This window comes from Amblyomma mixtum, chromosome 3 (assembly GCF_055824585.1).
Source record: "Amblyomma mixtum isolate Tamu chromosome 3, ASM5582458v1, whole genome shotgun sequence".
NCBI classification, from domain to species: domain Eukaryota; kingdom Metazoa; phylum Arthropoda; class Arachnida; order Ixodida; family Ixodidae; genus Amblyomma; species Amblyomma mixtum.
Window position 1 is genome coordinate 307,575,985 of NC_143014.1, and position 113,587 is coordinate 307,689,571.

The following is a 113,587-nucleotide window of genomic DNA, read 5'->3' on the forward strand; positions in this document are numbered from 1 at the left end:
ATGGCAGTAGTTAAGTGTCGACAAAAATAGTGCGTTATAAATTAAGCGTTTAACTGCTGTTGGCAAAAAGTTGCAGTGTCTATTTAGTATACCGCAAACCTTATTAAGTTTGTTGCAAAGCACATCAACCTGCTTGTTCCAAGTTAGAGTTTCCGATAATGTTATGCCAAGTCTTAATTTCATAACAATGCTTACCTCTTCGCAGTCTAAAAGAATTTTGCCCTTAATGTTTACTTTTGTGTTCTTAGTACGGAAAAGAATAGCTTGAGTTTTTTTGGTATTCAACCGCAGGTAATTTCTTTGCGACCAGTCTCTAACTAATGATAAAGCATGATTTGCCGAGCAGACTAGATCATCAGTATTTGCCCCTCTGAAAAACATAGCAGTATCATCCGCGTACCCAACCCATGTAGCTATGTTTAGAAAAGAAAAAATGTCGTTAATATAAACAACAAATAGCAGAGGTCCAAGAATACTCCCTTGCGGTACGCCGGAAGTGATGGTTCTTATGTCGGAATTGTGATTGTTATGGCTGACATACTGGCACCTGTTTTGAAGGTACGAGGAAAGGAGACGATTTGCACCACCGCGTATTCCGTAATGCTGCAGCTTAGACAACAAGGTTACATAATGTATGCAGTCAAATGCTTTCGTGAAATCAATATACAGTCCTAGTACAAGTTCTTTGTGTTCAAAAGCGTCAATAATGAATTCTTTTTCTGTTAATAGTGCCAATTCTGTGGATTTGCCTTTCAGGAAGCCATACAAGTGCGGCAAGATAAGTGAGAATTTGTTTAAGAAGTTGTAAAGGTGCGTGTGCATTATTTTCTCCAAGCCTTTTGAAAATATGGGTAGTACGGAGATGGAACGATAGTTATTTATGGCATTTTTATCACCTCCTTTATGTAGGGCTACCATTTTTGCAATCTGCATGTTCTTGGGAAAACTGCTGCACTCCAGAGCTAAGTTGTATATCTTATTCAGGACAGGTGCAATCAGGTGTAGGATATATTTCACTGGGGCAATCTGCACGTCATTCACATCCTGCGATTTAGGATTTTTCATTGTCTGGAATGCAGCAATGATTTCAGTCTCAGTTGTGGGGAAAAACACCATACTGTTACTAACTGCACTTGGTCCAGGAAGTGTGACAAAGCTTATTGCTGGTTTACTACTTGAGGTGCCAACACTAATAAAATGGTCATTAAGCATATCAGATAGCTGTTTGTCAGTCACAATGGTATTACCCACACTCAAATTGGTGAGTACAGCTGGGCTTTTACTTCGAAGACTGTTTAACCGCTTCCATAACAAATCAGTGATTTTAATTGCATCATTGAACTGCACCATTAAGTACTGATCTTTAGCCTTCTTAAGCTTAGTATTTAGACGATTCCTGAACGACTTAAATGTTTTAAAATCTGATGCATCTTTTGATTTTATGATTTTCCAGTATAGTGCATTTTTAAATTTAATTTGAGCTAGTAGGTAGCTTGTAATCCATGGCTTTCGAGAGTTTTTGGCACTCGAGCGTGTCGTGTAAGGAAAATGCTTTTTGTATATGTCTAATATCTGACAAGAAAGTGTCATACATGAAATCAACATCAGTGTTCTCAAGAACATGAGCCCAGTTGTGGGCTTGAATATCAGCACGAAAACTGTTTAAAGAAGCATTAGTGATCTTTTGAAAAAACCATGTAGATAAGTTTTTATCTGTGCTGCTGTTTTATCTTGAATAAATGAGAAAATAGGCAAGTGATCACTAATGTCCCACACAAGGGTGCCAGAAGTTGAAGGCTTGTCGATATTGGTAACCAATATATCAATTAGAGTTTGCGAAGATGATGCTATACGTGTAGGCTCATTGATGAGGTTGACGAAGCCATATGCATCGAAAACTGATAGCAGACCAGTTCGATAGCTTGAAGAGACAGTCAGGTCAATGTTAACGTCCCCACTAAGAAATAAGAAATACTTGTTTAAAGATATCAAGTCAAAAAGCTGCTCAAGAAAACGCAGAAAAACGGTGATGTTTGCATCCAGTGGGCGATAAATCACTGTGAAAAATCTACAGGGATCTCGAATAGTCAGTGCCTCATAGTTCTCATTTGACGCAGAAAATTCAACAATATGCGCGTTAAAACAGTGTTTTAAAAGGAGCAGCAAACCACCATCCCTTTTCTGCGGACGGCAAAGAGCAAAGCTTTTATAATCAGAATGATCAAAGGTACAGGAGGCTTCAGTGTACCAAGTTTCAGATATCATAACAGCATCAAAAAAAATTTGGATGACAAAGACAAGGAACTTTTTTACGGAGAACCTGCCCATTGTGTTGTTTCACCAAATTACTTAAACACTCTCCAGGGGAGGAAGTTTGTGGTCTTTCTGCTATCACTAGACAAAAGACTTGCCGATGTCGTATACTACAATAATGTGAATGGTGCATTAGTAGACATGAGTAGTGAGCAAGTACAAATGCTGGCTCAAGCTTACATCCTTGCATGGAAAGCAGTGGAAGACCAGCCACAGGCCTTGGTTCTTCAATTGCATCTCCAGAGTGTAATGTTCTATACTGTGAATGGAGATTATGCTGAGAGCCACCGTGCTAACTTACACAAATTTTTATAACAGCTGCATCTGGCACGAAAGAAGAGAAGCATCAGTGATATGCTCTGTCGGTGCTACATTCCCCTTCTGTGGTGTGGTTTCAAGGCACTGTACTACAAGACCCGTCATTCTGCTGCTAAGATCTTTTTCAACTCATTCCCACTTGTGCAGAACGGCCTGCAGCAAGAGTTGGAGACACACTTTGAAGTGATGTGTAACCTCTTGTACAACGCATGTCCCGATGTTCGAGAAGGTGTCTTAAGAGTGCTGACTGACTTCTTTGAAATTATTGCTATTCACGAACGCAGGACTCCAGTAAGAGATTTGATCAACAACAATACCAAGAACATGAGCTCTGCGGAATTAAGAATAAAAGTCAATAAGAGACTTTCCTATATGGCTGGGAACCCAAAGGCTCACACATTGCTTAAAACACCCATTGCCAAGAACAAGGAGAGCCTAGAGGACATTTACCTCATTCAGATGTCCTATGTCTCCCTTCTACTTGCAGCACGTAGGATATCTGGATTGAAGTTTTGGGATATGGTTAAATCAAAAGAGCTGCTGCCATTGATGGCTTACGACAAGACATAGCTCCAATTGAAGCTGTCTGAACTCCTGCACAATAGCTATTTCAACGCGATGGCAGACCAGCGACAAAATTTGGAGTGCAGCTTGCTGCTGTACTCTCTCAACCATGTGGCCTTTCGTGTTTTCTACACCTTACTGGCAGACATCGCACCCCTGCAGTCCATTGTTGAGTTCTTGGCTACCATCTGTCAGGTGCTTCGAGTGAACTCTCTCCTGCTCCAAAAGACGAGTGACAAGGAGAATGTTGTGCCGGATGACTCGGTCCACCTCAAGCAGAGTGGCACACAAGTCAGTGAGAGTGGAACCCCATGGCACAATTTTCAGCACGTGCTTATTGAAACAATGGCTATCACCTACAGCAGTTTGTCTACATGGAAAGAGCTTGCCTTCAGTGAGCTTAAGGAAAACTGGAAGAATTTAGTGGTTCTAGGTTCTACCAAAGTTCTATATTCTAGACCGCAAAGCACTCGCCTTGAGGTACTGAACCTGCCTTGCATTCGGGAGGTGCTGGGTTTGATCTCCAGTGCCGCCGGGTACCCACTGGTGATGCAGTGGGTACAAGCTTTCCCCTGGTCTGGTGCTCAGCTTTTCTGGTGCGAAATGCTTGGGAAACGGGTCTTAGACCAAACCGTTGCTTTGAAGGGCCAGTGATTTGTTCCGCCATCAAACAAACCCAAAATCTGCGTGGTGCAGCAAAAGTCCACTTGTGGCCCTTTTCAGGCTCACAGTTGTGGTATTTGAAGGTGCGGGCTCCTTTCCCAAGCCATGCAACCCTCAGAAGCTGAGCACCAGAATGGGGAATGGCATGTACCCATTCCAGAAAACCAGTGGGCAACCGGCAGCAGTGGGAGTCAAACCCACCACCTGAAGGAAAAGCTGAAGGATTGCAGGCTTTTCCTGAACAGGGGAAGCCTTGCGCGCTGCCATTTGGTGGCCGGCGGGCCCTTTTTCAGTGGTGCCATGGCTTGCTCTGGCTGCATATGCCAGAGGCGTGGCTGGCCCTGCTTCAGCCTCACTGTGTTAGCTGGGCAGGTATGCCCACACAGCATATCGGAAGCGTTTGTAAGGGATGTGACAGATAATGTTTTCTGTGTCATTGCCTAATGCTTTCTTGCTTTTTTTAAATATTTATTTTGTGTTTATGTTAATTATTTCCTTTTCTTCTAGACAAGACACAACCTTGAATAAGCAGCGTGGCCACCTTTTTCAGTTTGCGCAGCGTGACGCAGCATTGCAGTCATCGGATTGGTGATCGCTGCAGGCACATATAGTACAGGTATTGCGGCCGCGGTCAAAACACTGGCGTTTGAAACAGCGTCTAGGGTTATGTATATATGGTCAAACAGATTTGTACGCACCCTAACACGATTGACTCCGAGAGGGTGAAGGTGGCAAAGGTGGGGACCAGCAGTATCGTCGGAATTTTTTTTCCCTTGTGGACTTTATTTTTATGTACGTTAGTCACATTCCGAGCACAGCCCTTCAAGCATTTCTTCCTCTGTTAAGTGTAGAAAGGCATTGTCTGAGATGGCACCGTATATTGTGTTTAACGATCTGTGTGGTGTCACGGAGACAGGAATATCACCAAAGGTTTCAATGTTTACAAGCAATGATACTTGAGTTGTATCAAGCAGTTCAAGCAAGATGTCATCACTAGCCAATTTGGTCACCTTGCACTTACGGCCCAATGAATTTGTGAGTTTTTAACACTAAAAACAAGAATACTCATCAAGCCGGCTTTTAGTTTTGTTCATGAACGCCGCCGGGCTCGCCATTCTGCGGCATAGGCGCGTTGCTTAGCCAACCGCTCTTGCCTTTCTTTATCTGTCTCCTCGGCACGGCGCCGGCGTTTGCGCGCAGCACGTCACTCCAGCTACGCCTTGTACAACTCCTGAGACATGACTAAGCGGAGCGCGTCTGCAGCGCCCCATTTATCCTCTCCTAGTGAGAACCCTCAAGTGGCGGGGCCGAGGAGGCTGTCACGTGGTAGCCGCCGCGCCGAGCGAAGGAATAACTACGACTGAAGAGACGAGTTGGGGCCCCTGCTCTCCTCTGGTCGTGACGTCACGCTGTCACGTGGTCGTGCGCCGCAGCTGCGCCGGAGCGAAGGAACGACCTCCACCGACGGCAGAAAAGTGCTAGCAGTATTGCTTTCGCAATAAAAAGGAACGACCAAGAAGGGAGGAGAGGAGAGGAAAGTTGTGAGAAAGGGATAGGAAAGTAAAAGATGAAGGAAAGGACAGGAAGAGGTGACTGCTGGTTTCCCCCGTCAGGTCAGACCGGAGGTGTCGTCTATGGAAGCTGAGGCCAAAGTGGTGTGTCGCTTCCACCAAGAGGCCTTAAAGGTACCAACACTCGGCATCAGCCCAACCACAAGGATTCCCTTTTCTCCAGACACAGCACTGCCATGCAAGGCTAAGCATGAGTGATCTGTTCTGTGGTGGTCCACTACTCACCAACATCCCTCTGTGGGGATGTCTCTACATCGCCTCAAGTGATGGATATCCTCCCAATACAGAGACACTTCCTGCTGCAGCTGAAATCCTGCCACCCCTTCTTCGAACGTATTAGCAGGTTACGAAACAACAAGTAACTATCGCAGAGCAAAGTCTAAACAGTAGGGTGGGTAGTTAAGCTCTATCCCTGTTAGCACCATCCGTCTTGTGAGAAAAATATCAGGGATTTTATCCCCATCTCGAGTGTTGTAGTAGGTTTCTTCCAAAACAGTGAAATGTGGTTCTTGTGCTCGATTCTGTGAGTACACCAGGAGGACACCTTGCGTCGTATCTTTAAATTATGTCTGTGGTAAAATTTTTTCAGCACATGACCCAGAGTATATAGGCCTTGGAAAGCAGCTCAGAATGAAGTAAGAAAATCTTGCCCTCTCTTAGTGCAAGTAAGCTCTGGGATACAGTTGAAATGAAGCTTATTGACATTGAAGAATTCTTTTCTTGAGAGATGAACTGTCTGCAATCCAAGTCATAGAGCTAACAGTGTCCTTTGTATACCTTTAAGTGAATCGCCATCACCACTCTAATGTGAATGCTGCGTCCAAAACTTATCTTCGATGCCGTTGCGGTGCCTATGTGCATGGAGAGCAACTGCGCCTTTCGCAGTTCGTCCTGAATGAAACTGGATCCATAAGCAGCCTTGCATGACCTATTCGACAAGGCTGCGACCGAAGTGCCGCGTGCGCAATACAGGGAGTCGCTGTCCTTAAGAGAGGATATTCAACACCCTCCCTCCTCTTCCGTGGGAGTGCGATAAGTGCTAATGGTAAGTCGTACTGGAGTCGCAGCCAGTAATGGACCAGAATGCGCACTGGACCAGTGATTGCCATGTTTGGTAACATGGCAATCACTGTACTGAGAACAAGTCGACGGTGAGGTTGCAGCAGAAGATAAAAACGCAGAACAAGCCGTTGTTGTGGCTTCAAATGGGCTTTAGAGATGCGACCAAGCAGCATGTTCCCCTCTTGAACCGTCGGTGAGGCAACTAGACCTTCTAGTGAGAAGGTCACCCCAAGGTATTGCCATTCATCTTCAGAGTGTACTGCCGGAATCTCCTTCCCCTGGATCGAAAACAGGGTGTTGGATCAGTCTTGGAAAGATTTCTTGCGCGTATATCCAAGCATGCTTAAGGTGGTGCTTTTGTCAGGGTTGCTTTGAAGACCTCTTGGCACAAGGAAGGTGCCACAACTAGGAGGTTTCATTTCGAGCTCGCGTCTCGTTGCTGCCAAGATAATGACGTCCGCAAACTCCATCGCTTCTACACAAAAGTTGCCACTCTTGAAGGACAGCTTCAATGGGCATTATGACAGCCATTCATTGAGCACTAAGTTAAACAAAAGGGGTGACAGAGGTCACCCTGTCAAACTCCGCAAGCCAGGCAAAACATTCTTGTAGAGCGTTGACAGGTCAACACTGTATTGGCTTTCTGGTTGAACCTCTGGATACATTTTACTAACTCATCCACAAACTGTTTACTCTGGAGGCAAGTGAAGATTTCCTCCAATTTATCTCTCTCCAACGTTCTGGTGATATTAAGACAGGACATAAATAAAAGTCTATAGTGTTGGCGGGCCTCATGGATCGTTGTGGCCAGAAGTAGTTCTCAGTGCATCCATCTATAGACAGGAAAGTGCATTGCCGCAAGGGTGAGATACACCAGACGTTGAAGGCTGTTAGCCAGGATTTTATGAATTAGTCTTACGAAAACCATTGCAATGATGATAGGGCGGGACTCTTCAGGTTTCATCGCTGAAGGTTTCTTTGGAATAAACATTGTCTGTGCTCCTTGCAAGCAAGATGGAAGATATTTCGTCATCATCAAGATGGTTAACAAAACAATAAGCACCGGAAAGGACACCTAAGCCAAGTCTTTAGGACTGAATTCATCTGGTCCCACAGAACTTAGGCTGGCCGAGCCTTTTTAATTTCCTTGCATGTCGTTGGTAACACAGAGTACTTTTCATCACTAGAAGTGTGGTCCACCGAAATTAAATCACCAGAGGGAGCCGGCCAGTGTCAAGACCACACTCCATGCATTAAGTAATGATGCAGGACCCTTCAAGGCCACCTCGCATTTGCCATCCAGAATTTCTCCTGCACACTTGCCTTGATTATTGAGAAAGGCAATTTGCATTCTCGTGCAGTTGATGCGTCTTCGCTTCAGAAATCCTAGAGCCATCTTTTCCATTCCTGGGCCTCTTCCTACAAAGTGCGCGATCCTGAACAGCATCATCACAGTAGGAGTGAGCTCTGATGTAGTTGTCAAAGTCATAATCAATATCCTCACTGATCCGTAAACGTTTCCCTATTTCCCAAAGCATCACTGCTCTGTAAAACTTTGTCAAGCCTTGACGACTAACTTTTCTACCTTGTTACGGCATTGTTCGCAAGCACTTGATTCATTAGGAACCGATTCTGCCTCCAACAGTAGGGGTGAAATATTCACCGACAAAGTGGCGATCACTACATCAGAATGTGTTACAAGCATCCCGACTAGCATCCTATAGTTTTGTCGCGACAACAAGATTTAACAGAGTCAAGGATCCTGTCATTAAATACAGCTTGTAGCCACACATTCACATTTCTTGTTTCGGCCTGAATCATTAGGACCACCGCTTTAACTGCAAGATGATCTGCCCCTACCTACCACCTTGGTTCTATTCTGGATATTACCATATCTGCATAGTAGTTTGTGAAGTGTTAGCGTCATCAGTGCTGAAACTAACACTCCAGCCGAGAACTTCCCAGTGTTTATTCATGTTCGCTCATGTAATGTCATCATTATTGAGGCATAGGTGTCTCCAGTAATTGTATTGTTCGGCGTGAATTCTAGCAATAAAAGGCCTCCTGTGTCAAAAATCTTTTGTCATGATCCACCGCTGCAAAGAAAATTACTTCGCATTGAGTGATGTCTCGAGCTTCCAATGCACGCACTCTTGCTTTGTCCTCAGATCGTAGTGGTACACCCATGTTTCATCACACGTAACAATTCAAGAATGGAAGTCTTCTGTATTTTTTCACATAAAAGTTCTCTTGGCTATATTGCTTTGGACATGCTTTAAGCATGAAGTGCTTTTAAGCACTGTTCTCAGGATATTAAGGTGAACATCATCCGGAAACTGCGCCGAATTTGAAGCCTAACTTTCAGAAATTTTCCGTTCCATTGTCATGCACTTGGGTGATAAGATAAGATAAGATAAGAATTTATTGAGTACAAATCGGTTACATAAATTCAGTATACAGGCGAGGGTCCCAAAGTCAAGCGCCTGTCACGGGACCCCCGGTAGATTAATACTAACTTGATTAAAAACAAGCAGCATCACAGACAGGTACAATTAGCAGTAATAACAATGGTATTTTAAGTAAGTAACATTTATATAATGAGAATGAAATAGATTAGCAGGGCAAAAACAAACAGACAAGCAAAACCAGAATAACAACCCACTATAAATAATATTGTACAAAATACAGCGTTGTGAAAAGACATATAAAGAAACAATTGAGAATACAAGGATACAGTTGTCAAGAAACAAAAAAACAAAGTAGAAATTTCTAGTAAATAATTAAGGACAAGAATTTTCTAAAGGGAATAGAAGCAGTTCACTCCACATTTTGCTGCAAAAGAAAACTTTTTAAATTCAATTTAAACATAGACAAAGACATAGGCGATTTTAAACTCGGGGGTAAATTATTCCACAGGGAAATGCATGCAAAATGAGAATGACGTTTTCCATAATTAGTAAAAACTTGGGGAAGCAAAAAATTTTTTTGAGCCACAAATCTCGTAGGGTTACAGTTTTTCAAAAAACATTTGTCGATAAATTCAAAAGAAAGTGCATTGTTCATTAATCTAAAAAACATGATGGCTAGGTTGTAATCAAATAAATTTCTAACGGATAAGATATTATATTGACGAAGCAAAGGGATAGCAGTAACAAGGTATGAACTGCGGGTAATGATACGAATAGCCTGATTTTGAATGTGCTGGATAGAGTGCAAATGACAGTTGTAAGTGTTCCCCCATACTACAATGCCGTAATTAATGTGAGCGTGAATAAAAGCAAAGTAAAGTGATAAGAGTGCTGATGATGGGAAAAAAGGACGAGCCTTTATTAATGCACGAATTCCAAATGCAGTTTTTTTCTTCACATGGTCCAAATGATGATGAAATTTCAGTTGAGAATCGAGTTGAATACCAAGGAAAGTCACATTGTCGCAAGGGGAAATAGAAGTATGACCAAGCGATAATGAAGGCAAGTGTGCTGCGATTTTTTGTTTTGTTCTAAAAAGCATAAACTTAGTTTTAACGGGGTTTATAATTAGGTGATTATCATGGCACCAGGACATAATGCTAACCAAAGAGGCATTTAATTTGGCAGATAGCGAGATTATACATTTATCACAAGAAGAAATTGTAGTGTCATCCGCGTATAATACACAATGAGTGTTAGTAAGAGCGTCAGGCAGATCATTAATGTAGATTAAAAAGAGCAAAGGGCCAAGAATCGATCCCTGAGGGACACCTATGTTAGTAACCTTAAAATCAGAAAATGCATTAGCCACGAACACCACGTTATGTCTATCTAATAAATAAGTTTTTAAAAAGGCTAGGGCGGGACCAGTTATGCCATAAGCTTCAAGTTTGGTAAATAAAATATTGTGATTAATCGTATCGAAAGCTTTAGTGAAGTCTAAAAATACTGAGCCAACAAGTTTACCACTGTCCAGTGATTGTTTAATATAGTCAGTCAGGCAAAGCAATGCAAGATTGGTAGAACTTCCCGACCGAAAACCGAATTGGCAATTTTTTAGTAAGTTAAACTTACTTAAGTAATTATTTATTCTTAGCTTTTCAATAACTTTACTAAGCGATGAGAGTATGGAGATGGGTCAATAATTATTTACAAGCTCTTTGTCACCTTTTTTAAACACTGGAATGATTTTAGCTTTTTTGAGAATATCAGGAAAAATTCCAGTCTTGAAGACCAGGTTGATTATATAGCTGATTACATTAGATAGAAGAGGAGCTGCTAATTTCAAATGGCGCACACAAATGCCGTCCAAGCCAGGGCTCGTATTTTTTAGTTCAGAAATAGTGCGCTGTACTTCTTCAGGGGTAACTGGAAAGAGATAGAATGAATGCGGTGTACGGGCATGCTTATCTCTGAAGTTGGGTGTGGGTGATTGTAGGATGATAAAAAGTGATTGCAGAAAGCATTCGCAATATCTTTAGGTTGGTTGTATGATATGCCATTGGAAGTAATTTTAGATATAGGGGCATTCAGAGAACGCCTGTTTAAAAATTCGTTGAATAGTTGGAATCATTTTTGTTTAAGTTGAACGCTCGCTCACAATAACGTTTTTTTGCAAGGCTTAATAGAGAGTTCAAAACGTTGCGGTATTTTCTATAGCGGGCTGCAAGCGCAAGGTTAAAAGGCTGTTTTTTAGTTTTTTTATACAGATTATCTTTTTTGTGAATGCTTTCCAGAAGTGCACTAGTCATCCAAGGGTTAAATGTGAATTTGTATTTCTTTTTACATTTGACAGTAGAAGTGCTAGAGGAAACGGCCTGAAGGAAAGACGTGCAAAAGTACTCAAGTGCCAGCACAGGGTCGCGAAGGTTGTTAACAACTGACCAATCGGTAGCAGATAGCGATTCAATAAAAGTTGTGTCATTAAATACCAACGTAAAGTACGAACGGTTGCGGCAGGATGCTGTGGAGTTAATGGATACGAAAATAGGAAAATGGTCAGTAATTTCGACGTTTACTACTCCCGAAATGAGGGGAAGCGATAAATTTGAAAGTGCATGGTCGATGAGCGAATGAGTGCCATGAGAGGCAATTCTTGTAGGGGACTCAATTAGGCATTCAAAACCGTAACCAGAAAAACAATCCGTATAAGCTTTATATGTTGAGGAGCTGGTGTCGAGAAGATTGATATTTATGTCTCCCATAATTAATACTTGTTTATTTTCGCTGGATAGCTTACGAAGGATTGCATCAAGTGAATCAATAAAATCGGACTCAGAAGATGAAGGAGATCGATAAATGCAGCCTATGACTAGTTTATTGTTACGATTACCAGGAAATGATGAATCAGTTTCAATCCACACAGCTTCGCAGTAGGCAGCATTAATTAGTAAGTCATGCCTACGAGTATATGTGACACGAGGTGAAATGAAAATGGCAGAGCCACCATGATTGTTATTAGGGCGATGACAATATTCAGCTTGATAAGAATGAAAACCGTATAAATTGGAGTCATCAACTGCGAGCCAAGTTTCAGATATGCAAACGAAAGAAAACGAGTGATGCAGCGAAGCAATAAAGTTACTAATGCCATCGTTATTTTTGTGGAGGCTCCGTGCATTGAAATGAATCAGCGAAAGTTGATTTTTATCTAGTAAACTTTTCAGCTCAGGAGGAGAGAGCATTGTGACCGGGAAAAATGGGTAGATAGAAGAAGGGCGTCAAGAAAAAGAAGAAACTTAGGTGAAGATGCTTAGGTCAGACTCCGAAGATATGCGATAAACCATGCTGTCGACAGTTTGCCTTGCCCTGATTGTGCAATGGTCAGTCCACAAAAACTGCCAGCCATGTTCTTTCTTTAGGGTGCGTGCTTTAGAAAACAGCTTCTTCTTTTCAAGGGTTAAATGGTCATTCACATAAACAGGTGATGCTTTGTCTGGGGGAAAACCAATCTGGGTAGTCTGTAGGCGCGCCTTGCGTGCTTTCTTGATGAAGTCAGTTTTCTTATCGCGACATATGAAGCGAGCGATGATGGCTTTGTCATCGGATTTAGAGGACACGCGGTGGATGGTATCGAGGTCAGAACTAGAAACAGGACAGCCGATGGCATCACCCATTTGCTCCAAAATGGCGTAGCAGTCCTCACCCTTCGTTGAAGGGACGCTTTTTATTTCAGTATTGTTTAGCCTGGAGTACTGTTCCAAATCTCCAACTCTTTTCCCCAACAGTGCATTTTGGGCTTTCAGATCTTCGTTGGATGCCGTGAGCTCTTTGTTGGACGCCATGAGCTGTTCCTGTTTCACAATCATTTCATCAAATTTGTCACTCAAAAACTGCACGCTCTCTTTCAAGGAGAAGCATTCATCGAGACCGAGTTTTTGAAATTTAATCTGAATTTTCGACTGGATGTCATCAATCAACGATGCTAGCTTTTTCTCGAACGATTCCTCAAGGGATTCTAGCTTCTTGGCTAGTTCCGCGTTTGTAGGCATTACAGAATGCAAGGCTATCGCCACAGAAACTGAAATGAAGACAAGACCACAGACGAGGGATGCTATTCAGCAGCGGGTACACCAGCAGTTGCGACTCGAAATTTGACGAAATTGTGAAGGAAGAAAACAGACCAACCTGCACGGACAAGCGATGTGTTAAGAGCAGCTCAAGATGCCGCAACTGCCCCACTGCTGCTGCTAAGTGAAGCCGGGTGCCGATCAGTCGTCCTTTTTTGTACTTCCTCCTGGTGGCGAACAGTGGCCGACGCAGCCGCAGTAGGTGGAAAACCACGCAGCCGCAGCAGGTCCTCAGGCAGATGAAACGCAGATCACACTTGTTGGGGCGTCGGGAGGAAATGGGCTGTAGACAGATGATAAGATCGGGATCGGTCAGGGTAGAATGATACACCTGCACGGACAAAAGCGCAAAAGGCACCGGAACACCGCGAGCGGTAGCACATCATGCGGCCCTCCAAAGGCTCTGCAATCACAGCGAATATCCGGTTGGCGGTGGCTCATGTTTGTGGGCTCCCCATCTTGAGACTAGTCATTAGAATTTCCTTCGTATTACAAAGTGAAGAGCCCCCCACCTCCCAGATGCATTACTAAAAAACTGGGCTTGCTGTGGCCAAGTGGGCGAAACAGAAGCTTCACCATGCATGGCCGATGGGGCCCCTTGACGGCACCGCAAGTCCCCGCTAAGGTGTGTCCACGATATCCGAAAGAAAAAAGGTGTATATGTTTATGTACATGCTCAGAGCGGTAAGTGCGGGGGGGGGGGGGGCAAACATGGTAACAATAAAAGCAGTAAAAGCGATAAAATAGAGAACACAGAATAGAGCTCAAAACACAGATCAATTGAGAAACTTAACACTGCCTCCCAGTGCCAGAGCCAAACAGCCCCCACTCTCGGGCCACCACCTGATGGTGAAAGCTATGCAGGACTATGATGTTATCAAGTAGATATCTGGCAGATAGCCATCCTATTCACACTGTGCCAGTCCGAGCACCTGGCTAGCATTCATGGTATAGCTGAGGAGCATGGAGTGAGCCCCAAACGCATTCCCCACAACCGAACGGTCTAGCCCGGGAGCAGAACTTTAAGCGGCTCATATTTGGCATGCTTATGGGCACCCATTTTGATCAAACTAGCCAGGCTCGTGTCCCAGGTGACCACGAAATTAGCGATATGCATTTCACTTCCATCCTCCACCACAATGTCCCGCCCCAGCCGCGTGCCAGAAAACGAAACGAGTAGCTTCTCACGAGTGACTGCGGGGAAATTGTGCCGTTCCTGAGGGGCAAGTGCAGAGATCTGCACTCCTGAAGGATATTGTATAAGGGTTCAGGAGCATGCTGACATCTACGGCACAATCGATCAGCTGGTACTTAAATGCCTAGGAGGGGTATATGTTTGTTCACATTCGAAAGTCCTTAATGCGATCTCCATTTCTCATTAACTTGGAATCATGGAAGAGTTATGCTTTTTGTCATGAACTGAGCCTTGTGTGCAAACAGGTCCTTGTTGTTGTAGAATCCCTGTAGCCTCTTTTACCAACGCAGGAAGCCACGTTTCATTGCCGCAGCAACCTCCTGTTTTCCCTGTGACATCATCAGGAACCTCAAAGCATTGTGCGTTGCATTTTTCGCATTTGTCTAACACAAGGCTGAACAACTAAACAACTTCGTCCCCCAGCCAAACACCTTCAGCTGCATGGCTTGTGCAACTCTATGCAGCTGGATGAAGTCAAGGCCGCCACACCATACAGGCATCCATAGATGGGTGTTCGGTAAGCTTAAAGGGAGGTGCGACGCCTTCTTCACAGTCAGCCCCCATCATGCATTCTACAGTCTGCTTGCCTCCACTTGGATGTTCAGGCAATTTCATGCTGTATACAGAAAGGCTAGCATTACAAGCTGCCTCCACCAGTGGAGTTTCTTGAAGGGTTTCAGAGACGCTTTTCTAATGAGGTCAAGAAACTGCATGCCCCTATTCCCCACCACCTGGGACCCTTGTCAAGAAAAATATTAAATCCCAAGTAGCTTATGGGAGTGCCTCTTGAGATAGAAAGGATGCTTTCTATATGTATTGTATTAGAAGGAAGGTCATACTTTAAGGATTTCATACAATGGACCACTCTCCAACCAAAGTACTGAGCCTTCGTAGTATTCAATTCTAGTTTCATGTTCAGCAGGTAGGCTTCTTTCTTGTTTGGAAGTTCCCTTAGCCCTTCAAAAGTGTCTGATACTAGGAGGAGGGCATCAGCAAAATCAACGCATGAAAGGGATCCACCTCCTAAGGACATTCCCAATTTCAAGCCATTGAGCTCAGTCAAGAGCGGCTCGATAACCGAGTTGAAAAGAAAAGGTGATAGTGGATCACTGTGCTTTATCATCCTTCTGGCCGGCACCCAAACACCATCCGCTCAGCGAGCAGACCAGTAGGAGGTCCTTGAGTGCACGTACATCTCCCTTATTATTGTGATATACTGGTGAGGTATACGTCTACTCTCAAGGGTCGAGAACAGGGCTAAGTTCGAAAATGAGTCGAAGGCCTTGGATGTCTAAACTCATGGCAAAAAAGGGTGATGCTTCTTCAGTGCCCTCACTAAGGCATGGAGTAGGAGGTTAGAGGAAGTGCTGTTGTCGTCCCCGAATCCAGTGAGGAAACAATGAAATCAGTTTTCTCGCAACATCTGTGACAACACCTTGCCGAACAGAGATACGGTGTCGGAGATATGGTGATAGCCAAAAGTCACCAGGTCTAGTGATCCGCAAATTTTGGAATAAAAACAGTTTGTGCTGTCCGCATTTTCAGTGGTTAGTGGCGAAGGAGACCCAGTTGTTAAAAATGCTGGTTAATATGGCAGCTGGATATTTCGAAGGTCTGATACAATAAGGTCATCAGTTCCAGCAGCTGATTTTGCTTGCAGTGACTTCAGCGAGGCATGAACTTCTTCCATGCTGAAGAGCTCTTCAGGTATGTTGAGATTAACAGTTGATTTTGCTTGCAGTGACTTCAGCGAGACATGACCTTCTTCCATGCTGAAGAGCTCTTCAGATATGTTAAGATTACCAGTTGATTTTGCTTGCAGTGACTTCAGGGAGGCCTGAACTTCTTCCATGCAGAAGAGCTCTTCAGATATGTCGAGATTAACAGTTAAGACCACGGGTTCCCGGACAGGTCTTGATTCTTCGAAAAAGATTCTGTCAGACTCCAAGAAGATCTGCGAGTGGGCAGCCAGAAGGTTAGACTCCCATCAGCAAGGCGCCTCCAAGTACAGCAGGTCCCAACTTGTAGAGCCATTGTCGTTCAAGATAAACCAGTTTCAAGGTAAAGCCATCCTCAACCACCTCCACCTGCCTTCACCCTCCAGGAAAATTTTGTCGCGTAAGTAAAGCCTCAGATTTATAGTAAACACATTCATTAGAGTAAAAGCATTAAACTAATTATCGAGGGTAAATTAACTGCTTTCGCAAAACTGTCCCATAATTTTTTCTCTGGTATATGCGCCATTTTGGTAGAAAAGGTTGGAATGTTTAGTGTTTTTTTTTTTGAGCCATTAATAGTAAGGGTAAGGGGTGTGCAGAAGAATTAAAGACAGGAGTCGGTTTCAGGTCTCCACAAATATCACCGCATGGCTCCGTTCTGCTATGAAAGTCTTCGTACTGCCAGACTTTGCTTAGGACCTCTTTGCACAGCTTCACCTGGTCACTACAGCGGATGTCTCCACGTGGCTCCATTCTATTCTGCACCTCTTCGCGCAGCTTTGCCCAGCCTCCGTGCCGGATGTCTTGAAAACTTCCACAACTGGGGTTTTTAAGGTAATAAAGTAATCTGATAGGTCCGACATCCTGTTTCCGTGTCTCCCTGCCTGACACGGAAAGGTGTCAGGCAGGGAGACACGATCTCGCCAATGCTCTTCACTGCCTGCTTACAGGAGGTATTCCGGGGACTGGAATGGGAAGAGTTGGGGATAAGAGTTAATGGAGAATACCTGAGTAATTTGCGATTCGCTGATGGCATTGCCTTGCTAAGCCACTCAGGACAAGAACTGCAAAGCATGATCAATCAGCTAGACAGGCAGAGTAGAACGGTGGGGCTAAGAATTAACATGCAGAAAACCAAAGTAATGTTCAATAGCCTTGCAAAGGAACAGCAGTTCGCAATTGGTAGCGAGGTGCTAGAAGTAGTAAGAGAATATGTCTACTTAGGGCAGGTAGTGACCGCAGATCCGGATCATGAGAGGGAAATAACTAGAAGAATAAGAATGGGGTGGAGCGCGTATGGCAGGTTCTCTCAGGTCATGAGTGGTAGCTTACCAATATCCATGAAGAGAAAAGTATATAACAGCTGTATCCTACCGGTACTCACCTATGGGGCAGAAACGTGGAGGCTAACAAAGAGGGTTCAGCTTAAGTTAAGAACAATGCAGCGAGCTATGGAAAGGAAAATGATAGGTGTAACGTTAAGAGATCAGAAGAGGGCGGAGTGGGTGAGGGAACAAACGCGGGTTAATGACATCCTAGTTGAAATCAAGAGGAAGAAGTGGGCTTGGGCAGGGCATGTAATGCGAAGGCAAGATAACCGCTGGTCCTTAAGGGTAACGGAGTGGATTCCAAGAGAAAGCAAACGTAGCAGGGGACGGCAGAAAGTTAGGTGGGCGGACGAGATTAAGAAGTTTGCGGGGATACAGTGGCGGCAACTAGCAAAGGACAGGGTTAATTGGAGAGACATGGGAGAGGCCTTTGCCCTGCAGTGGGTGTAGTCAGGCTGATGATGATGATGATGATAGGTCCGACATCCTGTTCTCAATGTTTGGAGAATTTTCTTTTCAGTTTGGAGAATATGAAAGCTAGAATCACGTCATGTATAAAAAAAATGTAGCATAGCTTTGCCACTATAGTATACGCACTCAAAAGTAAAAGCAGTTTCAATAAAAATGCCGCAAACTTTGAGGCATTGTAGAAGCAAAATTATTTTTTTGAAAAGGAAGTACATACAAATGGCTGTTTCAGCCTTTTATTTCAGCGCAGTTCCTTTTGTTCTGGGCAGGCTTAGCTCAAAAGGCTAAAGCTCCCCAAAAAACATTTGGGTTCCATTAGGCGCGAAGAAAAGTTCGGACACATCCGATTGTGCCTCTTGAGTGCAATGTCCTTCCTCTGACCGCACAGCTAGCATAGCAACTCGCTAAACTCCCTATGCTTGCACAGTCTCGGCTTAAGACAGTCTTGAACGTTCCTTGGTGCACTACACATCGATTGCTCTTCAGCATTAGTGCTGAAATGGGGAGTGCTCTTTTCTTCGCATTGCCTTCAATACTGCACCCTTCCAAGTAGGAGTCGATAAGAATGATGTATGCAGAACACTTATCGTTTTTGGCATCAAATTGCAGAACTTAGTAAGACAGTGCAGTTGCGTTCGACGCTTTCAATAAGTTGGTTCGATGCTTGTTGCCACTGCTATTCTGGGCAGAGGTGGCCAGGCTAAAGGCAGAGGGGCAAGAGCTCCTGAAACACTCAATGAAGTTTATTCTCAGCCAACATACTACAAGAGTGCGTGTACAGCTAGAACGCATATACAAAAGCGTGATACAAGAGACCTCATGCAGTGATACGATACCGACGCACGGGGCATTTCACATGATCGTCTGTGCCAGACAGGGAGCTTCCAAACACACACAACACATTGTGGCGTGCATTCACAACAAATCACGTCGGATCGGGGCGCACAACACCACGTGCACTTTCTGTGTCGTAGCCAGTGAACTCGGCTTACTGCAGTATGGTTAATTTAAACCATGTACATTTCATTAACGACACCAAAATCTCAATACACAACAGTTTGTGTCTCACTTCCATTTAATTGTGACGAGTTGTGTGAAAAGTGGGCTTACAGGTATTCACATTCCGCTCACAAAAGCGAATTACATAAGTGAAAAAGAATATATGACGAAATTGACCCACACACCTTTGAAGTTTTCTGTTCTCTCAGTTACTCGATCATTTATGGCTAACTAAAAACGTAGACATGACGTTTTTCCAAATGCGAAGTATGCTGGTGTGTCGACACTTTGCAATCAATCCAAGCTATTTTCTTTTTGTTAGCATTTTTTTTACGTGGCAAAACAAATTACTGATTTTCTTTTGAAAGAGAACAAAATTTTCACTTACCTACAGAGCTTCAGTTTGTTTCTGATGCAGTCACTAAAGCACATTCAAAAACAGATGTGCAAACGGCCTGCCCCTGCACTTTTCATTGTCAGGAAGAGACATCATGGCACCATGTAACAGCTTACACAATGTGTGTTACCTGACACTCAAAACGACGATGGAGCACAGAAGATTGTTCACACCGCTCAGCACGAATCACCGACCGCGAGCAGCTGCCGAAAAGCACCTGTGTTGCTCGGCTCACGAAATGCGCTGCATTGAATGATGAAAATGACATCACGAATCTCAATGCTTGACTGCGACAACCGCAAGGCCTATGGTAGTGTGCCATTTGTGGCTACCACACGTGGACACGGCCGCATGCAAATACACATATTGCAGCGCACTGCAAAATTGCTAGTTATACAAAGTGAGAGCGTCGTCGTTTTGCGAGCCATTCAGTCCACTCTTTGGTCTCGGACGCTAGCTTGACGTGATCAGCATTCCGCTTCTTCTCCAAGTCGGCGGCTCGCCGGGCGATACCTATGGGGTGGTCTGATGTCGCTAGCCGACGATGTTGCAAAGTCCTCTGCATAACATTGAGAGATGGTCCAGCATTGCTTTGATCCATGGCGAAGCGCGCACTGCCTACACGAATAACTTTCTATGAAAACGCACGCCATCTGACAGTGGTGGCGAGCACATAGCCAGCTGTTTTGGTGAGGCACGTGGCGGCGGCAGAACTACCACGGCAAAGTCTTGTGGTTAGTCATGAGGTGAAAGGCTCGGCGCAGCTGCGAAGCGGCCCAAGGTCGTTGGTGGTGCGGTCGGCGAAACTCACACAGACATGCCGTAGTACAGCTCTCCCTTCAAAAGTTGTTACGTGCCATGATAGCCATGATGACATGACGCGAATGGGAGAGGCACTTGGAGAGAATTCTTCCAGAAGGAACCTCTTTGCGCATCGTCTCCTAGCGACATAAGCGTGCCACTTTCTTTTTATGTTGCTTTTGAAGCGAAAAGCTTCACTAGGCTAGTCAACACCGCGCTTCGCGTGAGCCGGAAGCCAGATTTGCCACTTCTGCGCATACGCCAAACTGAGCGACGTCACGCATGGCGCAAGTGGCTGCCGCCGCTGCCGCTCACAACGTCGCCTGACCTTTTGCCGCCGCCACACGCTATTGCGCATGTGCGCCGCCGCTTCTCCTCCTCGCCCCCGTTTGACCTTTCGCCGCAGCTGTGCACAGTGCGCATTTGAAAGGAAGGATATATAAGGTGTGCTTGCCCATAGAACAGGCGCAGACACTCGCCATGGAAGGAGAAGAAGAAGCAACAGTCGGACGGCGTAGAAACACCGATCCAGAAGTGGTAGCTTGGGAGTTGGCTGAAAAGCAGCGAGAGCTTTTCGCTTCGAGATATCCAGGCTTAACCTTAGCTAAGCCACAGCCAATTTTTTTCATGTGCACCAATAGTGTTTCTTAATATTACCTAGAGGGAAAGCCGGCGGCGCTGCACTTCAGCTACCATGGATGCTCAAAACATCATGGGGGGCGGGACAGTAGGGTTTTTTCGGGAACACAGAGTGGGTTACTGAGATGTCCCATTCCAAAACCTTGTTCTCCATGTGTGTGTGTATACATGCTGCTTCAAAGAAGAGCTGTCGAATGGCGTGCCCCACCTGCAGACGACTTTGGCGCGAACGTAGTGCACAAAAGCCATGGTAGTGAAAACGCAACAGCACAAGACGTCAATAAAAGGTTTCTCTTTTCCAAAATACAATTAAAAAACTTCTTAAAGTGTCCAAGCAACAGCATTTTTGTTTAAACATTTCTCTCTAAAAGTACGCCTGTTAAGCACGAAATATTAGTTTCTGTAGTGTGGAATACTTGGCCAATAGAAGAGCAAGCCATCTCTTATTTTGGGCAAACTTTGCATTTACATGCTTTTCTGCTCATTTGTTGCAATTCATAGACAAAATATTCAACGTTAGGGCATTCTTGATTAATGAACATTTATTTTTTGCATTCGTTTTTGGCCAAAGTTGTGGTTTAGCAGTCAGTATCGCACCGGCCCATGATGTTTAGAGTGCCCATGGTGGCTAAAGTGGCCTTGAGGAAGCTCAATGGAAACTCCCATAGAGAGGGTACCAGCCTTCCCTCTAGGTAACAGTAATAAACTCTTTGTACACATCCCCAAGCTTCAGTGGCTATGCTGGTTCCACCATTGACCAAGTGCATGAATTGGCTAGCTGGCGATGTCACTTCGGCAGACGCAGTTTTTTGACGCACGTCTCTTTCAATCATTCCTCTCGCATTTTCTTCAATGCTGCTCTGTATGCACGAGGCAGTGATTGTGGCTCAGCTCGACAGTAGGCAGGCCCGTGCAATTTCCTTTCTATTCTTCCGTCAGTCATAACAATGCTTTTTTTTTTGCTGGTGGTGTAAGCAAAAAGATAAGCCGATGTGGACTACGACACACTGTCTGATGTCGGTTGCGAAGGACTGCTACAGTATATATTTGTGTGGAACTCAGTGGCTACTTTAACTATCTTATCGATATTGCTAATGACCCTCTTGATCTATTACTGCATACATCTGGTTTTTACCACTGATTAGGCTTCCCTTCAACACTTTTAGGCTACCTCTGTTCTTTAAAGTGTGCTCAATTCTCTCCATAGTCAACTTTCTTATGTCGGCTCCCTTGCGCTTATTTATTACTTCGATAGCTCTGCTAGTTCCATTCTGTCTGTAGGGCCGGAGAGTTCTACACAAATCTATACAGTAGTCGATGCAATCAGGACGTTAATGAGAGAGGCAGTAGCGCACAGCAATTGGTCATCTCATCAGTAACGATATAGGAAGTAAAGAAAGCCTTAGGAGCCTAAGGAGCAATGCAAAAGGAGAAAGCAGCTGGTGAGGATCAGGTAACAGCAGATCTGTTGAAGGACGCACGAGAGATTATGCTAAAAAAACTAGCCACCCTGTATTTGCAATCCCTTATGACTTCGAGCATATCAGAAGCTTGGAAGAACGCTAACATTATCTTAATTCATAAGAAAGGAAAGGTCAGAGACTTCAAAAATTACAGTACGATCAGCTTACTGTCCGTTCTGTGCAAGGTATTTACTAAGGTAATTGCTAATAAGTCAGGACAACCTAAGACTTCAACTATCCAAATCATCAGGCAGGCTTCACAAAGGATACTCGACAATATACCATATTCCCACTATCAATGAGGTGATAGAGAAATGCGCAGACTATAACCAACCCCTGTAGAAAGCCTTCATTTATTATGAGAAAGCATCTGACTCGGTGGAAACCTTAGCAGTCATGCAGGCATTGCGGAATCAGCACGTAAGAGCCCTATGTGAAAATACTGGAAGATGTCTACGACTGCACAGCTGTCAAAGTCCTCTATAAAGTCAGCAATAAAATTCCAATAAGCAAGGGTGTAAAGCAGGCAGACATGATCTCGCCTCTTTACAGGAGACATTCCGAGGCCTGGATTGGGAACAGTTGCGGATAAGAGATAATGAAGTATACCTAAGTAACCTGCGATTCACTGCTGACATTGCCTTGCTGAGTCACTTAGGAGATGAACTTTAAAGCATGATCAAAGTTAGACAGGCAGAGCAGTATGGTGGGTCAAAAACTAACATGCAGAAAACCAAAGTAATGTTCAGCAGTCTCACAAGGAAACAGCAGTTCCCAATTGGTAGTCAGGTGCTGGAAGTGGTAAGGGAATAAGTCTACTTAGGGCACGTAGTGACCGCTGATCCAGATCATGAGAGGGAAATAACTAGAATAAGAATGGGGTGGAACGCATATGGCAGGTTCTCTCAGAGCATGAATGGCAGTTTACCAATAACCCTTATGAAGAAAGTATACAACAGCTGTATTTTACTGGCACTCACCTATGGGGCAGAAACATGGAAGCTAACGAAAAGGGTTCAGCTTAAGTTAAGGACAACAGTGAGCTATGGAAAGAAAAATGATAGCTGGAACGTTAAGAGACCAGAAGGGCAGAGTGGATGAGGGAACAAACGTGGGTTAATGACATCCTAGTCGAAATCAAGATAAAGAAATGGGCTTGAGCAGGACAAAGCATAAATGCTAGGCATATATGCTATACACTATGCATATATGCCAGAGTCTGTCCATAATAGCATGGTCACCAGCCAGTGAAAAATTTTTGTGTTCTTCTTCAGTTCTTTATGGTTTCCTGGGCACCAAGGTAGACAGAAAAATTAACTCTTGAGACCAGAGATACCTGCACCAAAGTATACACACTGTGTCTAGATTGTACACAACTCCCTCCCCAATGAGAAGAAGTGATGACAGCTGCTGTACCATCTATGTATGTTTAACATGACCATATGTGTACTAGCAGTATATGGTTGCATTCTACGTGAATGAAATATTATTCTCTCAATCACCTTAATGTGCTAAAATGTGTACTAGCAGTATATGGTTGCATCCTACGTGAATGAAATATTATTCTCTCGATCACCTTAATGTGCTAAAAATGGTCGTTCCTGAGCACCTTCCCTCGCCTATCCCTTCACTGCGCAATGCATTACTATCCATTTCAGTTCACTTTTGCATACTCACCTTCACCTTCAATTCCTTTCATGATCCCTCCAAAGTACAATCAGTCATGTTTTGCACAACTTAGATAAAACCATGTGCCTTGACATAACATCAGACAGCTTTCCATCCAATGTTCTGCTCCTGGTTATCACCATGCAAGGAAGGGAGCCAGCACAATGTAGTGGGGTTGCCTTCAGAGCCCAATTTTGAAGGCACAGCCTTCAAATAGCGGCCCGCACATACTCCTTTTGAAATGACTGTATTGTTCAAACATTGTGAGAAGTTGGCACGAGTAATCATTGAAATTTACTCTGGTTATAAAGCAGGTGAAAAGCGTAAGCAGCCCATTTGTGTTAAAGAGAACAAAGAAACTATTTTTTGGATAAGACGCGGCCCGAGTGTTTCACTTTTTTGTTGAGCGCGTTGTATATTTTAGTGCCAATCTGACTAAAACTTCGGTTGCAAAGAAGCAATTGTGTCGTCTCAGCCCCCCATTATCTTACGTCTATCAGGCACTTTCTGACCATGAATACATACCAACTCTCCAAACTATCCACTTTAATTCAAGTACCATTATTTTGCTTCATGAAGGCTTCTGAAACCTGTGTGAAGAGCACGACATAACTCCAACCATTTCCTTATCTGATGTGCACACAAACCCATGACTGCAATGCTAGTATGGCTGCCACTGAGCAGCAAAGCAGGGAGCTTACATGGTTTTGCTAGCAAGCCCAGACACAGATTCTTTGGACAACTTGATCCTTGCTGATCATGTCCTTGACCTTTCCTGTATCATCGAGCTGCAATCTTCCTGGAAGGCATCTCCTTGCCACTGAAATAACATAAAAACAGCATTTTTTCTCATCATTCCTTGAGACCAGTGAATGTGTGACTGACAGAAGCCCTCGACCAGTTTCCCGTGCTCATCCAGACCACCTCAGCACTTATCTTCTCGCGTAGCATCTGGGCAAGTCTTGTGTCTCCCCACCGAACAATGCCCGTACAACCTCCTCCAAAGCAGCACCCATGCCAGTTGCCTGGTACAGACTGTGTACATACCCACATTTCAGCTCTTACTGCCAACTGGACACAGCCTTGATTGAGTGACTATAGCCAATCAGCCCACAAGTGCTTTCCTTTGAAATTCAGTGAACTTTTCAAGACAAAACAACACTGAAAGCTATGAAGTGATCCAGAGTGGGAGGCTAATGTGGGGTTCCTTAATGTGCACTGAAATACCAGCTTACAAGTGATCAGGCATTTCCTGAACAGCAGCTATCACATGGCAAAAGAAACTAAATTACCGTTGTTGTTTTTTTATTTACATGTACAGGAAGGCTCCATTTAGCAAGCTGTATGACTTACTCCTGCTGAATAGCTAACAAAACTATGTCAAACTGTGTAGGAAGGTGGAAAACTTTTTTTAAAAGAAGAAAAACAGCCCATGCTACAAAATCTATGTTATATTAACAAACAAATGGTCAAAGGTTCAGAAACTGCCTCAAGCAATATTTGCACAAAGTTTAAATGGAACCCCATTTTCCATGTCGCCTCCTCAAACCAGACAAAATGACCCCAGTGAAAACTTTCCAGTTTTGCCACACTGGAAAAGCACCTTAGCTAGCCAGCACAGGCAATGCAAAATGCTTCCTGACAAGGTCCATACGTACGTACTATCTATAAAAATGGCAAATGCTTGATGCTGGTGCAGTAGTGAACAATTTGGAAGACAGGGCTGTTAAAAATCTCATAGGGTCTTAAGTTTAGGACCCAACACTTCAACCTAAGCACTGACAGCATGAACTGCAGGCAGTGCTCAACTTACAAGCGAGTCAGCATCGTAAAGTGAGGTAGAATCCACTGTCTATGGTACCTTGCGGCAAGCGGAAAACAAATCACATTTGGATTAAAACATCAGCGAGGGATGGTTGGTTCATTGCAAAACTTAAAGGGACACTGAGGAGAAACTGAAGTTGGCTTGTATCAATAGAATACCAGTTCCTAAACACAAAAACACCATTCTTTCTAAAAAAAGCTATTGTAAGGTGAAAAGAGCAAGAACTAAAATACAGGTATTGCCGCCACAGGCCAATCTTGCAAGTACAAGCATGATGATGAAATAGGAAAAAAGAGGCCACAGATCTCTGAGGCTGATAAAGATGCATGAAGGTTATGTGTTTGATCAATATTGAAGTATAGAAGTTTTGTTTTGTAACCACTAGAGCACTTTTATTGCACGAGGAAGATGAAAAAAAGACAACCTGAATGCCGGAAGTCAAAGAAGGCCTGCAATTGGCGGTGCAACAGGCGGCCAGCTGAGTTTCGGTATGTTTTAAGATGCTTCACAGCCATGCGTTCTGCATGCCTGCATGGTTTCGTTGCGCGCCTCGATTTACAAGGGCGGAGCAGCAGGAGACCTCCAAGTGCCTCTCTAAGTGCTCCTCGGACGAAGTTCATGCAAAGGCACGCAATGTACCAAGATGCTGGGCTGCATAACCAGCCCTCTGAGGACTATTATTCCAGAATTTAAATATGCCCACACATACCAGTCACTACACATCAGTCATGATGGTGACTCGGAGGTGACTGTGATGCTGCTGACTCCTCCGCACTAGGACATTTTTGCCAGACCTGCCACCTCAGCCCTTAAAAGCATCGCACGCTGTGTAGGGATGAGGTCACTGAATGCAGGTCGCAGTTTGTTGAGCAAATTTCATTGTCAGAATAGGGAGCAATCCATCGTGACATTGGTGCAAACGTAAACGAAGCGACGACGCCTGATGAGACCTTCAATGTCTGGCCGGCAGTAGTTTTCATTTCAGCAGGAGCCCAGCACTCACTGCCAGCAATCACAGAGTCCTCGTTTCCATTTCCCCCACTTCACGTCACTCTTGTCCTATTTTGTCATCAGAGAGTCTCAAGTTTGGATAGTAGTGGCGGGAAAAAGTTTACCAACTTCGAATCAAATCTTTTAGCAATAAATGCACTTTTTGTTGCCGGACGAGGGGCAACAAAGCCACAAATTGCCAAACTATTGGATTTTACTAACAAAAAAATTCGATAATGCTGTCCTCAGTGTCCCTTTAAAAACCATAGAAAAAATTTCGACGACACTTAAGGCGGCGGTACCACGTTAGCGGCGGTCAGCAGCCGTTTTTCATCACGTTTGTGTGAGTGGTGTGGCTCATTCGTTTGAGCTAGAAAAATGATATTGAGCGCATTGTAAAGATAATTGTATCATCTTTGCGGTGGTATGTGTCGCTAAAAGCTATTCATGTTAGTACGATAGCAGTGAGCAAAAGAGCGAGGGGCACAAAACGATATTTTTGCTCGACTTGCCTGCGTTGGACCGGATTTTTACGAAAACTACTGCTCCGAAAACAAAACTGCTTCTGCAGCTTTTAGATGAAGTGTGACTCGAGAACCTTGCGTCAAGTTATTGAGTTATATTGGGTAGTTATTTAGAACTGGTGCCATAAATAAGTGTGAAATTTAAAAGAATGACGCATTAATAACTCCTAGTCCAATTCATAAATCACAAACATATTTAGCAGGATTGTAGATAGTACCCATGTTGTTAATTCTTGAAAATTTCATTGAGCTACATGTCATAATTTTTTAGTTTTCATTGTTCAAAGTTGGTCGTAACCTAGAAACTGCGCTTTTTTGATCTGAGTTTTAGAAGCAAGTAAATGTCGTATAAGGAACAAATTCGGCACACGAAATATTTAGGAAATATTCGAAATCCTCTCGAGGCGGCATTTCGCTATGACAAACAGAACGGTAGTAGTGTGCCATTCAATTGCGCCATTTTTTGTGCGCCGTAACCTCCGCAAAATACATCCAGCGCGAAAGATCGCTGCTATATTCCAGGCTTTTTTGACAGGAACTGAAGTCGCTGGTCTTAATACTACCAGTGATGTAAATTTTGGTATGATAAACGACTCATGTTAGCTCGCACTCGCCCCCTTTATTGGTCGACGGGGCTGCTGCATTTGAATCTCGCGGGCGTTTTGACTCAACAATGGAGTTCCGCCGGTCAACGACAGTGGCTCTGTCAAACATTTTGAAGCAAGACTTACGAGACAGACGACTGACTTCGCTGAAACCTCTCCTGCCTTTCGGTCGTTTCTTCGGCTGCTCAGCAGGCTGTCATCGGCGTATCGTGCTGTTTTGCTTGTTGTTTTTTTACTGTGCTTTTGTATTTATGTGCAGCGCCGTTTTTTATCACGTTATCTTGCCAGTTTTTTTGTGTGTAAAAGTGTCAAATGGGGAATCGGCGGCGATACCTTCAGCGCAAAAGGTCGACGATGACAAAGCTTCGTACGCGCATGGCTGATGTCAGGGCCAAACGCTGGTGAGCCATTTGGACCGCAATTTTGTTATTAGTATGTGCATTGAAGTCCCAACTGTACCTGTGTCGCTTGCATGAGCTGCCTCGTAGTGTGTGTTATCGAGTGCGGTTTTTCATGAACGCGTGTGCAAGATTACCAGTGTCACGGCACTGTGACATTTCGTAAGGCGAGAGCAGAAATCTGCTGCATAATTCTTTGTTCCTTAGCTGGGGTCCTGTAGAAGTGGCTCTAAATTGGAGAGTTGAGGGTTAAAAGTCACAGAGGGCATTGAGGGATATTTTATGTATATGACGACTCTCGTCCTGAGCATGCGCACGTCGCGGGTTGGATCCCAGATGTGGCAGATGGAATTGTTTTCTTCACTCCGCTCTGAAGTAAGTCTATAAACTGTTGGCATTTCTAAAAAATATACTACAGCTTATACAAGGCGATAAAATAACCTGCTGATTCTGCATTGCGCAAAACATTTCACGTTTGCGTTTTGCATTCCTCCTGAGCTCGTTAGGAGCTCGCAGTGCGTGGAAGCGGCAGTTTACGTTTTGGGGGGATGGACACCTTTCTATGCGAGTGGCATTTGGCAGCTTATGTGTAGATTATGATGAGGGAGGGGCAAAGCCTGATAAAAAATCGTACAAGCGCACTGCGAGCCGTAGCTACTGCAGATACCTTAGTACCGGTGATAAACTAGTTCTTAGCACTTGAAATTTTTTGCTGAGGAGGTTCAATTTTCTTCATTCATGCACCTAGCACGCGCCTATGATGCTGATTATCTTCTAGTTTCGTGCTAGGAGGCCGGTGCTTTCAAAGAAATATAATTGTGCTCGTGAAATTCACTGCATAACTGTGGCTAGAGAAATGCGCTAGTCAGTGCATGCTTCTGTTTCGTATTCACTGCAAGTAAATTTTTCTTCTCCTACTTCGCTGCAAGAATAAATTGTGAAGTACAATTTAGGGATGTCGAAGAAGCCCCACTTCTCATTTTTTTATTGTCTGTAGTGTTGAAAAACGGGCCAGAGGGCAAAACTTGTGATGAAAGTGATGGATGTTCAAGTGCCCCAGATGAAAACTGTGCTCTGTGCATTATCCAGTGTACTTCCTTTACCACAGTGAGAACCATGCCAACCATGTTATCAAGACGTCGGTCTGCCTTGACTATGTTGTGTGTGGTTCTAGAAAACAGGAAGTGTTAGCAGTGTAATGAGTGACAGGGACTCGTCAGGCAAAAGTGAATTGCCTTTTGTCCTGTCCCTCACACCAAACTTGTCTGAATAAAGACTTCAATCATTCAAATCAAACCAATAAAATTAGGAACCTGTATCACCTGTATCAATATGTTTCTAATTGATTTTCAAATATAACCGTTGAGATCCCTGCTATATGAAACAGTGTGTTTTCATTTTTTTCCGCTTTATATTTTCAAAAATGTGGGGCTTTTATATGTGCGTTGCAACGGCACTGTTGAGTTATTTCTTTTTCCCAAGTATAGCTTAGTTGGACATGTTGTACTTCTTATGCCTGCCCATTACTTTCCTTTCTTCTGTTCTATAGCTGCGTCTTTCCTTTTGCTACTAGCCCGCTTGTGGCGTTCACTTTCCTTGGAAGCACCGTATCAATATACACTTTCAAATGATATTCAACCTCACAGCTCACATTTTTCTGCTTGTTTGTAATGGATACAGCCTTCTGCTGGTAAGCTTTTTCTTAGTGAACTGGTGGTGACATCAAAACAAGCAGTGTATCATTGTTCCAGCAGCTTTGTATCACCCTGTATGGCGTAAGCAGAATATGTTTCTATCGTGCTCAGCAGGCTTTTATTTTAACATATCTGCTCTCATTGTTACAGTGGCAGCAAATTACTTAGATGTATGTAAGGACTTTTCAGTCCACTTGCTATGTTTATGCACATATTTTCTTTCCTTTTTTCGTTACTGCCCTCACATTTTTGTATGACGGGAGGTAAGCATATGTCTTTGTGTGTTACTGAAACACAAAGTCAATGGAAAGTAACTGCAATGGTTGAGCAGTAAAGAACAACCTAATACCCACTTTTGAGCACTGACATTTCCTGTCACTTCCTGAAAATAGACTCACATATGACATTGGTATGGACTTGTTTGCTTGCAGGCAGCCACCATGATGTGTGGGGGAGTTGTGCAAGGCATCTGAACGTGCTTAGCAGATGTTGCAATAAAATGGTCCTGTTTTTATAAGGAACACGCGTTTGTCTTTTGAAAATGCACATCAATGGAAGTGAATGAAGCCTTCTGCTTCTGCCTCTACCAGTGGCGAAGTGCATGTGTGGACAGTGCGATTTCACTAGCATTGTAGTGAATGCAAAGCATGCCCCCAAAATTATATGTCAATCACACACTGCAAGAAAAAAAGAATGCACGGATAACATTCTTGAAAGGTATATGGGAGCGTAGCTGGTGATATGTATGCGCACAATGCAGCAAAAACAATGCCAGCATCTCTTGCCATTGTTTGCACTGCATGAAATACCAGTACTTTCCCTCAGCGGTGTGCAAACCACGGATACCGAAATCGTTAGAAATGCAATCAGTTCTCAGTCTCGGCTACAGGGTATTATGTTTCAAAACTAGCTCTTGTAAATGGCGCGGTTTCCGGAAGAGCTGCTCCGCAATAGTACAGCGACATTTGCTGCGCATGGCGCTGCACGAATGCGCGTGTAGCGTCTAGATAGGAGTAGGTGAGTTGCATAAATATGGAAGTCTGCTATGGTGGGCTTGCTGCTCGCACCGCTGGCACTTCCTCTATGTGCACGTGCCAATCTGCTCGCGGGTGCTCAAAAGGGGTGGTGTCCCTCATTGTTAGTCATGGCTGGAATTCCGCTCCGGTCAAGAATGGAGAAAATTGTGCTGCGGGCGTGCGGGGCAGCTTGGTGCATGCGAGTGAGAGGGTAGCTTGCGGAACGGGCGAGCGTAGTGTATGTGTGTGTGTGAGAGAGAGAGCGCGGTCGCCCTCTCCCGAAGTGCGCGCCTCACGTGTCAGGTCGCCGGCAACGCGAGGCTGCTGATACTTTTTGCGGTCCTTCCCACTGGCTGTATCGCCTCGCGTAATGGAAATACAAGCAGGTGGGAAGGTATTCCCTCTTTCCCTCTCTCTCTACCCTTTGTTTTCTCCTTCACTCATCTCGCTTTCCATTTCCATCCCCCAGCCCCAGCTCAGGTGCTTCTAGACATGATAGCAGATGCCGGGGCTGGCAAGAATCCTTTTACCTTCTTTTTCATTTACAAAAAAAGCCACTTACTACTACTACTCAGGATAGTTCCGTGAACACAAGGGGCCGAGAGCTTCCGGTGAAATTTCTTGGAAACCGGTATGAAGTCCTTTGGCTGCGTGGTCTGTGGATGACATTGGTGAAAACATTTCGTCTAAGAGCTATTTTTCAGCAGATTTCGAAGCCCACTCACCAACACCATCAAGGACTTCAGGATAATTCAGCAAGGTTATGTGGGAAGCAGGTTTTACATCGCAAATTGTTTTTTGACCTGGTTTACAAAGCGGGGAACATAAAATGACGTTAGTGTCGATCTGTATTCACAAATTAGAAGAAAGACGATAAATATTTTCAAAATGGTGCTCGTCTACCTGATAAACATTTACGACCAGATTTTCATTACCGTGGTTATGAAAAAAACCTAATTGGAAGGGGCCAGAACTCTACATTTTACCAGATCTGACGAACGCTTCAGCCTCTTGCTCAGGACGGTTCCTCATGCTTGTTTACAAAAAAGCATACAGCAGCAGCATGCTTGCATTGTCTTCGCATTCCGGCCTTGAAATAGCATTTGCCACAGCGGTTGCTTTTGTGTGCATGGTCATGAAACGTGAAAAAAATCTGCCATAATTTACACACACATCTATTTTCCTCAATATTTCATGAAATTCTAAGATATTACGGGAGTAGGCATTGCTCTGGCTGAATGTAACTTCTAAGTCAAAATGTTTGCTTGCAAATAAAGTGTTCCCGCATGCACGGCAATCTCTTCAGCTTCGCATATCTGTTTAGAGGCACTTTATTTTATGCTCGCATATTGTGTTTATTATTATTAGCGCAAAACGTAACAAAACCCCATTGTATTGGCCTCTAATTTCAAGTTGATTCACTTAGGACACACACTTCCCCATTGAGGTAACAGCGTTTTCATTGACAATCTGCTCCACTGAGTGCACGTGAACAATTAGCAATTTTCGCTCCTTCAACTTGGCAGAAAAAAAATGTTTTCACTATTTTCTGGGATACCATCTTAGGCTCTACATTTTTCTCACCTGAAAAAGAAAAAAAACGCGACTGCGCATACAGAGTTGCAGGCAGGCCAACACGTGCAAAGAAAACTGGCTTCCTTCAAGACACACGTCATCAACGCACGTGTTTCTGGTCCGATGGGCAAAACATGCGCCGTACCGAGAAGGCTCACACTGGGAGAAGAAAGGCTGCCAGGCGTTTCGAATTAGGGAACAAAGCTGGTGGGGGAGTGCTCGGCACCTGAAAAACCGGTTCAGAACCGAAAGTCGACGATTTTGCCCATCGGGGCACACCTTTTTGACATCACACTGTTTACATCAGGGAGAGGTCTATTATGAGGCACCGGCCGGATTCACTGGCGCCTGGAGCGCGCTCCTGCCACCCGGCCTAAGTCATTCAGCGCAAGCGTTTCCCCTCTTCTATCCTGTGAGGGCCGGCGAGGCGTCTCGAATCGGGGTAGAAAGGCGGCGAAGGAGCCCTCGGGACCAACAACACCTGCTCAGAACCAAAAGTTGTCAGTTCTGCCAACCGGGCCACAACTTTTTGACGTCACAGTTCTGCGAAGGCGATTGACATGCGGCCGTTCTAATCCAAGGTTCTTCTGCAGCCAAGGCCAGGCTAGAAAGAGGAGACAGACCTGTGTGCCTCTGCTGCGGGGAGTGGGTACAAGTTGTCAGGGCGCACCCGCCCTGGGCGCAGTGGGGTTTGTAATAAAAAATCTTTAGCGCGGCACCCAACCCTTGCTCTAGCCGTCGTGGTGAAGCGGTGCGTTGCGCGTTTCTTTCCAGGAACGACGCTTGCTCCGTCAACAACTGCGAGGGGTTGACGCGGAGCACGGTACAGCAGAGCACGGCTGCTGAGACTACACACTCGCCTTGCCGGACCAAGTGTAGTGTGTTCGCCAAACTCACTGCTGGGCAAATGCGTTTTGTTACGAGGCTTTTGTCGCAAGCTTTCTGGCACGGGGTTTTTGACACACGAGGTTTATGTAGTACGGGACATACACTGCAAGGGCGTTTGTCACGCAGGGCTAACAAGGCAGAGCTTTGGAAACGGGTGTTCTGCACTCGAATCAATCATGCTGTATCAGCAGGAGGTATGTTACAATTTCCGATTAGCGGCTTGGAAGACGTCCTTTTAGTGCGAGTGTAAAGCGTGTCACAAGCAAGATGGAGATGCGCGATTGTTGTCAGTGCACCACCTGGAGCTTCTGGCGGAAGTAATCGCCTAACGCGAACCGCACAGAATGGCCTTCTCCCAAAGGACGGTAGGCAGCAAGTAGTGAGCTACTTCGAAGACGACGACCTATGGCTTCTTCATGGTGGTAAAAAAGACGGATTTGTGGTGATGACCACCCAAACCTACAACAAAGGGCGGCCTTTTTGTTTTAGGTTGGGGCTGTCGTCTCCACGAATCGTCGTTTATCAGCATAAAAAAGTCATAGGTCATCGTCTTCCAAGTAGCTTACAACTACTCCCTGCCTACCGTCCTTTTGGGAGAAAGCCAGTCTATGACAGCCCCAAACTATACAACAAAAAGGAGCTAGTGCGCTCCATATCCTTACACAGGCCTATCGTTATGGTGTTCACTCTGCAGGCTTGTCTGCTCACCTGAACGAAGTTTTTCTATAGCGCGGATTCGTTGTGATGACAGCCCCAACCTCCAACAAAAAGGGGTCCCTATAGGATGTATTGTTACCGAAAGCAATTCATGTCAACCGCAAACTAGCCGTGTTCTTCCCTTCGCCACCAAGGATGTGACAGATGTGACACCTTTTTTGAGAAAGCAGACGGACGTTGGGTTTTTATTTTTTATTGATGTTGAAGGTTTATTATAGTCTGTGCCACGCGCAGAACTGCCTGAGGCAGTATACGCGAGTGTACTGATTTCAATGGGGCTACATCGTTTCAAATTTTAGCAGGTATTAGTGTGCAAAGATTCTTGTGCTTAGCTCCACTGTTGTTTCGTTTGGAACAAACATGTTTGTTCCTGGTGTTGCACCAGTGCTATGCAATATATTTTTATCTTCCATTGACCGTGCCTTAGCACCTTCTGCTGACGACGGCTCTGTCCTGCGAATATGTAGATGTGTTGACGAGGTAACCGCACCTTGACGCATGCTAGCACTTTATAAGGAATCTTATCCCTGCTTAGACAACTAGAGAAAAGCCTTGCTTTTACACAGCCTGAAAAATATTGCGGCCAGGTATGGCGTGCCTGTTGTTTTCTCAGCCACGAGACAGCTCAGCGGTTTGTGCACACGTAATGGGCGAGGAAAAAAGCACCAGTGCGAAAAGAGGCATGGTGAATGCTTTGCGGATTGTGCAGTTGGTGTGGTATATGAAATTCGCTGCATGAGAGCACTCAAAATCGCCAGAAAAGGGAACTGGATCTAATTTACCTCTTCACTGCGCAGAGTGGAAATCGGAGCCGGCGCTTGACAGTGTCAAGGTTCTTGGCAGGAGTCGCGAATAAGACAGCACGCGAGGTTCTTTGGGGCTTTTCTCATTGCAAAGAAAGGAGCCACATGTTGTAGTGATTGTTCTGCTGCATTATATGTTTTTCCTAATCACCAGGCCTTGATAGTAAATGACTTCTAATAAAGAAGTCCTTTCTGCGTGTTGTGGATTTATTGCTATGCGCTGAAAGCGTTCTGTCGCTTTTGTTGTTCTTTTTGCCGATTTATTGTATATCACTGTATTTTGCAATGATTTTCTGACGCTGCTTCTGCAAAGATACTTTTGTACAATAAGCAGGAAACCGGAACTTGGAGATCGACGGTCAGATTGAAGATGCTGAAGTCGTTGCAAACTGTGATTCCACGAAGGAGGGTTGATGTGATAGCAGTTGTGCGCGGATCGTGTGGCTGAGTGCCCTGTATATATTTGAGCCCCAGGCTTGCGAATAAACAATTGGTAGTCCAGCCACTTTATTGTCAGTTTCTCTTTTCCGGTTTTTATATTTTTGGATGGTTATTTATTTCTCATAATAAAGAGTTTTAGTTGCTGCAGTTTTTGTGTTACGCAGGAGTGCTGAAGCGGGCACAGCTCTCATCATGAGAAATTAGTTGCTAAGTTGAGCTTTGCGTTTCGAGTAGACATGTAGTATGCAGTCTTCCTCGACTAGTCTGGCTTCCAGGACTATTGAGGATTTGAGGGCTCTAGAAGGCTCGTTTGTGGCGACCCTGTATCCCGGTAGCCGATCATCGTGCACATCGTACAAAAAAATGAGGGTGCCAACAGGGGTGCCCTAACAGTGCTCATTTCTTCAGAAGGCATCAACTGGAGGGTACTGACAAACTATGCCCCTCGTGTGCCTCTGGAGTGGATGCCATTAACAAATTTTCTGGGCAAGTGGCTTATCACGCTTTTGTCACGTGAATAACCTTTATAACAACTATAGTCAGGTGTGGCTGAAGAAGCAGGTTCGACATCCGTGCGCGTGGTTGGTAGATGATATTTTTTCAAAATGTTGATATGATCTCTTTAGACTTATGCCTTCGCTCCACTGTTGTTTCTTTTGGAACAGACATGTTTCTTCAGAAAAATAGTTGCCGCTACGGATATCGAGTATGCTGCTGTGCCGGCCCGATGGCTCGCACTTGACATTAGAGACTCCGGCGTACCGCGTGTCGCTGCCAAGGCGCAGGGGTTAGCGCATCAGGTGACTGCAACACTTCGCGAAAAAGTAAAAAAAGAAAACCGTACTGCCAGTTGGCGTATTTATTTCTCGCTTCCTGGGTATTTTTTCGCGCAGTTTTTTGAACACGATCGACGAAATAAGTGTTACTGCAAAATTTGCAGTTGGGCCCTTGAGGCCTCTTACTCAAGCGCTTTTTTGAACGTACTATCACGATCAAAAGAAATGCGGTCAGAGTGCAGGTCGAGCTGAGTATTCGAAAGAGCAACTTTTGAGAAGGAAAACCGAGACTCCTCTACTCTCTTCCTCGATTTTTTTTTTCACATTCCCTCAAAATGCGGACTGAACTCATGTATCCACGGGACGAATGCCGTGTTGGCTGACGCTCTGATAACCGGTGCCGTTGCGCAGTTTCCACAGCTATTCTAAAAGATTTTTTTTTTCAGCGAGAGAGCTACCGGGCGCTCCGTGTTAGGAGCACAGGGAACGCTGTGAGTAGCGAGACAGGAGGCGGCCAGAGATGATTATCCTAGGGCGAAGACACGATCTTGCACCCCTGCCTCGCGCTATGGCTCATCGGTTGAGAAGCGCTGTCTTGAAACACCGCCATATATTTCGCATCGGCTCCTGGACAATGCAGACCACTGGGAGGCCAGATCTGCGAATTTCCGCTACCTATCGCCGAAATTCACTAATTGTGCAAGGATCGATTCGCCCCAGACCTCAGCGTGAGGACAAAATGTTTTCTTATGCTAGAGCAAACACGAAACAGAGCAAACGAAACAGAGCAGCAGAAGCGATTTCAGTTGAAAAGTGACGTGAAAGCAAAAGTCCACTGATTTTTGCGGACATCAGCTAGAGGACTACCACGGTGCGTATAGCTCTGACTTCTCGCATTCCCTGGACTGGAGAAAAAATGAGCCTTTTACAATACAAATTTACTACACAAACAGTGCCAGTACAAAAAGATGGGAGGGGGGGGGGGTAGTGCAATATCCACATTCGATCGCTTATTTTCTAGACAGATGCTGCCGCATGCTCACATCCGTGTTCACAAGACAGCAGGGAACTAGAACTGTTGGAATTATCACAATTTCGTGCTGATCACTAACGATATCACAAAAGCAGGAACGTTGCCTCGTGTGGCAACAAAATGCAGTTCCAATAAATGGATGGAAATGCTATGCTAAGGCTACAGTAGGTAGAAACTCGACGCGATTGTAATGAGTACTTATTAGCTCTTGCCAGCTATGTCCCGCAGTCTCCAGTCGAAGTTTCACAGCCAGTGTTTCCTTTTCGTTTTTCTAACCTTGGTGGTGGTAGTAGTTTATTTGAAAATAAAATGTGAACGAAAAGAATGTTGCTGGCTGCGGCCGTAAGCACTTTCGGGATTTTTGTGATCATGCATGGATGCGCGGGCGGAAAAAAAGAAAATCAGCATTACTTGCAACGTATCTCAACGTCACAGACTATCTCTCCCAAGCTATTATCGGGAACGGGTGGGAGATGAAGGGGGCTAACACACTGTGATATTGCTTTCTTTTCCTCTCCGCAGCTACGGACCCAACGAGTTGAACGCAATATGTTTGTACCATTCTGATATGCCTTATTCTGCCCATTTTCTCTTATTTACTGTTACCATATCAGCTGTCTCTTAGAATTCTACATAGCACTGGCAGCGTGTGAGTAAACAATAAAAACACTCGCCATGCTTCGAAATCTTGGGTTGATGTTTCGCTGCAGGTGTTTTTCCTGGAATTGCGAAATAAACGTTTGCATGGTGAACGGGAATCAATAGCACACAAGCTACGCGCCACGCGCCTTTGACCGCAGAAAGGGCTGTGACAACACACATGGCAACCGCCCTTTGAAACCAAGAGGTCATCTACTATTCCGCTGCATCCATTTCGACATCATCCATAGTTTTACGAAGGCCATAGCCCATAGATGTCTTGTGGCCCTTTGTTATGGATGCCAGTGGAACCTACGAAGCTTTATTTTGTAATATTGCTTGCCGTGGCTGCCGCTGCTAGTCATCAAAATATTGGTCAGGGTCGCGAGAAAAGAATAACTATAAAACGCGTACAACTCTGGAAAAAAATGGAAACAAAATATAATTTCTGTAAATGTCAAAGACTTCGTGTTCAGGAAAGTAAAAAAAGCGCTAAATTCTACACAAAACACACAGAAAGACGGACAGGACGGGCGCTGCGTCCAACTGAACACAATGTCACATCAACTAGCCCCGCAAAAGCTCGCATTCGAAATAGTGCCTCCTAAAAAAAAATCGCCAGGCACCATGGCAGGGCCGCCAAGGGGTGCGTAGGGGCGAAAGAAGCAGTATGGGTGTGCCAATGGCCAAACACGTTCGAGCGCGGTCGTCATTGTCGTGGCGTTTATCCCCCCTCCGTGACTAACCGCCTCCTTCTGCCACAACGCGAGGGAGAGGAGGTCAAGGTAACGCAGAGAGGAGGACCAGACCGTCTCGGAGGAGCGCTTTTTCGCTTCCACGGACAAGTGGAGCCGCCCTGGTGGTTGAACTAACGTCTTGTCCAAGATGGCCGCCGTGGTACCCCCGCCTTAAGCTGTCGCATAAGAGTACACGTGACAGTGCCTTTTCCTCCTTTTTTCCTCTTTGTATTCCTTTATCACTTCTCACGATTTATTAATCTACAATCACATTACTGATCATGGTCATTCATCAATTACTATCACAATTACCTACCACATTACTGATTACCAATCAGAAATCACAATTACCTATCACCAATCATTATCTAGGTTACACTGTATGACGTAATATGCCACCTCATACTCATAAATACACATCTACACAACACATTTGTTTCATTACAATGAAGCACCATAACACCGCCTTTTCATTCCGTGCAATTTCTGATGCCTAATTAGCATGCTTATATTTCGTTCTATTTTTTTAATTAATATAACGTCAGTACACACCCCAAACACACATTACTAAATCATACACACCAAAACACGTTAACTAGTTCCCCTTCATGGCCTATGTGTTGCGTGCCCACCTGGTACGCAGAGGGCCTGGGTTCAAACCCCCAGTGACTGCTACTTTCTTCTGATGATTTACTTCTATATTTTGATTTTTCTATATTCTCAAATTTTTTCTGACTTACACAGGACAACGGCCGCCTTACATAGTCATGTAAAAGCACCACAAACAAACATGGTAAAAAAAAGGTGCACACACATCACACATGCAACAGAATGTGTGCTGTGTGAACCTTCATTCTGGCCTTGCTTGTATGCACTGTACCTTCTTAAACTTTACAATAATCACAATGTTAAATTACACAACACAGCACATGGAAGAGATAGTGTCTTACACTACTTCACAGAACTTTATAGCCATATGCACAGCGAACAAACTCAAGGGTATTCTGACTACTCCCAGAAGGCAGGGCAGAACAGGCTTCAAAGCAGGCAGGTCAGCAGCTGCACAGATGGCAGATGACACAAAGAACAGGCACGACGTTGCATGCGAAAGGCAGTACTGGCACACCGAGCTGAACAAAAGATGGGAGAAGGTGCAGGTCAGAGGCAAGGCACTGCTCAGCCAGGAATAAAACGCAGCTGGCACAATAAAGAAAAACTTTCCAGTGTGGTCGCATCTCTTCCTTATGGCAGAGTAGGCAGAGAAAAACTTGGGCAAAAAAGATGCTATGACAAAAACAAGCTGAATGGCAAATGAAGTACAGAATTAGACGCGCATTATTCGATGCAAAATTGTGGTCATATTTTTGCATTCCAGTGGTTTTTAAAGGTTACTCAAAGCAGCTAAAATACTGTTTACTTATTTCCGATGGTTTCATTTATGATGGCGCTACGATACAGGGGGTTAAAATGCATTCAGACGACTTGCATGATGGACTTGGTTCAATGAGCATGCTAACATGGCCAAGGTGCTCTTGGTGACTCTACAAAGGGAATTATACAGTGCACCATACATTATGCTACTATTGGTGCTAAGCTACAGGTGACTACAACTTGTGTCTCAGAGCTGTAAGAGTCACAGTTCCAAATAGTACGCTTTTTAGGCTAAAAGTTGTGGGGATACACATGAATCCCCTGCCCCATTGTAACGGCCGCACGTAATTATCACGCGATGCTATGCGCGCGCCGTTCGGGAGGTTTTGCGAGGGAGGGCACTCACGCCACCCCCCGCTTCCTTTCGCTCCCCGCCGCGACGACTTTCCCTCTTTCCCCTTTCACAACGGAGAGACCTCCTCTCCACAGCCCGGGAGAAGCCGTGTTGCTTCCGAGGCTCGATTGTCTTCTGGCGGGAGCCGTGCACACGCACGGATCAGAGATCTGCCACGGAGACCGCTGCCCTTATCGCCCGGCCATTGCGTGTGACTTGACCGCCGCGGGTCGTGAGCGAGGAACCACGCGAGGTAAGCGGAACCTTCTTCCCCACATTTTTGCGTGCGTTCTTTCCTTTGTGTTTTTCACCCCCGTACGCGAGCGGAACCCTCTCCCTCGTTACGGCGGTTGTATTGTTGCTGCTGCATTGTATTGCTCGGGAGCAATAAACGCTCCTCCGAGTAGCATACTCGTGTTTGTCCCCTCTGGCCCAAACCCGCCGTGGTTGCGACTCACCGCACCGCGGGTTGGGGGTCACAGCTCTGACTGCTAGGGCTGGCACGCTGGTGCTAGAGAGCGACAACTGCTTCTAGCCCTTTGAGCGTTACTACAAGAATAACCCCCATATTCTTGGCGCCCAACGTGGGGCCAGAGGTGTGACAAACCGAGTGTCTGTGTGACCGACTGCCGACATACAGACTAGCCATGACGGCGAGCGGGATTGACATCCAGTCCCTGCTGTGGTTGTCCAATACGGCTTCTCAGCAGCAACATCCTGGTCACGGCACTCATTTGGCTGAGACGCCTAGGCGAGCCGTCCGGACGCCTAGCGCAATGGGCGCTATTCCTTCAGCATTACGACTTTACCGTGCGCTACAGGAGGGGCAAGAACAACGTGGTGGCGGACGCACATTCGCGCGCACCCGTTGACGGCTTGGGAAGTAACAACACTGCCCACTCCGCCGTGCCCGACAGCCAGAGCAGCGCGACTGCCACGAAGCTCACACAACGCCCCGAGGGAAGGGACACCCCGCCTTCCCAGGGCGAAAGCGTGAACCACTTGGAAGGCATCAGTTCCGTGGTGAGCATTTTCAGCAGAAGGGAGCTATTGGAGGCACAGCGGGAGGATCCATTTTGCCAAAAAGTGTTCGACGGGCTCAGGGAGCCGGGCGGCGCGGCCGCAGCGCACATGGAGGCAACTGGTATTGTTGTCCGTGCGGGGCGCTCGAACACAGCTGGTAATGCTGTGAGCGCGATGGATTCCTATCTGCTCGACTCCGATGGCATCCTGCTGAGACATATCCCCTCCGAGACGGATACACACGAGTCCTTCAGGGTGGTGATTCCACGCACGTTGAGAGGAGCACTTCTACGCTACTTTCATGACACGTGCATCGCTGGGCATGCGAGTGGCCCTAAGACTTACCTCAAGTTGTGCCGCCTCGCTACCTGGCCTGGCATGAAGCGGGATGCGATACGCTACGCCCGCTCGTGCGATGTGTGCCAAATGGTCAAGCCACGTGGTGGATGCCCACCTGGGCTCATGCAGCCGATCAATAGCCAGGTTCCTTGGCAAATTGTGGCTTGTGACGTCATGCGACCTTACCCCAGGACCCTCCCCCGCCAGCAGGCAGCCGCACCGAGACGCAAGGCTCGACAACAGAGCCCGGCGCCTCGTTACAACTTGCGCCCACGGCAGAACCAACTCTGACCAACGCGCAGGGAGTAATTTCTCCTGCTTAATATGGACGGAACACCCCTTCCATATTTCGCACCATGGCTTCTGGAGCAAGCACACGCTTTCTCGTCGGAAAAGACCGAGAGGGGTTAGACTAGCTCAAAAAAAAAAGTGTAAATCTGGAAAGTAACTAGAAAGAAAAGACGGCCTTGCAGCCGCAGGCCAGCCTTCACAGCGTGCCCGGAGGAGAGCCAGCGGACGCCGCAACGACCGTTGCTGCTTCGAACATCGAGAGCCAGGCCGTTTGGAGGGCGGCCGCATTCCAAAACCAAGAGCCCGCTGTCACCACCGAGCAACCATGCCGAAAAACAGCTTCCGGTCGGCCGCGGGACGAGCGGGCGAGAATTCGGAGCGACCGGGGCCTATGTCTACCATGACGAAAACTGCAGCAGAGAAGCTGCCTTGGAGTTTCCCGTGTCCCCGCGGCAGCGGCTTCGCCCACGAGAGAAGCTTGGTGTCCCGCTGGGCCCGCCTCGCAAGTCCTCCGCGGCAGAGGGAAAATGGGTCGGCGCGCGTTTGCCACCCCCATCGAGAGGAAAAGAGGGCGAGCCAAGAGCGAGCGGTTCGACCAGCTGAGTGGAGGCCTGCTGAACGCTATACAATGGGATGACACGGTGCGTAATTGCCCTGAGCCTGCCTGCCGCCCGCGCGTCCCGGCAAAGCTGCCCTGGCCGACTCACGGCACCTGCGGTCATCGACCCCCTTCAATCCTGGGCTCCACGGTCGTCCATAGCGGTCGTCTACACTGCCTTCCTGCCCTGGCGTCCACGGCCTTCAACGACGGCACTGCTGGCTGTGAGCTGAATCTTTTCTTTATTGGTTTTTAAAGTTAAACGGTGTTTCGCCGGCCCCACTCGGTACACCCTTCGGTGAACGCGGTCTCTTTTCGGCCGTAGGGCAGTTTTAAGGAGGGGGGGATGTGGGGATACACATGAATCCTCTGCCCCATTGTAACGGCCGCGCGTAATTATCACACGATGCTATGCGCGCGCCGTTCGGGAGGTTTTGCGAGGGAGGGCACTCACGCCACCCCCGCTTCCTTTCGCTCCCCGCCGCGCCGCCGCCGCGGAGACTTTCCCTCTTTCCCCTTTCAAAACGGAGAGACCTCCTCTCCACAGCCCGGGAGAAGCCGCGTTGCTTCCGAGGCTCGCTTGTCTTCTGGTGGGAGCCGTGCACACGCACGGATCAGAGATCTGCCACGGAGACCGCTGCCCTTATCGCCCGGCCATCGCGTGTGACTTGACCGCCGCGGGCCGTGAGCGAGGAACCACGCGAGGTGAGCGGAACCTTCTTCCCCCACATTTTTGCGTGCGTTCTTTCCTTTGTGTTTTTCACCCCCGTACGCGAGCGGAACACTCTCCCTCGTTACGGCGGTTGTATTGTTGCTGCTGCATTGTATTGCTCGGGAGCAATAAACACTCCTCCGAGTAGCATACTCGTGTTTGTCCCCTCTGGCCCGAACCCGCCGTGGTTGCGACTCACTGCACCGCGGGTTGGGGGTCACAGCTCTGACTGCTAGGGCTGGCACGCTGGTGCTAGAGAGTGACAACTGCTTCTAGCCCTTTGAGCGTTACTACAAGAATAACCCCCCTAAAGTCAACTGCAGATGTTCACTAGTGGCTGAGACTGCAACAGATGAAATTAACTTGAGGCCAACACATTGGATTCATGCAAATCAGCACACACACACGCCACTCAGCTGCAAACTGCATTGCAGTGTAGCATTGAGCCCTCTACTGCAAAATCCCAAAGATTTAGCTGTTTCAAAAAACAACCTACACAAAAGCACGCCTGCTAGAGTATAAAACAGTTAAAAAAATCAATTATCTGAAACTAAAACCAAAGCTTTAGCTTTTGGCAACTTTGTTACCAATTAGTATTAGTCACTTGCATCTGTACTAAGCAGAAGTCATTACCTGGGTCTGTTACAAGTTAGCTCAATTTATTGTCTTTCTGCAACCTTTGACCTGTTCAACAACTTCGCCGAATCTTTTGGCTTACGCTACAAGAGCTATACCAGTAGCAGCACCATATGTGACCTCACATCTGCTGCAGCTGAATGACGTGCACAGTGAAAAGAGAAAATAAAACACTGCACTCAACTCTTAAAATCGAACTCCGAGGAAAACTGGCATTTCACCCTCAGCCTGGCAATGCATCTACTGAACCACAGACAGAAACAAGATCTGCAGTTTCCTCAGGCTGCTTATCTAAACAGTGGCCAGCTTACCAGAAAAATCATAATGCAAAGGCCTTGACTATAGCTTGCCCAGCTCATAGTGACAGCATTTGCCAGGTGGCATTAAGAACAGAAAGCCTACAGCTGATCCAAGTCATGAGCGAGCAAGAGCACTATACGAGGCAGAGGGGCACAGTAATGCGTCCAAATACCTTGCCATGGGCCACTGTTTCAGGAAGCTACTCAATTTTCAAAAAGATTCCTGCTCGCACGAGAGATGCATTTTGAAACGGAAAGTTTTCATTACTGAAGCTGACGGACAGTTCACGCAGTCAGCATCTCGTCACAGAGCAAATGCACCAACCAACTTTACCAGCCACAAGTGCCACTCTATACAGCTCTGAGCTTCCTGTTAGCCTAGTGCAGCTGCCAGTGGAAAGGGAGGCGGGAGATGTCCGCCGTCAGTGGCACTTACTCGCAGGTCTTTCGGATAGAAGAGGACGGAGACGAGGCACCTGAAGTGTTCACCGCACCCGCGGAACAGAAAAGTGAGACAGCAAAAGAGAGGGCGCAAAGGAAGAGCACAGTGAAGACAACAGCCTTAGAGAAAGAGCCAGTGAAAACACAGTCCAGAGCTTGCAACGGCTGCTCAGTTTGACTGATGCCTCCAAAGAACAATGAAGATTGCTCTGGTGACCCGGCTCCCTAAACCTGTCCAATCAGCCCTTGATCACGTTGTTTGCATTTTCTGACAATTTAGAGCTAATGGATGCACAACACGTGTGTTGCTGTGTTGTGTTGGGTTTAATGGCTTATAGGCAGCTAGGGCGATCATGCACCAACACAAGTTATAGGAAAGGTTTTCAGAATTTTATAAAAATGTGAAAACCGACCGATGGTGTAGAGGGCCTAAAACTTTAGTTCATACTTGTTAGTAATGAGAAAGGAAAGGAACTTTAAAAATGACTCTCAGTGGAAACTTTAAAGAGGGTCAGGTAACCTCAGCGACCATCTTTGCCAGGGCGAGGATGTCGAGGCTCCCAACACATCAAATAAAACATCTCAGCCTTCCTCTCAGGAACGAGAACATGGCTGAGGCGTATTGCCATATACAGCAAGGCGTAGGGTCAGGATTAGAGTTTTTCATGGAGACGTGCTTCCCTTAAAAAGCTAAACAGTTGGGATATCAATAAGTGCATCTTGACCTAAAATCAATGCTGGGTGAAGAGCAATGTGTTCTTTGTGGCATGGAGTAAAATGCTTTTTCCTCAATGATTCAAGTTCTGTGCATGAGAATAAGATGTGGTTTACTGTAACTTCATCTCCACATTTCTCACAAATGGGTTTGTCTTCTTTTTGTTAGCCGGAAGTTGTGTGTAAGGTGTTTATGTCCAATACGAAGACGGCATAAAATTACTTCTATAAAATGTTCCTGGTGAGTCCAAGTTTTCCATTCACCCAGTAAAGGCCTTGCCAAATGGAGTTTGTTATTTACTTCACTGTCCCAGGCTTCCTGCCATTTAGCCTTGAGATTACTGTGTATTAATTTCATGCAGTCTCTATGGGGTATGTTGACTTTCTTGATTTCATGCCTGCGACCTTGTGCAGCACATTTGTCGGCTCTTTCATTACTGTATATTCCAATATGGCTTGCAATCCAGCAGAATTTTATTTTATGTCCGTGTTGTGACTTTTTCTACATTGTGTAACATTTTTCTAACTAACTGTTCGACTGCATTTCTGCAGTGTAATGCCGTGAGCACCCTAACTGAATCACTGGTAGATTATGCTGTCTTAAATGCTGTTATTATTCTGCCTAGAGCTGTAGAGACTGCATAACATTTGGCAGCAAAAATGGATGCACAGTTAGGAAGCCTTACTATTTTTTGCCAGTTTCATTTTACAGCCATGCTACAGACATATTCAGCTGTTTTTGAGCCATCAGTGTAAAATTCTATGTAGTTCACATATTTTTCTTGTAGTCCCAGTATTCCTGTAATATATGCTGCAGTGTTGTTTTTTTTCGGAAGTTTGTTAACGTGAAGTCACACACAGTGGGAAGGCTGTACCATGGGGGCCGTGGGTCGTGTCTTTCGGAGACATCAGGAAGGCTGTCCAGGATTTCCAAGATTTGGCAACTATCTTCAAACAAAGAAGCAGAGGTCTGATCGATTGCAGTTTACTCTTGACTAGTGTTCGGCAAGTGCACTTCGTAACAATTGAAAAGCAAACACATTTTGGTAGAGATCTTTGTTTTCAGCACATTCGCCCTCGTGAGCATTGTTCTTCCATCTGCTGGGGATGGTTTATTTGTTTCTACATAAAGGCTACTTATGGGAGATGTCCTCTACGCTCCGGTTGAAAGACGAAGACCTAAGTTGTGAACGGGTCCAGTCATTTCAAGTATGACAGCCTGGCTGAACCATACACTACGGTTCCATAATCTATCTAAACAGGAGCACACCAGACAGCGACAAATGTGTAAAAAGCAAGTTCTATCAGAACCCCAGCATTTTTGTGAAAGTACCTTGAGTATGTTGAGGCTTTGAGGTGCTTTCTTCTTCAGTTTTTTTATGTGAGGTAGGCATGTGAGCTTTCTGTCAAATGTTGTGCCCAAGAACTTGTTTTCCTGTTTTACTGGTGGCAAAACTTTATTCAGGTACAGGTTAGGGTCCGTGCATAAGCCTCATTTGAGCAAGAACAGCACAGTTACCGGTTTTTGTGGGGAAAACAAATCCATTTCTATCTGCCCAATTAGCTAATTCATTTATGGTCATTTGTATCTGTCTCTCACTTGTTGATATGGTGGAGGACATACAGTAGTTTTCAAAAATACACAGCCCATGGCTTCAGCCGGCGGAGCAGCCGCGGGGCCGCACTGCGGCGCTGCTGTCTCCAACCGGCGCTTGCTGCGAGAGTGCTCCGCGTGACGACAGCCTTCGCCCTCACTCTCGAGCTGTTACGTAATGCGCCTGATAACGACTATGTGCGGTGTTCGCCTGTTTCGCCGCTGGGGCTCGGTTCGAAAGAGGGCGCCTGGATATTCGCGGGTGTCTGCGCGCGCCGTGTGGGTGGGAAAATCGAGTGCCATGGCAAGGTGCTCCCGCTTTGCCACGCTTACTTGCCGCTGCTTTTCAACAAGTATAAGGCTTGCGCAACGCTGAGATACTGCGGTTTGCGGCGGCGAAGCTTTGCTCCTCTCTTCTAATTGCACTTCACACGTATAGTTGTGCCAAAAGCACGGTTTAAAATTTTACACTACATAATATATCACAATCCAACCTAATCTCACATGACCCACTCCTAATTACCCAATTCAATGTAATCCAACCTAATCTCATATAATAGAGCCTTAATCCATTGCGATCCGCCAGAATTCACCGCAGTACGCCCGTAATACAACTGAATCCTAATTCACTGCAATCCAGTAGAATCCACCCCTGTTCCAGAGCAATATGTCATAACCCACCTTGATGCAGCTTTACTTTCCTGATGATGTAGGCAATGCCGATGAGGGCACCCTTCTTTTTGCACCATCTCCCTACACAGACGCGACTGACTTTTCTAATAATGGGCCATTAAAGCGCCTTAAAACTAAATGAAAAAAATTTAAACCGCACTTTTGGCACAACTATACGTGCGAAGTGCAATTAGAACAGAGAAGCAAAGCCTCGCCGCCACAAACCGCAGTCTCTCTGCGCTGCCCGAGCCTATACTTGTTAAAAAGCAGCAGCAAGTGAGCGCGGCAAAGCGAGAGCACCTTGCCATGACACTCGATTTTCGTGCCCACACGCCGCGCGCAGACACCCGCAAATATCCAGGTGCCCTCTTTCGAAGTGAGCCCCAGCGGCAAAACAGGTGAACACCGCAGTCTTTATCAGGCGCGTTACGTAACAGCTCGAGAGTGAGGGCGAAGGCTGTCGTCACACGGGGCACTCTCGCAGCAAGCGCTGGTCGGAGACAGCAGCGCCGTGGTGTGGCCCCTCCATCGGCTGAAGCCGTAGGCTATGTATTTTTGAAAACGACTGCACATACTATTTGCAGGTAATCTAAATAGACTGAATACATGATCGACTTTGGGGTTATTTTTGCTACGGAGTTCATTTTTACTACAAAAAGTGTACTTAGAATACATCCCTGAGGCACACCATTCTCCTGGATGAAAGTAACTGCATCATAGGGTAGTAGCTAGATGTACTTGGAATGAACGGCCTGCTAGAAAGTCGCTCAAAAAGTTCAGTATCTATCCTGCCATGGATGCTTACATCTGCTAGATAGTGGAATATGGCAGACCTCCAAGTGGTGTCGTATGCTTTCTCTATGTCAAAGAAGACTGCAAGACAATGTTGCTTGTGTACGAAAGACTCCCAAACTGTGTTTTCGAGATGGACAGGATGATCTGTGGTGGAGCACATCTTTTTGAAACCACACTGTTGTATGTTGAGAAGCTGATGAGATGGAACGGCAAAGATGAGGCGGATGTTCAAAACACTTCCAAATGATTTTGCTAGGTAGCTGGTTAGTACTATAGGTCTATAGCTACTGGGACTTGATGATTTTCCAGGTTCCAAGAAAGGTACTATGACTGCTTTTTTCCATGCTTTATGTATCTTCCCTGAAAGCCAGATTTCGTAAAAGAATCTGCCTTTTTCACGACGCGACTGCGCATGCACCCATCCCCTGGCGGCGGTGTCGCGAAACATATTGGAAGTGTAAACAAACCGGCTTCCTACGTGGCGGGGTGCTTTGCTGCAGCCTTTCTTATGCCTCCTTATGGCTCCTTCCTTATGGCTCCTTCCTTATGGCTCCTTTCTTATGGCTCCAGGAAGCATGATACACACTCAAAGATTCATATATTCACAGTGAATAATTTATTATCGCATTTTTAGGAGAACGATTTTCGGTTTCGGAACGCCGAGTTGTACAGTGACGTCACAAAGGGGGAAGATCAACTGCTTTGCTTGGTCAGGTTGGTTGGTTTATGGGGTTTAACGTCCCAAAGCGACTAAGGCTATGAGAGACGCCGTAGTGGAGGGCTCCGGCCCACAAAAGTTATGACGCACCTAATGCTGCATCGTCTGGTTTCTCACACACGTGTTGACCAGCGCATGAAAACAAACAACGGCATGGCTAGTCCCAGCAACTCGGATTTTGACGGATCTGATTCCAGTGAGTGAGGACATAGACTTTTTTTTATTGCATGCTAATATCGCCTTCACGGGTTCGCGTGAGGATGCAAAGCACTTTGCAAAATGCCAGTAAGCATCACTGCACCGCTCTACCCAAGCTGCACCCACAACCGATGTCACACTTCGCCGCCGTTCAGCAGTACCTAAGCGCTGCTTGGTATGGTGTAGAAATATCACAAGAAAAAACAAGATCGCCTTGTTATCAGAACTGCCAGCTATACTCGAGCAGCGACAAAGCATGCCTGCTTATCTTGGGAGCTTTCGGCAACGGCACCGCTCGCGGGCGCTCTTGGCGACGAGCTCTGCTGCTGCCTGGCTGCCGTGGTCGTCGCTAGGCCTATAGCCTGTTTCGCAAGCAGCCGGCGCTTAGGAAGTCGCCTGCGCTGCTATAATAAAAGGCCTACTTTTCACATATAGCTTTAGTGTCAACAGCATCATCTCACAATAAAATAATAGTATGGTCAATCTCCTCGACGCCTTCGGCAGCGGAGCTAGCGGGCGCCAGGTGAGCCGGACCCCAACGTCGGGCCAGCGGCAGCTGCGAGGCGGTTGTGACAAGAAATTTGCTCATATCACAGTTGTTACCTCTACCAGCAGCTCAGTATTGGTCAGAGATCCTCAAAAATGACAGCTTTTTCACATTTCTTGTCCCAGGGTTTGTTATTTACGTCAAGAACACTCTTTAGCTCGTTTTTATGACGTCAGCAGACGGGATCCAGGCTGGCCGACTGGCCGGAAAAGCTCGACGTGCTTCACATCCACACAAGAAAATTCAAAACAGCCATGCTACCAGAAAGGATGCTTCCTAGATTCGAGCTACGACAGCATGACTGTGCGAAAAGTGGATCTTTTGGCAACGACACTGCCCGCGGCAACGCCGGGCGACGACATGCGCGCTGGTCCCAGACTGCCCTAGTCGTCACTGGGCCTAGCTGGTTTCGCATCGACTCTGCAGCTGAGGGCACTTCGGGACTAGCCAGTGCTCCGAAATGTGCTCCTCTCGGCACCCCTTTACTGTGAACTTGTCCCATAATGAAAGATACGTTCGATTTCCACGACATCTTCAGCAGCGGAGCTAGCAGACGGCAGGTGAACTGCACCAGGTAGCAGCAGCACAAAAGCGGCTATGGGATGAAATTTGCTTGCATCGCAGTCATCACTCCTACCAAGAACTTTGTATTTGCCAACGATCATCAGAAACGATGCATTTTTGATATTCATATATCCCAGGGCTTGCTATGAACGCAAACAAACAATACTATCGCATTCTTTAGATGCCGGCGGTCGGCACGAAGACTGGCGCAGGCCGCCCGGCTCCAAGGAGTGCGCCCTATGTCATCATGACGCTGCCGCTCTCCGCGCTCGCATTGGCTGCCGCTTTCCGTCGTTGCGTTTGCTGCGAGCGGCCCGCCGTTCACATCTAGCAGGCCGGACGCAGGCGACGAGCTGCGATTGGACGTTGCAACGCTGTTCGCAACGGCGCGCCGCAGATCGCACTCACTTTTCGCACGTGTCCCCGCCTTTAAGCAAGCATAGTTCGGCAATACTTTAACAAAAACTAACCAAGCGAGTGGTGGTTAGCAGCAAATGCGGCTCGCTGGTGCGTCGACTGCGCTCACGCGGCTGTGGCTGTGCCCCGCTCATCATACGTCACTGTATTTTGGTATGACGTCACTAAAACTTTAATTTTTCTACCTACCTTGCGACGTCAACGTTGATGGTGCTAACGATGGGTCTAGATAGTGAGAGTGAGCATTTAGGTAATCTTTGGAACCGAATTAAAATATTTTTTAAACGTTTGTTGTGCCCAACACCTGGCCGTGAGTGCCCTTGCATACATAGGAATCCCATAGCCCGCTTTTTATAGATTCAAAATTTGGTGTCTCCACCCCTTAAGTTATCTCCAAAAGTTTTGCAGCACGCACATCCGTACAGATCCCAGGCGGATGGTGGAACGGAAGAAAAAATAGAGGACACTCGAGGCAAAAATGTGGCCATTTAATCTGTTCCTACATTAAAACACTGCAAACTGGAATCGCACACCAGCAAGCACATAAGAGTTTGCACATTCAATATCGTGACTGTATGCATATCGGCCTCCATGCAACTAAGCTGTGGCATGTTTTGATAAAGCTAAACAGCACTAACACCAATAAATGGGAAATGATTGGGGATATTTCATTGAACATTACGTTCCGAATGTAGCCTTCATCTTTGAAGCGGCGGCCCTTGCTTAGCTGGCGATCATATCGCATGCCGGATGATCGGAGATACTGAAAAATTTGCTATTCGGTGGGCACAGCCGCCTGCCTCGGACTTCGCACCCCGCCATCAGTCAGCCATAGAAATTCTCCAGATACTAGGTGCTGCCCAGGACACGCCATCGTCGACAGATTCCAACAAAACGTGCTCCACAGCGGCACTCAGTCCGGCCGGGTTGGACGCGCAGTATCCTTCCAGTGAGCTTCCAGCATTTTACGCGAGGTGGCAGCACAGGAAAATGAAAAAGGCCGATTCTTGGAGAGCCCCTACAGCAGCCTCAGAAAGATGTACTAGCATAGTGTAGTGTATATTATCTGGGCCTGCAGCTGTCTGTTTACCTGCAGAAAGTGCTCTATTTAGTTCTTGTTTTGTAATTTGTCTGCTACAGTCTTCATTCACGTCTTCTTCTGTAGGAAGCTTTTGCTTTTCTGCTACGGGCTTGTATTTTTGGAATGTATCTGTGTAGTTGAAGGAACTAGAAACAGCAGCGAAATGATTGCCTAATATATTGCCCTGTTCTTCTAAGGTTGTTTGAGTACCTAGGGTTGAAAACAGTGGGAAAGTGAACGGCGAGTAGTAGCAATTAAATTTGCGAACCTGCTCCCACAATTTCTTTAACAGACTGAAGAAACATACTTTCTCCATGAACTTTTCTCCGTGTTTCGATAGATTTAGTGCGCTTTGGCTCCAGCTTTCTCAAAATTGAGTAGGTTCTCTGCCGTAGGGTACCTATGAAAAACATCCCATGCTTTGTTTTGTTTCTTTTTTGCAGCTCTACATTCCCAAGTCCACCATACCTTGTTTTTTCTGTACCAGCCCTGAAGTTTGGGGAATACCTATTGTTGCAGCAGAGATTATGTAAGTAGTGTATTTCCAGCGGCTTGGTCTGGTTGGCATGATATGTGCTGAGGATGATAACTTTAAGACCACAGGCAAATGATCACTTCCCCAGGGGTCATCTAAATTATTTTATATAAAACCATTAAAAACTGAAAGTAATGTGAATGCTTAAAGTGGTTGTGAAAAGAAAATGAAGCTGCCCGGTTTTAATTTTTACTGCTTCCATAAACATTAGACATGCTGATTCCGAAATATTTCGACTCAATATTGAGTCTGTATTTAATAAAGCCCGTTCGAAATCGGTGCCTTTTTGTGCTCATGAAATGACCATGCGCCGCCGTCGGCTGGCACACGCACTACTCGACTACATCATTTTAAGATCTTCAGAAACGTACGGATATCTTCAACTTTCGTTTGCCCTAAAATAATACCTTTATGAGAGATTCAGAAAGTGAAACAAGGTTTTCCAATTATTTGCACGCATAATTGCACTTTGTTAAACTGCAGCGCGTGGTCATACATCAATCACTGACCTGGGACCAGTTTCGGTTCTGCTTCTCCATCCTCCTTGGCTTCAGTATCAGCGGCTCGACATAGCCTTGCTTACGTGAACCTATCTAGGTGGTGTTCCTTGACAGCGGTTGTCTGAGTCAGAGAATCGAGCTGAGCAAGGTCAGCCCATATCGAAGACTCTGTTTACATGAACTCGATACGAACGAGTCAGCTATCGCGGCGCGCATCGGCTCCGCGCTTCTCTTCTTTGCTGCAGAAAAATATATTCAAGAAGCGTGAAGAGGGTTAGGCATAATTTGCAGATGGGGCTGCGAGTCAACCCACCCCTTGCGATAGAGATGAAGACTCGAGTCCACGACCGGGTTCGGAGGTTCACGGTCGGGGCTCCCGCAGGCAGAGGTGTCGCGGGCTGTCGGCATGACTGCTACTTGCCGGGCGCGCGATGTGCCGTTGCGAGCGGCGTAACGATGGCTGACAGCAGCTCGCCGCCTGCGCCCAACCGATGTCAATGACAGGCCACACGCGGCGCGTCGCACTGACAAGGGGCAGAATGCGAGCGCGCAGAGCGCCAGCATCATAATGACGCGGGGGCGCATTTCTCGGGGCCGGCCTGTCAGCCTGGATGCCGGCCGCCGGCGTCAGAAAAACACGCTAGTATTATTTGTTCACGCTCATAACAAGCCCTGGAATAGATGAATGCCAAAAATGATTCATTTTTGAGGATCGTTGGCTGATACCGAGTTGCTGGCAGTATTTAATTCGGCAATACAAGCAAATTTCATCTCATGACCGCTTTATTTACTGCCTGGTCGCCACTCGCATAGCTGGCATTTGCTAGCTCCGCTGGCGTCGCGGAAATCGAGCATACCTTTATTTTATTATAGGACAGGTTCACAGTTAAAGAGGTGACGAGAGTAGTACCTTTTACAGCGCTGACCAGTTCTGAAGCTCCCTCAGCTGCGGTATCGATAGTATCGATGCAAAACCAGGTAGGCTTAGCGACGACCAGGGCCGCCGGCAAGCCTCGCAGTTCATCGCCCGGCGCGTCCGCAGGCGGCGTCGTTGCTGAAAGCTCGGCATGCTGCCACTGCTCGAACATAACAGGCAGCCTTTCTGATAGTGTGGCTGTTTTGTCATTTCTGGTGCGAATGTGAAATACAGCGAGTCTGCAGGCCGGCCGGCAAACCTGGATCCCGTCCGCTGGTGTCATAAAAATGAGCTAAAGATTTTTCTTCACGTAAATAATAAACTGCGGAAGCAAGAAGTGTGGAAAATAGATCATTTTTGAGGATCGTTGAACAATGCCGAGTTGCTGGTAGAAGCAGCAACTGTAATACGAGCAAATTTCTTGCCACAACCGCCGCTCAGCTGCCGCTGCCCGGCTGTTGCGGTCCGGCTTGCGCGCCTGGCGTCCGCTATATAGCTCCGCTGCCGAGCGCACCGCAACAATGACCATATTTTTGTTGTGAGACGATGGTGTTAACAATAAAGCGATGCCAAAAGCAGGCATTTTATTATAACCCAGGCTACTTCCGAAGCGCTGTCCATCGCGGTTTCTATGCGAAACAGGCCTAGCGACGACCAGGGCAGCCAGGGAGCAGTGCAGTTCGTCGGCCGGCGCGCCCGTGTCCAGCGCCGTTGCCGAAAGCGCGCTACGTGGGCAGGCATGCTTTGTCGCCGCCCGAGTACAGCCGGCAGTCTTTCTTATAACACCGCTATTTTGTCTTTTCTGGTGCGAACTTCAGTAGCCAAGCAGCGCGCTGGCGCTGGTGTGCGGTGGCAAAGTGTTCCACCGGTTGTGGGCCGGGCATGAGTCTAGCGGCGCAAAGATGCTTGCCGCTCAGTGTCCCTGCTTGCAGTAGGCGGCCGTTCGCAAGCGTCGACTGGTGCGGCGCGCCGGCCAAGTTTTCGCACATATGTCAGCTTGACAGCTAGCAGACTCCATTCGGAGCAGACGACAGTGCCACATTCGAGTCAATATGCGTGCTGTAACCTCGGTCAACTATGGCTAAACAGGCCTCGCTAAGCCGCCATGTTGTGTTGACGACAGAAGCCTCTGATTGGCTTCTTAAAATGACGTTTGCTGTGAGTTGAGGGGGACGCGCGCTGGGAAACCGAAATTTAGTTTTTTTCGCTATTCAATCAACCCAGACGATGAAACGAACCAAGGTATACTATAGAATGAAGGGTCAGAATTCCAAATACACACGTCGTTCAAAATTTTCGGAAAACGTTTCACGACCCCTTTAATCAAGACAGCTCTTTTTTCCCGAGCTTGGGTTATAGTGGCTTGTTCAATAAGTATATATTATTGGAAAGTGTAAAATCCCAAATTTCTTGTCCTCTGCTGTCAGTTCACTCGCTTCCCAAAAAGAAGAGTGGGCATTAAAATCCCCGACTACCAGGTATGGTTCTGGTAGTCGTTCAAAGAGGTCTTCTAGATCTTGAATTTGTATTGTGATGTTTTGTGGAATGTACACAGAGCATATTGTTACTGTTTTCTGACTGATTACTCTGACCGCAACGGGCTCGAATATTGCTTTTAGTTGTATTTCTTGTGCTGGGACATTGCTTTGGGTAATCATTGCGATGCCGCCTGAAAGCTTATCAGCTTGCTCTCGGTCACGGTGTTAGTACTTTAGGTGATACAACGGCGCGCCTCCGCTGGGCAACCGCCGCGGAGAACATTCGGACGAACTTTAGAGAATGCCGAGAGAGGGCGCCACTGTGTCGGACCGGTCGGGCCTACCGTCCCCCATCGCCGCACTATTCTAGCACTATCTCCGCGCGTGGTGCTCACTTCACTTGCTAGCTAGCTCTTGTGCTGTGCTTGACATTCGCCGTCATTCTCGCCCTCTTCACGAGAATCGTTACTTGGAGAAGCGATTATTCTCACCAACCATTGCGCCCAGTCGCACAGTGATGAAAAAGTGACGACATGGAGAGAAAGTGCTTCGTTCCTCGATGTAACTCCGGTTACAAGACGTGCTATGAGAAGGTGTCCCTGTTTGCAGCTCCAAAGGATGAGGACCGCCTAAAAACTTGGCGACACGCCATACCGCGCAAGGACTGCTTGCTGCAGCCGACTGACCACGTGTGCGAGAAGCACTCTGAACCGAGCTTCATCACTAAAACATGGGAGGCTCATTTCAACGGTGAAGTGTTAGCAAGTGCACCACGAATAGCTACTTTGCCTGGTGACGCCTGTCCGACGATTTTTCCCGGATGCCCGGATTACTTGTCGAAGAAGACAAAACAAAGAAAAGAGCCTATGGATCATCACAGCCCCGCCGCTCCCAAGCAGCATCGTGCTGCAGACAACGGCCCACTGGGCACACAGGCACCCAACGACGGCAAAACTTCAAGCGAATCCTTGCAATCATCCAGTGTGGACAGTGGAAGTGCGCCTGAAAGTTGCTCAAGTTCGACCAGTCCGGATGCTGAACTCAGGAAAGGGCCTTTCGATGAGGTTTTTCACAATCCTGGGTGCATAACTTTGCCGACTGATGCGTGGGCATGCCATAAGACTGACATCGATGGGCTGCGGGCAATTGTGTTCTGTGAGGTGCAGATTTCTCAAGCCGCAGTGGTACTGCCCAATGCTGTTGAGGCTGATGGCAGGTATAGCTATATGGGTGCTCCTCCTAGCCATATAATATTAAGGAAAGCAATCAGCATCGACTCGGACCTTGTTGTAACTGTTGCCTTGCTAGGTAAGCATGTGACTCTTCAGTCTCTTGAAGTTCCTAGCGATATAGCATGCACTGCTGATATTGAAAAGCTGTTGCTGCATGTGCACCAGATGCGCTTGAGTGTGTTGGTGGACCAGCAGTCAAGCAGTACACAAATGTTCGCCCAGCTACTGCCTTCGTTGACATCACCAGCCGGTGGCGGCACAATAACTGCGCTTTCTTTGTAAACGGTACCCGAGACTGCATGCCCTCGTTGCAAGTGCCTAGAAACAACACTTCGAATACACTACAAGCGCATGCTGAGCAAAAGTACAGGAAATAAGTCTGTACGATACATCCGCATGACTACTGCTAAAAAGGGCGATAGTGTTCTTTTCAGAAGGGCTCAGTATGCTTTGAAGATATCGGTTAGCCGTCTGACAAAGAGAGTGAAGGCACTGACGACTCAACTCAAGGACACTCAAAAAAAGTTATCATCCATTTCTGATGAGGCCCTAGATGACAAGCTGCAGCATTTGAAACTTCCAGAAGGGCAGACAACAGCTATTAAAGAATGTATAGCAGCTGCCAGATGCACCAACAAAAAGAGCAGATGCAACATCGAAGAATGGCTTTTGCTCTGTCTTCTCTTGCATATACACAGTCCATCAGGGTACTCTTTCCTTAGAGACAACATCTTACCACTTCCTTGCACATCAACTATAAGGATGTACTTATCTATGGTGCGTGTTAATTGTGGCTTTGACACCCGTTTCCTCTCTGCCTTCAAAAGAAAGCTGACGACAAAGGATAGTTTTAAGCGGCATGGAATTCCGATATTTGATGAGATCCATGTCCACAAGGAAATGAAAGTTAATGCGAGAACAATGACCTACATTGGTCATGCGGACTTCGAAGACGAGGTACAAGCACCCAACCAATTGGCAGACCATGGACTAGTCTCAGTGTTCCGTTCTTTTGGTGAAAATTATTTCCAACCTACCGCGGTCTTTGCAAGCTGTGGACCAACGAAAGGGACAATACTGGCACAACTTATAATGAAGGCTATCCTACTTGAAGATGCTGGTGCACTTGTCGATGGAATTGTGTGTGATGGTGCTGCAACCAACCAACCAGCTGTCTTTGTCAATGTGGAAACATTTCGGTGTAACAGGAGTTCTAGACGGCGCTAGAAATAGCTTTTTGAACCCTGCATGTGACGACCGCAATGTTTTTTGTTTTTTCGGACGCACCACATCTCATCAAATGTGTACGCAATCGCCTGTTGCAGTACAAAATGTTTTGCATGAATGGGAGCCGAGTGTTTTGGTCGCATTATGATAAGCTCTTTGTGGCAGACATGAAAGCTGAAGGCCAACTCAGGGTATGTCCAAAACTGTCGTTTTCTCATTTGAATCCAACTAATACAGAAAAGATGAGAGTAAAGCTGGCTACTCAGCTTTTTAGTATGAGCGTTGCAAACAGCCTGCCGTTTTATTCCAAGAGAGGGATAGAGGGACTCCGAAATGTAGAAAGCACAGTTGAGTTCAGTCAGAATTAATAATTTGTTTGATGCACTAAATCGCAGACATCAAAACGAAGGGCTGAGGTTGGGTGGCGAGGACTTTAAAGTGCTGGAGTCTCCTTTACCGTGGCCGAATGAGTGGGAGAAGGATGTCAAGGCAGGAAGAATTGATTGCCATAACTTTTTATCAGACACAACTGCTGAAGGGTTGCGAGTGACCATACTTTCCACAATGCAGCTTTCTAACACCTTTTGTAAAAATGCGATTTCAAGTATATCCTGACAGCAAAATTTAATCAAGATGTTCTGGAAAAATTTTTTGGCATCATCCGTCAAGCAGGTTGCCAAAATGAACACCCTGTCTGCCAACTTTTCTGCAGCTTTACAACATGCTGTCTATTTACAGTCTTATGAAACCGCCTAAGTACGGGAACTGCCAGTTGGAGGCTAAAGAGGAACCACGTCTGCTGAGTCTTTCAGATCTGACAGCTGCATTTTTAGAAGATGCGCCCAGTCAGTCTCGACTGGAAGAGCTTAAGGCAAAACTTGATGGCTATGTGGAGAACGAAATTGAATGCGAGGCTGTGTTTGAGAATGTCTCCATGGTGACCAAAGTGACAGATTGCATTGTTTACTATGTGACAGGCTCTCTGTCCAGGAAGCTACTGAAAAACACGGGTTGTTCACAGTGTAGACTCGGGTTAGTTGCAACAGATAATGTGGCAAGAAAGCCTGAAGCGGCTCTTGTAATGTGGAAAACCTGTGGAGGGCTTAAACATCCTCACTCCGCGCTCTTCTACTTTGTGAAGCAGACAGAAGAAATCTTTCAAAAGCACGCTGATGACAAAGAAGTGTATGACATAACCATTGACTACGTGCTAGAAAACTTCAATTTCCCTTTTCCATGTCCAGAACATAAAAGAGATATAATGGTACAAGTGCTGCACTATTACGTCCAATTACGAATGTGCCAGTACTGCAAACAGCAAGAAAAATGAGCCCAACAAAAGCCAAAACAGATTCACAACAGCGCTACGGAACGAGGACAGAAGGAACACGAAAAACACAGGATGGGCCCTGTCCTGTGTTTTTCGTGTTCCTTCTGTCCTCGTTCCGTAGCGCTGTTGTGAATCTGTTTATTAAGCATGAACCAACTAGCCCACACCAGAATCCTCTTAAAAGCCAAAACCTTCGCAAACTATCAAAGCTGGCATAAGTGGTATGCTGCCTTTTTATTGAACAACGTAATGGGTTGTCATGAGATGATACTGTGTATAGGACTATGGCTAAAGATGTACAGAAGTACGTTTAGAGTTCAGAGTTTCCATGCGTGTTGTCTTTTTCTGCCGTTACTGTAAATATTTCGTTTAAATTTATGTCACTGCCGTCTTTGTCACTTGTCAAGAACTGCTAGCATCACTGATGATTACTTTGCTGTTCACTGGCATTCGTCAAAATAAATCATGTGTATCGCAAACTCTGCCACTTGCCTCAATTTCTCTGTGTTGCGGAATCGCATCTGCAGCTTGTTTGCAGTTTACACAAGTACCAGCTTGAAGCATTAAAAATATAGATATATGTTATCCACACTCTTGAAACTGAGTTGGAGGCATTGGGCAAGTGGAAAAATAAAAATTAAAATGGTGAAAACTGAACATATCAAATCACAATGCGCCGCCCCAACAGCACTACACTGTGGCGACCGCAGTTCGGCACATCATGATCAATGCCGATTTCGCGTTTAAAACCGCCTATAGTTGCTTGCAATGCAAACAAGTGTTCAGCGACGATAACAGTGACGTGCAACGTTACTAGTGTCTGCTTAGGTAGCGTAAATCAACGCCGCAGTGCCAGAGATCACTGGATCACCCGTAAAGTGGAACGTGAAACAGGCTCGGCAACGGGCACGGGCGGCCCGACTCACGCTAACGCCATCTAGAGGCGGACGAGGGAAGTAGGGACAAATGTGTCTCGCCTCCGGGGGCGTCGTCGTATCACCTAAAGTACTTCTAACACCGTGCTCTCGGTCTTGACAGAAAGTTTTGTATTTTTTCAGGATCTTCTTGTGTTGTGGACTTAGATAGGTTTCCTGCAGACGCAAAGCTACAGGTAGCATTGATCCTAATATGCCTGTTATGTCGGTGTAGTTTTTCAAAAGACCTCTATAGTTACACTGAACTAGAAAAGCCACATTTGTGTTTTTCAGGATTTCCATGAAAAAGTTATTTATCGTCTGGGCCCATTATCCGGGCTTTATCCTTCTTTGCATGCTGCAGGGAGCTGTGCACCCCTACAGAAGCGGGTCTGCTGGGGCTTGCATCCATCACCTTGCCTGAGGCACTGGATGCCCGCAAAGAGGTCCTGGAGCATGGAATTCAGGCCCCCTCCGACGTGGAGGAGAAGCCCGGTTGTCTGCCGTACCAAGGGGCAGAGGGATCGTTTTGGGAGATGACAGGGCAGCCTTCGCGGTCCCTGCCTGGAGCATGGATGACCCTGCCAGAGGCTTTGCCTGAGCAGTGGCCGATACGCCATGTGGTGCACCGCCCCCACATGCCACATCGGCGAAATTTGTTTCTGCTCTGAATGAGAATGTGTCCTTTGTGAATGCTATTTGTCTTCTTGCCTCTTTAAATGATATGCCTTCTTTCGTCTTCAGAGTTGAGACTTCTTTCTCAGTCTTACATGAAGGACAAGACCTTGATTATGCAGGGTGTTTCCCTCCACAGTTAATGCAGTGCGTCGGGGCTTCAGTTTTCAGACTGATGATCATTAGAGGTGCATTTTGCACAAGTTTTGTGGCCGCGACAGTTCTGCGAACTATGGCCGAGCCTTTGGCAGTTTAAGCATCGGTGAGGATTAGGTATGTAGTGTCTCACATTGTTTTTGAGGTACAGTAGACTCGCGATAATTCAAACTCTGATAATTCGTACTTTCGGTTAATTCAAACAAAATTCAAAATTTTGGTTGGCCCGCTATGCTTTCAATGTATTTAAGAGCCGCTTAATTCAAACTCCGCCATTCGGTTTATTCGTACTTTTTGCGTGTTCATAACGAAAAATATCTGCTGCTTCGCTGCAACTAGCTGAAAATTTGCGTTTTTATATCGTAACAGTAAAAAATCTAACAATAAGCGCACCTCACCGCACGATCATTCGTCAACATGCCGCGGAGAAAAAAAAACAAAAAGCCGACGGGTACGAAAGTGACGCTTGTCGGCCGACTCTGTAGCACGTGACCTGCTTTTCGGACTGACTACGCCAGCCGTGCACGCTCGTTCCCTGATCGACCATGTCGCCGCGGGGAAAGTATCGGACGCTTTCCGTCAAAGAGAAATTGGCGGCCATCGAAGAGGTCGATGCTGAAGTAAAGAAGACTGCAGTGGCAGCAAAATATGGAATCACTAAAAGCACTCTGACAACAATCCTAAAAGTTAAAGACAAGCTGCGGAGCAACGCAAGCCGCTTCGTGCCCGACAGAAAAAGGCTTAGGGAAGCGGCGCACCCAGAACTCGAAAAGGCTGTTCTCCTTCGGCTGAAGCGCGCACGGAGCTCCAATCTGCCAGTGAGTGGACCAATCCTGCAGGAAAAAGCTGAACAGCTGTCGCTGCGCTTCGGAATTGAAGGCTTTAAGTGCAGCGATGGCTGGATTTCTCGCTTCAAGGAATGACACGGCCTCGCCTTCAAAACAGTAAGTGGTGAAGCGGCAGCAGTCGATGAAGCCGTAACTACCGACTGGCAGCACACGCGACTGAAGAACCTGCTGCATGAATACTCCCCGGCTGACACTTACAACGCCGACGAAATGGGGCTGTTTTTCAAGTGCCTTCCTAATCAGACGTTGTGTCGAAAGGGCGAGCGGTGCACTGGCGGAAAACTTAGCAAAGAGAGGCTGACAGTCATGGTTTGTGCTAACATGGACGGAAGCCACAAGCCTGAACTTTTTGTTGTCGGAAAGTCAAAGCGCCCCAGGTGCTTCAAAGGTGTCCGAACACTGCCAGTTGATTACGCGGGAAACACACGCGCATGGATGATGCAATCCTTATTTGAGGATTGGCTCCGGAAACTGGACGGGCAGTTCAAGCGGGCGAAGAGGAAAGTCTTGCTCATCGTCGACAATTGCCCTGCACATGGCGAAGTGGAGAGGCTGGAAGTGGAAGCAATTCGCCTCGAATTTTTGCCTCCCAATACGACAGCTGTCCTCCAGCCCGCCCCTGGATCAAGGGGTAATAAAATGCCTGAAAGTCAATTACAGGAAGCTGCTACTGAAGAGAATGTTGGTGTGTATGGACAATTCAATGCCATACACCATAACACTGCTGTCATTGTTGGGGATGCTTGCTGCTGCATGGAATGCTGTGACGCCAACAACAATACAAAATTGTTTTCAGCACGCCTTCCGCATCCCTGGCTGCAGCAGTGACTTGCCTGACTGCCAGCAAAGTGAAGAAGGTTGCCTGCAAAGCGATGATGCAAACGAAGTGCTTTCTGCTTTGCAACTGCACAACGTAGCTGCCGACCTCGGCGATTATGCAGCTGCTGATGACGACCTGTGTGTGCGGAGGGAGGACACCCTTGATGACTGGGCAGCGGAGGTGATGCCACCAGAAGGCAGTAGTGAAAGTGAGGAGGAGTTGCGAGAAGAGGAATCCACTGTGACCTCTGCTCAAGCATTCCATCACATTGCTTAAGTCCGCCAATTTCTGATGGCAGCAGAAAACTCCCAAAATGAACTGGCTGCTCTCACTGGCATAGAGAGCTTTGTGTTGAAAGCGCATGTAGCACGAAAGCAGTTGACCATTCATGATATTTTTAAAAGGTCTGGTCAGCAGTAGATGATGACTAATAAACTTGTCCTGTACCTTCCACCTCTGCAGTTTGTTTATTTCGTGTAGTTGAGGTATGGAAGTGCTTAAAAATGATCCAAATAGATGCCTGATCATAGTGTGCTCTGCCATCTGGCCCAGAGTTGTATATACAAAAACTTCTGATAATTCAAACTTCCTGATAATTCAAACAAAATCCTGGGGTCCCTTCGAGTTTGAATTAATGAGAGTCTACTGTAACTGACTTCAACTGAGTCAAGGAGAGCTCTTTGCGCAAAAGTCAGGGTATGTCATTTGTCAGGATTTCGTAGCCTTCTTTTCGTATTTTGTTTCTGTAAACAATGACGTTCTAGCAAGTTCTTCTTTGATTTCTGTTTCAGTGAGGTGGAGGGAAATCATTTTCTGAAATCACACCATGGACAGTGTTCAGTGATCAGTGGGCAGTAATGGAGATAGGAACCTCCCCCAAGGATTACAATGTTGGAAAGTTTTGAATGCTGGATGTTACCTCAGAGTTCAAGCAAGAGGTCTCCACTTGTAATTTCTGTAACTTTGTACCCTAAGCCCAAGGCAACCGTAAGACATTTCTCAACAATGAATGGGGAGATTATTCTAGCAGACTTTTCTGTTTCTCTACTAATATGCATAACACGGAACTTTGGGGAACTTTGATTGTTCTTCTGCATAACCTGTTGGGTGACATCGGTCTGCCTTCTCTTGAGAGGGCGATCATTTGATGAAGGAGAGGAAGTTAGAAAATATGTATGTTTTTCGGCTACAATGCCAGCCACCCACTATGGAGCCGAACAAGTGGACGGGAGAGGAACTTGCAAGCAAGCCCTGCCCACGTCAGCTGTACACCCCAACTATAACCCAATATGACACAACTCAGGTTAGTTGGTCACACAAGGTTAACCCTAGCTGCCAGGAAAAAAAAAAAATCCAAGAAGTGAACAGGTGACAGGAGAGTTGTGAGAAAGAAGATAGGAAAGTAAAAGACGAAGCGGAGGACAGGGAAAGGCAACTGCCGACTTCCCCCGCTTGGGTAAGGCCGGAGGTGCCGTCCACAGGAAGCTGGGGCCAAAGTGGTGTGTTGCCTCTGCCGAGGAGCCTTAAAGGTCCAAACGCTCAGCATCAACTCAACCACCAGGACCCCCTTTTCCCCAGACACGGCTGAGCCATGCATGACTAACCACAGGTGCTCGGGTCTGTGGTGAAGCACCGCTCACCATAATCACCCTGCGGGGATTTCCCTGCAGGTGCTCAGGAACCCGTGGTGTCGCAACTCGCCAACATCTGCATGTAGCAGATGCCCCTGCGGGTACAATACGTGCATACACATATAAGCAAGAGGTTGCTACCTCTGTGGTTAAAAACATGTGCAATTGTCAGGAGGTAAAATAGATTCAACTCAAGTCTGTGAATCGCACTGCACTAAGTAGCAGCTATGCACCCTTCTTCCCAGTCAATTCAGTGATGGATATGCATGGTAGATGGTAGAATTCAGTGGTACCATTTATGTTATCATGACTTCTTTTGACTCTGATAACAGGAGCATGTAGTATCGAGTTCTATGAGCGCAGTTCCAAGATATGGCGAAAGCCTTGCGTACATGTGTGACGAGATTAGTTTTCCTTTGTGAGCATCACACCACTGCCGCTATCATCTGCCGTGCCATCAGCTCAGAAGTCTTCAACCCATGGGTGTTGACTGAGGACAGCATGTGAAAGAAATATGCTTGATACAAATGTGACAACCCACATGAGCCAGAGCAGAAAATACCTGCCACACACTACAGTGCTCCTCTCTCACATAGCACGAAGCTGTGCATTAGGTACTTTACCCAGGAATTAGAATAAGTTCACATCTCCATGAATTTGCAATAACCATTGTCACATTGGCCGTACCATCTCAGGGATTTCAACCACTTGGTTTCAGTAGACTTCTTTGCACCGAGGAGCACAGAGGAGGTAAATGCCAGAGACATTTACCTGCCACTGATGGCCACAGGCATCCGAACACTCTCATGTGTGCTGGTGTCCCCAACCTTCAGGGCTTTTCGGGTGAAGCAAAGTACCCCCCTAATTCAATGCAAATGAATTTACTGCCCTTACTATGTAGACAGTAAAGCGCATCTTTGGTGCAGCACTCACCCCTGCTGCTCTTCAGGTAGTGACTGGTGCATTTCTCGTCCTTTCCAGTCGGGTCATTGAGACTCTTGTATGTCTGCGAGGGAAGAGAGCATGCTCTGACAAAACAAACAATGGAAGTGCAAGTAACCAGCCCAATGCTTGGAGGCAAGCTACAGCAAGTCAGCATTGCTTTACATGCAATGCACAGCCAATATCCATCAATCAGGTCTGTACAAACACCCCCACACAGGTCCCCCCCCCCCCCAAAAAAAACCCAAAGAAAGTATAGAACTATGCAAGACGGCAGGCATGGAAAAAAAATGGGCATAAAAAAAGGTATTAGGGCAGTTTCTTCACATCTTTCTTTATGCCTTTTTCTCTTCCTTACATGCAATACTATCCAAGGTGCTCAGCTTTTGATGCCACATGGCAGATCATACCGCAGTTAACACCCAAAATGGAGAGCACCGAGACACATTTCCTAATGTGACACGTAAGGATGCACTTTTTCTGCACACCTAACTTTTGTAGCCACCATGTGGTCAAAGCACCAGCGCAGCAGTCCAGTCAGCAACTCCAAAATTAAAATTTTAATACATACCCCCTGTCCAGTGGGTCCACATCATACTGGCAGATGAGCTTGGAACGAATGAAGTCATCGTCTTGAATTACTGACCATGAAAGTCTCATTAAGACACTGCCACACACACACCTGAAAAAGAAATATCGGCACCATGAGGCACATATGATGCACACTGGTGGACAAATCCTCCACTCTGAGCAACATGATCCAAACACACACTCACAGCTGCCTCTACATAAGCAACGTCTGAAGAATTTCTATGACACTGAAGCTGGCTGATCAACACTACTGCTGAAAACTGTTACCAGAATATTGGCAGAACATTGACTGCCCTTGCTGTCATATGTTTTGACATGTTCGTAAACATTACAGCAGTGCCTGCAAAAGCTATCTCTGATTACATACTTCGCAACACTTACAAAATTATATGCGTAGTGTGCGAGGCCACAGTAACGTTCAAGCAAAATGAAATTCGCCTAGTGCCCTTATGCAGTGAAGCTTTATAATCGCACATTAGGACAAGTCTTGCTAGAGGGAAATGAACATCTATTTTCTCAGAGCTTGATTCAACAAACTCACTTACAAGGCTATGCAACATTCTGTGATGCTTCTGTTGGGAAAGCTGGCAATGTATTCCAATTCTCTGCAAAATCCACTCTGGCCTAAGGCCTCGCATGGAGACTGCCAGCCGCCGATAAATAAAATTCCCAGCTGGTTCAACGGATTAAGCATTACAGACCTGTATATCAGAAAAACATTCTAATTATACACCAGCTACTGTGACTGCTTTTCAGAGCTTGGATCCAGAACCAGAAGTTTCTGCCCTGGTTCTGCTAGAGACTTTTTTTCTTAACAGCCAATGTGCTTAATGCTTAACACTGCCACTGAGCCATTGCTAGTTTTCAAAATTTATGGACTCCACACCACTACCATATACGGTGGTGGCATGAAGGCTTGAAGGGCAAAACTCTAAAGGATTTCTCAGACCTCCCTGCCTTAGTTCTAATAAATGGTTTCTCAAAGAATAAAGGCAGGAAAACATTAATAAAAAAACTGACAGATGCTCAGATGGTCTGATGTGATGAACTGCGTAAACAGAATGTGCTTTTAGGAGATGCTTTTCTCTTTTGCCACATCCCATTGCCAGATAGTTGCACCAATTATTATCACTTAACTCTGGCTGGCTTTTAGGGCTCTATAACGATTTCGTGCTTTATATTTGCTACATTTACTCTTTGCTCTACTTTGGCTGGCTTTATGGCTTGGTAATGATTTTTTATGTTTTTACATTTCCTGCATTACACACATTTTGCCCTACTTGGCATGCTGCGTTGGATCAGCCGCGACGTGCGCTCGCATTCGGTGCCACTTTCCTTCTCTCTGCACTCGCTCCTTGCTTGGGGGCATCAATGTGCCCACCTCTCTACCTCCATCAATACAAATTTTCCCTCCTGTCTCTCGTCTGGGGGTGGTTCTCGTGCTGAACTCACTGCAGACGCTGGAGGCTTGACTCAGCGAAATTTTCAAGCCTAATGGCACTTGTAGTGCTTTCACAGGAAGACATCAAGAACCAGGTGACCGAAAACAAAACTGAGTTTCGACCAAAGTTTGATATCGCAACAGGCCAACACATGACGTCACTGACACTGTTGCAAAATATGTTGCATGCGCTGATTGCCTAAACTGGCAGCTCCAAGTGACAGCTTCGATCATTATTTGCCTTAAATGACCCCCGAAAAAAAAAAAGCTAGGAATTTTTCCCACCAGCAAATGCAAAGTGAATATCGGTGGGTGTGCAGCCCGTGACATCACACAAGCAAGATTGCTTGTAGAAATCATCCCGGTTGAGAGCAGGACACAGGAAAATTTAAAATTAATTTCCACTGAAACAGAACACTTCCAAGCTATGCAATCTTGCATACAAGATAGAAGACTAAGGAACACCCGCCACGAAAATTTCAGCAAAATGCGTGGAGGTTAATAAAATCCTGGAGTCACCTTTTAACTATATATAGGAGGTATTCACTGAGGCCGCGCTACCAGACGGCGCGAGCGTCGTCGCGGCAAGCGCGCCATGCTTGCGGTCGTTTCAGGCCAGCTCGCGTGGTGTCACGGTGCGCCGTGAGGTACCCGGCCGAACTGTTTGTGATCCGTAACATATTTGTACGTTGTTGAATACGTCAGCGACCACTTTTCTTTGTGGAGCGCATATTGTGCATGAAGTTTGTAGCAGAATTCTTCTGCGCTGTGATATAATCGAGCTGCCTCAACTCGGCAGCAAAACTGGCCGGCTGCGGTGCTCGCAAGAATGTACACGACTTTCAGCTTTTAATATCAGTTGATAACTCTCAGCTAGTCATGCAGGGCACATCGTGGATAAACAGCACGATTAACTGCCGAAATTCCAAAACTGCCACCGCAGAAATTGAGAATTCAAGCGCCTGTAGTCCGCGAACTGCTGACGCTTCTCAGACGGTCTTTTAGCAGAAAGGCAAAGCGTCATAGCTGCCTTATTTACACGACAGAACGGTCAAACAAATACTGCCATGCGCTCGCAGCACGAACGGCAGACACAGCGAGAATGTTTTGCAGTTTTGATTGTGGCTACGTAGCGCTGCTTCGTATGCACAAGAAGTCTAGCGCTTTCGCAGCAACGCAGTGTGCAGCCATTCCGCTAGATTCAGTAGTAACGTCCAAGGGCGTCCGCAGAATTTTTTGCAGGGGGGGGCCCCATTGGTTGTTGGCGCCGGAGGGGGGGGGGGGGGGGGGGCATGTTCGTAGCAAAAAGGCACTATTTGCGGTATGAATTTATTTATTTATATATAAATAAAAAATAAGTGAAATACACACATGAAATAAAAATTACAAACAGCAAATTACACTGTGGCTAGGAGAGATACATTGCAGTTTATCAACGAAGAAACAATTAAAATTAATAAAAAATCCAAAAATATACTGTCACTTCGTGGAGAAGAGTGCTCAGTATTGCTGCATACGGGTTCTCGACTCACCCGGATTGATGACCAGCACACAGCACAATATGGTCACAAACACGCAACTACAGTCACTCAGTCAGTCTTCCTTGAACAGCAACTGTAGACTCCACGGATTTTTCTGGGCGAATTGCGTGATTACACGGGTGATAAATTCATTTCTGTGCTTCATTACACGCTCTCGGTGTACACTCGTCACACACATTGATTGGAAAAACGGTTGAACGCGTACGTTGAAAACAAAAGATGTCTATACATACAACGAAAACTTATTTACAAGATAAATGCACGCTCGCAGCTTCATACACCTCGCTCCATCTTGCTCGCGCATCCGCACAGTCGAGCAACCGCACACACACTGCTCGCCGCTCGTAGTTTTCTCGTCCACTGTCTTGGTTGTTCTCAGCTTCGTTGACAAACGGCCACTAAAAACACCGAAGCACAAATACAGAGGCGCGCACACGTGCAAGGGCTTACTTCCGTGCGACTTCCAAGGGGAAGGGACACTCGCCACTCCGGTAGGAAAATTTGTTTTGTGTGTTTTTATGGGGTTCAGAGCCCCAAAACGACTCAGGTTATGAGGAACGGAGTAGTACAGAGCTCCGGATAATGTCGACCACCTGGGTCTCTTTACCGGGCACTGACCTCGCACAGTACACGGGCGCTGTTGTCATTTGAGGCCCAGCCAGAGGTGACAGGCGAGCCAGGCAGGCGCCATCGGGCTGCGTTGACCAAAGGCGCTGGTTTTCGGAGAAGACGCAAGGGACGCTGGTATGGGGGCGCCTCTGGAGACTGCGTCGCCGTGAACAAAAGATGCTAATCTCCTTTGCCGAAGATTCTGATAGCGGCGCTTCTACCGCACTGCGCTCTCCCGTGGATCGGAGGCACAGCGAGCGGCGGCGGCGCCAACTGATCGCCCGCTTGCCCATGAGCAGCCCGACAAAGCGGGGGTGGACACGGCTGATTTGTCTTTCCCTCCTGAAGAATTCATCGGTGGCCGGCATAACGAAGGCGAAAACAAGATGCACTGTGCACTGTCTGCCTCCGTGTCGCTATCTGTCCAGAGATCAAAGAAACAGGCACCCATTTCAAGACGGCTTGAAACACATGCTCGCCGGTGCCGCTGTATGTCTGCAACAGGTCGGCCTTCAACAGAGCTAACGATGGCGTGGTTTGAAAACGGCATAAAGACGCGTGCCCGGACGCGGCATTTCGCAGATGTGACCCAAAGCGTGGAAGCGGGGCTGCTTTTACCCTTTTGGCTGAGCCCACCACGGCCCCTGGCGTGCGGCCATCACTCACGGTTCGAGGGAGTGATTTTCCAGGGGGGTGCAGCCGCCCCCCCTTGCCCCCCCCTCCGGACGCCCATGGTAACGTCACTTTCGGTAGATAGAGATGACAAGTTAAGCTACAGCTAAGTGAACAGACCCTTCGAATTACTCACCTCTTCAAAAACGGCACTTCAGCCGCCGGCACCGCGGACGTCGGCACCCCCAGCACGGCTCTTGGACTCACCCGCTTGTCAAGTAATTGCACCCTCTCATAGGTTTATATCATTTAATTCCTTGGCCTGCCAGCAAACTTAAGCCGTGCACAAGGTGGGCCTCGATACCGGTGAACTCAACGCGCGGCAGCTGTCCTGTACGTACGTACGTCTCACACAGCGCTGGTGCCTCCGCTTTCTTACGGGCCGACCTTTTCACAAAGTGGAACCTTTTGAGCGTGGCCGCTCTTTTCTGCTTCGCGCAGTTCCCGGAACACCCTCTAGTCAGTAACTCTGTGTTACGGGCCGGACAGTAATTATCTATGGCGAGACGCGAAATACACTCGCATTTCACACATCACCGGCTATTTAACGCTGTGGCTGGCTGCGGCGGCCGCACGCGCGACCACCAACATGGCGAATGCCGCGCCGGCCGCTAGCGCCCCTTGCGGATGACGTCATGTGAATACCTCCTATATATGCCACAGCTCCACAATAACAACGCAAGGCAAAGACTAGTAAATAGCGTATACTGTACCTTGAACATACACATCACTGATTTTGCAACTGTACACAGATTTAAGCAGTCATTGAAAAAAAAAAAGCGGCACTTTCTTTTCAACACACTTCTTTAGACAAATGATACTGCCGCCACAAAGCCAGATGGACATATGCGATGCCTCAGATGATGCACAATAATGGCACAACAGAATGCAAGAGGGAGCTGAACTTAAAGCAAATAAAAATAAAGTGTGTTCACCTGCTGTTCACTACTAAAGAATAAAGAAAGAACGAAAGAAATAAAGAAAAGCACCTAGGGCTCTTGTAACACACACTGAAACCTCAGAACACATTATTGTCTTTCACCTCCAACAAAATATAGCTGAATATGAATGTCCACAATTTCTGAATATCACAGTTCGTTACAAGCAGGATCTTGCGAGCGGGTTTTTTCTTCCTAGACCTGACAAGCCTCCCTTGAATTCCATTCAGAATTTACCAAATGTAGCATTGCTGCTGCTTGCCTGAGTTCTGTATTAGACAAGTCGTGTGAGAATTCACTGAATGACTGTTTCAACATACAAGTTCGTAAATTAAAGGGCAGCTGCATCACTTTTTTGAGAATTTTGCGATATTCAAGGATTAAAATCTATGTAGGCTGTAGGTAAAGCATGCCAAGTGGTTTTGCACTAGCATTTAAAATAGTGACGTAATCGACGATTTAAAATTGCGCTTCTCCTCAGTGCACCTGAGGAGTGCAGGAAAACTCAGCGTGACGTCAAAGAAGGTATTATTTCAAATTACCGCGGTCGTCAGCCACACCCTGCCCTGACGCGTTAGACGCTGCCAAACAACTCTCGGCAGGGTTCGCCTTCGGTGGCGTTGGTTTTTTTCCTTGAAAGCAGCCGTTTGTGCGTTGGAAATGTACCGATACCTTCGATGACGTCATCATGCGCCCCCCACTTGGCGTTGTGCGCTGCGGAGAAGCTTGAAGGGCGCCCGTATTTTAATCGGCAATTACTTCACTATTTCAAGCGCTAGCCCAAAAATACTTCGCATGCTTTACCTCCAAGTTACACACATTCGACCCTCTTAAGCTCATTGATTTCTAAAACCTATGCAGTTTCCCTTTAAGGGAAGCAGGTTTTCCAGACAATGTCCTCTCTTGCTTGCAGCAGTTCTCAGGAAAGTAAAAGAACCAGTTATTACCCTCAAATCATGCAGAACAGAAGACAGAAAAAAAAGAAAGCTATCCTGTCTTTGTTGGCAGTAACTTCAGGCACCCTAATTATGTTCTCTTTCAATTAATCATCACATCCTGTACTGCTGAGCTTTTCATAATCTTTTTGTTACATCTGTACAGCCGTGGTAGGCTGCCCACACAGTGCTTAAATGAAAGGCCCTTGAGAGCCATGGAGCCAATGGCAACATCCATCGCTGGAATAAAAGCCAGCTGCAGCTGTCCCGTGCAATGCTCTCACTCACCAGAACATGAGCACGATGGATATAACAATTCTAAAATGCTCAAAAAAGGCAGACTGTAACTATGCTAACACTGCTACCAGAAAATACCTGTGAAAGGTATCGCCAGTTTTATCCTGGAGAAATTCTTCAGATTTCTTCGAATTTCTGCTACCGCCAGATTTATGAAGCTCGACACGTATGTTAAAAACAAAAAAGGCCGCTTTCTCGAAAACTGTTATCACTTTTGTCGAACTACTTGGCGTTTTTTGACGCTTCAAGGCTGGCCATGACAGCTGGCTAGTTGTGGCCAGGGTGCCAAGAAAAAACATCCTTGGAAATAAAGAGAATTAGCTTTAAACTAAGTTTCATGACTCCTTCACTCACTTACACGCCTCCTATCACCTTTGTGGCGTAGAGTCAATATCGCATCTATAATGTCAGGGCCTGCAGACAACGCCTACCAAACAAGCAGGAACATTTCCATGCTGGGAAATTTTGTTCTGAAATGTTCTGCCATGTTTTTCAACACCACAGCCAGGCCAGAAGCTTTCAATGGCTACAAAGAAAATATGGTGAATAAAATCCAGATTGACCCCTTAGCACTTGCACTAGAATGGTTGCACATTGTCAAACGATCATACAATAAATGGGATGACGGTGATATCACCAAGACAAATGTACGGCAGTCCCTCAGGCCACTTCTCACATAATGGCGATACCAAAAAGTGTTCGTTCTCTCTTTTCCTGCATGTTTTTGAAATCTTGGCAATCATTCATTTTCTCCTTCCAATGCCATATCACCTTTAATGTTCATATGATGGTGCAACCAAAAGGATGCATTGAGAAACACAAGCTGCAAAAAGCACGCTTTCCGAGGCAAGCTGTGTAAGTTTCCCAAACTGCAAGACGAGCTGCCCTGCTATGTGATAGAAGTGCAGAACAATCGCTATGCTTTGACAGCGGAAATGCTGCGCGGCCTCTTTTAGGATGAGCGCGCGCCAGAGCACAGCACTAGCTCAGAGTCAAAATACTCCGCGAGTGACGATTGAACGCAGAATAAATGCCGCTCATTCCCTGACTGGTGTGTTTTTATCCAAACAAAAAAAATTTTTTTTTTCCACATCGCGTGTATGGGTCGCACCTTGAAAATTGGCCCTCGAATCTGGAAATAAATGTGCGGCCCTTACACGCATTTATACAGCATTAGTCGTATTATATGCATATGTTCCTCTAATGTGATGCCCAAAATAAACCAAACAGAGGAGATGAAAGAGTAAAGTACTTCCATTTTCAACAGTAAATCCAACGCACTAGAAATCCGTACCCTATTTGAGATTGTGCACATAGCAAAACCAAAGCTATTGGTTTTGTCAGCTAACAAGTGAATGTACAAATCTGCAGTGAACTACATTCGAATCAGAGCGGAAACATGGATTTGTGCTACGTAGAAGATGACGATGAGTGGTCAGAGCCACGGGAAGGAGCGCTTGCGCTAGGCCAGCCTGCCACACAAGCATACACTAGACTCTTTTGCTCGGCTCTGAACCTATGGACTAGTGCTTTCACACTAACACTAACATTGACATTTTTCTAGCGCTAAGACAACAAGGACGAAGAAGGAACAGACAAGGACGAGCGCTACTTCCAACTGTTTATTTCGTAAAACCGCAAGTGCTCAAAACAGTTCTCGAACGCTTTTATGACACGGCAGTAAATTGCACGTGCGCGATTACACAGTATAGCTACCGAGACTAACAGAACTATGAAGATATAAGTGCACGATTACGTTGATACCCTGAGGAAGGCAAGTTCTTTTTTTGACAATGAAATAGACGGTGAGCTTACACAATTGCTACCCAGTGATGCTATGTTCTGTGCTTCTATAATCTCTCGGGTTAGTTGATCGCGACTACGTCAGATGATGTGGCACTGATTTAACAATGGAGTACAATTACGGCACTTACTGCAGTGAATGGCTAGGTTGCTTCCGTAGGAATTTTTAACATTGTTGTTGTGCTGGCGTAGCCGGTCATTGAGACAACAGCCCGTTTGCCCAACATACTTTTTGCCACAAGATAGAGGGATGCAGTACACAACACAGTCTACACAGTCCACGTACACTGTTTGGTGTTTGATGCCACATAATTGTTTGACAGAAGAGTAGGGACTGTGTAGACTGCGTAGACTGTGTTGTGTACTGCATCCCTCTATCTTGTGGCAAAAAGTATGTTGGGCAAACGGGCTGTTGTCTCAATGACCGGCTACGCCAGCACAACAACAATGTTAAAAATTCCTACGGAAGCAACCTAGCCATTCACTGCAGTAAGTGCCGTAATTGTACTCCATTGTTAAATCAGTGCCACATCATCGGACGTAGTCGCGATCAACTAACCCGAGAGATTATAGAAGCACAGAACATAGCATCACTGGGTAGCAATTGTGTAAGCTCACCGTCTATTTCATTGTCAAAAAAGAACTTGCCTTCCTCAGGGTATCAACGTAATCGTGCACTTATATCTTCATAGTTCTGTTAGTCTCGGTAGCTATACTGTGTAATCGCGCACGTGCAATTTACTGCCGTGTCATAAAAGCGTTCGAGAACTGTTTTAAGCACTTGCGGTTTTACGAAATAAACAGTTGGAAGTAGCGCTCGTTCTTGTCTGTTCCTTCTTCGTCCTTGTTGTCTTAGCGCTAGAAAAATGTCAAACCTGCACCAACTAGCCCGATCCGCTACCCTTCTAACACTAACAAAACTAAAATATGAAAGTTGCTCGCCATGAACATAGATTGATCGATGAAGCTTTGCCCACTCATAATTGGAAAAAGCAAGTCTCCACAATGCTTGTAGAATGCGCTTCTGGTTCCGGTGACCTGCAGGTCCAATCTAAGAGCACGGACGACCTGCGAACTTTTTGCGAAGTGGCTGAAGTGTTGGAATGACGACCTAGTACACCAAGATCACGTCTGCCTCATTGTAGACAACTGCTCGGCACACTGCTGCAGTGCTAGTACAGCAGAGCAGAAACACTAAACTCTTTGCTTCCAGCTGCCGAATGCTATGTTGGTGCTTCAACCCTTGGACCAGGGGATAAATCACACGGTTAAGGTTGGTTATAGGAAATGTCCAATTGATAAGCTCCTGCAGAACCTGAGGACTGGAAGAGACATAAAAATTGACCTCTTAGGTGGTCTCTCTGTGCAGAGTGGCTCGTGGAACGATGTGAAAAAACGAAACTCAACGGAACTGCTTCTAACATTCTGCTCGCTGTTTTCCCGAGAAGACAAAGCAAAATTCTTCGTTGGGTGAGCTCGACGAAGCCATGGTGGGTCTTGATTTGTGGAACTAGCAGTCTGAATTTCCTGGTCCATTTGTGATGAGGCATCCACAGGAAACTTTGTCTCCACGGACAACAAAGTTAAAACCGTAGAGGAGCTTGGGGATGAAGATATCATTGTTGACGTCGTGGATGAGAACTGTGACAAGGACTTGAGAGGACCTGTGCCCACGTGCTTCAACGTGTTCCATGCCCTCAGCATGGTTCGTTGCTATTGCATGGCGACAGAAGGCTGCAGTCTCAGCTGTTCATGGTCCATCAATAACTTTTAAAAATGCGTTCTCTCCAAGGCCAAAGAGATGAAGAAACGGGAAAAAAAATGCGCAACTATTTTGCCCCGCAATCTGAGCGCACTAAGTGCTATCATAGAAATAAATTTTTTTTTCACTCAAAATGTGCTTGTATGCTCATAAATTTACTGCTAGTACTACTCACTGAATTACATGTTATATCGAACTGACAGGTACTTATCTGACAGTTCGATATATATGTGGGTTCAACTGTTTTGCATGAAGACAGTGACGTACGGTATGCAGTGTGCATAAGCTTTGAAACATGTCTCACATCTTGGACGAGGATCGTTTTGGTTTGGGGCAGCTGCGGGTGGCACTGCAACTGTGGCAGCCGGTGTGGGGCTGGCCATGACCAGGGGTGGGGTCGGGGCTCGTGGTGGAGAGGAGAAGTAGCCAATGTCCGTCGAGCCCACGGTGAACTCCTGGGAGGCGAGGCTCTGCAGCGTGGCATTGATGGCCTCACAGCCTGCCTTGCGGCTGGCCGTGTGCCGGCCCTGCTGCATCTGCACGAGGTGCCATTGAAGGCAGAAAGAAAGCCATAACAGGGGACGGTAAGCTGATGGTACAGTGAGAATACATACTAAAGCGATCCTGCTAATCTTTGGCTACACAGCCAATAAAGTGCTCTACTGCAGCCTGTTTTTTGCAAAAAGACCAAACAGAAGGCAACATGAGCAAAGGTAGCACCTTGATTCCTCCACCCGTCACAGATACTTATGTTGGAAAGCCTGCAGGGATGATGCCTGGAAAGATTTGTTTTTTTTCATGCTTGGCCTGTCCGCAGAATGATCGTCACCTTATTACAGGCTGTACAAGTAAGCAACGCACGAACAACCATACTGCTGCAACAATATATTAGCCCTCAGCAGCAGCACATGGAAACAAGTGTACAGCATAAAATTTCTAACAAAAACTTCACAGTCAGCAGTACATACGGTTGCAACTTAAAAGATTTCACATCACTGCTTTCATAAAATGGCGCCAAATACCCATAGTGCCAAGCTGGCAACATGCAATTACTGACTCTGCTTAAAAAAAATCCAAATGCCAGCTGAGTTTCAACATTCTTTTAGAGCAGTTCTAAACAAAGAACCTTCCCTAGCACAGATTATATCAAGGAGCATTGAAAAGCATTGGTTTTAAGCTTGTTTTGATACAAAGGGAGGTCATTTTGATCTCGGTGCATGTTCCCATTCTTTTGTTTGAAACTGCCCATCTTCCAGCAATTTTGCATTCTTTTATGTGAACTACTGCTCCAGCCTCTTATTGAATTACAGTACACTTCCTCTAAAAGAAATATGAATGAACCATGAACATTTGATCATCTTATCATGAGCACCTCCAAAAAGCATGAACGAGGATGTCAGGTGTAGCCCGGATATTTGTTACATAAAAACACCCTCTGTTACATAAAAAAAAAACTGTGCAGTGGAGAGATAATTGAAAAGAGTGATGGCATGATGCAGCCACACATCATCAGATTGAAAATGGTATTTTCTAAATTTTTCGCCCCCTCTTCTGCTTTTGCCACGAGTGTTCTGCACACTACTCCCATTAAAATGCAGCTGCCACAACTGGGTGCACAATTAGTGGACACATTCCTGGCAGCAAGACAAGAGAACCATTGAGCCACTGCAGTTAGAGACCGCTCCACTACCAGCTGCTTAAACCAAGTGCTGCACCACTGAGAGACAACTGAAAAATTCTCTTGGCCTAACTACTGGCTTGTTTGCACTCAAACTTCATACAGAGTTGACATCTGGCAGTAAGTTTAGTTTTATACTATATTTGGGACTTGCCTTCAATACCTTTCTTGTGTTTCAGATCTCTGAGGCCAGGCCTCACTGCGATTCACTTCCATACAGTGATCGCAGAGCCCTTTTAGGGCATTGACTTCCCAAGTTTGCGTCGAGTGATAGTAAAAAAAAACGCCTTCCCTTTGAAATCCAATTTTCTAAGCAATAAATGTGTGTTTTGCTGCTCAAAAAACATGAACACAGACAAAAGAGCAAAACAACTGACTTTCACTAAGAACAAAAAGTGGAAGGGAGTCGTCCTCGGTGCATCGTCAATTTATTTATTCTAATACCTACAGCGCCCATTGTGGGCGTTATTGTAGTGAGGGCTACAGGGTGGAAAATACCTCTCCATACAGATGACAAAGTATATAGAAAGGAAAAAAAAAAGAAAAACAAAAAATACAACACATCTTAATCTCAAAACAAACTATTACTAAGGGAGAGTAAAAAAGCACAAAAACAAACGAGCAGTAAGGAGCAGTAAAAAACACAAAAAAATGAGTACTAATGAAGAGTAAACAAACAGAAAGGCAAGGTAAAATAAAATTGTCATACAGAAAGCACATTGTAATGAAACTCAGACATGGTACATACTTATCCGAAAATGGTCAACTACAAATGGGAACATATACTATGTCTGCATGAAAACTGCGTTCAGGAATTTCACAGAGAGAGAAAAGCAATGCGATGGACACAATTATTAGTTTGGCAAAAGACACGCAAAATATTTCCAAAAGAGGATGGCAGGGCTGAAACGACTTCCTCTGGCATTTATTCTAATCATGGACTCTTTTGGCAAAGAACGAGTTTTTTAATATATTTACATGGCACATGTATTCTTGAACTTAGTTAGTATGGTCTAAACAGGAGGATACATAGCTGGGACCTTTAATGTATGCATCTTTTATCAAACCTGTTGCACCTATAAAGATATTATGGAACAACTTCAACTGTATACACTTCCATCTATCTTTTAAGAGAGGCCAGCCCAGACTTCTGCATAGTATCGGAGAGGAGATTTGGGTAAAATGATAGTAAGTGGATACAAATCGTGCTCTAGGTTTCTGAATCTGTTCACGTTCGCTAATAAGTGGTTTAGTTTTAGGATCCAAAGTCGCACAACCATGCTATAAGATGGTTTGGTTTGATTTTGAAAGTGTTTACCAACCCAAAGCGACTCAGGCTATGAGGGACCCCGTATTCAAGGGCTCCGGAAATTTTGAACACTTGGGGTTCTTTAACACGCACTGACATCGCACAGTACTCGAGCCTCTACAATTTAACCTCTATCGAAATTTGACCGCCACGGCCGGGACTGAACCCAACTCTTTTGGGTTAGCAGCCGAGTGCCATAACCACAGAGCCACTGTGGCGGCATATTCTAAGATGGGACGCACACTTGTGAAAAAGAGCGTTTTTTTCAATTTGGCGGGCCCATGCCTGAAATTGCCCTTTAAAAACTTTAATACATGGCTAGCTTTAGAAACAATATAGTGAACTTGGCCGTTCCAGGAAAGCGATGAGTGACAATGCTTGCCTGCTGGGTGGCAGTGGTGGCCTGTGACGTGGCTGCAGCAATGGCGATGCTGCCCAGACCGTAGGTGAGGGCCGAGGGTGGAATGAGGAGCCTGTCTGCGGGTGCCAGTGCTGCGGTGCCTGCCACAGCGCCAGCCGCAGCGCCCACCACGGTAGCCACTGGCCGGCCGCCCGACACCTCGCCGAACAACGGGAAGACCCGCTTCGCGGCCTGACGCTTCCCTGGCTGCTGCCCGCTGACACACATCGATGAGCCACCTAGAGAGGTCGCCACGTGCTTGCGCTCTGGGCAAAGTGCGGTGGGGTTGTTTTGGGTCACCAAGCTATCGAGACACAGCTTGGAATGATGGGCAAACACTCTTGATGAGTCCCGCTACTTCTGTCATCAACAGTAATCATGGCAACTTCAAGTGCATCATCAAACAAGTTGTCTGTGAACAGATGTGCTCACCTCTCGCGGAAAGGATCATTACAGGGGCCTTTGAGGCACTGAGAATAAATATACGGATTTTAATGCGCCAAAGCCGACTGAGCAGTTATGAGGCACAACATAACGAAGAGCTCTGCAGTGATTCCAACATTTTGGGTAAGGTTATTATGCACAAAAATTCTGGTATGCAAGTGTTTTCATATTTTAGGCTCATTGAACTATGGCTGCCACTGCAAGGCTCAAACCTGCTCACTATTGGGATACCATATTCGCAACACCACCCTGTGTTTTTTAACTCATCTGAAAGGTTCACTATCATACCAGAAGTGGATTTGTGAAAGTAATGCTGCAGTTGAGCACACAACAGAACTGTTAGTCTAGGCTCGCGCTCCACCCATAACTGTGACAACCACTCTAATAGGCAATGTCAGCAATCATACTGGCCTGAAAAAACCCCCAAATATGTCTCCGTAACAACCCAAGTGTTTAAGAGTTCTCTCGTGACTGAAAAACTGAGCTATGCCAGCAGCACAAAATGTGCACTGCTTTTGTAAGGCATCAAGACTATACCAGATAAGCAAGCACTGCGCAAGATAAAGTTGTAATTGGTATCAAGATGGTACATGCAGTCACTTGACAAGCAACCAGTGGTATCAAAGTTCCACTTACTCTTAGCGTTCACAGATGATGGCGGTGCCTCGTCCAGCTCTAGGGATCCTATTGGAAGAGAATACATTAAGCATCAGCCCACCCAACCAATGAATGCACCAGAGCAAGGCTGCAGCATGACATCACGAAGCAGCAAGCATTTCTCTCCTAACCACAGAAAGCTATGAAGGAACTGGACATACTGCGACATTATCCTTCCAGTGACACCCAAAACAACTTGTATGTTGCTCTCCAGCAATGCGGTAGGCTTCTCACACCACCGCCTTCTGAAGAAGACAAAGAAGTTAATAGGAAAAGAGAAGCACAGTAACTGCTTCCCTCTGAGAACAAACCTGAACCGTTTTGCAAGGGGCAAAGGGAAGAAACAAAGGGGGACAGAGAGAGAAATTGGCTGTGGTGTAGCTGTGGTTAAACCTGGAGTGACACAATAGCTGGCCACAGCTGGCCCAGTTCCACTCTTCTGAGTGGAACTGCAGTCAGTCTTTTGCCCCCTCCTTCATCCTCATCCCTGGACCTGGATTCAGAGTTTAAAACCATTTTCGTCATTACAGCCTCTCTTTCTGCTCAGTTTCACATTCACCGACATCAAAAAACCAAGAAATCGACAAACGCACCATCATGCTAACCTTTGTTTTCTCAATTTGCGCGCGGGGTGCCAAAACTAAAACACAGTATGGCGCAAAAAACGCAACGCGAAATGCAGAGTAGAAATGTCGAGTTCGCAGCATCTGTATTGAAAATACTCCTTTGCGTGCAAAGGGAATTAGAAGGACGCTACAGAAACTGCCACCGCTAAGCTTTCGTTTGCCTTACCTCAATGATGGTCGAGGCGTTGCCGCATTGTACCGTTCCCGGTAGCGTGTTCGCCAAATGCAGCCGGTACAGCCAGCGATGACAGCGCCGCCCACCGGCAAGTAGCAGCCACATTAAGGCTGGTTATAAATATTCATTCAGAACGACGGCTTGACATCGCCGCTATGGCGCAGTGGATTAGAGCCACGTGTTGCATATGGAAGGTCGGCCGTTCGACTCCGCTCTCTGTACTGTAATTTTATTGTTTTTTAAATTTCATTTTTTTCCAATTTTTTCCCTTTTAGGTCGCAAATCGTGATGCTTAGTGGCATATAACGCCGTTTAAGAGGATTTATTATCCCTTTTAGGTAAGCCGTTGTGACAATCTTCAGTCACCGTGATCAATTCACCGTGGTTTCAAGCCATGTGGCTGTACAGGCTGCAGTTGGCGAATACGCTTCCCGGTAGATGTATACGCTATTTTGCTGACACGTCCGCTGCCATCGGATAGTGCGCTAGTGCACGAGGATGTCCCGCCGAAAAGCCCGACACGTTCCTGTAGTGTGTTCCTCGGCCGCGCGAGCACCTGTCCTGCCGTGCACACACCGCGCACGCAAAGGAGCTCAGTTCAGCGACGTTCACCGTTGGCGATTGCTCCATGCAGCTCGACAGTTCGGTACGGCCTCTCGCTGCAATGCATCCTTGCACAGCCACATCAGGTGACTGCACAGACGACCTGTCTCATCGTGGTGCTCTCGAAAGTCGCTCAACTCTCGCAGTTCGAGGTAACAACAGACAGACGAGTTTGTTCTAGTAACGGCGCCATTGCTGCGCTGCATGAACCTCATGGACCAATGATTTGATTTCTCCTTCACACCCATCTGCAGCGAAGGGATTGCAACGGGAGAGCAGTTAGCGCCCCTGTGCGGCTAATTCCTAATACAGTGATCATCACTGCTGCTGCTGCCAAGCATGGAGGAAGGAAAACTCTATTCTTTCCTTCGTTGATGGCGAATACCGAAAATCGGGCCCTAAGAAAGAGCCCTGTGCAAAGTAGCCAGTTTTACGATTAATTTCGACCATCGCCGATTGCCGACATCACGCAATCGGACATCGGCTATCATCATCATCATGTATCAATGTCCGCAGGTCAGGGCGCGTGACCGTTGCGAGCGCTGACGTTCTTATCGAGTTCTTTTGAGCCGTGGCTTTGTGACAGTGCAGAATCAGTGCCACCTTTTAGGCTTCACCGAGGAGAATGAACAGTGGCTGACCTCGCAGCAAGGCGTTGCTATCAGCGTGTCAGGTACATCTCCTTATAACTACAATATATAGCGACCACAACGTGAGGGCGGCTGCTTAGAACTGTGCCATGATACCTTTTATTATGCCTTGTATTCTAGGTCTACGCAGGCATTCCGTTAAGCCTTGTTCCGCTGTTACCATGAGCTCCGGTTATGACCGCCATTCATCGAGGATGGAGACAAAGGGCAGAGTCCACGAAACGGGCGCCCAAGGCGTGCGGCCGGTCTCGTACCACGAGCCAGGTAAGTCGTGAACCCAACTGGCCTTTAGAGCATGAGATTCTGGCTGGACGGTTCTGAAAGCTGTTGCCACCCATCTTTCTCAGCGTCTGGCGTCGGTCGTCTCCGATCAGGTGGGCTTCAGCTGCGTCCCTTCACCATCCAGTTTCACCGCAAGACGACGATCCAAGAGATTTGCAGCTACGCCGACTACATGCGCGGCGAGAATTGCACCCCTTACAAGTAAGTTGTGTTTTTTGTTAATAGTGTCACATTATTCCTTTGTACTCTGTCTTGATGGACAGGCACGGAAAATGTTGTATCTGCAGGTCAACAGCAGATGCATGCAAGGAAAGGCGTTGCGCCGAACGTGTTGCACCGACTGTTGCGTAAATCAGAGAAAATCGGAAAAAAAATTCTCTCGTCCTAACCGCACGTTTGTTCGGGCTCAAATTTCGCATAGAGCTTGCATTTGGTGGTCTATTTTGTTTTGCGCTACATTTTGGCGGTGTCCTTGACTGATTCTGTCAGAATTATTTGGAAATCCGCACCGTCGTGAACCAAAAACCGAAAGTACCGAAAGACTTCGCAGCAATGGTATTCGTGGCGCCATCTCGCAACCACCGGAGAAGCGAACCCTCTCCGGGGAGGATGGAGGAGGGCTGCGCGGTTGCTTTGAAATAACTTTCGACGCAGAAAAACATTGTCTGCGCGAAATTGTCGCTATTTCAAAGAGTTCGATTTTTGTCTATCGCAGAAGGCGTTTCAATCTTCGTTTCTCGTCGTCTGCTTTTGTTTTTTCTGCCAACGGCTGCGATATGACGATGCCGAACTTTAAATGCAATAAATGTTCATGGCATTTTCAGGTGAGACTGACAGCAGCTGCTGTGCCACGCCGTCTGCGTTGCTAATGTTTTATTCTGAATTGTTTGTAGAGGGTATAGGGTGCGGAGCAGCGGTGCTGCGCGATCTGTCGCCAGACAGGACTTGGGTGGCCCTGAACAGGCCCGTTTATGGGGCAGTGCTTCAGGCAGTGCTGAGCTCAGCATTCGATGTGGCCGCCGTTCGCTTCAATGATTTCTCAATGCGCTTGAAGCATCCGTTGAAGGCATTCTTCCGCATGGAGTCGTCAGTTCGGGTGAACGCAGCCTCAATGCGCACTTTCAGCTTGCCATCAGTGGGCTTCTTCGATTATCCGCCTCTGGCAGCCCGCGGGTTGCTTGCGGGCATAGAGTTTCTTACTATTACCTAGAGGGAAAGCTGGCGGCGAAGCACTTCAGCCACCATGGACGCTCAAAGCATCATGGGGCGGTGAGCTACTTGTTGCGGCACAGTCGTAGTTTTTCAGGAACATGGAGTGGCACTACTGAGATGTTTCATTCCAAGAACGCTGTTCGTGTGTGCGCAGACGACTTTGGCGCGAACGCAGTGTGCAAAAACCATAGTAAAGAAACCGCAATAGCACACGACGCCAATAAAAGGTTTCACTTTTGCTTGCGGGCTGCCCGAGCGCGCTCGATTTTCTCGGGTTGCTCCGCCCACTTCCGGTGGCTGCCCGAAACGCGTTCGTTTTTCTCTGGCTGGGCGGTTTCGGGCTGCCAGCCGGCGGCCAGACTCGCCAGGACGATTTTGTGCTGGCAGCGCTCGGGCAGCTAGCAGACGACAGAGGTGTATGGTAGCGGGAAGCTCGCGCGGCCATTTTTATAAGGACTAGAAGGACCGCGGTTCTTCATGCGATGTTTTGCGCGATGCAAGCGCTTCTAGGCCACGGTGCATATCGACTGTGTCGCCTGCAATGGCACCTTTTGCGGTAGTTCTCGCTGTTTATTGATATGTTTTGCGTGTGTATGCGCGATCATATTTCGATCGTCTCACCACCTCGCAAGCAATTTCGGCTGTTAATTTCGTGCGCCCGGCGGATATTGCGATGGTGTTCGAGGCCTTTCACGACAGCAGCCGGATTCCAGTTCCGAGCACGCTTCAGACGCGCGCATATATGCATGTGCTGAACGTGTTTTACGAAGTGCTGGTTGAGCGCGATACGGGAGCGTATGGTCTTCATTGCGTTTGGCGCAGTGCAAAAGTGGATATGCTTTGAAAAACGCTTGACTGAAACATGTCCTTTATTAAAAGCCCTCACGAGCACATTGCTCGAGACATCTCTGCGGGCATACGTGGACAGAATTGTCGCGTCGACCAAGTGCTGATTCTGTCGTCGCCAACTGTTGTACAGCTTCATGCTCGGGCCTTCTGCCACATATGCTCAAAATATCTGAGAAGTACCGCAGGCATGCACCTCCTCGCGTTTGGCTCATTTAAAAAAAAAAGAGAGATAAAAACGAGCTCTAGCGCTGATCATCATGCAAACACATGCGGAACGTGAGGCGCCGACACGCAGGGCTTTATTGTAGCGCCTTTCATTCCAGTGCCAGTTCTCTGCTATATAAAGCTGTATTATTACAGAAACGATACGCAGCTAAATTTATACAGTGCACCCGCCAATTGTTATAGGTGGACGTTCAATATGCGCTTTTGCCGAGATTATGCGTTCCTTGCCCGCAGCAAAAGCCGGCGGCCGACAGACTACAGTTGCACGAACGTATCCAGATTCTTTTCTGCTTACAGCTTACAGGAAGCAGGTTACGAGCGTAGAAATCGCAACGACCACACCAGAGTCCACCAGGCTCGATCGTCTGCGGTCACACCAGTCATATATACTTACTGCGTAGTAAGCAAACACGCAATAATCCGAGAGTACGGCTTGTCGTTTGATAAACAACGCACGGGCAGTTTTTCAGTCCTATGTGGTGTCGACTGAAACATGTTAGATTGCGATTGCTCATCGCATGCTTTTGAGGATTTCTTGAAGCTTACACAGTGCACCGAAGGCACACGCTCGCGTTGTCGTTGCCGATGTATACGAGTGCGAGCTTGATCAGCTGCATGTTCTGCAGTGTGCGGCACGCAGCCCTCAATAACTGCAAGTCGTTGTTTTCGATACCAAGCAGCCTATTTCTACCGTACGCGTGCGCGAAGCTAGAGAGAGCATCTTCCCTCCGTGACCCGCGACTTGCTTGCCGCCGTGATTGCCGACTGGCTGGTTCCGGTGGCCGCTAGCCCACGTGACCATGATGCGTTTTCCTGTCAGAGACGAACTTGCCGGCCGCCAGCGGGCTGCCCGAGCCCGGTTAATCGAAGAGGCCCAGTGCTGAGTGGCCCTGTGCTGTACACGATGGATTTTACAAAACCCCGCACGAAAAAAAATCGCAGGGTGTCAGGTGAGCGTGGAGGCCAGGCCATATTTGGAGATCCGCGACCCATCCATCATTCCGGAAAATTTCGATCCAGTCAATCGCGAACGTTTGCCAAATAATGCGCTGGTGCGCCGTCATGTTGAAAAATGCAGTTTCTTTCTGCATATGATTCGCGTTGAGTAGAACTCATCGCGAACCATGGGGGCCGACGCAGCGTTATAAATGTCTGCCGCAGAGACACTGCAACGGCACTGCGTCAGGGATAGAGTAGCGGAGTCAGGTCTGGGAAGCACTGAAGGCAGAGCCGAGAAGAGAGCACTGAACCGAAGTGATCTGTTCAGCGCGCACGCACACACACACGCGCACGCAGAGGGGCCCTTTGGAACAGCGCATTTCACGGTCGCTTCGCGTGCGCATTGTGGTAAGAATGTTCCATTGGGATGGTTCACTGCACACAGTTCGCGAAAACGCGTCCACCGCACAACACTAAGTTAGGGCGCCGAAATCCTCTGTCACGACAGGTTTAATGTCTATGGGGAAATGATCCGAACCCTGCGTGTCTGGAAGACAAGACCAAGCAAAGTAGGTGGCACATCCCTCGGAAACAACTGTGAGGTCGGTGGCGGTAGCAGCGTTCGGTCGTACAAAAGTGGGGCGGCCTGCATTGAGAAGAAGCAGGCCGGTGCGAATGATGGTGTTCAGAAGGTCGGAACCTTGACGGTCGTTCCGTCTGTTGCCCCACACAGTGTGATGGCTGTTAAAGTCACCACAGATGACACAGTCAGTTACAAGGCGGTCGGCGAGGCGGAAGAGGAAGCGGGTATCCCACCTCTCACGCGGACGCACCTAAACACACGCGATGGCTGTGTCTCTGCAGCCAACACAGACCATGCAGTAGCCGCGCACTCAACTATGGCGTCGGATACATCAAGAGGTGTCGGTATGTCAAGTTGCGGCGAACGTAAACCGCCACCTGACACGAACGATGACTGCTGCATGGCGCGTCGTCACAATAATCGGCCGCGCACTCATATCCTGGCAGGGTCACTTCCTCTTCACGTGCGTACGTTTCTTGTAGGCACAAGACGTCATAATTGCAGCGGGGAAGATGCCCCGTCAGTTCAGCTTGGCGGCGGCTCAGTGAGTTGCAATTCCACTGCACGATGCGCGGCCGGCGTGCGCGAGAGTCAGCCATTATTATGGCTGAGTGATTGCTGAGCGGCGAGAGCCGCAGCACAGAGTTCTCGTGCGGGTGAAGCGGGCGGCAGTGCGTCGATGAGGGCGGGAACGGCGGTGGTGAGCGCCACGATTACGACGTTGCGCTCGTCCGGCGGGGGCTGCGCTGTTGGGGTAGTCACTGGCGGCCCTCCTCGGCATCTCTGTATGAGCGAGTGCCGCGCGTTGACTGAGGCACTGGGGCTTCTGTCAGGCTTTCGGAGTTGTGTGCAGCTTCGCGGGGCTCTGTGGTGCCTTCTTGCGGTGGGTTGCTTGCGCCAGAGTTCTCTCGGCTTAATTTGTTGCCTGGCCATGTACTTCCCGGAAGTTGCCAGGGTATTTGCGATACGACGCTCTTCTTGCCAGCGAGGGCAGCGGGGCTCGGTGCAGGCGTGCGTACCGCGGCAGTTTACGCAGCGAGCCTTCTCAGCTTCGCATCGTGTTGCATGGTGGTCATTTCTGCATCGCTGGCAGCGCGGCTTGGCTTTGCAGGCAGCGGTGGCGTGTCCAAATTTTCCGCACTGAAAGAGGACGGGGAAGGCGAGCCCGTACTTGTCGTCGTAACTTGAACAAAGCCACTTCCTGCGGTGGCCTGGTGCCAGCGAATCGGAGTATGACATCGTTTCCTCTGCGGGAGCACCCGAGATGGGGGAACCTTGCTCTCGATTCCGGCAATGATGTCTTCTTCTGTGAAAGCGCGGTCAACCCTGAATAGGAGGCCGGAGCATATGTGTCCGCAAGCTTCTTTGGCACGCACCTTACGTCGAAAATAGTGTCGAATGCGAGAGGGGACGGGGGTTCAGTTGCAGCATTAGTATCTGGTTAACTCGTACAGCTTTGACAGCGTGTTCTTCGCTCAATACTGCAGCAACAGCACCCTTCGAAATGGACAGGAGGTTGGCCTTCCTGCCCACAGGGTAGCAGAGGATGGTTGCGATTCTCGACTTTGTTTTGACTTGCTGCCAGCGCGAGGGGAAGCGAGCAGCAGACGGGCCGAGGTCGCTCGTAGCAGACGACGCAGGAGCGAGCGGAGCCGATTGGGCCGCCGTGGCCTTGCCGGAAGGAGGGGCTTGCTTTGCGCTTGCTCCGGTGTGGGCCGCCTTGTGAGGGGAAGGGGACCGACGGCGAGGTTTTGCGCTTGGCTTTTTCTTTGCATAATCGCGCTTTGAGCGTGAATAATAAGCTGCCGTAAATGCATCGCTGATAAGCTGGGCAGGGCTATCTGCGGTTTGACTGACCGCAGACTCAGCGACATAGGGAGGTGATCGAGTTCATTCCCTCTGCTTGCGGCAGGTTCTTCGACAGTTTGGTGCTGGAGTGCTCGAGGTGTGCCGCCGGCTGTTGTGGTCGGGGCTGGTTTGTGTAGCACTCTCCATGACAACTTCAAGCGTGCCTGTTGTGCCCAGTGGGGACGCTTCTTGAACTGTCTCATGAACGCAGGCATGTTGCTCGATGGCTTCAGCTGAGCATGCAGCAGGAAGGTTGGTTGTCTGGGCGTTTCCTGAAGGCACAGTTGTGTGGTTGTCAGGGGTGCTACTGTCGTAGCGACGTTGGGCAGGCGGCTCCGATGTGAGAGGCGCTGTGAAGACAGGTTGACTGCTGACAGTGCCAGGAGTGTTTGTCTGTTGTGATGTCCAGACGGGCTCCTTAGACTCGCAGTCTTACGAGTCGTTGCTTGATATGTGTACCGGCGTTGCTCGGTTGAGGCTGTACTCATCTTGCTCTGCTCCGTGCAGAACGGACCTTTCGGTGGCAGCGATGAGGCGCTTCGCTTCTTCGTGGCTCTTAACGATTGCATTTGCTTCTAGGAGAAGCTTGCGCAGTCTGCGGGAACAACCTGCGCTGTTCGCGCGCTAATGTCCGCGGAGGCGGGCGCAGACAGTATATATGCATCCAGCAGGTGGGGCGCGTCTTCCTCGATCGTCTCGTTGAGACGATTCTAAGAGAAAAATCCTAGATTAGAAAAACAAAAAGCCCCACGGCGGGGCGAATTTACGGGAACCTGGGACAGGTGCAAAATTACGTGCTCCAATTACGAAATCTCGAGCAGGAAATAACGACCCTCGTGACGAAGTGAAGGAGGTGCTGCAGCACGCGCTGCTCGGACACCGCCTCCACCGCTGTGCGGGCGGAGACAGCGTCGCAGCTTCAATTCTTCGTGGCGGGCATCGCGTGCCTCGTTGCTCGCAGCATTCGCTGTTTGAAGCGCCTTCTCTCTGCTCTGCTCTCGCGGTGCTGGAAGAGCGGATGGAAAATGATGATGGCGGCATCTAACGGTCAGGGCGAGAGGCTACCATTTACAACACGCAGAGTTGTCTAATTGCCATTTCGATCTGCGATCCGGAGAAGCTCTCGGATTCACCGAAGGAGCTTGATCAAATAACAGCTGAGGATCTGAATCCAAATCGCTCATTGTGGCACAGTGTTCGGTTTCCCGGAGAAAGGCAGCTTGCTCCGCGGATCGCCGATCGGAATGCGCCGCCGCTGGTTCGAATCCCGCTTGGCGCTGAAGTTTTAATCCTGGGCACCTCCTGGTGAGCTTGTTGGTGTAATCCGGATTGCTTGCCTGTTTGTTTCCTCCTTTGTACCCTTCGTGCGTTTTGTTTGTTTCAGGAAGATACGATTCGGATGGAAATGGATTCGGATGGCCCGCTGTTCTCTTTTGTACATAACAAAGCAGCACTGTAACCCGGTGCGGTAGATGTGTCGTTGCTTTTCGCAGACACGAAGCATATTATGTTGATATGCTGCAGTCACTGCAGACACCAACTCGCAGTTTCAACAAGATTGGTAATCTGCGCATGCGTGTCAATTATTTTTTTTTGTGTCAGAGTTTTAAAAAAAAAGAGCTCCCCAGAACGCTCACCAACAGCGATGCGTAATAATTGCACTGCCATTCCAACCGAGTGTTTCGGAATGCAAGCCAGCCCGGCGAACTCTCGTATAGAACGCCGAGACGCGAGTGCGCGGAATGTTACGGTGTCACAAGTTATAGCTGATCCTGGTTTTCACAGCGATAAGCAGCACTTTCGAACGCGCCTATTGTCATTGTCATCAGCAGTGAATGCAGCAGGCAGGCCAGCGGCAGCGACAGAGCCGGTGTGCTTCAATATCATATGAGAAAAATGGAAGGTGCATTTTTGGGTTCAGTAAAGGCGAAAGTGCTGGTGTCCAGTCGTAGTCTACATAGCCGCGTAACTACTCGGTGCCCTGATTCCTGCGGTCTCGTCTTTTTTGGTGGCACAGGTTGCATGGTGGTGGCCGGCATTTGAGTTGTGCTATGGTACTTTTCGAAAACAAACAGGAATTTCAATGCGCTATTGGTATTGAAGGTAGCAGTTTGGAGGTTGTTAGCGAGCTGATGGTTTGGTGGAGCACTGGTTTAATTATATTGAATGGGGAGCGTCGACTGCTTCAGTAAAGCGGGGTACTTGAAAGGAAAAAAAATCATGCCATACAATTCAGCGCTAGTGTCAACGTTGCGCATTCGGACACGTGATCCCACTTGGCTAAAGGCATATGTGCGGTGCCGGCGGGGTAAAAATCAAAATAATTCCGGAACCTTCCACTATGGCACCTCTCTCTTCTTTCACTCCCGCCTTCCTTCCTTCACTTATGGCGCGGTTCGGATGCTCACCCAGGTGAGACATTACTGCGCGATTTCCTTCCCTCAAAAACCAATTTCCAGATTTCGTATATGGGCTCTCCTTTCATTTTTGTGATGATGGAGAGGGAAGGTAGTATGTAAGACGTCGTTTTTTGACGCCGATCGGTGTTCACCAAAGGCACCTTTTGGTGGGCGTCGATGCATATTCGACCTAAAGACTCATGTCGGCGTTACGTAATCAATATATGTGACATGCACTGTGCGTACGTTCCCGCAGGCTGGAAAACCTGACGGACATGCGTTGCAGAGCAAGATAGCTTCGTTCCCAGTCGAGTCCTTCTTCGCGATTCTCCCCTGCCTACTGTTGCTGAAACGGTTTTACTAAGCGAGCGCTTAAAGGTGCACTGAAGAGGAATCTGACTCGCCTTTTTGCCGCGGGAACTCGACCTACACGTCCCGAGCATTCTTAGAAACTCCGACTTATTGCCCTGTGTGGCCGATTTCTCTAATTAAATCGAATTAACGTCCGGCTCCCGCCTTTACTTTTGAATTCTCCCTCGTACGATGGGAGGAGTTTACCAACGCGAGGAGTGCATTTCAGCCAGCTCCGTGGAGGCTTTGCTTTCGCTTTATTTTGTTTTTTAGGTTTCCGTGAATAAACAGTTTCATTCGCAGATAATATAGCCGCAAAATAAGCCCGCAGAAATAAAAATATGCGCGGACTATTTGCTTCTACGGATTACTACGTATTACTCCGCCGAAGGCAGAGCGGCAAGCCGCCACGGGACCGGGTGAAAGGCACTCCACGCGTTGGTCGACTCCGCCCACCGTATGAGGGAGAATTGAAAAAAAAAGGCGGGAGCCGGACATTAATTCGATTTAATTAAAGAAATCGGCCACACAGGTCAATAAATCGAAGTTTCTAAGCATGCTCAGAACGTGTAGATTGAGTTCCCGCGGCAAAAAGATGAGTTAAGATTCCTTTTCAGTGCACCTTTAAGCTGTGCTTTCACTATCCACTCATTTTGTTCCCTGTTTGCAGACTCAGAGAAAAAGTGTTGCCTAAAAAATTGAAAAGCACCTGACCAAACGTGCGGAGCTGCATCTCCTAACGAGGTTGAACGAACGTACTTCCTGAAGAATATTATTGGCCGAGAAATGAAAATGCCTTTCGAATTCTAGCCAGTAAATCTTGAGAGTAAAACCACTTTTGGAGAGCCCACTGGCGAATAAAGTGCAGTAAGTGTCCTTGGGTGCGACGCCTACACTAGCCCTTGAAGAGTAATGTTCAGCAACCAAACAAGAGTGTTACGAAGCCTCCATAGCTAGACGACATGGAGCGATAGATCCAGAGGCGTCATTGCAAAGTCGTGTATCGAAAGCCGTCGCAATCGTTAAAAGGCCAAGATCCGACCACGCAGAACCACTGCGATGCCACCGTTTTAGACCCCACGGAATGACTGCCTCTCTGTCTGTGGTCGTTAGTTTTGCTAGTGCTTCCAAGAAAGCCGCCCTTCATACTTACTATCACCCGACACTCCATACTTTTCAGTGTTTTTTCATCTTAAATACCCACAATGATGCTATGTCGTAGCATGCGGTACAAAGCATCACGAAACAACTCCACAGTTTTGAGGCAGAACTTCTGGTAGCACGTTCCGGTCGCTATAATGGTACGCCAAAAAAGTGAATGTTCAAACGAGTCTATGCTGCAATGGCTTGGTGGAAGCATCGGTTTAAGACCGTTTCCACAAGAAACGCAGTGCGTTTGATCTAAGTAACTTCAAGCACTAATTCTTATCTGATTCTGATAAATACTAAAGAACATTTTTAGGCGTTGATATAAAGGGTGCCAGAGAAGTTCTCTTTTTATGTTAGCAGTACGGAGAAATCTGTAAAACTTACCATAACAAGCAGAGCAGGAGTAGATTGCTTGCCCTCAGTTGCGTCAATATGCACATGATGGAATAGAATTCAAATCGAAATCTATATCCGAAACGACCAGCTCGAACAAAGCGATAACTTTACCACCCCTAGACAAACTCTCCGATGTACGCGCAATTTTTCCTGAGCAACCTCTACTTTTCTCGCCCTGTTCCAGCAGCGGGTCTCGAAGGCTGTGTTCCAGAGGAATGGGCCATCGTGAAGGGGAACTTGGGCATCCATGCTGGGCCCGACTGGACCACCTGGAGGCAGCGAGGGGCCCCTTCTGGGGACGAATCATCGACTTCTGTGCCCCATGCTTGGCTTCGGAATCCAGTGCATGCCACGTTGCCCTGCAGCTGTCTCTTTGGAAGGAATCCTTCTTCGGTGTGCATCTTGGACGGCGGCTGTTGCCGGAATCAGCCGGGCTGCTCAGCCTGTTCCGCATGAAGGCGTTAGTCTGTTCGAGTTAAACCAATCTCGAATGGACCAAGGCGCAACAATTGTTTCTGCGGACTCATTGCTACGTGATCTCGCTTGAAGCACAGCCTCTAATTCTAGGTTTGTACCCCGACATCTTTTCCTGCATTCTCAATTCGTATAATCACTGAAGGCAAGCCTGCACGTTCTACGCACAGGCTTCCTTGAAAACCTACGCTTGGCCATCCCCAAACTGAAACAACTGGAAAAAATCAAATGCACCTCCAATGAATTTTGCCTTACCAAATTTCTCGCTGCGATTTCCAAACTTCTCCACACGACCACTTCGCCAGCTCACCTGAATACACCTGCAGTGGACAGCCAGCGTACCGAAATGACATTCTTCGAAGCCCTCGCTGCGAACTCAACCATACGGATGCTTACTGTTTGGTACGACGCAAGATACGGCCCATACAAACGGGCTTTCGAAGATTACTGAAAAGCACTGCCAGTCGAGAACTCTAAATTTAAATTGTGGCTGCACAGGCCTGGCAGCATTCTCTTAGGATTTCTCGACAATAGTTACGAACCTGCTCAAGACGAACGAATATTAAAACTGATGATGATATGCATAAAGGCGTTGTCTAATTTATTTCGGCATGCACACTTTTTCAGAATAGGCTTCGGCTTTTATAAAAGCCACGTGAAAAGAAAAATAAATGCAGTGGAGGCAGGTCGTATTCAAGTGCACTGCTGGCCAATTATGACTACAGACAGCAGAAAAGATCCTCATACACACTACAATAATCAAGAGAAATTGTGAAGGAACTGCTTACAAAACACATTAGGTTGGAACAAAATATAGTTCAAGCATCACATACTGGTGGGGCGATGATAACGAATAGAAAAAGAATGCGCATACACGCTGCAAACATGGAGCTAAAGATCGTCGCTTCGGGATCGTCGAAATATTGCTTTGCCGTGAGTGGTTTATTGACCCAGATATATACGACGACAGGTGAATTTCAGCTGCCGGCCTTTCTGTAATATGGACTAACGTCGCACAGTGCGCCCATTTTTTTTTCTTGTACATTCTTGGAAAAAGGTAGTAGTCGAACCCCGCAATTACGAAACCGCCGGGGCAGGAAAACTTTTTCGTTGTCGTGAGAATTTCGCTGTCGCGAAAATAGACGAATAAGCACACCCATTACCTTGCAGAACGAAAATTTAATGAAAAAAGTCGCTTATTTTGCTCTGCTTGACATTGCTGTGCAGGAGCTTGACGACTCTGGCTTCGCAGCTTGATAAGCTATGCATAGCTTTGTCGTCGTCGTGGTCGCCGAGAAAAGTCCGGATAACGTCAAAAGCATCAAGCACATCACGCGAGCTTACTTGCTTACCTTGTGCTTGGTTTTCGCAATCTTCGTCGTCACTCGCCTCATTTCCTTTGCGCACACTGTCGATAATAGCGTCGTCACTGAATTCCTCATGATGCCATTCTTTGATTTCAGAATCGTAGAAAGTGAGCTGCGCGGGATACTGCACTCTTCCGCAATGTCCGTCTTTCTGCCTTTTTCAGCTTCGGCGATGATTGCAGCCTTTTCCTGCAGCGTCAAAAACATGCGCTTCTTTACAGGAGGCGGCATGTTTCCGACAGTAAAAAAAAAAAACAGAAAACACTGTACACAAGCAAGTCGCGGGCGAATTCGGCTTGCACAAGGCGGACGGCGAGATAGCGTGGTCGGCGCACTAGCGAAAAGAAAAAAAAAAGGGTTCCTTGCTCTTCCCCGGTTGGCTGGCGGTGTCGTCACGTGCGTGCGTAGTCGCCAAGAGACGGGCTAGCAAAAATCCGCTTTCAGCGGGCAAAAAAAAAATGCTTTGCTATCATCATCATTACCGAACCAACCGAAAGTAAACAAAAATGGCTGCGCCGGTGCTTCTTGGCAGGTGAAATGAACGGGCCCGACTTGTCGGATGAGTGTGCTGCTACAGTTTTGCCCATTCTATGTTCCCGACTGGCTGATGTGCCGAAAAAATGTTGCAGATCACTACCCCAAACTTTCGTTAATGCGGGACTGATTTTTAAAAACCCTTCGCTGTTGAGAGGGGACAAATGCATTGAACCCTATGGGAGTTCGCCGGGGGTGCCAGAATTTTTCGTTGCCGCGAGAATTTCGTTCTTGAGGACTTTCGTTATTGAGGGGTTCAACTGTAGTACTTACTACCTTTTGGGGTATTAGTAACTGCTTGTCACATATGTTACTACCCTGTTAGTAACGGGAAGGTTAGTAACAGTTACTAACTCATTGAGTTAGAACGGCTGCTACCGGCAGTTAGTGACGGGAAGCTAGTAGTATTTACTAAGAAAAGGAATAGAAACTAGCATATGTTGCTAGATTCATCATCGTACGGTGTGCTGGCATGGCTCGTCAAATTTATGCGTACTCCAAAAATAAAGCTTCACAGTCAGTTCGACTAATTCCGGAATCCAGACAGCTATAAGAGTGTGCTGGCCGTGAATCACACTCTTACGTTTAAGCTTATCGCGCATTATATGTACAAATTATGCGAGGTGATGGCATCAACAACCTCACCGTGCGCACACAAAGGGTCAGAATGCAGGAAAAGCCCAAATCGGAAAGAGTCACACTCGCGCACTGTGCGTGCAAATGTAGGGAAATCTTTCTTAGTCTCATATACTCCGTAAATCACTCTCATTTACGGGCTAGTGGCCCTTACCGGTTGAGCTAAGATACCAGCGTTAATTATGAAGTTGAGATTCTAGGAACAGCCTTAGTCTACGCAGCCATATGCCCCTGCAAAAATGTTTAATTACAGAACCAATTTATTAGCACGACAATCTCTGTCAGTTTATATTCTTTGACTTTACTTTAGGGATAAAGGAACGGTTACTAAGTAGGTAGTAACTAGCTACCATAACTAGTAAAAAGGTAGCAAGGGCTACTTTTACTAACTATACCTTGAAGAGGGTAGTAGGTGCCTAATAAAAAGTAATAAAACGAAGTCAGAGTTAGTAACTGCTGCATTAACTACCTTTCTACTAATTTTTTTAAGAGTGTATTTTCTTAATGCGGCCCCCGCGGTCAGCACTAGAGTCCGCGACCTGGGGGTCAGGGACCGAACAAGGAGTAGTGAGGTCTGCGGGGAGTAACTAAGAACTGCAGCCATTCCATAACGCAGAAGATCTGGACAAGCACTTTTTTTTGTTTTTCAACTGGAAATTGTTTATGCACCTTCAATGAATTTTGCCCTGCCAAACTGCTCGCTGCGCTTTTCAAGCTTGTTCGCACGACCACTTCGCTGACAAACCTGATTACATCAGCGCATCCACCCTCTGCATGCTTGTAGTTTTCTGCTATTTACGGTCAAAATCGCACCCCAATGGTTGTCTGCGCCAATCTTAACTACCCGGTGCGAGCGCAGGACAAACTTTTAAAAGTAAGATTTTGCTACGCACAGTAATGTTACAACATCCCCATCAATATGTTCACTATTCATCAATATTCATCATCATCATTAGCCTGACTGCTCCCACTGCAGGGAAATGCTGAATCACGAGTGCGAAATAACTACAGACAGTTGCGCTGTCAATCAGAGATCCGCCTCGGTGGCTCAGTGGTCGCGGTGCTCGGCTGCTGACCCGAAAGACGCGGGTTCGATACCGGCCGCGGCGGCCGAATCTAGATGGCGGCGAAATTCTAGAGGCCCGTGTACTGTGCGATGTCAGCGCACGTTCAAGAGCCCCAGGTGGTCGAAATTTCCGGAGCCCTTCACTACGGCGTCCCTCATAGCCTGAGTGGCCTTCATTGGGGCTACCACTTCGAACAGGCAAGAGGACGTAAGCTGGCGGAGCTCATCTCCACCCTCAGCCTCACGTTGCTCACGGACCCGGCGTATCCCACTCGAGTGGGGAATTCGGTAACCCGCGACACGTGTCCAGACCTTTCTCTCGTTAAAAATGCTAGAGCGGCTGCCTGGGAGAACTTGGGAGATTCTCTAGGCAGCGATCACCTCCTTCTCCGGATTACACTTGAGGCAAAGGCAGCGCGCAAAAAATGGGGTCAGGCCAAGCTGACCGATTGGCACAAATTCTGGAATCACACTATCCCTCCCGTACTATTTTCCGGCGGCTATGCGGAGTGGGCCAACCACATATACAACATTCAGAAACAACACGTCACAACACTACAAACCACCGAAGAGATCCCCGCAGTGGACACCCACCTCCTGCATTTGTGGGAGGCGCGCCGGAGCTTAACTAAACGGTGGAAAAAGCAGAAAACTAATCGCAAATTACGCGACCGCATAGCCAAACTCACAGAGCAGGCTGCAGCGTATGCTGCCGAGCTCTCAGATTCAAATTGGATAGCATGCTGCTACGCCGCAGCTCATCAGATGAGCTCGAAGGGGACGTGGCGTCTCTTTCGCAGTCTAATCGACCCCTCCCAAACGAGAGGGGAGACTCAAAAGCAGCTCCGGCGGGCTCTGCAAGGGTTCCTAGGTACGACGGCGCAACTTGCGGACACTCTGTGCGACAGATATCTCTGTCGTATGGAGGACCCGCCTGGGCCAGAGTACATGTACTCTGGCAGGCCTAATGAAACACTCGATGCCTCTTTTGAGTTGCACGACCTTAAGGCGGCCTTAGCAAAAATGTGCCGGGGTACGGCTCCGGGACGGGACAACATAACAGTGAACCTGTTGGCGAACCTACCGGACTCAGCCTACCTTCATTTATTAGAATACATCAGCCAGATCTGGGACGGGCGTCCACTCCCTCCCGAGTGGAAAACGTCACTTGTGACGTTTATCCCTAAAACAGGTAAGGCCGTGAATACGGACAACCTGAGGCCCATATCACTGACCTCATGTGCGGGCAAGCTTATGGAGACGATGGTACGGGATCGCCTCTCTCCATACCTGGAGAGTAAGGGCTTCTTTGCAGTCACCATGTTCGGGTTTCGCCCTCACATGTCTGCACAAGATGTCCTTCTCCAGCTGCACAGGGATGTAATACGACCCACAACTATGCAACACAATGACAAAGCCATCCTCGCCCTTGATCTAAAAGGGGCTTTCGACAATGTGAAACACGGAAGCATCCTGGCCAACTGAGTTCTACCGATTGTGGGGCTAGGACCTACGCGTATGTAAGAGATTTCTTGTCTAATCGCCAGGCCTTTCTTCGGATTGAGGGCGAGGAATACGGCCCTTACATGATGGGAACACGGGGTACCCCTCAGGGAGCAGTGTTATCACCGCTCCTGTTCAACATTCCTATGATGCGCCTCCCAAGCCAATTGGCCCGGGTGGAAGGCATTGAACACGCGTTATATGCAGATGATATTACAATTTGGACCACTCAGGGGAGCCTTGGGGACATGGAGGACCGCCTTCAGCAGGCTGCTTCCATAGTCGATGCGTATGCTAATGACTGTGGGCTCCAATGTGCTCCAGCGAAATCAGAGCTTCTGCATGTCAGAGCGAACCCAAAGGATAGGACAGCAATACACATCTCTCTGTCAGGAGGTCCTATTAGAGAGGTGGAGGAGCTCCGTATTCTGGGCCTTTTCATTCACCAGAGACTCAGACCGAACTCCACTATTGCGAAACTCAAGAGAGTAGGCGAACAGGTAGGGCGCATGATCCGCCGCGTTTCGAACAAGCGGGGTGGTCTGCGGGGCAGGGACGCGCTTCGGCTCGTCTATGCCTTCGTGACTAGCCGGATCCTCTACGCCGTGCCATATCTCCGCACTACTAAGCAAGACGAGGCGCGAATAGACGCCATCATCCGCAAGGCAACTAAGCGAGCCCTGGATCTCCCGGTGGCTACCTCTAATGCCAAACTCAAGGCATTGGGGGTGCTAAACTCCTACCAGGAGCTGCGGGAGGCCCACCTCGTGAACCAATACACGCGGCTCACGCAGACGGCTCCTGGGCGCCGCCTGCTAAACCGCTTACACATCCAACACGACTGCACTCCAGAGGAGGCGGAGCGTATCCCAGTACTATGGCGCCATATGCTCTGGGTCTCCCCGCTCCCCCGTAACATGGACACCGACATGCATGAAAACAGACGACAAGCGCGTGCTCGGGCTCTTGAGAGACAACACGGCTCCCGACCCGGTGTATACTATGTAGACGTAGCAGGGCCATCGCCCACGGGATTTTACTCGGCCGCTGTCGTTCACCAGGAAATGCACGTTGATGGACTCTCCTTTCGAGCCCCGAATTCAATGCGGGCCGAGGAAGTAGCGATAGCGCTTGCTGCCGCCCACGCCAATTCGAGAATAATCATCACGGACTCCCGAAAAGCATGTGAACATTACTTGGCAGGGGAGATCTCCCCCTTAGCTGCTTGTATTCTACGACGGACTGCCACTAATCCAACACCCAAACGAATCATTTGGGCTCCTGGCCACCAGGGCTTACGAGGTAATGAGGCCGCTGACGCGGCTGCCTGAGCGCTTACTCACCGGGCTCCTCATCCCAGCTCTTCTGGCTCGGAGACTAACCAGCCGCTGCTGCGATTCAGGGAAATATTAACACATTATAGCGACAACCACCGCCTTTTCCCGGCCCCGGCAAAAGGGCTGAGTAAGACGGAGGAGCGAACTTTAAGGCGCCTGCAGACAGGTACTCTACTCTGTCCTGCAATAATAAAACATTACGATCCTAACACGGATGGGCGATGCCCACACTGTGGGGAGACCTGGGATATCTTCCACATGGTGTGGGCATGTACTCAAAATCCCCACCTTCCCCCTTCCCCTACCCCTTCCAGAGAGGCATGGGAGACTGCCCTCCTCAACTGCTCCTCGCTTGAATCCCAAAGGGCTCTGGTGAAACGGGCGAGAGACGGGGCCTCGTCATGCGGTGTCCCGGACTAGGGACGCCGACCATGTAGCGGGGCCACTCTGTGGCTCCCAAACTCTTTTTCACAAAATGAAAGTTTTCACCACCACCACCTTGGGACGTTAAACACCAATAAAGCAGTAAACTAACCCTGACCGCTTTCATTTCATTTCTACAGCCTGCCTGCTATCGCTTTATTTTCGCTGCCCCAGCTCAAGTGCTTCCTGTAGGGATGGCAGATGCCGGGGCCAGCAAAAATATTTTCCTTGCTCTTATTATTTTTTAAATAAAAACAGACAGTACTACTACTACTTTGAGAATGTTGGAGTAATTTCTACTCAGTGCTGACGGAGAGGGCGTAGCAAGCTTGTGCGTGCTAAGTGGTGCCCTCTCCCCTTCACTCGTGCGCCGTAGGCGGCGCAACTCAAGAATGATCTGGAAGCTTCTCGCACTCAGTCTCCGCGCCTGACCAATGAGGACGCGCGCCCGGCGCGAGAAGGAGAAGGAAATTTCACAGCTGATACTTTGTGCATGTGCGCGCCTAGCTTGGAGCGAAGAACGAACAGATGCGGAGCGCGCCTATAAATGAAGGCCGTTGACCACTGTCTGTCAGCCCGAGCGCCGTTCAAGCTTCAAAAAAGCGTCCCGCTCGACCCCCGGGTCAACACCGCTCACCGAGCAACGGACCAACGACGCAGCGTGCGCCAGTCTGCGGGACGGCTCTTTCGTGAAACCTCTGGTCGTCGGACTGTCGCAGTGCGCGGTGAAGATATAGGCCAAAGCGATGCGCAGAGGCCGTGGAGCGGAAAAAGTTCGGCGACGGATCGGCTGCACGGCTAGTATTGCATTTCTGCATCGACATTTGATATTTTGCATCTCTTAATGAGCATGTTTGCTCTTCAGCCGCGCGGCGAACAGTGCATGAATCAACGTCCGCAGCTTGTTCGCGTTCTGTCGGGCTCTCATTTATAAGAAGTCTGGGCGCGACATTCGGTCGGTTTGACCGTGAATTGAACGCAGGGGACCATTTTCCATCATCATCATGATCATTTTTATTCCAACATCAACATTACAGATGCTGAGGACCGTGAACAAAAAGCCTCTAGCTGGGCTTGACGGGGTTCACGGCCCCTAAGGTGGCAGTCACCCGGACTACGTCCCGGGCATCTCTTCGCGCTAAAAAAAGAACAGCTGCTGCCAGTCGCTTTCAGCATTCATCGGGCCACTAAGCGCGACGTTTGAAGCAGCAGCACTGTGGTCCGGAAGTAGGAATATACGACGCGTAATTTTTTCTCTATTTTCGCTTCCACGAGCTTCAACATGTACGTTTTTTCACCACCTATCCTAGAAAACGATTAAACATCGCTAAGGTATCAGCAAAATCATTCAGTGTTATTTCCCATATTATGTGAATTTTACAATTGCTGGTCATATCAGAACCTGGCGAAAACAGCAAATGCCGGACCAAAATCCAGTTATCAAGCACAATAAGGCCTGCAAGCAGAATGACTTCAAATATTTAGCTCTGCAGAGCAAATGTAACTACATTGTAGCTCGAGGTAAGCTTCTATCCATTCGCCTGTGCACCTCTCTTTAAAACAAGCGTATAAAGAAGCATTTTATCAGACTGTAGAGCGCTAGCATGCGCCATGTGCGTTAATTCCCCTCTCCCCCCCTACTTTCTTCCCGGCTAACGGAGGTGAGCTTCACCTTTGAGCGGGCCCCAAGGAGATCTGTGGATGCGCGCGGTATCATTAGGAGCGCCCATCTTTCTGTCTCCTGTGTCGCCGCTGCGGACTACGGAGAGCCCCCGGCGGGGGGAGGGGCTGCGAGGAGAGCGCAAAGCGGAAGGCGGCAGTTAGCGTTCAAGGCGGGCAGCAGCCAGAGAGGGAGCGCCTGGCGCTCCCAAGCCTCCCATTGTCCCCTTTCGAGAAAGGACGCGTGTTTCTCGCCGGGACCGCTTCGCGCCAGTGTAGAAAGAGCCATAAAAATGTCAGCACCACCACTGCATCGTACGCTGACGGCCCACAGCGTCTTGAAAAACACCGCTTGAGGCCCAATTTAGATACTAACGCTTCGTCGGAGGTTCGACAGCTTTTCTTTTGAAAAGAGAACACTGCTAGACGAAGCGGGGCCGGGCGCGTCCGGATGATGAATGGGGGTTGTGGGCGACGATGCAGCTGGATGGCGTCCGATATGGCCCCGAAGCTCGACAGCTCGGTCTCAAGAAACGGGCGCACACAGAACACACCACCAGAGAGAACGAACGCAGCCACCTGCTTAATTAGGGAAAGTGACGGCCAGTTGAGTTATGACGCCGCCCGAACCACGGAGGACGGCTGCTGGCTCGGCAGTCCATTGTGATCCGACTCGTATAGGAACGCGTTCGGCGCCCTCGGGTGTTGACGACGGTGCAGCTGGCTGGTGGTCGGTGATGGCGCCAAAGCTGTAAACTTGAAACATCAACAGTTCTCAAGAAACTGGCACGCGCAGAAGACGCCACCGGACAGAACGGACGCAGCCACCTGCTTAATTAGCGAAAGTGACGGCCAGTTGAGTTATGACGCCGCCCGGACCCCGGAGGACGGCTGCTGGCTCGGCAGTCCATTGTGATCCGACTCGTATAAAAACGTGGCTCGGCGCCCTCGGGTGTTGTCGACGACGGTGCAGCTGGCTGGTAGTCGGTGATGGCGCCAAAGCTGTAAACTTGAAACATCAACAGTTCTCAAGAAACGGGCGCGCGCAGAAGACGCCACCGGACAGAACGGACGCAGCCACCTGCTTAATTAGGGAAAGTGACGGCCAGTTGAGTTATGACGCCCCCCGGACCCCGGAGGACGGCTGCTGGCTCGGCAGTCCATTGTGATCCGACTCGTACAGGAACGTGGTTCGGCGCCCTCGGGTGTTGTCGACGACGGTGCAGCTGGCTGGTGGTCGGTGATGGCGCCAAAGCTGTAAACTTGAAACATCAACAGTTCTCAAGAAACGGGCGCGCGCAGAAGCGATGTGTAGGTAAGCCTTTATTATAGCTCAGGCGACTTCCGAAGCGCCGGCCGCTGCGGCTGCGGTGGGAAAGAGGCTATAGGCCTAGCGACGACCACGGCAGTCAAGCAGCAGCATAGCTCGTCGCCCGGAGCGCTCGAGCGGTGCCGTTGCCGAAAGCTAGCAACAAAAGGAGGCAGGCTTTGTCGCTGCTTGAGCAGCCTTTCTGATAACTAGGCGATCTTGTCTTTTCTTGTGACATTTGTACACCATCCCAAGCAGCGCTCAGGCACTGCTGCACGGCAGCGAAGTGTCACACAGGTTGTGGGCGGAGCTTGGGTAGAGCGGCGCAGCGATGCTCACCGCTCCGTGTGTCCGTGCTTGCAGATGGGCGGCAGTTCGCAAGCGACGATCGGTGCGGCGCGTCGGCGGTGTCCATATGGCTTGACGAATGTTGCTGCGCGTGCATTATTTGTCTACATGATGATTGCACTTCGCGCTCTGAGCTCGGTACTCGCTTTTGGTCGGCGAATGCTTTCGCTCGCCCACCGATCTGCCCAAGACACGTCGACCGACGGGTCTCGTCGGCATCTTTGGTCGGCGACGTTATCACACTAGGACGACGCTTGGTCGTTGGGGGCGTCGTCGTCGTCGTCGGTGCAGTGTGACTGGCTAGTCGGGGAACGACCAGGTTGGCCGGCGCGACCGCCGATCGTCGGCATCGGTGTCTCGTCGGCCTAGTGTGAACGCGCCTCTAGGGAAAGTGACGGCTAGTTGAGTTATGACGCCGTCCAGACCCCAGAGGACGGCTGCTGGCTCGGCGGTTCATTGTGATCCGACTCGTATAGGAACGCGGTTCAGCGCCCTCGGGTGTTGTCGACGACGGTGCAGCTGGCTGGTGGTCGGTGATGGCACCAAAGCTGTAAACTTGAAACATCAACAGTTCTCAAGAAACGGGCGCGCGCAGAAGATGCCACCGGACAGAACGGACGCAGTCACCTGCTTAATTAGGGAAAGTGACGGCCAGTTGAGTTATGACGCCGCCCGGACCCCGGGGGGCGGCTGCTGGGTCGGCAGTCCAGGGTAATCGGACTCGCATGGTTCGTGGTCCGGTGTTCCCCGTTGTTGTGCGCGACAGTCGTGGCTCGCGTTTGGGTCCCATAATTGCCCTAATTCTGAGAACCGTCAAGGCCATTGGTTCTGGGGAGACCAGCTCCCGCGGAAGTGTCTTGCTATGTTGTTTTATGCGTTTTGCTTTTTCTTCCTTAGGGGAGAGAGTTGGTCTAATATAGTGGAAGTGTTTTGCTATGTTGTTGTTAAGTATTTTGTTTTTCTTTCCATAGGGGAGAGAGTTTGTCTAATACGTTGGAAGTGTGGGGCGTGGCACGTAACCCAGGGAGCCAATCCGTTGGTGCGTCCATTCTCGAAATGTACGATGCTTTAAGTGAAAATGATGCCCTTTTTACAATATGTATATTTGAGAGAGGGTTATGTGCCTTACGGAAATTGGAGGGCGGGCCACACGGCTAATAACCATACGTATTAAAAGTTGGACACGATTGGATGCTGAAGAATGTGGGCCTGGCGCATCTGCCTTTAAAACTTTGTCCCGGAGCCCGGAAAAGGGTTCTGGGCTACGGAGATAGATGTAACGCATCTTCGGCTATGCCGAGTAGGGGCCTCCCCTAAATGTTAGTCAGTTCCATGTTGTTGTGCTCACTGCGCAACTTGTATGTATATATGTAAACCATTGTACATAAAGCTTCAGTTTATATCCGCTGCAAGTTCTCTGTTGTAGCCAAAAATTGTCTAGCTAAACCTTCAGCCTTCAAGACATCATAACAAGCCATCTCCGACAGGGCATCCCTGGTGCAAAGGAAGGAAGAGGAAAAGAACCTTTTTGCGCTTGGTGCGAAACTTTACTGGCGCAACCGGCAGGATCCTGTTGCTATCAGAAGGAAGCACAGGAAAAGGGGAAGGCAAGGAAGGGGAGACGTCCAGGCATCAACAAGTCGAACATCGGCGGTTAGGGAGGACAAGGTGCAGGCGGAGAGAAGCGGCAGCCGTCGAGGAAGAGAGGTCTGGTCATCGGAAGTCAACTGACGTCGGCAGTAGGGGAGCGGCGACAGTCGAGTCCACCGGGCGGCAAGGGGCAGCTGATCGCAGGCGGCCAACTTCAGGAGGGAGAGCAACGATCTGCGAGGGACAGCAGTGCTTCGCTTCAAGGGGGTGAGTCCTCTTCGTTCTTCGCATTGGTCCGAACGCCGCTGTCCGAATAAGGCCTCTAGCGTGCATGGAAACACGCTTCGGTCCCTTAAATCCCGATAGACAAAAACCCCATGAAATGAGTGACGAAGAGTACGGTGAGGGCGCCGGAACGGGAGATGTTCCGGTGGAGCCGGTTGCGTCGAGGGGCCAGATGCTAGATAAACAGTTACCGCTCGTAGAGCGACAAATTGAGCTTGCAGAACAGCAGGCTACGCAGCGGAGAGGCGGAGGAGAGAGCTCGGGCTCGCCAGAGGCATGGGACGCGCACGGGGTGTTGAGGCGTTTCTCGAAGCTACTCGCAGGAGCCCTCCCAAAATTTCCGGTGGACGCCGAGGTTCCAGTGTGGTTTGAGTCCGCGGAGAACACGCTCCAGGCGTACGACGTCCCAAGAGACCGATGGGGACAGATCATCTTCCCGCTAATAGCGGTAAAAGTCCATTTTCTCTCAACTCGGCTGACGCCATCTTAGCACAAAGATTACGATGCGCCAAAAAGGGCGGTGCTGGAAGTGCTGAGGCTTTCCGCTGGAGAATACCTTGGCCGCTTCCGAAGCTCGCACAAGAGAGCGAACGAAGGGTGGCGGACGTTTGTAACGCGCATCCAGAGTTACCTCCACTTGTATCTTGAGTCGAGAGGAGTCAAAACCCTAGAGGGACTTACCGCGTTACTGGTGGCGGATCAGGTAAAGAGCCACCTGTCGGAGGAAGCGCTAAAATACATAATCCTTCAAGAAGGGAAGGAGTGGGTGAAGGCGCCCGAGATGGCCGCGCTCCTTCAAATGTTTGAGGAGGCGGAGGGTAAGTACAGCGCCGGCAAAAAGTCCGAGCAGAAAAATTTCGAGGGTCCCAGCGCACGAGGTATCGCACCAGTGAAGGAAAGGGGTAAACCTTTGACACTAAAGGCTCAGGTGACGAAAGCTAAGTCGCGCTCCTTCAGCTGCTTCAGGTGCAGATCAACAGGACATTTGAAATCGAACTGTCCGCATAGCTCAAGCCAGACCATCCCGAAGGCACTCAGAACGCAAATAGCCTGTCCGCTCGGGTACCTATGGGGTGTATAGGAGGCGGGCGTAGTGAGCTGACGGCGGTGGCACTCCGTTGCAAGGGTAAGGAAATAAACGCTATCCTTGACACAGGCGCGGAAATTACGGTTGTGAGGGAAAGTTTCGTACCACCCAGGCTGACGAAGCCTCACGGGAAAATAAATTTGATTTCCGCATTCGGTGAAAAGGTGGAAGCCAAGCTGGCGGTATTGCCAATGACGATGCACAAGGACACAGGAGTTTTCGCTGACGTAATGGAAGCCGTACCTGTGCTATGCGCCCTCACTGAAAAGTTGGTCACGCAAACCGATTGCCTGCTGTCGCAGGAGGCATGGGAGTCCCTCGAGGTGGAAGGAAAATCCCAAGGGATTATAGCTTCAGATGAAAGGGGAACCGCGGACTTCATACGGTCAGGTGATACAGAGCAAGCCGCGGGAGAGACAGGTGGTACGCTAATCACCCAGACTTCTCTACGCGGAAGGAGTAGGCTCTGAGGAGAGTTAAGTGTCTGGGCCCACAGTAACGCCAGGGAATGCGAGAAGCATGGCGCAGGTGTTCAGGGAGGAGCAAAGGCAAGATGAGACTTTACAGAAGGCATGAAGATGATCAGGCTGGTAAGGGAGGTATGACGGTAGTCGATGGGCTTCTCTATCATACGGATAGGATAGTGGGGCAGCCGGTAATGCAGCTTTTACTGCCCAAGTCCCGGCGTGCAGAGGTCCTTCAGACTGCGCACGAGTCGAGCTGGGGAGGCCACTTGGGGTTTCGGAAAACAATGGCTAGAATAAAGTATACCTTTTTCTGGCCGGGGCTACGGGAAGACGTAGGGCTACACTGCGATAGTTGTCACAGCTGACAGACGCGGTCAGACCTACGCAGGGCGGACAACGTGCCCATTCAACCGTTAGTAAGGCCCCGCTATCCCTTCGAGCAGGTGAATATTGATGTAATCGGACAGCTGGAGCCTCCATCAGGGAGAGGTCACAGGTACGCACTGTGCATCATCGATCTGTGCACTCGGTGGCCTGAAGTAGTTTGCCTACGCTCCCTCAGTGCCAGGGCTGCCTGCGACGCCCTCCTGACGGTGTTCAGCAGGACCGGTGTGCCGGTAGTAGGCGCGTCGGACTGCGGCACGAATTTCACCGCGGAGCTCACAAAAGAGTTTCTGGAAAAATTGGGCTGTTCGCCGAGATTTTCAATCCCGGGCCACCCGGAAAGTAACGGGGCAGTGGAGCGCTTCAACAGGACTTTTAAAAACATGTCGTATCATGTTATACAGAAGGAGGGCAGGAATTGGGACAGGTACGTCCCTTTCCTTCTGTGGGCCTACAGTGAGGTGCCCAATGACACGACCGGGGTGGCCCCTTTCCAGTTGCTCTACGGGCGGCAACCGACGGGCCCGTTATCTATTTTGAAGCGCTCTTGGACAGGCGAAGCGAACTTGCCACCAACATTAGCTACGTCCCCCGCAGAGTACTTGAGGCAGCTGCAAGCGCACTTACGGCAAGCGGCGGAGCTGATCAGTGAAAGACAGCAGAACGTGTATGCCCACCAGTATAATCAGCGTGCTTCCATCAAAAGCTTCGAGGTGGGGGAAGCGGTGCTCGTGTTTGACGATCAGCGCGGAGGGAAAATGCTTCCAAGATGCAAGGGGCCAGGTACGGTCACCGGCAAGTACCGCGACCATTCCTACTTTGCACAGATGCCTGAAGGGGGTAAAAAGCTCGTTCATGCCGGGAAACTCCGCACATATCAGAGTAGGGTAACGGCGCTCAGCGTCATGTTTGAGGAGGACGACGCGTTCGGGGAAGTTGAATGTGCACCTAGCCCAACGAGTTCCCAGCCAGGAACAGAGATACTCTCTGCGGACGTGACCGCCCACATGCAGGAGAGGGACCGAAGTGCGATTCGGCACATATTTAAGAGGTATACCGAGACCTGTTCGACGAGAAACCCGGGGTTGCTAAAGTAAAAGAGCTCGACATAATCCTGGCGGAAGGTTTTGTGCCTAGAGCGTCGCATGCGTACCGGGTGCCAACAAGCCTGAGAGGGGAGGTGAGCAAGCAGGTAGATGAGCTGCTGAATCTCGGTTTAATTGTCCCCTGCGAGAGCCCGCACGCCCATCCCGTCGTCTGCATATCAAAACGGGATGTCAGCATAAGGTTATGCGTAGACTTCCGCATGCTGAATGCGGGAACGGTCGCAGACGCCTATCCTATGAAACCACCGGGAGAACTAATAAGGAGAGTTAGTGGGGCGAGATTTATCACACTCCTAGACCTCCGAAGAGGGTACTGGCAGGTGCCGATGGCCCCCTCCGCTCAACCCCTGACGGCATTCGTGTACCACCGGGGGCAGTTCGCTTGGAAGGTGATGCTCTTCGGGCTAAAGAACGCCGCCTAAACCTTCCAAAGGGCGATGGACGACCTCCTGCGGCCACATGCGGAGTACGCGTGTGCGTATCTGGATGATATTTCGGTGTTCAGCGAGACCCTGGAGGAACACCTGCAGCACCTACACAGGGTTTTCGAGACTCTGAGGCGCGTGAACCTGAAGGTAAAGGTAGAAAAATGTCAAGTAGCGCGAGAGTCGGTAAGATACCTGAGACACATCGTCGGTTCGGGGAGGCACGCGCCCGACCCAGAGAAGTTAGCCGCAATCCAGGGGCTGAAAGCGCCGACGACAAAGAAAGAGCTCCGCAGCGTCCTATAGGTTTGTGCGGCTACTATCAAGAGTATGTGCGCAACTACGCTGAGGTGGCGAGGCCGTTGACAGCACTGACGGGAAAAAGGGTCGCGAACAAAATTCAGCGCGTTTCAGCGGTATTTCTAGGGCTAGCGTGAAGGGTGGGGAGGTGTATGGACCGGTTGTGTGAGTGCTGGTTGTAGAGAGGGAAGGGTGGAGGAAGAAGGCTGCTGTGGAGCCCGCGGTTTCCGTGAGACAGGCGTCTGTGTAGGCCACCGCCGCAGCGTCCAAAGGTGGCTTGTGGTTGTATGCGTATGCCTGGCGACGGCCTGCGTGTGTGTGTGCGGACATGTTGCGTGGAATGGGTGCGAGGCGGAGGTTAGGGGGATAGATCGGAGACTGCGGTCGGTATGGGAAAGAGATGGGTGCGTAGGGAGTCTGGGAAAGTATCCACTGTCCAGCTGGTGTACTGGACAGGCGGATGATTTGTCTCTCCCGGTGCAGGTTAAGGAGGGCTTGAAGAGGATGGAAGAGGCCTGTTCTGTACAGGGTGTCTGTAGAAGCCTGAGGGGGGAGTCCTAGTGTTGCTTTATATAGTGAGAACACTGTGCCGCGGGCTGTGAAGGACCATGCAGACCGTGAAGCCGTAGCTTTCATTGTTTGTACGCGCGTTGGTCAGCACGGCTTGGACGGTAACTCCTCGCTGGCATGGACAGCAAGTGCAGAGTGCCGTCTCTATTTGTCTCGCACCATGTGTTTACGCGGCGTTGTTTGTTGGCCACGCGGGAGGCGAACGACCGACTACAGCCGCAGGGGTAGCGCGTAACGCAGAAGCTGTAACCGAGTTGCGGCACTGCTGGCGTTGTAGTTAAGCCACTAGGCTTTTTGTTTGTGTGTGTTTATTCATCTAAGCGTGCTGCAACCCTTAGATGAATTTTGAGGGGGCGTGTAGAGAGCTAGCATGTGCCATGTGTGTTTATTCCCCCCTCCCTCCTTCGCGGCTAAGGGAGGTGAGCTTCGCCGTTGAGCGGGCCCCAAGGAGATCTGTGGATGCGCGCGGCCTCATTAGGAGCGCCCATCTTTCTGTCTCCTGTGTCGCCGTTGCAGACTCCGGAGAGCCCCCGGCGGGGGGGCTGCGAGCAGGGCGCAAAGCGGGAGGCGGAAATTAGCGTTCAAGGCGGGCAGCAGCCTCAGAGGGAGCGGCCGGCTCTCCCAAGCCTCCCATTGTACCCTTTCGGGGAAGGATGCGTGTTTCTCGCCGTGACCGCTTCGCGCCAGTGTAGAAAGAGCCATAAAAATGTCAGTACCACCACTGCATCGTACGCCGACGGCCCACAGCGTCTTGACAAACACCACATGCGGCCCAATTTAGATACTAACGTTTCGTCGGAGGTTCGACAGCTTTTCTTTTGAAAAGAGAACACTGCTAGACGAAGCGGGGCCGGGCTCGTCCGGATGAAGGGGGGTTGTGGGCGACAGTGCAGCTGGCTGGCGACCGGTATGGCCCCGAGGCTCGACAACTCGGTCTCAAGAAACGGGCGCGCACAGAAGACGCCACCGGACAGAAAGAACGCAGCCACCTGCTTAATTAGGGAAAGTGACGGCCGCTTGAGTTATGACGCCGCCCGGACCCCAGAGGACGGCTGCTGGCTCGGCAGTCCATTGTGATCCGACTCGTATGGAACGTGGCTCGGCGCCCTCGGGTGTTGTCGACGACGGTGCAGCTGGCTGGTGGTCGGTGATGGCACCAAAGCTGTAAACTTGAAACTTCAACAGTTCTCAAGAAACGGGCGCGCGCAGAATACGCCACCGGACAGAACGGACGCAGCCACCTGCTTAATTAAGGAAAGTGGCGGCCGCTTGAGTTATGACGCCGCCCGGACCCCAGAGGACGGCTGCTGGCTCGGCAGTCCACTGTGATCCGACTCGTATGGAACGTGGCTCGGCGCCGTCGGGTGTTGTCGACGACGGTGCAGCTGGCTGGTGGTCGGTGATGGCGCCAAAGCTGTAAACTTGAGACATCAACAGTTCTCAAGAAACGGGCGTGCGCAGAAGACGCCACCGGACAGAACGGACGCAGTCACCTGCTTAATTAGGGAAAGTGACGGCCAGTTGAGTTATGACGCCGCCCGTACCCCGGGGGGCGGCTGCTGGGTCGGCAGTCCAGGGTAATCGGACTCGCATGGGTCGTGGTCCGGTGTTCCCCGTTGTTGTGCGCGACAGTCGTGGTTCGCGTTTGGTCCCATAATTGCCCTAATTCTGAGAACCGTCAAGGCCACGGGTTGTGGGGAGACCAGCGCCCGTGAAAGTGTCTTGCTATGTTGTTTTTATGTGTTTTGCTTTTTCTTCCTTAGGGGAGAGAGTTGGTCTAATATAGTGGAAGTGTTTTGTAATGTTTTTTACGTATTTTGCTTTTCTTTGCATAGGGGAGAGAGTTTGGCTAATACGGTGGGAGTGTGGGGCGTGGCACGTAACCCAGGGAGCCAATCCGTTGGTGTATCCATTCTCGGAATGTACGTTGTTTTAAGTGAAAATGATGCCCTTTTTACAATATGTATATTTGAGAGAGGGTTATGTGCCTTACGGGAATTGGGGGGCGGGCCACACGGCTAATAAGCAATCGTATCAAAAGTTGGACACGATTGGATGCTGAAGAATGTGGGCCGGGCCCATGTGCCTTTAGAACTGGGTCCCGGAGCCCGGGAAAAGGGTTCTGGGCTACGGAGATAGATGTCGAGTAGGGGCCTCCCCTAAATGTTAGCCAGTTCCATGTTGTGATCACTGCGCAACTTTTATATATATATATATATATATATATATATATATATATATATATATATATATATATAACAGTAAACTATTGTACATAAAGCTTCAGTTTATATCCCCTGCAAGTTCTCTTTTGTTGCCAAGTATTGTCTAGCAAAACCTTCAGCCTTCAAGACTTCATAACAAGCTGTCTCCGACGGGGCACCCCTGGTGCAAAGGAAGGAAGAGGAAAAGAACCTTTTCGCGCTTGGTGCGAAACGTTACTCAGACATTAACAGTGAAGATCGCATTTGCATGACTCATTCAAAGTAATTGCATGGCTTCAGTGTCCAGTAGTGCTCGGCGTTCTGCGCCCTTAAGTGGCTGGACTTGAGCAGGCACATCACAAAGGTTCGTCATGGGAAAAAGCTGCCTCGCGTCGTGCATCCCGTAGTCCTTCTTCTTGCACTTAGCGATCGGGTATGCTGTATCGCCCCAGATGTTGAGACTGCAGACCTGTGTACCTCGTGCTTTCTTAATTTTATTTAATAAGTCAGCCTAGTCGACCGCCGTAGCCGCGCCGTTGCTGCCAAATATAGGAGCGCAGAAAGAAGCCTATGCAGCGCTTCGCCAGATAATTCCGTCTGGCGAACAGGTTGAAAAAGTGCGGTACTGCTCTCTGGTCACCAACAGAAATGTTTCTAACCACAAGCGACGCACACGCTTTGAAATATGCGCGTACGCGAGTTGGTTTCAAAGCAACGTCGCTTGGCGCGGGGTGGGCATGCTGCGTTTTTGCCTGCACCCGGCGTCGCTGCCGACCGCAGCGCCACCTGGTGTATGCACGAAAGGTGGCGGCGCGGTGCATTGTGGGTGAACGGCCATCTTGTAGTACTCCTTAGCAGACGAACAGTCGCCGCAGCCGCTACGGCTGCATGCTACGCTGATGCACGCACGAATGTGATAACTGCACATAAATGACGCGTCACAAGTAGCCTCACCATCTGCAAGGAGGACGACTCCGTTTCCTAGAGATTATGCAGCGATGCTATCCGAATACGATAGATGACATTATGGGGAGAAAACAAAAACAATCGGGATGCACCCTTTCACGCTGCGGGCAAGCGACTGCGTCCAGCATACAGGCTTGTGGCCATGCGTAGTTGCTTTGGACGTCAACGAACTCTTTGTGTTGAAGACAAGCTTCACCGCTCGTAAGCAGCAAAAGTCGCGGAAGGTACTCGAGCACTCACCACAACATCGTAACGAGCAGCTGGGTGCATGAGCCGTTGGTGAAGGAAGCGTCGGCTGACACCGTAGTCATGATAAGAAAGGTGTAACGTACGGGATTGACGACACGCACGCCAAGGCGAGTGCTGAACGAAGATAGATGTTTATTGCGACGCACGCCGACGAGTGGAGAACGCACAAGGCACCTTGGGAGCTCAGAGTTGCCGGCTGTGCAGTGCGCTCCCGCTAGGCTGGGCTACGTTACACCTCCCTCACTCCCACGTGAGGGTCCAGGTTCTTGCTCGAAGTTCTCATCGTAAGTTAGTCGCACTCGCGGGTTCCTTGCCCGCACAGGGCGGCGCATGGGAGTTGCTGCGTCGTGCAGGCCAGAGGCTGGTGGACGTTCTGGTGTGCCTGCACGGCTTGTTTCTTGGTCGTGTTGTGCTGGCGCCCACATTTCGCTGGCTGGCCTCTCTAAACCAGCGCTGCGCGTCCGCCGTCGCGCAGAGCGGGCCCAGACTCTCTCGGACATGTCGCGGCCTGCAGCGTGAATCATCCCGCCTCGTCGGCTCCAGGCCCGGCGCTGACCGTTCCTCCTCCCCCTCCTCTCCGCCGGTGCGAACCCCTACGACGCTTCAACGGCCGGCCGCCTCTCGGCCATTCGTCCAATTTGAACGGTAGCCAGTGCCGTGACCTGATTGGAGGATTTGAACTGCTGGCTGCTGCAACGGACACGGGCGGCTATAAAAACGGAGCCGCGCTGAACCCGCGCAGCAGACGGGCAGCAGAAGAGCCATCACGCTGGAGCTACGCTCGCCGCCGGGGCCGCCCTTCTTCTTTGTGCTAGCCCGTGGGGCTCTTGGCCCTTGTATCATGTAAAAGCCCTTGTACATAGTGTACATAAAAGTCCTTTGACTTACCGTCGCCTCGACCGTTTCCTGGCTCGGACTCCCAGTCCCAACAGTGGTGGCAGCGGTGGGATGCCAAAGTTC

General features: G+C 48.2%; 2 protein-coding genes across 16 annotated transcripts; one reads left to right on the forward strand and one right to left on the reverse strand.

The window, feature by feature from the left end:
* Positions 1 to 13,090: 13,090 nt before the first annotated feature.
* LOC149355532 (uncharacterized) lies at positions 13,091 to 81,673 on the reverse strand. 13 transcript variants are annotated; one of them, XM_089583844.1, is made up of 10 exons: positions 80,844 to 81,673; positions 80,031 to 80,078; positions 78,933 to 79,216; positions 75,868 to 76,099; positions 65,546 to 65,656; positions 64,966 to 65,038; positions 64,042 to 64,127; positions 24,407 to 24,525; positions 19,126 to 19,693; positions 13,091 to 13,312 (listed from the first exon to the last, which is right to left on the reverse strand). In XM_089583844.1, the coding sequence occupies exons 3-5, from the start codon at positions 79,176 to 79,178 to the stop codon at positions 65,634 to 65,636; spliced, it is 501 nt and encodes a 166-aa protein (XP_089439970.1). In that variant the 5' UTR covers positions 79,179 to 79,216; positions 80,031 to 80,078; positions 80,844 to 81,673; the 3' UTR covers positions 13,091 to 13,312; positions 19,126 to 19,693; positions 24,407 to 24,525; positions 64,042 to 64,127; positions 64,966 to 65,038; positions 65,546 to 65,633. The 13 variants fall into 13 exon arrangements, with proteins under 13 accessions (XP_089439970.1, XP_089439978.1, XP_089439972.1 ...); XM_089583852.1 differs by lacking the exons at positions 19,126 to 19,693; positions 64,042 to 64,127 and adding an exon at positions 31,320 to 31,413; XM_089583846.1 differs by lacking the exon at positions 64,042 to 64,127 and adding an exon at positions 31,320 to 31,413 and having other exon boundaries at positions 13,091 to 19,693.
* Positions 81,674 to 81,971: 298 nt separating this feature from the next.
* LOC149355533 (uncharacterized) lies at positions 81,972 to 93,400 on the forward strand. Of its 3 annotated transcripts, none has more exons than XM_089577659.1 (4): positions 81,972 to 82,128; positions 82,226 to 82,369; positions 82,453 to 82,588; positions 92,523 to 93,400. In XM_089577659.1, the coding sequence occupies exons 2-4, from the start codon at positions 82,280 to 82,282 to the stop codon at positions 92,792 to 92,794; spliced, it is 498 nt and encodes a 165-aa protein (XP_089433785.1). In that variant the 5' UTR covers positions 81,972 to 82,128; positions 82,226 to 82,279; the 3' UTR covers positions 92,795 to 93,400. The 3 variants fall into 3 exon arrangements, with proteins under 3 accessions (XP_089433785.1, XP_089433786.1, XP_089433787.1); XM_089577660.1 differs by having other exon boundaries at positions 92,526 to 93,400; XM_089577661.1 differs by having other exon boundaries at positions 82,480 to 82,588.
* Positions 93,401 to 113,587: the final 20,187 nt, after the last annotated feature.

Coding starts and splice junctions, on each gene's coding strand:
- LOC149355532 (XM_089583851.1), bottom strand. CDS start 79,178: ATGTGTGTCAGCGGGCAGCAGCCAGGGAAGCGTCAGGCCGCGAAGCGG. Junction 76,100..78,932: donor CCACCACTGCCACCCAGCAG/GCAAGCATTGTC, acceptor CACCTCGTGCAG/ATGCAGCAGGGCCGGCACAC. Junction 65,657..75,867: donor AAACGATCCTCGTCCAAGAT/GTGAGACATGTT, acceptor TTTCTTTTTCAG/GTGTGTGTGTGGCAGTGTCT.
- LOC149355533 (XM_089577659.1), top strand. CDS start 82,280: ATGACCGCCATTCATCGAGGATGGAGACAAAGGGCAGAGTCCACGAAA. Junction 82,370..82,452: donor GGTCTCGTACCACGAGCCAG/GTAAGTCGTGAA, acceptor CATCTTTCTCAG/CGTCTGGCGTCGGTCGTCTC. Junction 82,589..92,522: donor GAGAATTGCACCCCTTACAA/GTAAGTTGTGTT, acceptor GCCCTGTTCCAG/CAGCGGGTCTCGAAGGCTGT.